The sequence below is a fragment of the Zonotrichia leucophrys genome, chromosome 13 (genome assembly GCF_028769735.1).
Source record: "Zonotrichia leucophrys gambelii isolate GWCS_2022_RI chromosome 13, RI_Zleu_2.0, whole genome shotgun sequence".
Classification (NCBI taxonomy): domain Eukaryota; kingdom Metazoa; phylum Chordata; class Aves; order Passeriformes; family Passerellidae; genus Zonotrichia; species Zonotrichia leucophrys.
The window spans coordinates 16,368,102-16,508,279 of NC_088183.1; the positions used below are offsets into that span (position 1 = coordinate 16,368,102).

General features: G+C 56.6%; 1 protein-coding gene across 3 annotated transcripts; it reads left to right on the forward strand.

Moving 5' to 3' along the window:
- The first annotated feature begins 9,739 nt into the window (after positions 1-9,739).
- On the forward strand, positions 9,740-67,903 carry PCDH1 (protocadherin 1). 3 transcript variants are annotated; one of them, XM_064724597.1, is made up of 6 exons: positions 10,932-11,119; positions 17,204-18,018; positions 19,555-21,747; positions 38,280-38,499; positions 62,073-62,115; positions 64,077-64,212. In XM_064724597.1, exons 1-5 carry the CDS (start codon positions 11,056-11,058, stop codon positions 62,096-62,098), a joined length of 3,318 nt encoding a protein of 1,105 aa, XP_064580667.1. In that variant the 5' UTR covers positions 10,932-11,055; the 3' UTR covers positions 62,099-62,115; positions 64,077-64,212. The 3 variants fall into 3 exon arrangements, with proteins under 3 accessions (XP_064580666.1, XP_064580667.1, XP_064580665.1); XM_064724596.1 differs by lacking the exons at positions 10,932-11,119; positions 62,073-62,115 and adding an exon at positions 9,740-9,859 and having other exon boundaries at positions 64,077-67,903; XM_064724595.1 differs by lacking the exon at positions 62,073-62,115 and having other exon boundaries at positions 10,933-11,119; positions 64,077-67,903.
- Positions 67,904-140,178: the final 72,275 nt, after the last annotated feature.

A 140,178-nucleotide genomic window follows, 5' to 3' on the forward strand; every position in this document is an offset into this window, starting at 1 on the left:
CACTGCTCCCCTTTGAGCTGGGCCTGGCTGGTGCCTCCCAGGGCAGCTGGAGTGTCACACAGAGCCCAAGGGAAGTTTCCAGCTTGGGGACAGCCCCTTCATCCACCTAAAAACCACTCAGGAGCCCCTTGGTGCTCAGTGAGGCACCTGCACCCCCCGGCACCCCCAGGAGGGACCAGGAGGTGATGGACACACTGAGCATCACCATGGAGATGGTGCTGGTGTCCTTACAGGGGTGGGGGCACAGCAGTGGAGCTGGCACAGCCGCAATGGGGGCTCAACTGCTGTGTCCTCTCTATCCCTCCTTGGCTTTCTGCAGCTGCCCCATCCCACATCTCTGGAAAGTGACATTGAGGGTGTCATACACAGGCCAGGAGCTGCCACCTGGGCAGGGATGCAGGAGGGGGGCCCAGATCTCCTTCTCCTCCAGATTTCCACAGTCTGGTGCTGGCTGTGCCCTCACCTCCTGTCACCAGCGCTGCCCCTTCACCTTCCCCACACTCCAGAGGGGCTGAGCAGCTCCCTGCCCTCTCCACAGTGCCTCTGGATGTGCCCTCAGCCCTCTCCAGGTGTGAGTGGTGCTGCTGCAATCAGACCAAGAGGTTTCATTGTGTGAGCAAGATTGTGACCACATCCACTCCAAACGTCTCGCTGTGAGCCAGGCCAACACTCTGCAGTGATTTTCCTTCCTCTGCTCCTCTGCCCCTCGCTTGGTTTGCCTGGTACAGCTCCCCCCTAACCCTGGTGGCACCTCCGTGGGGCACAGCTCAGTGGGATTTGCTGGATGGGGACACCATGGGTTCAGTTTCCTGCAGCTCCCTGTGACCCCCCTGTGCCATCTCCACGCTCATCCTGATTTCCTGAGGGTTTTTGGGTCAGCTCATGGTGGCTTTGCCCGGGACCTCAAGCTGAGGTGGCTCAGGGATCTCGTTATCCCATGACAATGGGATCTCATCACCGAAATCTCCCCTCCAAATTGTCTCATTCATTTTACTCCTTGCTGTGGAGAAGACTCAGACACCAAAAGGGCTTCTGCTTCTTGACCTCCACATCCTGCAGCTCAAAACCTCTTTTGTGGTTGAAGCCTTCTCTGAGCCAGGATGAGGCTGGAAGGTCAGGGCCAGGCTCTGGCTGCAGGAGGGGTGACAGCAAGAACATCCCCCCATGGTGAGACTGTCCCCATCATTCTGACTGTCCTCACCATTCAGACTGTCCCTGGGCCACCAACCCATTGTCCCAGCAGTGCTGGAGGGAAGCTCCTCTCTGTTCCCAGTGCCTGCAGGTGCCCAGCCCATGCCCAGGTGTCACAGCCTCTCTCCAGGTCACCCCAGCACACCCTGCCCCTGGCAGAGGGCAGTGCCCAGTCCCATGGCAGCAGGGCCAGCTCCTGTCCTGTGCCAGGCCACCAGAGATGCTGCTGGTGGCCACAGACTCGTTTGCCTGCTCAGCTCTCAGCCCGTGGCTGCCAGGCTCACAGGCATGTGGGCTGCAGTCCCTCCTGGGGGCCCTTGCACCGTGCCAAGGGAGCTTTTCTTATCTTCACAGGAATGAAAACCTTTCTGAAATCAAAGTGCTTGGGTGGCTTTGAAGAGTTTCCTCTGGAGATGAAACAAGGCTGTTTGTGAGCGCCAGCAATCTGAGCTGCAGCTCCTGAGGCCACGGGGCTGCTGGGCAGTGCCCAGCCTGGGGGTGCCCTGGCCTGGCACTGTGGCACAGGAGCTGCCCCCAGGCTGGAGGGTGCCCCTGGTGCAGAGCCCACCCACAGTGAGCTGTTCTGGATCATTCCCAGGCTGGGAGCTGTGTGCAGTGAAACAAAGGGATGGAGAAAGAATTATGTGAGGTGCTGGAGATGTTCAAACACACCCTGCACTGCCAGGGGCTGCTCAAATCCCCCAGGGCCCCTTTGCAAGGGAAAAGGGAATTCAGGGGCCAGTGCAGCAAATGAGCCTGGAGAAAAACTGCCCCTCTGGAGGAACCCACCAGGCTGGCCTGATTTGAGGTGCTGGATGTGAAGGGGCCAAGCAGGCAGATGTGGGCACGTGATGTGGCACTCAGCAGCACAGGCTGCACTGCCAGCCTGCCCTGGGGAGCACAGAACGCCTGGCAGGCCACTGTGCAGGGAGATTATTTGTTGTTTGATATTTTCCCTTCAATGCTTTTGTCCTAAAATAAACACACAAAAGTTCAGGGCCCTGCAGGTTGTGTCTGTTAGGGATGGTGGAGTCAGGGATTGTTTTGGAGTGATCCATGCTGTTTGTTTACCAGCATGGGCAAAGTCTGCTCTCCCTGCTTGCTCCCAGTTCCTCAGGATCCTTCCCCAAAGCTGCCTCACCCCTTCCCTGCTCAGCCTTGCCACCCTTTCCTGCTCCCACAGCCTTCCCACCCCAGGCAGGGCACACTGGCCTCATGGCACCAGCAATGTTTCTGTCTCTGGGGACAGACAGACTAGACAGACAGACTTTGTCCCCCCCAGAGGAGTGAAGGTCCAGGCTGGATGCCAGCCTGGGGTGGTGATGCTCAGGCCCAGGGGGAGGCAGGATGTGCTGTGAGCTCTGTGCCATCAACCTGGCACCTGGGCACAGCTGGGAGTGATGTCCCATCCCCACTGCATCCCATTCCAGCACTGCCACTGTGCCCCAAGCCCAAGAGAAGATCCCCATCAAGATCCCCACCGGGCTCCTTCTCTCCCTCAGGATGGGCTGTATCTGATCTTGGCTGGCCTTTCCTGCAGATCCCAGCTTGTCTGACACTTGTTTAGCCCTGCATTCCCCTGCCATGCTCACCCCAGGGCCTCCGGATTTTGACCCCAGGAGTGCCGGCTCCAGGATATTGCAGAGCAAACACAGAGCAGAGATAAAGGGGCAGCATCACCCCTGGGAGCAAACACAGCCCCAGCCCTGCAGGGGTCACTCAGGTCCATCAGGGCTGCCACCCTCCCCTCCCCTCCCCAGCCCCTGTGCTCCTGCCACTGCCAGCTCCAGAGGGACAATGACCTGACCCAGAGCCTGCCCTCAGTGCATTCCCATTGCCCATTCCCCATTCCCAGACCTGCTCTCCCCATCCCAGTGCCAGGGCTGCCTGTTCCTGCCCTCCATGCCCACATCCCAGTGCCAGGGCTGCCAGTTCCTGCCCTCCATGCCCACAGGGATCTGTTCCTGCCCTGCTGGTGCTCGTGGCACCTTGGCTCCCTGTGCCCCTTGTCTCCTCTGCTGTCCCCATGCCCTAACCCTGCCCTGAGTGTGTCCCTACTGCCAAATCCACGCTCACCCTGCTGTCCTCACCACAGTCCCTGCCCTTCTGTTGTCACCCAGCACCCTCCCATGGCCCCCATCTGTCCCCAAAGCCCACAGAGCCCTGCTGGCCGTGGGTCCCTCCTCTCTGGGATGGGGATGAGCCTCTCCCTCTCTCCATGCCCAGAGCTGCTCCTGTCCTGCCCAGCCCAGGCTCCAGGGGCAAGTCCCAGCCTGAGCAGAGGTTTCTGTGTGTCCCATCCCCGTGCCAGTCACGGGCAGGGCAGGTCTGGTCTGGTCTCCCCTCCCTGAGTCTGCTCCTGCTCCCTTGGGCCGCAGGATCCTGTGCAGGGAGGTCAGAGCTCCCCGACAGCTCCTGTTGGGAGGATGTGGAAACTTCCCTTCCCCGGTGCCTGCTTGCTTGTCTCCAGGGCTGGACCATCTCCCAGCAGCAGCTGGAGGTGGGATTTCAGGCAGGAGACCGTTGGACCCTAACAAAAGCAGGAAATGGGTGTAATTCTCCTTCGGAGGAGGAATGAATAGCAGATCCCCGGAGGAGGGGAGGCGAGGCCAGCTCAGCAGCAGGACGTGAGAAACTCAGCTCATTCCTCCTAAGGCTGCACTTCCTGAGAGCTTCCCCCTTCCTGCTGCTCTCCAGCCTCTCCCCAGCTCTGCCAGAGCCTCAGCAGCCCCAGAAGGACAGGAAACACCAGAATCCTGGCCAGGTGCCTGCTCCCAAACCTGCTGCTGCCAGGCCATGGGCAGCCCAGCATGGGGACAGCCCAGGGGGACAGGGGACATGAATGATGTGATTCAATGGGTGACATCCCTGTTTTGGATTGAGATGAGCTTGAAGGCCGCTTCCAACCCAAACCATGCTGTGATTCCATGACTCTGTGACCCCACACCTCTGTACAGCCCCACTCACTCCTTCCTTACACCCAAGAGCAGGAATTTGAGTGGTTTGGGAATAAAGAGAGTGTCAGGGGCAGGGGTGGGAGGGAGGCCAGCACAGCCCAGACCACTGGCATGGGCACAGTGCTGGGAACAGCAGGAGCTGCCCTTGGGGGTGGCTCCCAGCCTGGGGAAGCTGTTGGAGCATCCCACGGGTTTCCAACAGCCTGGGAGTGCCAGGGAAGCTCCTCTCCAGTCTGAACCCCAGGATCAGCTCAGGCCCTGAGCACCAAAGCTCCATCAGCCCACAGGGTTTCATTTTGGGACTGCTGCTGCTTCTTGAGGAGCTCTCTGGTGCCGCAGAGGATGGGTGGGGACTGTAGAAACCTTCCTGAACCCTGGAGCAGGGCATTGATTAATCAGTGCTTGAATAATTGCAGGGCACTGCAGACATTGTGCTCCCTGTGGAGGGAAGGGATGAGGTGGAGGATCGGGCCAGGCAGGTCACTCACCCCAGCCCATCCTCGCCTCAGCCTCAGGGCTGCTCCCAGGATTAAATGGTTTCTTTTTAAAAGTGAGATCTAATCTGGTGACAAAAGCTGCAGCAGTGCTGTGAGCCCATCATCTTCCCAAGAAAAGCTCCTCCAGCCTTCAAATGCTCTCACCACTTGGATGCTGGATTTCAATCCAAGGCTCAATCTGCCTCTCTTCAGCTCCAGCCCTGCTCTGGTTCCTCCTTGCTGTGGGATTTGAGGGCTCCCCGCTCTGTTTTCCGTGTGGGAGCACACAGGCCAGGTGCTCAGATCACCTGATAACAGAGTTTTAGCAGCATCACACCCCCAGGCCTGGCTTTCCCAGCCTGTGGTCGGGTCTGCGTGCTCCTCCCAGCTCTCTGGTGTTCCCCTGCCATCCCCGAGTGTGGGTGCAGACAAAGAGCTCCAGCAGGGCGCTGTTCACTGATTTGCAGCCCCCACACATCAGCACACAATGATCCCTAATTACCCTTTCACAGACAAATCTGCATCGCTGGACCAGGCAGATATTCCTGGGAGGGCTTAAAGCTGGCTTGGTTGCTGGTTAAAAGCCAGGGTTCCTCTCCCCAGCCTGTATGGGCATGTCCAGAGTCGCTGCTTTCCAAGATCCAGCCTGAGGGCTTCAAATCCAACCTTCAGCCACAGATCTATTCCGGATATCTGCAGTCAAACACCCCCTGACCATTTAACCAGCTGAAAACATCCTCTTCCCTTTCTGTCTCATCGCTCTGGGTGTCATTTTCCAGCTTTCCCAGCAAAGATTTCATCTCTTCATCTCCATCATTGATAAAAATGTTTCATAGCAGCGGCCGAAGCGCGGGGCCCCGGGGGAAGGAGGTGGGAATAATGCTCCTTTCTGCTCTCTCCCCATTAGCAGCCCCCTCTGAGATCTGCCAGGGAAGCAGTTTGAATCCATCTCATCTGTGCCCTGTTAATTCCTTCTAATGCAAGTTTTAATCAAAATGTCAGGTGGAAGGAAGTCAAATGCCTCGGAGAGATCCGAGTGTGCTCTATCAACACAAGTGCCTCTCTCCCCCAGCCCTGTCACACACAGACAGGTCTGGGTGACAGCTCTGCTGGCCCTGCCACCAATGCTGTCTGCAGCTCCTGAGGCTGGGGACATCACATCACCAGAGGGGACTTGTCCCAGGGATGCACATGTGGATGGAAACCAATGGGACACCAGCAACCCCGCCTGAGTAATGCCCTCACCACCTTCTCCAGGCCTAGACCCACATTTTCCCCTCATTATCCAGGGAATGTTGCTTCCTGAGGAAGGGGAGGAGCTGTCTGTGATGCTCAGCCCCAATGTCCATGCCAGGAGGAGCTCCCAGTGTGGCAATGGTGGAGCTCATGTGGCCCTGAGAGACAGGGGACAGTGATCCCTGAGGAAGGGTCCCTAAGGAAAGGTCCCTGAGGAAGGGGATGAGCTTTCAGGGCTGGATGAGAAGATTGGAGATGCTCAGCCCCAATGTCCATCCCAGGAGGAGCTTCCAGTGTGGCAATGGTGGAGCTCATGTGGCCCTAAGGGACAAGGGACAGTGCTCCTGAGGCTGGGAAGAGCTTTCAGGGCTGGATGAGGAGAGTGGAGATGCTCAGCCCCAATGTACATTCCAGGAGGAGCTCCCAGCCCTGTGCCCTGGGATGTGGGGTGGGCCGAGCGCTGTGGGAGGACCAGGGCTCAGGGGCTTCCCCAGCTTGCAGGATCTTTCATCCTCCGTCACCACAAAGCCAGGCCAGATCTGCATTTGCAGCAGCCCACAGAAGCTGCCTCTGTTGTCTTATTTTTGTTATTTTTGAGAGGATATTTTAGCGCTGAGCACATTCCCTCCTGTTGCCATGGCAGCCGTGACAGGGGTTATATACCGTGAGAAAAATACCAAAATTAATGAGTGAGTGAAAGAGCAGCCAAGAGAAAAACAAGGTTAAAAAAAGAGTTAAAACAGTAATAAAAACAATCTCCCAATAATTTGGCAGCGAGCATCCCACAGGCAAGACAGGCAGCGAACACGGGAGCCCTGCAGCTCCTCGCTGGATCCCAGCTGGGGCTGGCTGCCCACAGCCCGTGGCCAGAGCACTGCTGCTGTCTGAGGGCCGTGCTGGATCCCAGCCTGTGACCAGAGCACTGCTGCAGTCCCAGGGATGCTCCAGATCCCAGCCCGTGGCTGGAGCATTGCCGTGCTTCCAGGAATGCCCTATCTCCCAGCCCCTGGTCAGAGCATCGCTGCCATCCCAGGGATGCCCTGGATCTCAGCCTTGGCCACAGTGTTGCTGTGGTCCCAAGGATGCCCTGGATCCCAGCCTCTGGCCGGAGAATCACCACGATCCCAGGGATCCCCTGGATCCCAGCTTCTGGCTGGAGCATCACCACAATCCCAGGGATCCCCTGGATCCCAGCCCATGGCTGGAGCATCACCGCAGTCCCAGGGACACACCAGATCCCAGTCTCTGGCCAGAGCATTGCCATGCTCCCAGGGACACGCTGGATCCCAGCCTGTGGCCCGAGCATCACTGCAGTCCCAGGGATGCTCCAGATCCTAGCCCATGGCCAGAACATCACCGTGCTCCTAGGGCTGCACTGGATCCCAACCCACGGCCAAAGCATCACCATGGTCCCAGGGAATGCTCCACATCCCATCCCATGGCCACTGCATCGCCACAGTCTCAGAGATGCTCTGGATCGCAGCCCGTGGCTGGAGCATCGCCACGGTCCCTGGGCCGCACTAGATCCCAGCCCATGGCCGGAGCATCGCTGTGATCCCAGGGACACTCTGGATCCCAGCCCCTGGACAGAGCATCACCGTAGTCCCAGGGACACACCAGATCCTGGCCCATGGCCGGAGCATCACCACAATCCCAGGGATGCTCTGGAACCCAGCCCGTGGCCTGAGCACCACTGCAGTTCCAGGGATGCTCTGGATCCTGGCCTGTGGCTGGAGCATCACTGTGATCCCAGGGAAACACCAGATCCCAGCCTTGGCCGGAGCATCGCCGCCATCCCAGGGACACGCCAGATCCCAGCCTGTGGCTGGAGCATTGCTGTGGTCCCAGGGACACAGCAGATCCCAGCCTTGGTCAGAGCATCGCCGCCATCCCAGGGCCGCGCTGCTCCCACTCCATCCCACCGACGCTCCGGATGGGGCTGCGCCCACCCAGCTCCTTCCCCCGCAAACCTGCAGCCCTCGGTGACGCAGGAGGCGAGCGGAGGAGAAGTTCTTTAATGTGCTCATTTCCTCGCATTTGGGTTTTGAGGATCTTTTTGTTTTTAATTGTAGAAACAAGCGGATTGTCAGAACATCTGTGTTATTAGCATTTGCTGCCCAAATCCGAGCTGCTGCTTCTCCTGCGGAGCCCAGAGCTGATGAGAGAGAGAACAGAGGAGCCTTTGAACTCCTTGCAGCAGACGGCAGCCAGGTTGCTGCGTGTGCGTGTTGGGGAGGGGGTATTTATTCTCTTGTAAGGTTCATTTGCTCTCCGTGTTTCCCTTTCTTCTCGCTTTCCCAGAGATTTAGCTGGATGCTCTTCCCTCGCAGGCTTTGTTCTTCTGACAAGGCCCCACCGGCAGCAGGGAGCTGCTGCCTCTGTGTGATGCCAGGGCAGCCCAGCACGGGGGACCCGGAGCTCGGGGCAAGGCAGAGCCTCCAGCAGCAGCTCCGGGGGCGGTGGCACTGCCAGCCCTGCAGGGGCTCACCGAATAACTCTGCAGACAGAGCTGCAGCCTCAGGGCTTCTTGTTGCTCAGACTGGCTCTGCTTTCTGGGAATGGTGAAGACAAGGTGAGGATGGGTGACTCATCTGGAGATGCTACATACACGGGGTGGAATTCTTCCCTGGTAGGGTGGTGACACCCAGGTTGCCCAGAGAAGCTGAGGGTGCTCCATCCCTGGAAGTGTTTAGGGTAAGGTTAGATGGGGCTCAGAGCACCCTGGGATAGTGCAAGGTGCCCCTGCCAGACAAGGGTGGAATGGTCTTTGAGATCCTTTCCAGCCCAAACCATTCTTGGATTCTACAATAACGCTCAGGAGAAGGAAGTACAGGGAAAAGCAAGCTTCCTGTGTTGTCAGAGGGCAAGGAGCACTCTGGGAGGGGCTTTCAAAGCCACTGGGGTGGAGGAGGAAGGCAGAGATGGATGAGGCAGCCCTGGGATGCCAGGCCAGCAGGGCCTGGACATGGTGTCCCCCCTGCTCCCCAGGCCACGGGTGCTGCTGGCACTGCAGAGGCTCTGCCAGGCTGCTCCCCTGGGCTGCACAGAGGTGGCTCCTGATGCCAGGCCACATTTCCCCTGCATTCCTAGAGCCTGGACCTAACATGTGTGATCAGAGGCTGAGGTGACAGTCACGGGTGTCCCACAAACCAGCGGCATCCAGTGATCCCTGTACGTGCCCAGCTCCCCGGCACTCCCTGTGCTGCTGCCCATCGACTCCTTCACTGCCCCGTGACTCTTGTGAAATGCAAACCTTTGGTCCCCAGCAATCTCTAAAGTTTGCTGTCCCTGCTCCACGGGCAGCCTCAGATCCATGGGGTCACTCTTTCGGTTTCTCCCTTCTCCCCAGCTCTCTGTCCCCCCAAGGAGGGCTGCCAGTTACTGATCCATCAAATCTCCCCTTGTCTCCGGAGAATTTCCTTCCCTCTCCTTGCCCAGCTCACGCTGGATCAGCAGGGCACAGCCTGACAAACCCCACAGCTCCTCTCCCTGCCCCAAAGGTGGGCTGTGACCTTCCCCGGCTTCTCAATTCACATCTCCTGCTAAATTGGCTTCATGTGAATTGACACTCAGAAAAAAACCGTGCACATACACACGGAGGAGCCGACATCTCTAGAGGAGCAGAAAGTCTGGGAGGAGAGCTGGGCTCGACTCGCCAGCCCCCTTTTCCTGCCCAGCGGGATGCAGCCCTGCCACGGCCTGAACCCGCTTGTTGCCGGGGAAAAGCGGGGAGATTTGGGAGAAAAGCACGGCAATTTTGGGGGGAAAACGGGGCGATTTAGGGGGTGCGATAGAGCCGGGCTGCTCCGAGCAGGCAGGCGCAGCCTCTAGATGGTGCAGTCATGCAGCCGAGCTGAGCATGTGTGCAGCGAAGGGCGCTGCGCAACAGGTTGGCGTAGCTCAGCGGGGAGACGCGCTCCCATCCTCGCTGCGGCGGAGCGGGAAGGACTTTCCAGCATCCTGGCGAGAAATCCGCGCCGCAGCCGGCCCGGAAAGCGGGTGAGGGGCAGCGCCACGGGCTGCGAGACCCTCGGAGGGTGCTGAGGGTTCTGGCAGGGTCGGGCTGCGGTTGCAGCCCCCGGCACGGAGCGCGGCCGCTCCTTGCAGGAGCGCGGAGGCGGCGGAGGCAGCACGGGAAGGGGCAGCCCTGGATAGAGCACGCTGTCCCCAGGCCCCGGGGACCTGGCTGGGCCATCCGAGGTGCCGGGTGAGGAGCCAGCTGAGGGAGAGCAGCTTGTGAAAGCATCGCAGGGGCGCTGGGAGCTCGCGGTGCTTTGGGAGCCGCAGGAGCTCCGTGCCTGCTGCGCCCCGACACCCCGCGATAAATAAAGCCGTGATTCACCGAGGTGTGCCGGCTCCAGCCCCGGCCCCGCAGCCAGCAGGGCGGCTCTGCAGCCTGCCCTCAGCCCTGCTGGGCCGGAGAGGCCGGGGTGGGTGGGCACAGCCCCCGCCGAGCTCGGTGCCACACGGAGGGACCCTCCCGGCTGCTCTGGTCCGGGTCCCTGCCGTGTGCACGGGGTTTGTGGGGCTGTGAAGCGCGCCGGCTGGAAGAATAAACGAGCGAATTAATTATTAAGAGCACCGAGAGGGGAGTGAGGAGGGAGACCCGAGCCGCACGTGTGCGGGCGCGGAGCGGAGAGGTCCTCGGGGTGAGGGGATCCGGGGGACCGCGGGGACCCCCGCTCTCCCCGGGCACGGCGCTGGGCGCGGTGCCGGCAGCCCCGGGCCGGGCGGCTCTGCCCGGCAGCCTCTGCCCGCTGGTCCCGGCAGCCCGGCCGGGCTCGGGATCTGATAAGGAGCCGGAGCTCCACCTCCCCGTGGTGGCGGCGGCGAGAGGCGGAGGCAGCGGCGGGCGGGGGGGGGAAGGGGCCGTGCCTGCGCTGCGCTTCCCCTGCACATCCTCACACACACCGAGGGACGGAGGCGGGCACGGACCGAGCTGCCCACCGGGGCTGCCTCCAGCCTGAGCCGCCGCTCCGCCGGAGGAGCCGCAGCCCCGGCCCGGGGAGGGGGGCGGTTCCCACGGGACATTTATATATTTTTTGCCCCCCCTCCCCATTTTTTTCTTTTTTTTTTTCTTTTTTTTTTTTCCTTTTTTTTTTCCCAGTATTTTTTTCCGTTTGATTTCATCCGTGGATAACGCTCGAGAGGAGCCGGGGGGGTGGGGGGAGCGCGGTCCCGGTGGGAAGGAGGCGATGGAGACGCCGCGGGACCAGCGCGCAGGGGCTCGGCACGGAGCGCAGCGCCGGCACCATCCAAGTAAGAGCTGCGGAGGGGCCGGGACCCCCGCCCGCAGCCAGGCACAGCCGCGGGGGGGTGCGGGATGCCCCGCGCCGGAGCTCGGCGCTGTGCGGGAGCGCGGGGCCGGGCGGCGGCGGGAGCGGCGCTGGCGAGCATCCCGCTCCCGAGCATCCCGCATCCCTCCGCTCCGCGCCGGGCTGCGCGGGGCTCCGCGCACAGCGGGGCGGCTCCCGCTCGTCCCCGGTCCCGCCCGGCGCTGCCACTTGTTGTTGTGCGGCGCGGAGCGGAGCGCGGCCAGCCCCGCACAGCGCAGGGCGGGCGGGAGGTGCGGGAGGGCGGCTGTGGCGGGCGGTGCGCGCGTGTTTCGGGGTGTTTGTTTTTCCGCGTGGGGGTGGCCCTGGGTGTGTGCCCCTCGTCCAGCCCTGGGTGTGTGCGCCCGCGGGGTGCGCGGCTGCGTGGGAGCCGCACAAGTTGCGGGTGAGCCGGGAGCCGGCTGGGAGCGGGGCTGTGCGGGAGCCGGAGCGGCGGCGAGCGAGGGGCTCCGGGGTGAGGAGGGGTGTCCGCGTGGGGTGCGTGTGACACCGGGGTGCGGGGACGCGAGTGGGGTGCGTGTGTCTGTGTGAGTAGCTGTGTGTGTGTGACGGGTGTGCGTGCGGTGAGTGTGTCAGCGGGCTCCGAGTGTGTCAGAGAGATCCGAGTGTGTCGGCGAGCTCCCAGTGTGTCAGCCGGCTCCGACCGTGTTAGCGGGTTTCGAGTGTGTCAGCAGGCTCCGAGTGTGTCAGAGGACTCTGAGTGTGTCAGCCAGCTCTGAGTGTGTCAGGGGCTCCGAGTGTGTCAGCCAGCTCCGAGTGTGTCAGCGGGTTCTGAGTGTGTCAGCGGGCTCTGAGTGTGTGAGCCAGCTCTGAGTGTGTCAGTCGGCTCCGAGTGTGTTAGCCAGCTCCGAGTGTGTCAGTCGGCTCCCAGTGTGTTAGCGGGCTGTGTTTGCCCACGCCGCGGCGGATCCCTGTTTCCCGGTACGCGGGGCTGAGCGCGGAGCCGGTGTCGGCAGAGCGGCTCCCGTGGTTTTGTCACGGGTGTCTGCGTGCGTGTGTCCGTGCGTGTGTCCGTGCGTGTCTCTGTGCGTGTGCTCGGGGCTGCCGGAGCCGCCTGAGGGAGCGGTGGCTCCGCTCGCTCCGTGCCCGCTGCCGGAGCCTCAGCCCGGGCAGCGCCGCGGGGAGCGGGGGAGCCTCGGCCGCGGGGCCGGCAGCGCACCCGGCCTCCATCCTCCCTCCCGGCCCCCGCAGAGGCAGCAGCGGCTCCGCGGAGCGCTGCGAGGCCGGGGGGACCCTGTGCCCCTTCCCCAAGGTCCCCCCGACCCTCCCGGCTGCATCCCCCGAGCGGAGCCGCTCCCGCTGTGCCCGGCTCCCAGCGGCCCTGCCGGGCTGTTCCAGGCCCGCGACATTTCTGTCTTGCCCCAGGGCCGCTCTCCAGCCGGGGTGCAGGGTGGGATGGTGGCGGGGGGGACAGAGTCCGGAGTGGATGTGGGGAACCCACGGCTGGAGGATGAGGGTGCCGCTCCAGGGAGGCTCTGACAGGTCTCTGCCTCGCCGGCTGCCAGACTTGGAAGGGATGTGGAGAAGGCAGCGAGAGGAGGGAGGGCCCTGGGCTTTGCCGGCTTTTCATCGCCTCCCAGCTCCTCAGGGATGGTTTTGGGGTGACGCTGTTGCCAGGCCAGCGGGGTTCCTCCTCGCAGGGTGCTCCGGCTCCCGGCGCTCGGGCCCAGCCTGCAGAATCGCCGAGCAGCCGCAGTGGCGGCCGGAGATGGAGCAAACCCTGGGACGTGCTACGGAATACCCAGGATTCAGCCCAGCCGTGCCTTCGGCGCAGGACTGACCATCAGCGGCCGCGTTCTCGGCTCGCACGGTCCCTGAGCTCCGCGTGGAGCTGCGATGAGCTGTTTGCTGCTCGCTCCAGCTCCGGGTGTCGGAGCCGGGCTGGGGGGAGCGTGGAGGGGGGATTAGCACTTGTGTGCTCAGTGCAGGCTTTGGACAGACTTGTGAGCCGTGGCTCCGAGCCACGCAATCAGCGGCTGGGAGCGAGGAGAGGCTGGACTTTGGTGCCCATTGCCGAAGCGGCGCTGCCTCCCGTGGAACGGGGCCAGCAGGCTGTGGGAATCACAGGGAGCACAGGCTTGTTCAAGCAGTTGCTTAAATTTGCGGCGCTTTATAACCTCTCTCATTAAGGCTTGTTTTTTTTTGGTGGGGATGGCTGAATTCTGTCGGATTTTGCATGCCACTGTCCTCCGAGAGCTTCCCAGTCATGCATTAAGCAGCGTGACTAACGCCTCTCTCATGTGGTTCAGTCTCTCTCACACACTCCCCGTAGGGAGAATTGTGTGTGCGGAGGAATAGTTGTTTTGGGAGGGGCTTTTATTTTTAAGTGCTCTGTGCTTTGCCAGCAGGTTGGAAAAAGGTGCCTGGCACCAGAGAAGAAAGTGTGGGATGGTCCTTAGATCCCATGGGAAAATAGCCTGGTGCCTTGGACTGGCCCCTGGGAAGCCTGTGTCTCCTGCACAGACGTGCTTGTGGAGGCTTCCTCCTCCTCCTCCTCCTCCTCACGCCCAGCTCTGGGCTCTCACGTCTTCACCGTGTCATTCACACCCCTGGGTGCCTGGGTGCCAAGCAGGATTCCTGACCCTGCTGATTCCTTATCCTGCCCAGCCCTGGGCCCCTCGTGCCATCCAGCCCCTCAGGCTGTCAGGCCCTTTCCTCCTCGCAGTTCCCTGCTCTGCAGGGTGCCTTCCCTCACCTGCAGGAATGGCGCTGGGGATCAGAGTCCAGCCCTGGTTTTGGAGCAGAAATCCTGGGTGCTGGGCACCTTTGGGTGACACCCTTCCTCCTCCAGGCTGGCACAGGGTTCCTGGCATTTCCAGCTGCTGGGCCCTCCCTCAGCCATGTGAGGCACCAGCATTGCCCTGAGACTTTCCCCTTTCCTGGCGATCTTTCACCTCGCACCAGGGCTTAGTCAGGATATGGCTACGTCACCAGCACCAGGCCCAGCCCAGTGCAAACAGCCCAGCAGCGGGCACGGTGCCTCTCCCAGCCCGGGCATCCTCCAGGAGCCCTTTCCCAGCAGCTGGAGCTGCCCATGTTCCCTGTCCTCACTTACAGGAGCGCAGGGCTGGCAGACCTCGGGGCAGGTTCACCCCATGGAGGCAGCTGGGTGAGGGGGTCTGGTGTGAGCACACCCGGGGGGTGGCAGACACGAGCGTGACCCAGGTGCCTGTGCCCCCGCATGGGTGACATCACACATGTGCACAGGGGCATGCGCACACGCGGGCACACGCGGGCACACGGGCTGTGTGGGGCGCACACACGTGCAGGAGCCCGAGCTCACGCCCGGGACACGGGCCCGGAGCGGGCAGGGATGTGCTCCTTGCCTCGTGGGACACAGCTGCACACCCTGCCAGGGCACAGGTGGGACAGTGTGCCTTTAGCTATGGACACAGGGCCGTGCTCCGGGCAGGTGCTCACTCTGGAATGCTCACAGTGCACACCCAGCACGGACACACACATGTGTGCACAGACTGCCCGTGCTGGTGCAAAAATCTGTTGTGTTTCTGCCTGGCTCCTGACCTCCTCCATCCTCAGCCCGGTCCAGGGATGGAAGATGTCCTGTTCTCTTTCCTCATCCCTTCCTCCTGGAGTCACACATCCCTTGCTGGTTGGGGCAGCTCTGCACGGCCTCAGCCAGCTGGGGATGGCTCTGCTCTGCACAAAGGAAGGGGCAGGACAAGGGAGCAGAGGCAAACTTGTCTCCAGGGCCACAGTCTCCTCTCCAGGCATGGAGATGTATTTCCACTGCAGAGGCAGAGCTCATCTCATCCATGTCCCCATGTCCATGGGGAAGCAGAGGGGTGGAGGGACCGGGAGCTGTTGGCTTGTGGGAAGTACCAAGGAGCACAGTGCAGGATGTTCTGCTTGCTGATGGTCCATACCATGCCAGGCTAAACAGGAACTTGGCACTTGCAGCATGGCACCATGGAGGGGGATGGTGATGGAGCGCTTGCCCATAGAGTGTTGGCTTGTCCTTGGGTGCAGAGTGTGGAGAGAGGGAGTGATGGGAGTGGCGAGAGCTGGGTGATGCTGTGGAGCCTTGCCAGATGTTTGTGGCTGTTCATTTTAGGGCATCCAATCCCTGGGCTTTTGGGTGCCAGTGAGCTGTGTTGAACCACTTTATGCTCACAGCTCAGCAGAAGCTCCTGGACCCTGGAGGCAGAAAATATGTTCCCAGAATGGAACAGGAAAGCTGGTGGCCAAGCACAGCACCAGACAGGGGCTTGGTGGCAGGGCATGTGGCTTGGCACAGGAGGGGACAGCCTGTGGGGCTGGCATGGCCTGGGCAGTGTGTGGGCACGGAGAAGAGGTACCCGTGGTGGGGGCAGTGGTGCAGGGGTGCAGCAGTGCAGGGGTGCAGCGGTGCAGGGGTGTCTCTGCAATGCAGGGGGGCAGCGCTCCCGGCACTGCACTGCAGCAGCGGGGTGGGCACCAGCACGGGGTGGGCACCCAGTGCGTGCCATGTCCCAGACTGGAGTGGGAGGGAGGAAGGAACAGTGTGTCTGCAGTGAGGAAGGGAACAGGAGCTGCTGGCGCAGGGTGTGGGGTTGCCTAGTGACTGTGCAGCGAGGGGGATGCTGTGCTGCCGTTGCAGTGAGTCGGGGCTGGGCACTGCTGGGGGCTGCCTGGGGGCTCCTGCACTGCAGCGCAGCCTGGGCAGGGACCCCGTGTCCCTCTGACTGCGGGGACACCGGGGGTGGCAGTGCTCCACAGGCCGTGCAGGAGGGATGAGGCTCAGGGCCCTGCATCCCTGCAGTGCCGGGTGGGTGGTGCCTCTGTACCTGGCAGTGCGAGGCTGGCAGTGCCACTGTGCTGGCAGTGCAGCGAGGGCAGCGCTGCTCTGCTCCTGCCACAGCGGTGCCCTGCAGCCCTGCAGTGCTGGAGGGGTGGCAGCCCTGCACCATCACCCCATGGCCCTGCAGTGCCCTGCAGTGCTGGACAGGCAGCATCCCTGGAGCACTTGGTGTTCCTGCAGTGCTGGACAGGCAGCATCCCTGGAGCGCCTCGTGTTCCTGCAGTGCTGGATGGGCGGCAGTCCTGCATTCCTGCAGTGTCCGGTGTCCCCAGAGTGGTGGCTGCTGCTGTTCCTGCAGTGCAGGCAGTGATGGATGGCAGGGAGCTGTATGCTGGCAGTGCCCCGTGTCCCTGCAGTGCTGGGTGCATGGCAGCCCTGCATCCCTGCAGTGATCATGGCCCTCCATCCCTGCACGGGTGGCAGCCCTGCATCCCTGCAGTGCTCCTGTGTCCCTGAGTGGGTGTCAGTCCTGTATCCCTTCAATGTCCCATGGTCCTGCAGTGCCGTGTGGATGTCAGCCCTGTATCCCTGCGGTGCTGGATGGATGTCAGCCTCACATTCCTGCAGTGCTAGATGGGTGTCAGCCCCACATCCCTGCAGTGCTGGATGGGTGTCAGCCCCACATCTCTGCAGTGCCAAATGGGTGTCAGCCCCACATCCCTGCAGTGCTGGATGGGTGTCAGCCCCACATCCCTGCAGAGCAGGCAGAACTCCCCATTTGGTGCTCCTGTTTCTGCAGTGCTGGCGGCTGCGTGCAGTGCCCGTGTGTCCCTGCCATGCATGGCAGGCAGTGCCCCTGCACTGGTGGCACACAATGCTCCTGTGTTTGGGTGGTGAGAAGCTGTCTCAGAGTCTGGCCGGCTCCCATCGGGTTGTTGGCAGCAGGCTGCCTGCAGTCCACCCTGTTAGTGTGCCTCGTTGGGTCTAATTACAGTTGGTGTGGTGACGAAGAGGGTGGACAGTGGCAGGAGTGGCTTCCTGCAAGTGGCAGGGCTGAGGTTTCAATGACAGGGTTACTCACTCCAGCAGGGCGTTGCAGGAACGTTGCAAGCTGGGACGGGTCCTTCAGGGCACTGGAGGCTGCCAGGAGCCGGCCCCAGCAGCCCCTTCCCTTGGGGAGCCGTGCCAGGACCGTGTGCGGCCCCGCATGGCGCAGGGGTGAGCCAGGGAAGGGGGCTGGTCGCTAACCTCCGGTGTCTGTGTCTCCTGCAGCTCCCCTGCAGCGCAGGATGAACCCGCTGGCATCCTGCCTGGGCCTGTGGCTCCTGTGCCAGCTCCCTGCCCTGGCCTCGGGGACACGTGCGGTCTACAAAGTGCAGGAGGAACAGCCCCCCAACACCCTCATAGGGAGCCTGGCCTCTGACTACGGCTTACCAGACATGGGGCACCTCTACAAGCTGGAAGTGGGGGCCCCGTACCTGCGTGTGGATGGCAAGACTGGGGACATTTACACCACAGAGACCTCCATCGACCGGGAGAGCCTGCGGGAGTGCCAGCACCTCCTGCCCGGAGAGCCCTGCTTCCTGGAGTTCGAGGTGTCCATCACCAACCTGAACGCCAACAGCAGCCCGCGCCTGCTCGAGGGGCAGATCGAGGTGCTCGATATCAATGACAACACCCCCAACTTCGCCTCGCCTGTCCTCACCCTCTCCATCCCTGAGAACACCAATGTCGGGACGCTCTTCCCCATCCCGCTGGCCATGGACCGGGACTCGGGCCCCAACGGTGTTGCCTCCTACGAGCTGATGGCTGGTCCGGAGGCGCAGGAGCTCTTTGGGCTGCAGGTGGCCGAGGACCAGGATGAGAAGCAGCCCCAGCTGATCGTCATGGGGAACCTGGACCGGGAGCAGTGGGACTCCTACGATCTGACCATCAAGGTGCAGGATGGGGGGAACCCCCCTCGGGCGAGCAGTGCCCTGCTCCGCATCACCATCCTGGACATGAACGACAATGCACCCAAGTTTGAGAAGGCCCTGTACGAGGCAGAGCTCTCTGAAAACAGCCCTGTGGGGCACTCCGTCCTCCAGGTGAGTGCACGGGACTCTTCTCGTCACCATTTCCCCTCCTGCCTGGCTGCAGGGACAACCCAGGAGCACTGACCCCACATGTGATTCCTGTAGGGAGGAGGGAGGGTTGAATGGAGGAGCTCACAGTGTCACCCAGGGCCAGTGGGCAGGCAGGTCCCAGGGATATCACATCTGCTCAAGTGAAGAGAGGGTGCACAGGAAGGCACAGCTGGAGTGGGGCTGCAGGACATGGCTGAGGGGCAGCAGCAGAGCTGCAGGGAGGGAGCAGGGTTCTGGGTTACTGCGAGGGCTGGGACCTGAGGGCCACCAGGAGCCTGGCTTGGGGCCAGCGCGGTCTCAGTACTGCCCGCAGACAAGACATAGAGCCTTTCATAAGTTGCATTCCCTTGGCTGCTCCATGGAAACTCAGGAGGTGGGGATAGGGAGCATCTCTGCTGCCCGTGCGCAGGGCTGGCCACGCTCCGGAGGTGCCCTGCTGTCTGCAGGGAGTGGGGGCTCTGCCTCGGCTCAGGCAGTGCTGCAAACTGGCCCAGAGAGCCCAGGGGCCTGGATCTTGGTGGATTTGGCTTGGAGGGGGCATTGAGATGATAGTAGTCGACATCTGTTTATCTGCAGCTGCCATCTTAATAAGCGGAGCGCGGCCAGCTCTCATCTGCCTGCTAATTCTGATGTGAATTTTTTAAGAATTCATTTTTCACTGTTAAGAGAATGGAAGTTGGAAGCAGATAAGGGAGCTGCATGGCCAGGAGGAGAATGGGCTGAGATGCCGCTGCTGCCATTGCTCAGCTTTTATCTTTCAGGGGGAAAATGACTTCCGCCTGTTTTGTGAGTGGAGGTAAAAGGTGGAATTTACATTTAACAACTTTCGTTCTCCATCCAAATCTGCTGAGCAAGATAACGGCGGAGCAGCAAATGGTGCAGAGAAGAGGCTGCTCAGAGAGCCGATTAGGGAGGCAAATGTTAGACAAACCTCATCTTCTTTAGAAAGCAAATAATAGGTGTAGAGGCAGGTTTATGGGGATGCAGGGCTCCTGGCAGGTGGGCAGGGATGGATGGTGCTGTGCGGGGCTTAGGCAGCCCCAGTCCCTGCGTGGCTGCATCCCCAGATGCCGCGATGGAGCTGCTGCAGCTCCGCACAGGGTTGCCTCCCTCCTCGCCCTCACCTGAGCCAGGCAGCTGCTCCAGCCCCTCCTCGGGGGCACAGCTGGAGCAGTCCCTCCCTGCTGCTGGCTGGGTCTCAGTGGCACGGTTCCATGGTTCCGGAGGATTCCCTGCGTGCCGGAGCCGGCTGGGAGGGGAGCGCAGCCGACCGGCCCAGCCGGTTTCTCCAGAAGAGCGAGGCAGAGCCTCCGTGCCCGAGGGTGGCTCCCAGCTGCTCTGCCGGTCCCAGGCTCTTTGCCCCACAGTCCTTGGCCCCAGAAGAGGAAATCCTGGTTTTTCCCCCCGGCTGTCCTCAGGGAAGGCCGTGGTGGTTTGTGGAGGGGCTCGCTGCACCGTGCCCTTGTCCTGCTCACCACTTGTCCCTCTGTCCCCCAGGTGAAAGCCAACGATTCGGACCAGGGAGCCAACGCCGAGATCGACTACTCCTTCCACCAGGCCTCGGACATGGTGCGGCGGCTGCTGCGCCTGGACCGTGCCACGGGGCTCATCACCGTGCAGGGCCCCATCGACCGCGAGGACATCGGCACTCTCAAGTTCTCCGTCATGGCCAAGGACAAGGGCGCCAACCCCAAGAGCGCCCGCACGCAGGTGGTGGTCACCATCAAGGACATGAATGACAACGCACCCTCCATAGAGATTCGGGGCATAGGGTTGGTCACCCACCAGGATGGCATGGCCAACATCTCGGAGGACGTGCCAGTAGAGACAGCAGTGGCTCTGGTGCAGGTGTCCGACCGAGATGAGGGTGAAAACGCTGTGGTGACCTGTGTGGTGGCCGGTGACGTCCCATTCCAGCTGCGCCAGGCCAGTGAGACAGGGAGTGACAGCAAGAAGAAATACTTCCTGCAGACCACCACGCCACTGGACTACGAGTCGGTGAAGGAGTACACGATTGAGATTGTGGCCGTGGACTCGGGGAACCCGCCCCTCTCCAGCACCAACTCCTTGAAGGTGCAGGTGATGGACGTCAATGACAACGCCCCTGTCTTCAGCCAGAGCTTCACTGAGGTGGCCTTCCCTGAGAACAACGAGCCCGATGAGCTGGTCATGGAGGTGAGTGCCACTGATGCTGACAGCGGCTCCAACGCCAAGCTGGTTTATTCCCTGGTGACAGACCCCTCCTCCAAGGGCGCCTTCACCATTGACCCTGACTCTGGGGAGATCCGGGTGAAGGCGGTGCTGGACCGAGAGCAGCGGGAGCGCTACGAGTTCTTGGTGGTGGCAGAAGATAAGGGCAGCCCCAGCAAGCAGGGCACAGCATCTGTGGCCATCAACGTCATGGACAGGAATGACAACGACCCCAAGTTCATGCTGAGCGGCTACAACTTCTCAGTGATGGAGAACATGCCACCCCTCAGCCCCGTGGGCATGGTGACGGTCATCGATGCTGACAAAGGAGAAAATGCCCGGATCCAGCTGTCAGTGGAGCAAGACAACGGGGATTTTGTCATCCAAAATGGCACTGGCACCATCCTCTCCAGCATCTCTTTCGACCGGGAGCAGCAGAGCACCTACACCTTCCGACTCAAGGCGGTGGACGGTGGGGATCCCCCCAGGTCTGCCTATGTGGGGGTGACCATCAACGTCTTGGATGAGAATGACAATGCCCCCTTCATCACTTCTCCCTCCAACGCCACCTACAAGCACATCCTGCCCCACACCAGCCCCGGCCAGCAGGTGAGCAAGGTCAAGGCGGAGGACATCGACTCGGGCATCAACGCCGAGCTGATCTACAGCATTACAGGAGGAAACCCCTTTGAGCTCTTCCAGATCTCCCCGCAGAGCGGTGACATCACTCTGGAGAAGGAGATCCTGCGCAAGCACCACGGCCTGCACCGCCTGGTCGTGCGCGTCAACGACAAGGGCAAGCCCTCGCGGCACGGCACGGCCCTGGTGCACTTCTACGTCAACGAGACGCTGGCCAACCGCACGCTGCTGGACACGCTGGTGGGGCACAGCCTGGACACCCCGCTGGACATCGACATCGCCGGCGACCCCGAGTACGAGCGCAGCAAGCAGCGGAGCAACATCCTCTTCGGGGTCATCGCCGGCATCGTGGCTGTCACCCTGGTCATAGTGCTGGTGGTCCTGGTGCGCTACTGCCGGCAGCGCGAGGCCAAGAGCGGCTACCAGGCGGGCAAGAAGGAGACCAAGGACCTGTACGCACCCAAGCAGGCCAGCAAGGGTGGGAAGAGCAAGAACAAGGTGAAGAAGAGCAAGTCTCCCAAGCCACCCAAGCCCACGGAGGATGAGGAGGAGACGGGGCTGCAGAAATCGCTCAAGTTCAACCTCATGAACGACTCTGTCAGCGACAGCCCCCGGATCCACCTGCCCCTGAACTACCCTCCGGGCAGCCCGGACCTGGGCCGCCACTACCGCTCCAACTCGCCGCTGCCCTCCATCCAGCTGCAGCCTCAGTCACCCTCTGCCTCCAAGAAGCACCAAGTGGTGCAGGACCTGCCGGCCACCAACACCTTTGTTGGCACCGGGGACAACAACTCGACGGGCTCCGAGCAGTACTCGGACTACAGCTACCGCACCAACCCCCAGAAATACACCAACAAGCAGGTAGGAGAGCTCATCCTGAGGCCGGCAGCGGCGCCCCCGCTGCACCGGGGAGCCATCTGGACAGAGGTGTGGGAGTGAGCGTGGACTGGCCCCCAGCCCTGCATGTGTGGCCCAGGGGGCTGGCGTTGGACTACCCCGGAGCCGAGCCACAGAGCCTGGGCGTGGTGCAGGGAGGGGATGGGGATGCTGTGGGGGAGGCCAAAACTGTCCGAGCCCTTGTCCGAGCGCCCGGGGCTGGGTCCTGGCGGCGCTGCCTGGGTGACGGTGACGCGAAGGGCACTGCATGTGTGTGGCTCTGCATGTGGGGCTCCGGGCAGGGAATGCCACCCGCCTGCATCCCCTTTGGGGACCACTCTAACAGCACCAAGGAGGGTGATGCCCACCCTCCCATCCCTCCCTCCGCTTGGGCTGGCTCATGGGGAGGAGGGACTGGTCCTGCTCCTGCCACAGCTGGGTTCCAGCCCTGCCCTGCTCCAGGGAGCAGTTGGGAAGGCTCTGGCCTCACTGTTGCCAGCCAGGCTCTGCTGGTGTGGCTGAGCCTGCCACCATCCCTGCACCAGGGCGCCTCAAAGGGCGCTGTGGCTGCCCGGGCAGGTGGGGCTGGGCGGAGGAGCAAAGCTCTGCCTTTTTCCCAGGCTCAGGCTCCGGCTTCCCCCAGGCTTGGGCCCTCTGCCACAGCCAGCACGGTGAAATCTGGGCTTCCCATAGCATGAGCACCAAGCCTGGAGCTGTGGCTCTGCAGGAGAGGGTCTGCAGATCCTAGTGGCACAGGAATGTCCCATCCGTGTGGCAGGGCTGGGGCTGTGCTGGGGCCGGGGGACAGGGGCACTGAGGTCTCTGCTGCGGTCGGGTCACTGCTCTTGGTGTTGCCGGGGGGGGTCTCTGCGTGCAGAAAGGGTGGAGGCAGGTCTTGGCTGCTCACTGGTGTGCACTGGAGCTTGGAGCTGAGCCACGAGGTCGTGGGCTGAGTGTGGAGCTTGCAGGACCCTCTTTCTCGGGCTGTCTGACCACTTAGGAGCTTGCACCACATTTCTGCTTTGGCACTTCTGTCTTTAACCAGCCAGGGAGGGAGAGGGGGAGCGAGTGCCTGTGGCTTTGTCTTCTTCCTGGGGCCCCACGGGTGAGGACCACCCACTCTCCCCCGTGCTGTACCCCCTGTGCCCCATGAGACCCCTGCCCTCCTCTTTGTACCCCAGTGAGCGGCAGGCTGGGCTCCTGCCGTGGGGCTGAGCTCAGCTGCCCTGTTGGATTTGACTTCAATAAAGTTTTCTATTTTTGACCGGTTGTGCCTTATTTTCCCTGCTGCCCCTGAGAAGGCTCTCCCAGCAATTTCCCAGGCATATTTTCCATGTCCTTGGCCACTGGAGCACTCAGGCCCTGTGGAGGCCAGAAGTGATGCTCAGTGAGCTGGCCATCTCCACAAACCCTCCACCACACCCCAGCATGGTCAGTCCAGAGGCCTCATGGTGCTGACACTTCATCCCCAGGTTGACATGTCCCATGTCTAGTCAGGCCATCTGAAGATGTCCCTCCAGGACAGGGTTCCCAACACCTGCACACACACACACACACCTGTGTGGACGTGGACGCAGCCCGAGCCATGACCCAGCTTCCATTTCATTTCACACCAACATCCTCCCTCAAAGCTTCTCCTGGTTGATCCCCACATCCTCTTGAGCCACACCCGTGTCCCACAGCCAGAGCATGGAGGAGCAGATCCCCGTGCCTGGCTAGCCTGACCCAAATCCCTCTGGCACGGGCTGGCAGCTGCCGCTCCTGCGCCGCAGTGCTGCAATGAGGGCGCACGCGGTTGCAGATGGAGCCTTGGCGTGTCAGATCCCGGTGCTCCCCCACCCTGGGAGGGGATGGGAAGGAGAGATCCTCTCAGGAAGGCTTGCTCCAGCCAGGTGGTCCTGCTCCCCATGCAGATGGCTCTGCCCTGAATGGGATCTCCTGGCGGGATGGATGGGGATGATGCCAATGCCATGGGGCTCGCTCAGGGTCTTGTCTCCAGCTGTTTGGAGAAAAAATGGACCCTGGTAGGCAGGAACAGTCCAAGACCCCTCTCCCACCAGCCACCACCCCATCTCAGGGCTCTCCTCCCTGGCCACCCGTTCCTGTTTCTCCTGGTTTTTCTTCCAAACTGGGACACCCATCCCTGCTCCTGTCACACCAGTTCACCTCTTCCCCAGGGCCTCCAGTGGCCTCACCAGGCTGCTGGGGCTGAGGAGCTCCGGCGGCGCTGGGAGAGATTAGATCAGCCGGGGAAACCAGTGGTTCTGGCTTCGGTGGTTTGAGCCCTGTGCCAGCCTTGGCTCTCACAGCCTCCTCGTTTGTTTTGCTAACAGCATAAGGTTTTATCTTGAACCATCCAGGAAGTGTCTGGGCCTCCTGGGCAGGCAGGGCTGGGACCCGCAGGGAGATGCGATGGCTGCAGAGGAGGAAAGGAGACACCAGCAACCACCTCAATAACTGCTCCCCGCAGGGCTGGGCCGGGCAGTCTGGGGGCTTGGCTCAGCCCTGCTATCTGCTTCCCTTTGGGAACTTTCTGAGAGAAGTTTCCCTCCCTTCCTCGTCCTCGGCAGCTCTTTGATGAACCTGGGCTGAGAACTCAGGCGCTGGCGTGGGGAGCGGCTCTTTCTTCTGCCTGGCTCCCAGGCTCCATCCCTGTTTTACCGGGAGGGGATATTCTCCATCCTTTCCCAAGAGCTGCCCCGGGTCCTTGCAGCCCCCCAGCACACGGAAAGGCAGCTGGAGTGGTGTGAACTTGAGCGAGCTCAGCAGAGGTTCCTGCACCTGCCCGCGGGCTCGGAGCACGGTGCAGCATTAATTACTCTCTGCGGGAGGGGAGGAGAGGAATATTGTAGCTGTAATGGACAGAAATGAAATCGTCTTGTTTGAGAATTTAGCTCAGAGTCTCCATAAATTGCAGGTTTAGGTGCTGGCAGATGTCTGGGAAAGTCTCCCACTGTCCTGGGTCAGTGGGTTTTCTCAAGGCCGCTGACGTGGAATGAGCTCATAAATGGATCCAGCAAGGAGCTGCAGATGGAGCTGAGGGTTCATGGGGGACCTGCCCTGCTTTCCCCCAGTTCCAGAGAGAAGCTGTGCTGGGAGCAGCTCCTCCACACTGTGAATCAGCTCCTGCTGCTGGGATCCACGGGGTCTGGGTCAGATTTGGCTCTGCCTGGCTGAGGTGGAATGAGGGAAGAGTCATTGAGGGGCTGCAGCTCCCTGGATCTGCTGGGAAGAGTGGCTTTGTCAAAGCATAGCAGCTTGTGAGCATCACTGGGGCACCTGGGGGGGCAGAGGACAGGGTGGGGAGTGGGCAGTGACTGTGCTGGAGAATTGCTGAGGATGCTGAGGGCACCATGGATGAGGCAGGAACGTGTGGTGGCTCCTGGTGCATCTGTGCTGGGCACTTGGGTTGATGAGTGAGAGCATTGTGGGGCATTTGGGACTTCAAAAATGAGGAGATTCAGCCACAGAAGAGCAGCCCCTGGTACAGGCTGGATGTGCAGGCAGAGCCAGCGTGGGTGTGTGCAGGCTGTGCTGCAGGGGGAGGTGACAGCGGGGTGTACCCAGCCTGTGTCCCCACACGGGGGAGGTGACAGGGGGATGCTCACTGCCAGCACCCCGTGCAGGTGGCACAGAGGGGAGGATGGTCTCAGTGACAAGGGGGACAGGGACACAGGCACAGGCTGTGTGTCAGGGGCAGAGGATGCAGGGCATGCAGCTGGAGCCTCCCCCAGGGGAAGGTGGCACAGGGCAGGGTACAAGGCCTGTCCCCAAGGAGGTGGCAGTGGGGACTGTGCAGCCTGGGCTGTGGCAAGAGGTGGCACAGGGGGTGCACAGCCCCAGGAGAGGGGCACAGGGGGTGCACAGCCCCAGGGAGGGGTGCACAGGACTGTGCACAGGCTGTGCTGTGTGGAGGGTGGCACTGGGGTGGGCACAGGGACAGCAGGTGACAGCAGGGTGGGCAGCCTAGGCCAGGTGACAGCTCTGTAGGCAGTGTCCTCAAGGACACAGTGGCACTGATTGTCCCCAGCACATCAGGGAGGTCATTGGGTCTCTCCTGCCTGGCAGTCCCCGGCCCCTCCAGCACTGGGACCTTGTCCTTCCTCCCTTGAAGGCTCCCCCAGCCTGTGCTCCTTGACTGGGGCTGGGTGACAGCACTGCCCTGTTCCCCTCTTGCCATTCCTCCCTGCCCTCCTCTTCCTCTGCCTCCTCACAGCCTCAGCCTCTCCTCAGCCTGGCGCCCTTGGAGCCAGCATTGCCCTTTCCTAGCTTGGACCTGGGGAACTCCTCCTTTCCCCCCCAGATCTTCCTGCTCCTTTCCCAGCTGTGTCTGCTCCTCTCCACCCTCTCTCCTGATCTCTCCCTTCTCCCTGGCTCTCCCCAGTCTCTGCTGACCATGCTGGCTGCAGTACAGAGGGATGCTGAGCCCTCCCAGCGCAGGGCTGAGCCCCTGGCTGGCTGAGCTGTGGATCCTGGGGGATGAAAGCCCTGGCTGTGTGTGCAGCCTCCTGCTCCAAGGCTCCCTGATTGATATTCCCAGCACTGCTCTGCCCGCTCGGGCTCTCAGCTGCAGTGCTGCTCCCTGGAGCGGGACCCAGCCCTGCAGGCTGCAACAGCCAGCACCAAACCCTGGGGCAGAACCTGGGGCTGGGACAGGGCGTGTGCCCATGGTCCTGTGTGTCCCCGTGGTCTCTGTATGTGTCCCCATGGTCCCTGTGTGTCCCCATGGTCTCTCTGTGTATCTCCAAGGTCTCTGTGTGTCTCCATGGTCCCTGTGTGTCCCCATGGTCCCTGTGGTCCCTGCATGACCCTATGGTGTCTTTGTGTCCCTGTGGTCCCTGTGTGTGTCCCCATGGTCTCTCTGTGTGTCCCCATGGTCCCTGTGTGTCCCTGTGGTCCCTGTGTGTCCCGTCTGTCCCTGTGTGTCCCCCTGGTCCCTGTGTGTGTCCCCATGGTCCCTGTGTGTCCCTGTGGTCCCTGTGTGTCCCGTCTGTCCCTGTGTGTCCCCTTGGTCCCTGTGTGTCCCCAGGCACTCGGTGGCCCTCAGCCCACAGAGCCCCAGAGGTGTGGATGGGATGGAGCACAGAGGGTGGATGCAGCTGGAGGGGGTGGAGGGTGGGGTGTTCCCAGTGAGGACAGAGCTGGGCTGTTCTGGGCTGTTCTGGGATGGGATGGAAGGAGGTTGCAGTAATGAGAGGGTGCAGGATGTAGGACAGGCCAGGGAGGTTGTTGTGGAGGGAACGAGGCCTGAGTGCCTGGAGCAAAGGGCACAGAGTGGCTGGGATTGTGTCAGGGCTGGGGAGGGCAGCCCTGGGAGAGCAGCAAAGGGGTGTTCTGTGCTCTGGGGGCCAGCTGGGACCCCCAGAGTGAATCCCCCATGTGGGGCCGTGCCAGGGCAGGTCCAGAGAGCCCCTTGGTGGTTTGTGGGTGTTGGGCACTCAGCACCCGTGGTGCCCTGGCACACCTCCCGCTGGTTGGCACATCCTTAGGAATGCTGAGCCCTGTGCCAGGCCCAGATCACCTTCCTGCCCTCCGCCCTCATGCCCACACACCCCTGTGCTGTGAGAGCCCTGCCAGGAGCCCTGGGCACGGCCCATCCCCAGGGCATGGCTGGGCTGCCATTGCACAACCCAGCTCTGCTCCCGGCAGAAACCAAGATGGGCACTGCAGATTACTCCAAAAGAGGCTCCTCCTGCAGTGCCCTGACCCTTCAGCACCCCAGAGAGCACAGAGAGCTCAGCTGGGGCACAGCAGGGTTGGGCAGGGGTGAGGAGGTCACCCCTGGCATCCTGGTGTCCCTTTTCTGGTCCCCCCTGCCTGTGGCTGCAGAATCCCCCAGCCCAGCCAGGGTGAAGCTCAGCCTTGGCTTCACCTCTGTGGTCAGACCTGCAGCTCAGCCTCACTCAGCTTCCCCCCAACAGGTCCCTCACTGACCGTTTGTTGTCCTGACCCTTTCTGTTCTTTAGGAGAGCTACAAAAAAGATGGAGAGAGATTTTACACAGGCAGAGAGTGACAGGACAAGGGGAACTCTTTGAAACTAAAAGAGAAGAGATTTAGATGGGATATTGGGAATTAAAAATTCCTCTCTGGCAGGGTGGGCAGGCCCTGGCACAGGTGCCCAGAGCAGCTGTGGCTGCCCCTGGATCCCTGGCAGTGCCCAAGGCCAGGCTGGACATTGGGGCAGTGGGAGGTGTCCCTGCCATGGCAGGGGTGGGATGAGATGAGCTTTAAGGTTCCTCTCAACTCAAACAATTCCATGATTCTATTCTCTGACTTTCTGAACTTTTCTGGAGGTCTCTCACCCTTGAGTACCTGGTTTCCACATCCTACCTGTAGTAAAGGCTTCTTTTCTGAGTGTGATTCCCAACCCAACCCTCTCGAGAGGAAGAGGAGGTCAGGCAGAGGACCAGAGAGAAAACAACTCCCCCAGATCCCTGTAGAAACATTCCTGGTTGTTTTGCATCAATGCCTGGTGTGGTGGGAGCTGTTTACTGCCTCAGCCCTTGAGCTGCTGGCAGGGAAGCGTGGGTGGGTTTGTGGTGGGAGCGTGGGCTGTGACCTGCCAGGAGAGCAGGGAAAGCTCACCACCTCATTATTTCCATCCTCGTGGCACTCACAGCCAGGCCCTGTGGCTCCTGCCCAGAGATCCCTGAAGATGCCCCTTTCCTGGGATGTAAACATCCTGCTGAGCTCCTCCCGCCTTGCAAAACACCCCTGTGATGTGCCTGCACATGGCACAGGGATCCTGGCACGCTCCATCAAAGCTGGAGCCATCCTTTGGGGAGGGCAGCCATCCCACCTCCCTCCCTGGGAGCTGTCAGAGCAGCCTGCCCTGATTCAGCTCCTCGGAGACATCTTGAAAGGCCCCAGCAACCTGAGAGCCTGCAGCTATTTTGCTCCCACATGGCCTGGTTTTCACATCCTGCCAGCTCCCCCGTGCTCAGCAGCAGCTGCTGGGGGGGCTCCTCGTGGCTGAGCTCAGCACTGAGATCCTGCTGGATCCATGTGTGATGGGCATCTCTGCACTGAGATCCTGCTGGAAGGGTCCTGCTGGAGCCATGTGTGATGTTCCCCTCACACTCACCCATTCATCCTCCTGCTTGTTCATCAGAAGCTCTTGAGCCCCGTGGAAGGCAAACTCGTGTTTCAGGTGTTCTCATTCAGGTGATTCCAGGCTCTGTAAGCACCTGGAGGAGCTTGGGCGGGTTTTTTCCCAAGGATTTCCAGTGGATCACAGTTTATTAGGGACTATTGGGGTGTCTCTTGCCCAGAGAGCTCAGAAACCTTTGCTAATGTGCTGGAAATTTGTCTGGAGCCAGGATCTGGTTTGACCAAGGATGTGATAGCAATCCTGGGATTTGAGGAGCTCATCCATCCCAGGGGTCCTGTGCCAGTGGGAATGGGAATTGGGGCAGTGCAGGCAAGATAAGTGGCTCTAAGAAGCCTCCCTATGACTTGTCCTACCTGTTTGATGTCTCCAAAGGAAGGTTTGTCTCACCTGGTATCTCCACTCATCGGGAGGTGCAGACCACTAAAGTGAGGGCTCTGCCCATCTCTGCAGCGTGTGGGTGCCCAGACCTCTGGAGCAGGCACAATTCCTTGGGCAGACAGGAAAAGCTGCTGCCCTTTGCCTGTGGAAATAGAGCTGCTTGCAAAACAGGTTTGCCCTCAGAGGAAAATTTTCAATTTGAAAGCAAATCAGGAAGAACTGACAGTTTTCCCCCCTGTTTCCCAGGTCAATCAGAATATATATTATATATAAATATTTTTTTTTCCTAGTAATATCTAAAGGCATGATTTTGCCTGACCTTTTTGAGTTGAGCTCCATAATTAATACTTGGCTAGAGTCCTGAAGTGAAAGGTACCTTTGCAAGAGCATCATTTTTTCATTTTCACGTGTCAGCAAAGATCTCCCCCCACACCCCAGCCCTGAAACAGGGAGCTCGCTTGAATAATGATCCGATTCCAGCAAATTGACAGGTTTTCTGTGGAAAGGCTTCCATGGAAGCATTCCTGGTTATCTCCATTTTTTTTTATAGAGTCCTGAGTCTACAGCTTCGGACCCCCTGCTCTCCCCAGAGCCTTCCGTGCTCCCTGTCAGCTCCACTGGGTGCAACTGGGAGCCAGATTAGCTCATTACTTTCCCAGCATCATTTCCCCACTCTGCAGCTGTTGGATTCCTCGAGGGTTTCATTCAAGTGTTGCTCCCAGTCCCGGAAAGCTTTTTCTCCCTGGGATCTTAAGATGGTTTTAACGTGATTATGAGGCCTCCTGCCGCGTCCAGGGCAATTTCCACTCCACACCAACCATCTCCAGAATAGCTCCATTATCAGCTGGATGGTGACAGACATTCCAGGCAGCACGGCCAGGCCAATTTAGACATCATTCCATAAAGATTATGACCCCTTTCCATTTTACCGTTCGCCCTTCCGATGATTTATTTCCGTATTTTCCTTGCCCGTCTTCATTTCACCCAAAGAAAAGCCAAATGGCACCTCCTGGATGGGCTCAGAGCTGGGATAGGCTGAGGGTTAGGCAGGCTCTGTCCCCAGGCTGCCTAAATGGGTCTCTAATTGCGTTAGATCTTGCTCTGAGTTAGATAAATTCGATCTGACCAGGCAGGTTGGCACCGGGCTTTGGCGGCTTCTTTGAGCATCATGCAAATTTCAGGAGGCTTCAGGGCACCTATGTGGAGTCAGCCCGCATTTTCCTGGATTTATTCATTAAATAGTGCCTCGGGAGCTGATGTCCATTTGAGGCTGGCTGCTCTGCTATCATTATTTGGGCAGGACTTGGAGACTGCCGCTGCTGACTGCAAGGTCAGCACTCGCTAATTGTCAGCAGAGCAGCCACTCAGGAGGGGAGCAGGTGCTTTTTGGGATGATACCTAGGTTTGGGAGCTGGGATTCCATGGATTCCTGTGCTTTTTTTTCCTCTGGTTGTGGGTTCCTTCTCTGGTTTGTCAGCAGTGGAAGAGCTGAAGGGGTGTTGGGATTGGGGATGGACACAGGGATTTGTGGGCAGATACAACCAGCACACGAGACCCCGTGAGCATCATGGACCAGAGCGATCACCCCATGGCTGATGTGCCCTGTGGGACCCCAGTGTCTGTGGTGGGGGTGACCCCAGTAAGGCCAGGCTGGCAGATCACAGATTCGGGCCTCTATCTGTGCTCCAGAATTGTCAGGGTTCTTTGGGAGGGACAAAATCTTGGGAAGGCCTGAATGAGTGCTTTGAATAAAAGGATGGGTCTCACAGGTGTGAGACCACAGATCTTGGCTTAGAGATGGGTCCGTCCATGTCCCTCCCTTGTCCAAAGCAGCCCCTGGGACCTGATCCCAGCCCTTCCCTCAATTCCTTCATGTTGGGCACACAAGGAGCAATCCTGGGAATGCAGCTGGGTCTGCTCAACTAACTGAACCCCTGGAGATGCTGTGCCAGGGCAGGGAGGGGCCCTTGGGGCAGACAGGACCCCCAGGCCACTGAGGGCAGGAGCAGGAGGTGACACCAAGCCAGGGCAGTGCTTGCCTTGGCCCTTGTCCCCTGTCCCCTGTCCCTGTCCCTTGTCCCTGTCCCTGTCCCTCAGGGTGCTGCTGTGCAGGAGATGCCCTGAGCTGTTCCCATCACCTGCAGGGTGAGTGCAGAACAAGCAGGGAGGGCTCTTGGGGGGCTTCTCCTCCACAAACCAGTGCAGTGGGCACACAATGTGCTGCTGGAGGGTCATGGAAGGATGGGAAGAGCTGTCTGAGCTCCATTCTCACCCCAGCAGGGCAGCAGAAGCTCTGGTGGCTCAGAGGAGCTGTAAAATGGTCGGCTCAGGGACGAGCTGTGTCCTGTTTCCTGGAGCCTGAGCGTTGCCCTGGGTGGTTTTGGCAATTCAGCTCCAGCTTTCCTCGAGGCCTGCCCTGGTTTCCATGGACATAAAATTCCCCTCAGCCTCCTGCTCCCAAGGCTGTGCAGCACTGGAGCCCTGCTCCTCGCCAGGCAAAGCAAACAATTCCCAAGCCTCCTCCCATGGAAAGCTGGCTCTGGGTCACCCAAAGCACAATCCTTGGGCTTATCTTTCTCTCTTCTCTCCATATCCAGGGAAGGCTCCAGGTTGGTGTGTGAGGGAGAGGGGCTGATGAATCCATGTGGAGTTGGGTGGCTCCAGTGCCACAATGGTTCCCTTGTGGCTCAGTTTGATATTCCGGGCGCTGGCTCTGACATTGCCTTTCACTCCCAGCCCTGTGAGTTGCTGCATTGTGGCGGCTGCAGGGGAAGCAGCTCCCTTGGCAGCTGCCTGAAAGGAGCTTCTGGCGTGTGGGGAGGCACAGGAGGCCAGGGCAGCGTGGATGCTGCTTTGGGATCAGCAGTGAGCCGGTTAACAGGGGCTGGATTTTCCCCCAGGGTGGCTCCCCTCCATCCCTGCCAGCAGGAAAAGGGTGCCCGGGGCGGATTTTGTGGTTTCCTTTGTGAACAATGGAATTCCTCCTGCTGCTCAGTCCCTGCCCTCTCCCTCTGCACAGGCAGTGGTGCCAGTGGGTTTGTGGGGACATGGTGACATCCTGAATTCCTGCTGCTCAGTCCCTGCCCTCTCCCTCTGCACAGGCAGTGGTGCCAGTGGGTTTGTGGGGACATGGTGACATCCTGAATTCCTGCTGCCTCCTGGCACTGCTGTCATTTGAGCTGAGTTTGTTTTCCCTGGGTTTAGTAAGGAGAATCAGCCTGGTGGATCATGCTGGGAGCTGGGGATGTTTGAATGAGGGAGCAGAGGGGCTGAGGAGTGCAGGATCCCCTGACCCCCGTCTAGAATCCATGAGTGGGATCGTCACAGAATCATTAAGGCTGGGAAAAAAGCCTCCAAGATCATCCAGATTTGATGTCACCCAGCCACCCAGAGCACTGAGTGTCACCTCCAGTCATTCCCTGAACACCTCCAGGGATGGTGATTCCACCACCATCTGATGCCTGACCACCCTTTCCATGAAGAAATATTGGAAGAAATGTCCCCCAATATTCCATGAAAAAATATTGGAAGAAATACCTCCCAATATAATTTTTCCTAATGTTCCCTCCTGTCAAAAGGAATCAGCACAGTCAGGGATTGGTGTTGGGGGGTTTGGGATGTGCAGCCAGGACCAGGCAGGTCAGGGACAGCCCACAAAAGCAAAGCTCCAAAAACAAAGTTCCTCACCAAAACAAAGCTCCAGATGAGCCTCAAAACCGGAGCTGTGGGTTTGGGGCTGGCTTCCCTCTGGCTGGAAAACTGGGGAAGAGCTGGAAGGGGCACAGGGAAGGACAAATGGGATGCAAGGGGCACAGGGAAGGGCAGATGGACTGGAATGGGCACAGAAAAGGGCAGATGGGATGGAAGGAGCACAGAAAAGGGCAGCAGGGCTGGCCAGGGCTGCCTTGTGTCTGCAGCAGGACCTGGCAGAGCCGGATGCAGCCTGGATTTGTGGAATTGGAAGGGGGCAGAGCGAGGAGTAATTACTGCCGTTCCTCACAACCCTGCAGGTAGGAGAAGTTCAAGGCAGAACGAGCAGGCAGCAGAGGCAGGAGCAAAGGGAAGAGCTTTTCCAGAGAGCACATGGGCTGGAGTTCGCTGCTGCCGGAATCTGCGGAGGCCGGAGCAGGCACGGCCTCAAAAAGGCAGGAGAGCACTTCACAGAGGATGGATGGGGTCAGCAGGGGGAGAGCTGCCAAGGATTCCTCCTCAGGAAAAATCCCTGAGCTGTGGCAGCACGGAACATGCAGGATTTTCATGAACATCCCCATCAGAGCATCCCTGCAGGAAGAGGGGGACAGGGGCTCAGTTTGTCCCTGGTGCTGGCACTGGTGTCCCCATCAAAAATATCACAGTGAGCACTGGGGAACCCTGAAAATGCAGGTTTTTTTATCCAAAGCCACAATTTCTCAGCTGAGAAAATAGACAGCTCTGCCCCAAATCTCATTCTAGCACAGTGGCAGCAGTTGGAAGTAGGAAACTAATAAATACTGGGGGTAAAAGGAGGGAGTTACAGCAATTAGGAGAAATGAGTCGTTCTGGAGTGTAGAAAATTAACAAGCAAAGCCAAAGACATTGGGGGAAAATCAATTATTACAAAGTCAACACAATAAGTACTTTAAAAAATGCGCCGGGAAGAGGTGGAATTCAGGAACTGTCAATTCCAAGTGGAGATTGCAAAATTGTTAATTATGGAGAAAAATGCAAAAGTATTGACTAAATAGGTGGAGTAATTTGGGCTGAGACATAACAACGTAGGATGTGGGACCTGCCCATGTGTTGGGAACCAGGAAAGGCATTCAAAATAGAAATATTTGACATAATAGAATGGAATAATTTTCAGCAAAGAGTGGGAACTCTCTGGTCTGGAGCTGTCCATGGGGCTGGGGCGCCTGGGGTGGGCAGGACTGGCAGGGCAGCGATGCCACGAGCAGCTGGAGGAGCTGTGCAGTGCTCAGTGCCCTGGGCAGCCCCAGGGAACAGCTGGATTAATGGCTAAAGCAGGGAAGGGCTGATGGAAATAGCACTGACGTCAGTCACTGTGCCTGATGGCAGGGGACACTGGGCACTGGCATTACGTGACAGGTCTGGCTTTTAAACCTCTCCTTAGGCATGGTCCTGGCCTCTGTGAGGAACAAGGGCTGCTGCAGGCATTCCCACAGGGCTGCAGAGGCAGAGCTGGTTTGTGTTGGGCACAGAGCAGCTGGAGACTGACGGATGCTCCCAGCTGATAATGGGGATTTTATCACTATCATTATTATTGTTTTTATTGTTTTGCATGAACACTGCTCTGAGGTTGGACATCAGCAGGAATTTCTCCATGGAAAGGGTGGTCAGGAATTGGGAGGAGCTGCCCAGGGAGGTTTGGAGTGCCCAAGGAACACCTGGATGTGGCATTTGGCACTCTGGGCTGGGGATCAGGCACAGCTTGGCCTCGATGACCTTGGAGGGCTTTTCCAACCTGGGATTCTGGGATTCTGAGCACGGTATAGTGAGGCAGATCTGGTTTATCCAGAGCTTAGGGAAGGGAAGGGAAGCTTGGCTGGGATTCCTTGTGGAGCCAGGTTCTCCTGGAGCTGCTCCTCAGCACTCACTGCCATTCACCATGCAATCAACGGTCTGGAAAGAAATCTGAAATCACTGCTGATAAACCCGTGGCTGCCATGGAGATTGGTGGAGTGGGAGATGGTGCTGGGGACGGAGCAGCCATGCAGAGCAATCCAGATTGCTTGGTAAACTGGGCCCATTTAAACAAAGTGCATTTTAACGCGGCCCAGCACGGAGGAACGGAGCTCTGGCTGATATCCTGGGAAGTGCTGGCTGTAAAATGGATTCAAGGGTCACGCTGCATGAGTAGCTCAGGGTTAAGAGGCTGGCACAGACCTCAGGTGGAAAAACCTGCGAGGTTGGAAGGGCAGGAAGGCGCTGCAGGAAGCCCTGGTGAGATGGCACCTGCAAAGGTCACCTCTGATGAGGAACGGGGAAAAACTGGGGCAAGCAGAGATGAGGGCCCCAAAACAGATTTGCTGTTTGCAGGTTGTGACTCGGAGCTGCTGTGTTTGACTCCTCAAACAGAAGGCTCTGCTGTGCCTGGACTGCCCTGCACAGGCAGCTCCTTGTGCAGAGGGCACTGCCTGCTCCAAGGCTCTTTACCCTCCCCAGAAAGGTCACACCAAACCCAATTTCTGTGAGTCAGGGCCAGACAAATCAATTCCGTGCTTTTCCATGATTCCAGCGCTGGGCTGAGGGGGTGGAGAGCATCCCAGGGACCCGCTGGTGGGGCTGGGCACAGAGGGAGGGGGCACTGCCCGTGCCAGTGCCACGCTGCCCTGTGGGCTGCAGGGAGAGGGCTCAGAGCCCCGCAGCGAGAGGAGCCCTTTCCAGGGCTGCCTGGTGACATTTGCAGGAGGTGTTTTTCAGGTACAAGGCTGCTGTTGGGATGCGACCCCCCGGGCTGGGGGGATGGTGGCTGTCACAGGCTGGCTGTGGGACGATGTTGATTTGTGTTATCTCAGCACCCCGAGGAACGGGGCTGGTGCAAGCAGGAGGGAAAGCAGGAGCTCGGGATGGGCCAGGCAAGGCAGGAAATTGGTTTCAGCTGGGTGGGGAGGGTGCAGGGGGAGGGCAGTGCCAGGCTCTACACGATGCCTGTGGGCTGGGAGGGGACTCCAGAGTGTCATTGTCACCTGGGCAGCGCTGCCTTGTCCTCAGCTCCAGCAGAGCCCTCCCAGCAGGGTCTCACCTGTGCCTTAATGGCAGGGGGTGCACCCTCTGCTCTGGCAGCCCCAACCTGTGCCCCCTGTGCTGTGCCCCCTCTGCTGTGCCCCATTCTGTGCCCCCTGTGCTGTGCCCATCCTGGCAGTGTCCAAGGTGGGCTGGACAGGGCTCGGAGCCACCAGGGCTGGTGGAAGGTGCCTGCCCATGGCACGGGTGGGATGAGATGAGCTTTAAGGCCCTTCCAGCTCAAACCCTGCCATGATCCTGTGATTACACCTGGCCAAAGCCTCCACTGTGGGGTTTTGCCACAGTGATTAACCCGGTGTTCCCCACTGCAGGTAGAGGTCACTCCTTCTCATCTGCCAGTGGTCCCAAGCAGAGGCTTTTCCTTTCCAGCCTTAACCTTCTCTTCCCTGAACCAATTTCTCTCTTTTTTTGAAATGTTTCATCATGGTTTCTGATGACTGCTTGTCTGTTCTTCTCTGCTGAAGTGGGGCACTCTCCCAGCTCAGCCTCCTGGCACCCAGCAGAGCTGGCACATCCCAGCCCGTTCACACATCCCAATATTGATGCGTTTTTGGGTGGGAGGCTGGCAGCAGGGGTGGATCCCCATGATGTGCAGTGATCCTCAGCCAGCTGTGAGTGCTCCTCACGAGGGTGCAGATGTGACAGACCCATCCCACATCTGTCATGCTGCTTTCATAGCCAGCAGCTATGAAAGCACAGCCCAGCCACGGATTCAGGACACAACCCAGAGCTTTCATTTGATCCATGATCCCAGCAGAAAAGGCTGTCTGCAGTAATTCCTTCGGGAATAACACTTTCCAAATGATTTGCACCCACATTACCCAGACAGGGATGTACCGTGCTGCACCTCTGCTGTTTGCTTGCATTACTTATGAGAAAATCAGCTAAAACAGTGTCAAAAAAAACTTCCTCAAGTTGAGCTAGAACATTTACTGCTCCTCCTCCCTCCACGAGGCCTGCTGTCTTTTCAAAGGAAGGAGTTCAATGGCTTGACATGTTTGTTTGTGACAAACCTACAGTGGCTGTTACTCATTTCCTTGTTATCTTGTAGGTACTTACAAAGAGTTCTTTTATCTGCTTCAGTATTTTTCCAGGAACTGAAATTAAGCTAACTGTTTTATAATTCTCCAGCTCTTCTTTTTTCTCATCATTAAAGACAGGCGCTATTTTAGCTCCCTTCCAGTCTTCTGGAAGCTCCCTGATTCTCTACAAATTCCTCAGGAAAAAAAAAAAAAGTCTTGGGAAAAAAAAAAGCAGCCCTAACAGCTCTGAAGTTACTTAAATCAGGTCTCTAAGCATCTGTGGTGAATTTAATCAGGTCCAACCAACCTTAAAGCAGCTCATCTAAATGCTCCCTCTGTGTTCCTTCCCTCTGTTCGTCTCAATTCCTTCCCCTTCCTGGCCGGTGCTGGCTGTGTGTGGGACGCCTGATTGCCACTGATTTGTAGGAAAGACACCAGCACAGAAAAAGGTATTCAGACTAAACGTTGTGTTGGCTTCTCTCTCACCTCATCACCTTCAGATCCCCTTTAAATAATTCCTGTCTTGGGCTTTTCCCCACATTTCTGGTGGGGAAATATTGTGGTGGCTTTTTCTTGCTCTCGGTGGTTGTGTTTCATTCCCCTCTCTTGCCCCTTGAACTCTCCACTCCACTCCTCGGTAATCACACCAAAGAAGGATTTGGTGGAAGGATTTGGAGCGGGATAATGATGTGGCTTAATGGCTGCTGGCAGGGAGCTGCTCCGAGCTGAGGCAGAGCTGGGGAGGGAGAGTGTGAACTGGGGTCTTGGAAAGGCTTAACGAGGTGAATCCTGAGGATGGGAGCTGGGGTCAGGCCAGGGGCTGGCAGGGGAGGGAGGATGTGGCTCTGTGCTGGGCAGGGATGCCATCAGAGAGGCTTTGGGGTGGCCTTGGCCACGCGAGACTCTGGGGCTGTGTTGGGAACCGGCCAAGTGGGGACCCCTGGTCAAGGGTGGGGACAGTGATTCAGGAGGCTGTGCTGATGGGGGGGACTTTTCCAGAGCTGTCCTGACATGGGAGGGGACACCTGGGTGACAGACAAGGCTGGGACAGAGCCATGGAGGGAGAGATGGGTTGGGGCAGCACAGGGACCATGCAAAGTGTGCTCCCTACATGTGATGGGGAGCTCTTTGCTGGGAAGGAGCCTGGTGCTGAGTGTGCCAGGATGGCTCTGGGGGCTGAGGATGGGGTTAGGTTGGATGTCCCCACCCTTTTTCCTCACCTGTCAGGTGGGTGATGCAACATCTTCTCTCTTGCCTGCAGTTACCTCATCGCCGAGTGACGTTCTCTGCAGCCAGCCAGGCTCAGGACCTGCAGGACCCCTCCCAGCACAGCTACTACGACAGCGGGCTGGAGGAATCCGAGACCCCCAGCAGCAAATCTTCATCAGGGCCCCGCATCGGGCCCCTGGCCCTGCCCGAGGACCACTACGAGCGCACCACGCCCGATGGCAGTATCGGGGAGATGGAGCACCCCGAGAACGGTACGTGCCCGCCCGCGCGCCTCTCCCCTCCCTGGGACTGTCCCCAAGGCTGCTGGCCCTCCATGATCCCTGTCCCCGGTGTGGGTGACGTGGGAGCTCGGCTGGGACACACTCAGCTTGGTGGGGATGAGGATGGAGAAGAGGGAAGGCTCAGAGCAAGGGAGCAGCAAGAGGGGTGGAGAGGGGACAGGTGGCTGAGGGAGGGGAGGTCTGGATGAGCTGGGGGAAGGGAGGAGTCAAGAAGACAGGTGGGTGGGGCAGAGGACAGGTGGGTGTGGCAGGAGATGGGTGTGGCAGAGATGGATGTGGCAGAGATGGGTGTGGCAGGAGATGGGTGTGGCAGGAGATGGGTGTGCAGGAAGCAGATGGGTGTGGCAGAGGACAGGTGGGCGTGGCAGGGGACAGGTGGATTTGGCCCGACACTGCAGTCTGAGATGGCAGCACCACCATCGAGCCAGCCCATGGGGTACTCGTGTGCTGCACTCAGGGGTCCCCTGGTTGCCCGTCCCCACCTCAGGGTGATTGGGGTGTGCTGGAGCTCCCCGTGTGTGTTTGGAGTCGGAGCTATGGGAGGTTCCAGGGGGCAGAGCAGGTTTAGTGGCGCAGGCTGGGCTCAGGAGATCCGTGGAGCGGAGGCTCATCGAGCATGGTGGTGATGATGGCAAACCCCAGAGAGACATGTCCCTTCACCCTGCCCCTCAGGTCACCTCCCCGCGGGGTCCAGCTTTCCCTGGGTACCCTGGGGGTGTCTGTGGTGTCACCACCAGAGAGCTGCTTCCCGTGGTCGTGCTGCTCGTGCTGCCCCCGTGCTGACCCCCTGGCTGCAGCCCACCCACCCCCTCAGCTGTCTTCTCCGGCCAGCTCCCGTTGCTTCCTTGGATTTGGCTCTGGCTGTGCACATAACATCTTCTCTCCTGTACCTGCTGCCTTCTGTGCTCGTGTCCCCAGGGGAGGTGGCTGTGGAGGTGGCAGGGTCAAAGAAACTTATGGGAGGGAAGAGGAGCAGGGGGCAGAGGGTTCTGCTGAAGTCTCCTCCTGTTTCTGGGAGCATCCTTGGCTTTGGGACAGGTGTGTGCATGGTGGGAAGATGGCTGAGTGTGTGTTCAGATGGTTTTTAGGGAGCTGCAAACCTGCTGGGTGCCTCTGTTGTGGAAATGGACAGGTCTAGTGGAACATCCCTTCCCAATTCCCAGGTTATTCCTGGAGTAACCTCGAGTTCAATGTGTTACAACCATTGGAGTGAGGCGTGGTGGGGTTCCCAAATCCATCTGTTGCACCCTCCTGTCCATGAGTGTTGTGCAGATGACTTTCTCCCCAAAAGTGCCAGTCAGTCACCTGGGAAGAGCAGTTTGGAGCAGTTCCTGGAGCCCTGGCACATGGTAGCAGTACTTGGAAGAGAGGCTGGAAGGGTGGTGAGCAAGGAGATGCTCCATGGATGAACTGAGGGATGCAGTGAGGTAGTGGGGGTGATGGATCTGGAAGAGGAAAGGTTGAGCCCTGGAATGTGACAGGAAACTCAGGGATGATGAGGGAGGATCAGGGCTAAAAGTAGAAACAGGGGAGAGAGAGGAGCACCTGGGAGGTGGAGGGCAGAGAGGGTTGTCTTGGGATTTTCCTTGGAATGCTCGTTGTGTGCCCGGCTGGATGGGCAGAGCTGAGGAAGGCCAGGGAACACGGCCTGGAGATGCCAAGGATGGCTCCCTGCCCACGGCATCACAAACCTGCCCTGCAAATCAGCTCCCTGTCTTGGCACAGGGTGCCCTGTGTGTGCTCACCTCCCAGGAGAGCAGGAATCACCCCACACCCAGATCCCTGTGTGGTGCAGACCCTGCGGAGGCTCCCAGGAATAACCACAACCCTGCTCCGCTCTCCATCCCCCAGAACGTCCTGCCTTGTCTCCCTTCCCATGGCAGGGGTTGGGAATCAGGCTCCAGGGGCTCCTGCATCTGTCCTGATGCTGAAGGACATCCTGTGCTGGGTGCAGAGGCTGTGGCAGGGCAAGGCTCTTGGGATCCCCCAGCATTATCCCGAGCTGGTCCTGGTGCTGTGCAGATAATCTGGCACGGCAGTTCAGGGGGGACCTGAGGAGCTGGGCTCAGGGTCGTGATCCTCTAAGCAGACTGTGAGGGCATCCTGGCACTGGGACAGGCGGTTTGGGGATTAGGAGGCACTGGGGTGTTAGAGCAGCTCACCAGAGTTGTGTTTGCTCTGTCCCCTGCCCGAGGTGGGGCACATTCACCTCTGTGCTTCCAGCCAGACCTTGTTAGCCCCGAGAAGCATCATGGCTTGTTCCTGAAAAGGCTCTCCAGTGATGTGGGACCATCAGGACCTTTTGGGGACCGTCCCACCATGTCCTTGCCTTGGCTGCATTGGCAGCCCCAGCCCCTCAGAGAGCTCAGATGTTGGGTTTTTGGGCAGACTGAGCTGTTCCTGACCTTCTGTTAAACCGCGGAGCCGCGCTGATCCCGCACCCCCATCCCGCGGCACGAGCGCCAGGCTGACACCACTGTGCATTTTCTCAGCTTTCATCTGGTTATAAATATCCAACATAACAGGGCTTCCATTGCTTTCTCCAGGAGATTATCCCTGCAGCCGAACCAATCTGATAAGCAAGTATGCAAGGCTATTTATAGCGTTTCAACTGGAAGACAGATCCATGCCTTTTCTTTGTAGATGGTTCTTCACTTGATTAACACACATCTCAGTGTCCTCCTTTTTTGGACCCTTTCTGCTGTGCAGACTGCAGTGAAATGCTGTATTGCAGGGGCTGAGCCAGGCCCTTTGCAGGAGGAATTACGCTGGTTCTGGTGAAGACTTCTCCAGGAGCTTGGCACTGACGTGGCAGATCCTCAGTCATCCCAGGCGTTTGTCATCCCTGCTATTTTCCCTCTCTGCCCACTGTTTCCTCCCCAACATTTCCCTGCGTTGTTCCCCACCTTGGTGGGGCCTGCTGAGCTGGGAATGAAGCTCAGGCTCCCACTTGGCCACCCGGTGCTTTTCCCAAAGACATCTGTTCCCCCCGGATCCCAGATTTGCTTTGGCTGGAAGGAGCCTGGGAATGCTGGTGCTCCATGGAGGCTCTGCCCTGCCATGATGCATGGAGGGCTTGGATGGGGACAGTGCCAGTCACTCTCCATCAGCCATTGAGGGAATTTAACAGGGTTTCAGAACCAAATATGAGAAATTTGGGAGTTGTTACATGGAGCTTGTTTTCCTTCCATCCCTGTGTGGTGCAAGTGTATCTGAGATTACATTTTATTGGATGAGGCATTTCTGATTCGTGTTTTTCCACCCCCAAAATCTGTTTTATGGCTGTTATTTAAAGTGAGGACCCCATGCCATTTTTAATGCATGCAGTTACAACTGTGCTCTGAGTATGGAATAAAAAACCACCTCATGAGCTTTCCCAACACTCTCGGTGCCGTAGGATCTGCTCTTCCCAGATGTTCATGAGTTTATCCTCACAGTTCCAGGGAAGAAACTCCGCCATAGGTGGGGAATGAAATAGAAAATTGCAATTTGCATTTTTCTGAGGTGGCTGCTCGCTCTGGGTGACCCTGGATGAGCTGGCAGCTCCTTCCTTTGCTGTTGGGATCCTGGTGTTCCAGAGGCAGGAATCCGGCTGCTCCCAGGTGCCAGAGCTCAGGCTGCTGCTGGCATCCGAGGTGGGAGCAGAGCTTGGCTTTGGGGCTTTGTGGCAGAGCTGGTTTCAAGCCCTCCTGCCTGGTTCAGGCTTTGCTAAGCCCAGCCTTGTCCTGGTGCTGTCTGAGCCCCTCCCAACACTTCAGCACAGCTGGAGTAGATGGATGGAGATTCCACTTCCCAGGTTTGGCTGCTGGGCTCAATAAACCGCCCCAGTCCAGGTTTTCCTTTGTTTCAGGGAAGATTGAGAGGGATGCATTGAAGAGGAAGAAGGAGCAGCTTGTCTTACCCGTGTGTGGCACAGCCATGAAATCCCAGCCTGTGATTCTGCTGGGAGCATCCCTTTAGGAATTTCCCACTTGTTTAGCACAGTGTGTGAGACCCCACGTGAGCCCTCCCAGTGGAAGGTCCTCGCTGCCCCCAGTTTCACCAGTCTACACTTAAACTCTGCTCCAGCTTCTCCCATCTCTTCCCACTGAGTCCCACAACACCAGAATTCCCTCTGCTGGTGCGTACTCGGAGATCCCATTCAGGCAACTCAACATTTAAAGATCTCTTTGAGAGAAAACTGAGTCAAGTCCCTCCCTGTGAGCAGAGCCAAGGCAAGGGATTTTGGCAGCTGGGTGTCTCTTCCTCCCTCCCACCCTTCCTCGCGCTCCTCCCAGCCATTGCCATCTGCTCCTGCCACCACCACAGACCTGCAGCCTCCTTCCTGGGCAGCAGCAACATCTGGCACATCTTGGATGTGTGTGGTGCTTTTTGGCAACCCTTGCAGAGGCAGCCTGGGGAGAAGTTTCCCTCTTCCTCTCTGCTAATTTCTGATTATAATTCAATCATTCCATTCCTCCGGCTCATTTTCCTCTCTGCATGGTCTCCAATTTGCCACAAGCTTTTGGTGGGCTGGATGTGTCCAGGTGATGTCCCACAGCCCCCCAGCAGCACTTGGAGACATCCACAGCAGCTCCAGGTGCAGGGATGATGTGTCTGGGAGTGTTTGTGTTCACAGTGTGACCATGGCATGGAAACGTGGCTGCACCTGGCTGTGTGTGCACCCTGCAGTGCCAGGGATCAGGGAATGGTTTGGATGGAGAGGACCTTAAACCCCATCCAGTCCCACCTGCCATGGGCAAGGACACCTTTGCCTATCCCAGATTGCTCCAGCCTGGTCTTGGGCACTGCCAGGGATCCAGGATGGGCATCCTGTGCCAGGGCCTGCCCACCCTCACAGGGAACAATTCCCAATTCCCAATATCCCATCCATCCCTGTCTTTTGTCAGTGGGGAGCCATTCCCTGTGTCCTGTCCCTCCATTCCCTGTCCCCAGTCCCTCTCCAGCTCTCCTTTAGGCCCTGGAAGGGCTTTGAGCTCTCCCTGGAGTTTTCAATGCTGAGCACCCCCAGTTTTGAGCTCCTTGAGAAGGTGGATGTCTCAGAGTACTCCCGAGCCAACCATCCTCTTTTCCAGCTCACCACAAGGATGGATGTGCAGCCCTGGGCAGTCGCTGCCTCCTGCCTCTGCTTTAGTGCCAGTCATGAGCTGCTTTTTAAGGTTCTCACTGCGATTGTTGTTCAGTTCCTCGCAGCCAACAGATGGGACAAAAAATTACATTCTGTCTCCTTCCCTGGCACAGAGACTCCTCTAGATCTTAAAATCTATTCTCTTTTTCCTACATTATCTTTAAATGTCCCTTTTGTCTTGCAGAAAGAGTTCCAGGCACATTTGCAGTCTGTGGAGTTGGGTTTTTTTCTCAAATGTACCGTGCAGCACTTCTGCTTTGTTGCAGAGGCTGAGGGATGCTTTGGGGTGGGCTTTGTCTGGGATGTGGGATTCCAGCTAGATCCGTGCCATTCCTGGTCTTTGCTGTCTGGGATCCAGCAGGTCACACAGCTGGGCTGGGGTCTGGCTGCTGCTTGGAATCCTCTCTAGCTGAGACATTGTGGGTTTGGGGTTTTTGTAACTGATCTTCATCCCTTTTTAACACTTCAGGGCTGGAATTCCTTTTGTCCTGACCAGCAGCTCCCACTGCTGCCTGGGTTTAGGGTGTCCACATTCTTTGTGACCATGTTCTGCTTGTCATCTGCCTCTGAAAATTCTTTTTGTGTCCCTCAGTGATCCTCTTCTTCTGCACAAGAAATTGGGAGCTTCTCTCCTTTCCACACTTAATGGTTGGTTCATCCCCAAAACCGGCTCCTGGTTTGCTTAATCACTGCTGGGAAAAGATTTTTATCAGGACAGACAACATCCAGCAGATTGCAAATGGCCCTGGATTACCCCATCCCAGTTTCAACATTTCTGCCTGAGCTGTAATTCCAGCCCTATTTCCTTATTTTCCATGTTTTCCAGTGGCTGTGTCTGGGCAGACTGTGACGCCAGAGCTGCTCAGGGCAGGGCATTGTCCTGCCATGCCAGCCAGGTGACCTTCCTTAATTGTCCCCAGAGCCCGGGGTAAGCAGGGGACGCTGTTCCCCTGCCCCAGGAGCAGGCACATTGCTCCCAGCTCCAGACACTGCCTTTAATCCTCTCAAGACCTTCTAAGAAGGCTGCTCCTCGCTTCAGACGTTGTCCAAAATAGCTGCAATAATTTATCTGCCTCTCCTGCCTCACAGGATTATGTGGTAGCACACACACAAGGCTGTCCTCGAGTTCTCCAAAGATCCTTGGCGGATCCTGGGCATCTTTAGAGGAGTTATTTGTAGAACCCAAATTTCCCTGTTGGATTCTGGTTGCTTTTCTCCCCCTTTCTGTCCCTGAGCCAACGTGGTGTGATTGTGAAAGGTCCAGGCAGTGCAGTCACTCGGAGTCAACGCCCAAGAGACAAAAACTCTGTATTTCAGTGGGAAGGTGCCTTCTCTTGGAGCATACCCAGGTCCCCATGGCTCTGTGTGTGCCTGCTGCATTCAGGGTTGGATTTTGGGAGTTTCTTGCTGGTCCTTCCCATCCTGGGCTGGGCTGGGATCTCTTCCACCCTGCCTTGCTGTCTGTGGCAAACCAGTGGAAATCCACAAATGCCCTCTTGCTTGTGTTATGTCCATCACATTCCTCCTGCTCTGAATTTACTGGGATGAGATAATTCCATCCGTTCTCCTGCTCTTTATTTACTGTGTGGATTTTCTGGGCAATCCTGCAGAGATCCCAGACCTGGAGAGCAGCTGGGAGCTGCTGACCCCAAACTCACCCTGTTCCTTGGAACCAATCTTGGGCTTGGTCAGCTCCATGGCAAACTTTGTGACTTTCCTTAAGGGAATCAGCTACAAACAGATGGGAATGTGGAAGTTTTTAGCTAAGAATTATAAATGAACTCGCTGAGGGAAGGCGCCTTCTTCTGTCCCAGGGAAGGGTGGATTTCCCATCTTCCCAACAAGGGAGGCCAAACTGTGTCATGGAACTCCTCCAGTCCAAGGCAGGAACGTTTTCCATCACATTTCACCTCAGCAGGCCTGGGAAAAGGTTCTCACCTGGCAGAACATGACCCCAGTGGCATTCAAACAGGAAGCCAACCCACACAGGACTTGGTATTTTCCTTTTCCCTGGCAATGGTTGCAAATTCCGATGCAAATGCCCATGCAAATGGTCATGCACAGCTATTCTTATCTCTGGGCCAAATCTCAACATCCCTTCTTTGGTAGAAAGTCGATTTTCCAAAAATAGTTTACGTCAGCCTCCAACTATTCATGTCTTTAGCTCGAGTTTGTTAAACCCGGCTCCGGGAAGAGTTTTCTGAATTAGATCTGCAATGGGAACAGGAGGGTGGGGCCCTTCTTTGCTTGTCCCACGTTCTTCTCCAGGGAGGACATTTCCTTGGAGTGAGGGGTTGGGTGAAGCTGCTTCAGGCTCTTCTTTTGTGTTTCCCAGCCCATTTTAAAATGAACGTGTAAACTTGGGACTTGCTGCCATTTCTTTGGACAGATGGGGACAGCCAGGAATGAGAACGATGATTTCTCCTGAGCCACAACACTCTGTGTGTTGTAGGAGCAGAATAAGCAGGTCCCTCCTGTCCCTCCTGGCTGGCTCACTCCTGTCCTTGGGCTGTCCTGCTGTCCCAGCACAGCTCCATGGTCAGCTGGACAGGGGAGTGACCAGGCTGAGGTTTTGCTGGGTCACATTTTTTTGGCCAATTTTGCTCTCCAGACAGAGCAGTTTCCCCACCCTGCCTGCTCTGTGGCTCCACAAAGAGCTGAAGTTGCAGGAAGCCGGGATTCTGCGGGAGGCAGGGATTCTGAGCTTGGCATTCAGCTTTAGAACACGTCTAAACCAGAAAAAGCCACCGAGTGTAAAAGCAACAGACAGGCAGGATCCCTCAGCAGCCCCAGACTATTTGTTGTTTTCAAAGACCTGCTTCCTTAGAAAGCTCCTTTTGAAGTAATTTGACGTGCCATTTCCAGCTCCTGTGTGATCTACCGCAGTTATTCCCCTTTATCTGCCTCCCAATGCTCCGGAATGTCTCCATAAACCTGCCTGGCACTGCCTCTGCCCGTGCAAGGCACCTGCATTAGCGTGGGATTTAAACTTAATGCCAGAGGAGCTTACAAACTCTCCCATTTGAGCTTCTCGTGGACTCCACACCGCGGTTTCTTTCTCATAAAAATAGCAGGTGGCTGAGTTTGAAGGATCGGTCAGGTGTGGATCCCTCACATGGAAAATCCCTCTCACCGGCAGGAGATAGAGGATAAGGGATTCATCCCTGTCCCCGCTGAAATCAATGGGAGCTTTGCTGTTGAGACAGGTCAGGTGTCAGTCTCAGTTGTTGGCTCTTCCCCGGGATTTGCTCCTTTGTGCTGTCACCATTAAAGAATCTCTCTTCCTGTCTCTTCCCACGGGCTCTCATCCATCCTGGTTTGAAGTCCCCTCCGTTAAGTGGCCGGAACGCCGGCGCTCCGCTTCCCCGGCGGAGAGGACACTCCATAAATCTGCCATTAGTCATGGATGTGCTGAGCCATCCAGGGCCAGGCTGCTGTGCCTCAGAGGTTATCAAACCGTGGCAGCCCCTGCGTTTGCCTATCCTTCCCCGGGGCTCTGTTCCCTGCCAGCATCCAGGGCTCATTTCCCGGGAGCTGAGGCGGCCACACTTTGCTCAGGGACACCACAGCGGCCACATGGGGCTCTGCCCTTGTTCCCTGGCCAGTGTGGCTGGAGATGGGCTCCCTTTCCAGCTCCTCTGAGCAGGACAAGAAGCTTCCAATGAGTAGGAATGGGGGAGTTTATGTGTGGGTGGCCAGAAGGATCCGTTTTCCCAGCAGAGACATGCAGGGACATTGTCTGTGTGTGTTGTCCTCACTGGGTTGGAGAGGAGGTCGTGCCTCTGAACGGGGTACAAAGCTCCCAAATGATTCCTGTGAGACATTTCAAGGACATTTCCTCATGGAGAAGGAGGGCTGAACCTCACTGGTGGGAGTGTGGAACCTCCCAGGGTGTTATGGACACCAAGTCCTACCTGGATGTTCCTTCCCCAAAAACAAGCATCCAGACCTCATTCCTGAGCTTGGGGGACAAGAACAGGGAAGGATCCCCTCAAAGTGCTCTGTTCCAGGGCTCTTGTCTGGCAGGGAGCTCACGTCAGAATGAGCTGGGTGATGAGGACTCTGCTCGTGGTAGCTCTTGGACATGCTTGGATTTACACTTGGCACCTTTACTCTGGTGTGAGACTGGTGTTGGGCTAAAATAACATCATTTTTTCAATAATCTGGGGGAGACGAGCAGGGGTGTGACATTTTTCCAATAATTTGGGGGAGACTGGCTGTAAATCAGGAAGAAATCAGCTCAGGTGGCCCATGGGTGAAACCTGTGACTCTCCTGTAGTCTGTGTTCTGTATCACTCAGGTATAAAATGTTCTTGCAGGGATGAACCTTCTGGACAGGAGGCTGGGGAAGGGATGCAGCAGGGAAGAGCAGGGTGCTGGAATGCACAGGTTCCTGGGAACAGCAGTTCTCAGTCAGCTGTGTGTGTCTGGGTTGGTACAACCTGCCTGGACGTGAGGAAACAAGGAGGAGGAGGAGGGGGTCAGGATGTGATCCCTGCTCAGGGATGTCGGAATGGCTGTCGTGTTGTTTTATTGCTGCCGAGGAAAGAGAAAATGGAGCAGGGAATGCAAAATGACAGAGTGAGGAGATGTGATATTTGCCTGATGTATTTTGCTGGTAATTAGTGTAATGCCAATTAGACAGAAGTAATCTTTTTTTTTTCCCTTCTTCAGCTGTATAAATTATTGCTGGAATATATGCCAGCTCAAACTGAGATATTAAACTCGGAGTGATGTGGAGATCTGTGCTCCTTGAGGATCTCTAGATGAAATTACCCAGACAACAGGGATCTTGACAAAAGTAAGGCTGACTCTATCCAGAAAGAAAACGAATCAAAGCCAAAGGAATTTTTGTATTCCACGTCTGGCGTCTTGCTGCTTATTAGCCACACAGGAAGGGGCCCCCACAGAGATGCAGCAACATCAGTGAGAAAAGGCAAATATCTCGCCTTTCCTGCAAACAATGCCACTTGCAGGCTATTGTTCCCCTATCAGCCTCCCTGAGGAGCAGATCCCGAGCCCTTCCCGTGCTGGGGCTGCAGGTAAACCCAGCCGCCCCCGCGCATCCCATTTGTCATTCCCCGAGCCCTGTTTGCTCCCGCACCGGGACAGCAGCGCCGGGGCTGTTTCGCCTCCGGGTCCCCTGGGATGTGCAGCTCTTTAATGATGATGTACAGCTTCCTTCAAAGGGTCAATTGCTGGCCGGGACCTCTCCAATCGCGGATCCCTCTGAGCTGTGTACCTGGGCGCAGACGCTGCTTTGCTCCGTGCCTCCTCGCATGAGGAGCAGACCCGCTCTTGCCATCTCCTCCCTTTGGAAAAATAACTGCAAAAAATGATGCCCGTGGACCAATTCTGGAAATTTTCATCCATCTCTGTTTTATTGTGAAACCCAAATCATCTCATGCTCATCCTGCTGCTCCCTGATGCTGTGCTGTGAGCACATCTCCCTCTGACATGGGGGGGATGATGTATCCCGCTTATCCCGCCTGGGTTTCAGGATTTTGTAATCCTCGCTGGCTCTTTAAAGCGTGTTTTATTCATGGCAGCCTTTAGGACTGCCTCTGGCAGGCCTCCCTCGAGTGGTGCAAACTTTATTGCATCTCTCCTCCAGCAGCCTGTAAACTGCAGCACCCAGGGGTAGCTGGAGGTTGATATTCCCTATCGGAAGTGATTTTCTGTCTTTTCCCTGCTTTCCCGCAAGGCCTTCTTGCTGCCATCCTAAAAACAAACACAGGGCACAGCAAAATTCATCAGGATCAGGGTTTTTTTCCCAAATGAGCCATCACCCGGCTGTCCTGTTCCTAAACATCCCCATATTCTGTGTTTGCTCCTTCAGCTGGATGCTTTGGTGCTTTGGTGCTGATCCCTCTTGCTTTTCCTGGAGAGGGGGATTTCTCTTCAATCCTGGCCATCTGAGAAGGGGATTTCTCCCTTATCCTGGCCATTTTGAGAAGGGGATTTCTCCCTTTTCCTGGCCATTAGAGAAGGGAGTTTCTCCCCAATCCTGGCCATTAGAGAGGGGGATTTCTCCCCAATCCTGGCCATAAGGGCAGCAGATCCTTTCAGTGCCTGGTGGGGAATCACATTAGGAGGGCAAATGCTGCAATTTAAGCCCCGGGGTTGATTCCTTGGGGTGAATTTTGCCTGCACCACAGAAGGATGTGACCGGTGCTGCTCCTGCCACGTGCCAGCCACAAACCCTCTCCCCGTGGTGCTCCCACTGCAGATTCTCAGCCTCGCAGTCTGTGGGCGTTGGAGGCGTCAATAAGGAGCGTTTTCAGCTGCTTTGTGGCACGGCTGCACTGCAGAGAAAGGGGCTGGGCAGCCCAGGGGTTCAGGCTCTGGATCTCAGAGCAATCGACAGAGAAACGGCCCCGTTTGATGTGGGATCATTCCCTGGCTGTATCCCTGCTCTAACACTCCCAGGAGTGCTGTGTGTTGGATTTCAGGTGGGTTTGGTTCCCCAGGGCTGGGTTTGGGATCCAGGGCTGTGTGTGCCTCCAGCAGGGACAGCACAGCCCAAGAGCCTCACCCTGTGCTGAGTGTCCCCTGATCCTTCCCACAGCCACCAAAAATTCCGGCAGGGATCTGCCTCTTCCCCCTGGGTGTCTGCAGGACAGGCTCAGGACAGGCTGTAAGGGAGCTGCAATGATCTGGGGGTGCTCCCCTTCCCAGGAAAGATCCGTGGCAAGGAAACAAAGCATCCACATGCAAATCCACGCTGTCATTTCCTCTGCCGGTTTCCTTGGGGTTTGGCTTGACTCTCTTCCAAGGGCTCTTCCTTCTCCCTGCTCTGCTTCCCTCTGAGTGGTCTTGGTTCCCTTTGTTTGCAGATCCCCTCCTTGAGAGGAGCCCTTTTCATAAACTTGTGGGTTTTTTGTCACTTAAACACCTCCCTGACTTCAAAGGCCGGGAACAGCACTTGGCTCTGCGGCTCCCGGCCCCCCTGCGCCCACCATTTCCCCCCATCCATTGTCCTGCCAGCGAAGGATTATTAAATTGTTGATGGAGCTGAACAATGGTTTTGTTCAAAGGCAGACATGCGAACGCCACTTCTTTTCTCCTTGACACAAGAGCTTTAATACCCGGGAACAATGAGAGGCAGCCACCAAGGAGCAAACACTGGAGAGGACTCACAAAGCCAGGCTGGGATTCCCAAATCCCTGTGTGCATGAACTGGTGCTCCTTGGAGTGCTGTGGGTGAGGTGAGAGGCCTGGCCGTGCTGAAAATTAATTAAAAATAATCCAATTATTGCCTGTTAATTCTGGCTTGTGTGATTAGGATATGAGCAGCGGGTGGGAGAGGACCACCCTTTGTACAGAATCATGGAATTAAGGTTCGAAATCTGAGATCATCAAGCCCAATCATTCCCCCAGCAATGCCAAACTAACCCCTGTCCCCAGGTGCCATATCCACATGTGAGACAGTGTTCACAGGGGTCCGAGGATGAGGGAAGAGATGAGGATCTGACTCCATGTTTCAGAAGGCTTGATTTATTATTTTATGAAATATATTACATTAAAACTATACTAAAAGAGTAGAAGAAAGGATTTCATCAGAAGGCTAGCTAAGAATAGAAAAAGAAGGAATGATAACACAGGCTTGTGGCTGGGAGAGTTCAAGCCAGCTGACTGTGATTGGCCATTAATTAAAAACAACTCTATGGACCAATCACAGATGCACCTGTTGCATTCCACAGCAGCAGATAATCATTGTTTATATTTTGTTCCTGAAGTCTCTCAGCTTCTCAGGAGAAAAAATCTTGAAAAGATTTTTCAGAATCTTCAGAATCTTCAAAATCAGATTTTTTCAGAAAATATCATAGCTACACATATGGCTTTGAAGTCCCTCCAGGGTGACTCCACCACTGCCCTGGACAGCTCTGACCATCCCTTTGGGATGAAATGTTCCCTGATGTCCAGCTTGAGCCTCTCCTGCTGCAGCTTGAGCCCACTCATCCTGGGAGCAGCTCCTGATTTCCTCTCGTGTCAGGGAGTTGTGCAGAGCCACAAAGTGTCCCCTGAACCTCCTTTTCCCCATCTGAGCCCCTTTCCCAGCCCCTCCCTGGCCGGTGCTCCCATTCCCAGCACAGCTCTGGCACTCGGGGTGTGCCGGGCACACAGGAGGAGCAGCAGGAAAAGGAGGAGGGGGTCAGGATGTGCTCCCTGGCTCCAGCCAGGCTGTGCCTCTGGAGCAGCTCTGCAGTGAGGATCCTGCCCTGCACAGCCTCAGCTCTGACATTTTGTGCTGCACAGGCTCCTTTCCGATGCCTTATCGCCTCAGCTGCTTTCCAGCACCACAGCTTCAATTTTCCATGCTGGGTTCCCCTCAGGTTGATTTCTTTTTCTGTTTTTCATGAGGTTTAGCCAAGCTGTTCCAGCTAGTTTTGGAGAACAAGCCGTGCTGCCTCAGCCCTGCTAACAAAGTGATTATGAAAATTTCCTTTCATGATCCATTAGCTTAACCACGCTTTGGGAGGGAGAGGTGGGATTTGGCATGGGAGCTGTCAGCAGTGTTTGGGGGCTGCTTGTCCCAAAATGTGCTCTGAATGTACCTCAGAACACATCCCTGGGGAGCTGTGCCCACACTGCCCTGTGTGGCCTTCACACAACAGCATTCTCAGGGTTTATCCATCAGGGAATGGATTCCAACTGACACAGGAGGTTTAGATTGGATATTAGGGGAAAAACCTTTCCTTGTGAAGGTAGTGATGCCCTGAGCTTGCCCAGAGCAGCTGTGGCTGTCCCTGGATCCCTGGCAGTGTCCAAGGCCAGGTTGGACAGGGCTTGGAGCAGCCTGGGACAGTAGAAGATGTCCCTTACCCCACCCCAAAAATGCCACCCTGTCCTGGTGACATCTCCCACCAGGGATGGGGGACAGGGAGGGGACACAGTGCAGGGTTTGTGCCATGCTGGTTCATTGATTCCATCAAAATTCCAGCCCTACCTAGTGGGCAAAGCATCAGACTTGAGAAGAAATGAGCCCAGGGGTGCCCAAGGAGGCCGTGGGCACCTGGCCTGGATCACAACCAGTGTGGCAGCAGGAGCAGGGCAGGGCCTGTCCCCTGTGCTGGCACTGCTGGGGCATCTCAGGGCTGTGTCCTGTTCTGGGCCCTCATGGCCAGAGAGCCCTGCAGGGGCTGGAGCGTGTCCAGGGCAGGGAACGGAGCTGGGCAGGGGCTGGAGCCCCAGGAGAGGCTGAGGGAGCTGGGCAGGGGCTCAGCCTGGAGCAAAGGAGGCTCAGGGGGCCCTTGTGGCTCTGCACAGCTCCTGCCAGGAGGGGACAGCCGGGGGGTCGGGCTGTGCTCCAGGGAACAGGGACAGGAGCAGAGGGAACGGCCTCAGGCTGGGCCAGGGCAGGCCCAGGGTGGGCACAGCAGGAATTTCCCCATGGAAAGGGGGCTCAGGGATTGGGAGGGGCTGCCCGGGGGAGTTTGGAGTGCCCATCCCTGGAGGTGCCCAGGAAGGGCTGGAGGTGGCACTGAGTGCTCTGGGCTGGGGACAAGGAAGGGATCAGGCACAGCTTGGATTCTTTGATCCTGGAGGGCTTTTCCAACCTCAGTGATCCTGGGATTCCATGGGAGAGCTGTTCTGGGGGTTCTGGGAGATGGAGTCACTCTGAAGTGCCTCCCCCAAGGCCTTTCCTTGGCTCCTTCCCAGGCTGTGACACCACCCAGGTCCCCCTGGAGCAGAGCTGTCCCCACATCCCCCATGCCTGGCACAGGGGTGGCACACTTTGGGGTCCCTCACTGCCTCCCCAGTCCCAGCCAGCACACAGGGACTCTTCCTTTATCTCTTCTCCCTCTGATTGTCCTTCCCAGGGCCTGTTCTCCCTTCTCCTGCCCTTCCTGGCGCACTGGCAGAGCTGCCTCAAGCTCCAGTGCCCTCGGTGATGAGCTGCTGGCAGCCAGGGCAGCAGGCTGCAGCTTTAATTAAATGATAAGGGCAGAGCCCCGGAAGTGGGGAGATAAGTGCACTGGTGTCTGCCACCACACTTGCCCAGGCTCTTTCTAATTAGCTTTGAGGAGCTCTGGAGAGGCAGATTAACCCTTGCAGGTGCTGGGATGCTGCAGGAGGAGGCTGCCCAGGCCAGCCCCAGGGATGCCAGGGTGCAATGCCATGGTTTGGGTGGGATGGGGCTGCAGGGGACCCTCTGTGCTGCCCCCAGCCTGGGGCAGAGGGGACAGGTCAGGGAGGATCAGAGCTGTCCTCTCACAAGCTCAGGCACTCTCAAAGCTCAAGGATTATGTGCTTTGCTCCTCCTGGAAGGAGCATTTGCTGCTGTGCCATGTCCCTGCTGGGTGGGGGGACTGTCCCCAGCCCCACAGGGCACAGCCCTGCCGTGGCTCAGGTCTCCAGCCCCTCTGGGATCATGACCAGGGATTCTCTGAGAGCTGGGGACCTGGGGACACGGGGTAAGAGAACAACTGTGTGTCACCAAGCCCTGATAAAATGGACTGGCAGCTTCCCAGGACCTGGTGCCACCAGGGCCACTCCCTGTCCCTCACCCAGGTGCAGCTGAGAGTGAAGCACACCAGAGGGCTGGGAAGGGCCCCTGGGCTGTGGGCACGGTGTCACCAGGGCAGTGGGTGCTCAGAGTGGCACTGGTGACACTGCTCCTGCTGGCCGGGCCCCTTGGTCACCCTGGCTGGCAGCACATGGCACCCGGAGTGTGCCAGGGAGCTCTGGGGTAGGCACTCCTGTGTCCCCTGGGAGCTCTGGCCATTTCTGTGTCCCCTGGCAGCTCTGGGATGGGCATTCCTGTGCCCCTAGGGAACTTTGGGTGAGCCATTCTCATATCTCCAAGAAGCTCTGTGATGGGCATTCCTGTGTCCCCAAGAAGCTCTGGGGTGGCCATTCCCTGTCCCCAGGGAGCTCTGCCATTCCTGTGTCCCCAAGGAACTTTGGGACAGCCATTCCCATGTCCCCAGGGAGCTCTGGGACAGCCATTCCCTGTCCCCTGGGAACTCTGCCATTTTTGTGTCCCCAGGGAGCTCTGAGGGCTCTGGGAGAGCCATGCCCATGTCCCCAGGGAACTCTGTCATTCCTGTGTCCCCAAGGAGCTCTGGGGTGGGCACTCCCATGTCTCCAGGGAGCTCTAGGGTGGCCATTCTGTGTCCCCAAGGAGCTCTGTGACAGCCATTCCCATATCCCCAAGGAACTCTAGGGTGGCCATTCTATGTCCCCAGGGAGCTCTGTCACAGTCATTCCCTATCCCCAGGGATCTCTGCTATTCCCAGTCCCCAGGGAGCTCTGTCACAGCCATTCCCTGTCCTCAGGGAGCCCCTGCCTGCAGGGGGACAAGCCATCCCCAGCCCCCCAGGGGCAGAATCGCCATCAGCAGAGCCAGGTGGGGATGGGGAATGCAGGCAGGAGCAATCAGGAGCGATTTGGGCAGCAGGAATGTGCATCCAAGGCATGCATGAGCTGGCAGCCCCGGGGGTGGCAGGTGCTGCTCCCTCCCCTGGGATTTCCATCATTAACCCTGAGCTCCCCCTGTCCCAGCTCCTGGGCAGGGAGGGCAGGAGCTCCACTGTCCCAATTCCATGGTTTTAGGGCCTTTGTGTGTTCCTAAAGGAATCTCAGGTGCTGTTGTTCCCCTGGGTGCTGCAGGAGCCAGTGCTGGAATGGGGTTTGGTTGTTCCATGGGTTGGTTTGGACTCCCCAACATTTCTGGTGGATATTTGTGGAATGCCCCTGGTCTGTAGGTTGGGATGTGAATGGATCCAGGGTTTCACTCTGGAGCTGGGTTGGGTTGTTTTATGCAATGTGAGTGAGGGGATTGCCCAGCAATGCTCATTCTGTGCCTTTGCTTTTGGCTGCTGTGAGTTTTAGCTGCAGGGACCTGATTTTTCATAGAGGGCGTGTGCCAAGTACCAAATATTCTGAGAAGTGACAGTGAAATGTGCCCAGATATTTTATTTCTGGAAGGAGGAGAGAAAATTGCTGCTTTTTCTCATTAGGAGAGCAACACCCCCATCCTCCAGCCCCTTTTTATTTAGAGGAGGAGTTTCCTGTGATCTCTTGACCCTTTCCTTGTACCCTCCCCAGCCTCGGGGCAGAGTCTCAGTGGCAAATCAGCTCGTTCCCTGTTAAACCTCCCAGGGGCTCTGTCCTCTCCCTGGAAGCCACAAAGAGACCCCAGGGGAAATATTTCCCTCCAGAGTGAGACTCTGCTCTGCATCAGGAAGCAGGAGGAGAATTAAGGCTGCCTGGACAATCCTAATTTTGGCATTTCCTAACCTTTGGACCCTGTAATCCTATTTAGGTGCTTCTTAACATAATTATTCAGCAGTTTAATGTAATAATTCTGCTTTTTATAGTCCAGTGAAGGTTGAAGCCCCTCTGTGCCGGGGTAGGAGATCATGGGGGTGGCACCACAACCACAAAATCTGTTACAGGGGGGTTGAGTTTATTTTTTTGGGTATCACAGGGAAGCTGTGGGGTTATGGGGATTTTGGGAGCCCTCAGTGTGTTCTGAGCCCTGCAGGGACATTCTCAGTGTCTGGGAACATCCATCTGGGTGCTCTGCCTGCCGTTGCTGTGGCGATGTGGCCGCTGTGACTGCAGCAGGGAGGCGGCTCCTCCTGCACACACGGGAAACACAACCCTGGGAATGGGGAAAAAAGGGAAAACACATCCCTGGGAATGGGGAAAAAAGGGAAACACATCCCCTGGGAATGTGGAAAAAGGGAAAATACATCCTCTGGGAATGGGAAAAAAGGGAAAACACATCATTTGGGAATGGGGACAAGGAAGAACAGATCCCCTGGGAGTGGGGAAAGGGAAACACATCCCCTGGGAACAGGGAAAAAGGGGAAAACACATCCCCTGGGAACAGGGAAAGGGAAACAGATCCCCTGGGAGTGGGGATAAAGGGAAAACACATCCCCTGGGAACAGGGAAAGGGAAACAGATCCCTTGGGAGTGGGGATAAAGGGAAAACACATCCCCTGGGAACAGGGAAAGCACATCCCTTGGGAATGGGGAAAAAGAGATAACACATTCCCTGGGAATGGGGAAAAGGGAAAACACATCCCCTAGGAATGGGGAATGGAAACACATCCCCTGGGAATGGGGAAAAAGGGAAACACATCCCCTGGGAGTGGGGAGAAGGAAGAACACATCCCCTGGGAGCCAGGCAAAGCTCCCCAGCCCCAGCTGTGCTGGCGATGCTGAGCCTGTTGGGTCCATCTCTCCACATCCCTTCCTGGCCGTGCTGGGCTGCCCTCGGCAGGGACTGGGAAGGCGTTTGCAGCTCCGGAGTGCCAGGATGCCCTGCAGGGGCTGGGGCTGATCCGTGTGTGCCGAGCTGTCTGTGCTGCCCAGCACAGGGGCAGAGCAGCGGGGCTGGAGGGGCCGGGGGATGCCGGGGCTGTTCCATCCCCTGGAGCCCAGGAGAAGGCTGTGCGTGCCCTGCAGCACCTGGGGATGTGTGGAACAGCGGGTGCTGCTCGTTCGCGCCCCGAGAGCCCGAGGTGCGGCTCGGAGCCGCAGTCACCCTGCGGTGGGCAGTGCCGGGTCGGGCTCCCATAGCGGGAGCCATCTGGAGCGAGGGTGGGAACCTTGGGGAGCCATCTGGCTGGGTGTTGTAGTGTTAGGAGCGGTCCCGCAGCCGTCTGCCTGGGTGATGGGGTGCTGGGAGCGGTCCTGCAGCCGGGGAAGGTGCGGGGGGAGCCCGGGGATGCGGGAGCTGCTCCCGGCTCCGAGCCCTCCGTGCCCAAACATCCCTGCCCCAGCAGCTCTGCAGGGCACATTGCTGAGCTCTGGGCTCGTCCTCACGGGAATATGGGCCAGAAATGGGTGAGGAGCTGTGGGAGGGATTCTGCATCCAAAGGTGTCCTGGGGATCAGCCAGGGAGGGATTGTCCCACTCCAGGGCTGGGGCCCTTCGGGTGCCACAACATCAGAGCCCCAGAGCTGTCCCAGATGCCCAAAGGAGGGGCCGGGCTGGGGAAGCTCTGCAGGGGCCACCCGAGGAGGGCTGAGGGCACTGGGCTGCTTCAGCTGCAGAGAGGAGCCCAGGGCAGAGCTCAGGGAAGGAGGGAACGGCTGCAGGGGAGCTTTGGGATGGACACCAGGGAAAGGTTCTGCCCCAGAGGGTGCTGGCACTGCCCAGGCTGCCCAGGGAATGGGCACGGCCCCGAGGCTGCCAGAGCTCCAGGAGCCTTTGGGCACCAGGGATGCACTGGGGGACTGCTGGGGGCTCTGGAGCTGGACTGATGATCCTTTTGGGTCCCTTCAGCTCAGGATATTCCATGATTGCCTGCTGGGATAATGCACCGGCTGTGTCCCCCTCATTTGGGGACTGTGAAGGTGCACCTCGTCTGTGAGCTTGTAAAGGAGATCCTAGCTCCAGAGCCACCTGCAGCACAGCTCCCCTCTCCCTACAGCCCTGGCAAGGGGAAAACGTGCTGGGAATGAGGCACAGAGCTGCCACATGCCTGTTCCCTGCAGGAAACTCCTGATGGGATGGGATGGGATGGGATGGGATGGGATGGGATGGGATGGGATGGGATGGGATGGGATAGGATAGGATAGGATAGGATAGGATAGGATAGGATAGGATAGGATAGGATAGGATAGGATAGGATAGGATAATAATAGGATGGGATGGGATAGGATAGGATGGGATTCTATTAATGGGATGGAATAGGATAGGATAGCCAGTGTAAGAACATGGCATGTTGGGCTGCACAATCCCAGCTGTTCCTAAGGGTGTCTGAGCAGGGAGGGGAGCAGCAGCACCGGTGCCTGGAGGAAGCAGCTCGGCAGGGAAGTGGTGTCTGGAGGGAGCAGTGTGTAAAACATGGAGCCTGGAGGAGATGGCTCCACTGCAGCAGGGCTGCCTGCAGGGAAGGCAGCAGCAGGGGGGGCAGCACCTGGAGGCAGCAGCAGCACAGAACATGGCACCTGCAGGGGGACCCGTACCTGGAGGCAGCAGCGCCGTGGGGATGGCATTTCCCAGGAATGGCACTGCAGGGAATGGCACCTGGAGGGAGCAGCACCATGGGAGAGCTGTGCCTTCGGGAGTGCGCCGTGGGGGACACACACCTGGGGGAACACACCTGGGGGGGACACACCTGGGGGGAGTGGCGCTGTGGGAGAGTGGCACCTGTGGAGAATGTTGGCACCAGCAGCTCTGCCATGGGCAGCAGGGAGCAGGATTCCTGGGAATGGTTCCTGGAGGAGCCATGGTGCAGGAGAACAGCACCAGGAATGGTGAAATAGAGAATGGTGCTGACTGCCAGGAGCTGTGGGGCGGGAAGGGAGTCCTTGTTGCACAGGGAGGGGGGACAGTGCTGCTGGGAGGGGATGTCATGGGGGGCCACCACCCTCAGGGACACCCCAGAGGGGTCTGCAGAGCCCTGAGGGCCAGGAATGGGAGAGGAGGCATTCCCAGGTGTCCACAGCTGCTTCTTCTGGGAGCCCTGTCCCTTTCCCTGGCTCAGGACAGACCTCTGGAACCCCTGGCAGCCCAGGGTGCAGCGTGGGCCCTGTCTGTCCCTCTGTCCCCAGGGCCAGCACAGTCAGGGCTCTGGGGCTCTGCTTTTGGGGCAGCTGGCTAGATGAGTTCTCCCCAGGGAGGGAAGAAGGCTTGTTCTGATCCCAGCTCTGTGAAAGCATCTGGTTTTCCTCCCAGCTGCTCTCCCCACACTCCCCTTCCCCATTTCCCCACACCACTGAGCCTCCCCAGTCCCTCCTGGCATGCTGTGCTTCCCTCCTCCCCTTTCCTGGGCTTCTCTGCATCCTCTGCCCTGCTCTGCTCTGTCACAGCCCCTCTGCCTCCCCTCCCAGAGCTGCTCCAGCACTTCCCCTCCCTTCCAAGACTTCTCCTGTGCTGCATCATCCATCCCTGCTCTCCCTGCACTGACGCAAGTGGAAGACACAGGAAAACCAAACCAGGCTGGGGATAAAAACCAGGCTGGCATAAAAAACGTGCTGGGGGCTGGCTCAGCCTCTGCTGGGAGCTCCCAGGTTTGCAGAGGGTGAGGAACTTCTGCCCATCTCCTGCAGGAGATGGAGGCACTGCTGGCTGAGGCTGCTGCATTTGTGTTGTCCCCAAAGTGCCCCAGAGCTGTGCTGGAATCCCCCAGTAAGGTTTGGAGGAGCTCTGTGGCAGGATGAGATCCTGCCCTAGGTGGGGAAAGAGGGAGACACAAGTCATTAGCAGCAGCACCAATTTGTGCCTCTTCCCAGAGGAGCCAACCTGGTATCTCTGAGGGTGTCCTGGTGTAAAACCCCAACGGTGCCCCCCAAGAAACCAAAGGGATCCAACTTTTCCTGCCCTGGGTTCCTCACTGAGGAGGAAAACACCCTGAGGCTGCTGATGAGGGGGTGCCAGAAAGAGGCAAAGCTGCAGAAAGGGGGGAGCCAGGAGGATGTGAGGGCTGTGAATGCCCAAGCACCCACTTCCCTGCCTGGGAAGCACAGTCTGGTGACCTGGAATAACCAGGATGGGCCAAAGCTCAGGAAAACCCAGCAGCTGCACACAGCTTTACATGGTGTGACCAGGACACCCTGATACCAGAGAGACCGTGGCCATCCTCTTCATCCCTGGGAATGTTGTCACATTCCAGGGTCTCAGAGGCACAAAAGTGCATTTTGAGTGGAGGAGGGATCAGAAATCCCGAGCACCCTTTGTGCACCCCGAGGTGGGGGCCTGCCTCCTCCCCACCCCACAAAACTGGGGAAAATCCATGGACATAATTCCCACCGAGGAGGGATTTGTGCTTGCCTGGTGGCACACTGGAGTCCCTGAGCCACCAGCATGTGCTGGGAATTAGGCCATGGGGTCGTGTTTTCCCTCAGTCCCAGCTATTCAGGAACTGCACCCTGCCCCGTTCCGGGCTCATGGCACAGAATCCGCTCTGCCAGCGAGGGGACAACGCTGGAAAAAGGCTCCAGTGCCAGGAGCAGACAATGGGTAGAGCAGAATAAAAGACCCTGAACACAGCGTTCCTGCTTGATCCTGCCATTCCCAAGCTGCTGCTGGCACCAGGACATCTCCGTAGCTTTGTTCCCTGCAGAGGTGGATTTTATTTCAGTCCTGCCAGTCTCCTCTGTGGGCTCGGCAAAGCTCCCTCTGCCCCAGGAAGAGAGGATGGCTCCCATCCACTCCCCTGGGAGCACAGAGCACCAGGGCCTCTCTGAGAGAGGAAAGGACGTCCAGGAGGAAAGCTGGTGAGGAAAGGATGGCGATAATTCCATGTGGACATGAGGGAAAGACCACAGAACATGACCTCAAAGTGCCCAAGGCTTTGTGTGGCCTCTGGAGCATCCTGTGGTCCTGACAAGAAAACCTGATGGATTCTCTTGGGTTCAGATTCCGTTCTCTGCTTGCCCAGAGTAGGGATGGAAACGGAGCCCTTGTGCCTCTGGTTGTGTATCTCACATGGGAGAGAGAATCAAGGCAATTCCCCAGGAAACAGGGCACTGGTGCATGGCCAGCCCCGAGGATGTGCCCTGCCAAGCTGTGCTCCCTTGCTGCCCGTGCCCCCGCCGTGTCCCCTGGGCTGCTTTTGTGCTGCTGCTGCTGCTGCTTCTTGTCCCCGCCGTGTGAGCATGGCTGTCCCCGCGCCGCGAGCAGGGCCAGCATCCTGAGGGATGGATCTGGGTGTGGTGTCTGTGTGTCCATGTGTATGTGTCTGTGTGTACGTGTCCATGTGTGTATCTGTGTGTGTGTATCCATGTGTGTGTATCCATATGTGTGTATCCATGTGAGTGTGTCCATGTGTGTATCGATGTGTGTATCCATGTGTGTGTGTCCATGTGTGTGTATCCATGTGTGTATCCACATGTGTATCTGTGTGTGTGTATCCAGGTGTGTGTGTCCATGTGTCTGTATCCATGTGTGTATCCCTATGTGAATCCATGGGTGTGTATCCATGGGTGTGTGTCCATGTGTGTCTATCCACGTGTGTGTATCCCTGTAGGTATCCATGTGTGTGTATCCATGTGCATGTATTTCTGTGTGTATCTGTGTGTATCCATGTGTGTATCCCTGTGTGCAGACCCCTGTGTGTATCCCTGCAGGTATCCATGTGTGTGTATCCATGTGCGTGTATTTCTGTGTGTATCTGTGTGTATCCATGTGTGTATCCCTGTGTGTGTGCACAGCCCCAACCCTCCATGTGCCCGAGTTTCTGGTGTCACCACCCAGGTGGCTCCCAGTGTCCCTGTGTGAGTCCCACCAGGGATGCTGGGCTCCAGGGAGGATCAGGATGAAGCTGGAGCCAGGAACAAGGGAGGAGCAGCAGTGGCTGAGCAGCCTCAGGAGGCTGGAGCAGGGCCAGGAGAGGCCGAGGAGGCAGTGGGGACCAGGGGACAGGGGTGTCAGAGGCTGCAGGGGGTGTGGAGGCCGGGGCTGTGCACTGATGTGACGCTGTCGTCCTTTTTCTGCCCCTCATCAGAGTCCCCTGAGCGGAGCAGGCTGTGAAGGGGGGCTGCCATCAGGTATGTCCGTGTGGCTCCTGCCAGGATGTCCCAGTTGCCAGGGGGAGCTCCCGTGGGTGCCAGGGATGCAGTGTGGGCACAGGCCCCAGCCCCCAGCTGAGGGTTTGGGGAGCATCACTGGGGGCTGGTTTAGGGCAAGATGTGCTCACACAGTGGTTGGCTGCTGACTTCACCCCTTTGTCCATGCCGGTGTCAAGCATTCCCAGCATTGTCTGGAGCCTTCTCCTGCATCCTGTGTGTGAAAGCTGTGCCAGGGTGACTTAGGTGTGTGGCAGTCCCAAACTGGTGGCAGGAGGGAGCGTTGGCCAGGGCAGAAATGCCACCGTGGTGCTCTGGTTTGCTTCTTCCCCGAGCTCAGGGAGTGCCTGTGCATCTGCCCTGCTTTTGGGATGAGGGAATTGTGTGGACCAATGTGTGTCCCATGTGAAGGGGGTGCTCCACATGTCTCAAGTCCCCAGAGCTCCTCAGCATCTCCCTCCATCAGTCTGTCAATGCAGAGAGCTACACAGTGGTGGACACATGGAGAGGATTTCTGGGAACCACAGGGACATCTGGAAGTCTGAGCAGCCTCAAGGTCATGAGCAGCACCTGCTTCCACCCCAGCATCAGCACCAGGCTGGATCTGCTTGTGGCAGCAGGCAGTCACATGTCCTGGGGCACTCTGTAATGTCCCAAATTTGGGCAGAAATCAAGGAATGGCTCGTGACTGGGATGGCTCTGGGAGGGACACTCAGCTCTGCATGGAAGTGCCAAATTCCAACCTCAGAAGCCTCGTGACAGGTGCTGCCTGTGCCAAGGACACCTGGCCAAGGCTCAGGGACACCTGGGGCAGGGGGTGGCTGGTGTGTGAGGACACCAGTATGTGAACTGGTCTAACTGGTGCTCATTGTCCGGCTGTGCCAGGAGCAGGGAGCTGTGGTGCCCTGTGGTGCCCTGGGGTGCTGGGCTCCCTCAGGGGCAGGGATTTGGTGCACAGGGCACCCCTGGCATCTCCACAGGGCACCCCATGGCATCTCCAGCCTCTCTCGGGGTGGGCATGGCTTTGCCTCAGTGTGCTTGGGGGTTGCAGGCTCCACAGGAGACCAGGACTTCTGGCTGAAGGGTGCCAGGGGAGGCTGGAATGTGGCCTGGAATGCCTGGTGGGAGCAGGGCAGGGATGCCCAAGGATGCTGCCCAGGACACATGGCTGTGCCTCGGGGCTGAGTCCAGGGCAATTCTGTCTCTTCACAGTGATGCCATGGGATGCCACTGGTGGTGCCCAATGGGAATTCCTGGAGCTTAGCAGGTTCCAGGTGGTGCCTCAGCTTCTGGGATCACAAGCCTGGTGTGGCAGCATGTCCTGCCATGCAAATCCAAGCTGTGGAGCCCCCCTGTGCAATCCTGGTCTCCTGAGGGGCTCGGGGAGCTCTGCCCTGTGCTCTGCCTCTTGTGGTTTCTCTGTGGCTTTGGGTTTCCCTCCCTGCTCTGCTTTGCTCCTGTTTTTTGTCTGTGGGTCCAGCTCCTGGATGTCCATGTGTCCAGCTCCTGGGGTGTCCATGGGTCTGGCTCCCAGGGTATCCATGGGTTCAGCTCCTGGGGTGTCCGTGGGTCTGTCTCCCAGGGTGTCCATGAGTCCAGCTGTCCCTCCCAGCACGGGTAGGACGGAGATGTCCAGTCCTTGCTGCTCATCCCCACATCACGAGAGGGGGTTCCCAGGGTGGAGTTTCCAAGGCAGGGTTCCTGAGGAAGGGCTCCCAAGGCAGGATTCCCAAGGTGGGGTTCCCAAGGCAGAGCTCCTGAGGAAGGGTTCCCAAGGCAGGATTCCCAAGGTGGGGTTCCCAAGGCAGAGCTCCTGAGGAAGGGCTCCTGAGGAAGGGTTCCCAAGGTGGGTTCCCGAGGTGGGGTTCCCAAGGTCAGGTTCCTGAGGCAGGTTCCTGAGGGAGGTTCCTGGGGCTAACACTGCTGTCCCTTGTTCCCCGCAGATCTCCGGCCTCTGCCCGATGTAGCCATGACTGGGACTTGCACCCGGGAGTGCACAGAGTTCGGCCACTCCGACACCTGCTGGATGCCTGGCCAGTCCTCCCCCAGCCGCAGGCCCAAGAACGCCCTCAAACTCTCCACTTTTGTGCCTTACCAAGACAGAGGGAGTCAAGAGCAAGTCGGGAACGGCAGCCCCAGACTGTCGGAAGAGCGCAGCACCAAAATGGCCAACCTCCGCCTGCTCCCCACGTACAGTGCCTTCTCCAATAGTAGCCATGAGCCCTGCAAGGACTCTCCCATGGAGGAAATTCCTCTCACCCAGACCTCGGACTTCCAGCCAGCCACCACCCCCTCGGCCCAGACCACCAAGAGGGAGATCTACCTGTGAGGCTGGGCGTGAGGGGCAGGGAGCTGAGGCCAGAGGAACATTTTCCACTTCGATGCTTTACGGCTCCGGCCGCTTCTCCAGGCAGGGGGCTCTGCGGGGAGCAGGGCAGGGCGTGGCAGGGATGAGAGGAGCGCCTTTTTAACCCCCTGTTGCCCGGGGCTGGGGGTGGGTGGGGAGGTGAAAAGCATCCCGACCCCATTGCCCAGCATCCCGAACTGCTGCCGGGGAGGGCTGGGCAGGCTCCTGGTGCGGAGGGCACGGAGAAGGGAGAGAAGGGCTTACGTACCAAAGGTCCACGCAGAGCTGGTGGAGTTCCTGGGGCATAGGACGAGGAGTGTCCCCGAGCACGGGGAGCCAGCTGCCTGTCTCTTTGCTGTAGACTCCTGTAAATACGAATCTTATAGGAATGACATTCAAGTCCTGCCTGATCGCAACTTTTTATTGTCCTTGAAACAAACAAAAAGACATTTAAAGAGAAAACAAAACAAAACGAGAAAAAAAAAGCAGACAAAAAAAAGAGGAAAAACAAAACAGAAAAAAAAGAGAAAAAAAAATAACAAACCACAGGGAGCAAGTTCCAGCTTTGAATGGTTTCCTGCGTGGAAGAGCCCCTGGGAGCGCAGCGTCCGGCCCGCACTCGTGTTCTATATTGTAAATAGAGATGTGATCAGTCCCTGAAACAGCAGCTGGGGAGCTGGAGGAGAGGGGCAGCATCCTGGCCGGACTATAGGGACTTTGCTGTTTTTCAGCCTGGATCTCTTTCTGAACGTTGTCACTGTGCCCACAAGCTGCAGGGTCCCTAGGGACTGCCCGGTGCCATAGGTGGGGGCTGCTTTGGGGGTGGGGGGTCCCGGTGGTGGCCCTGCGCCTGGCGGTGGAGGAGGGGTGGGGAAGCCCCCAGACAAGGGACCGGCTGGGTCCGGGAGGGGATGTCCCCAGGAAGGGACCGGCTGGGTCCGGAGAAGCCCTCAGTCCACCTCTGCTGGCAGGGAGGTCGCCAGCGGCCCCGGCTCTCAGCCCATCGCCTCGGGCCTCCTCTGGGGCAGGGGATGCCCACGAGGCCAGGCTGTGCCGTGCCCTCGACCTCCGTCCCATCCGCCTGTAAAGCCACCATTGCCTTTGTGAGGAGGAGCTTTGTCTCAGGGTCACACCGGGGGCCGCCGAGCCCCTGCCCGCTGGACTCCGCTGCCCTTAGGCCCCAGGGCCACTCTCACGGCGTCCAGCTTTCTCTTCCATTGTCAAAGGTCCACCGGTCTCCCGGCAGGTTCCTGCTGCCCCGGCGTCCTCAGCTCCCGTGCAGGGTCAGAGGAGCCCCTGCCCCTCACAGGGCTTCCTGAGGGGCACCCCCGGCTCTGCTGCTGCTCCCTTGGCAGCGGGGCACAGCCCTGGTTTTGGGGTGCACCCCTGGCTGGAGGGGTCCGGGCGACTCGCGCCTCATTCCTGGGTAGCCCTTCCCCTCCGGGCCGCGGGAGGGGCCGTGCTGCACCCTTGTGCTTCCAGCTCTGGCACCTTCCCAAGGGAGCAAGGCCGGCAGGGCGGCTCTCCTGTGGCTGGCACGGGGCTCCGGGGGCACAGGGACCGCGCAGGGCTGGAGCTATGCCCTGCCATCGCTGTAGTGCCTGTCGGGACCCCCTGCCCAGCCTCTCCCCCCGCTCTGAGCAGCTCCTCTCCCCCATAGGGCGGTGGCACACGCAGCCACCTCCCCTCATGGCTCCCTGAGGGCACACGGTGCCAGCCGAGCCCGGGGCACAGAGGAAGGGTGGCAGAAGGGGCCTGCTCGCACCGCTGCCTCGTGTCCCTCGTGTCCCTCATTTCCCTCATGCCCTGCCTTTCCCGGGTGGCACCGCTGCCACCCCGCACGGCCCCGGCCCCGGCTGGGAGGAGGCAGGACCCTCCTCCCGCTGCTGCTCCGGGTGGGGATCCAGCGGCCCGCACGGCCCGGGGTGCTCCCGGTGGGATCCAGCGGCCTGGCCGGGATTTTCCCGGTGGGATCCAGCGGCCTGCCCCGCCCGGCCCGGCCGGGATTCCTGCTCTGCCCTGCGGGGCCGCGCTCCCCCGCTCTGGCTGCCGGAGCAGGTGCCGCTCCTGACCTTGTTTTTATTGTAGCTCTGTAGTTTCAGGGCCAAACTGGGCAGAATGTGCAATTTGGCCGCGCTGGCCATGATCTTTGACTCCACTGCCAACTCGGCTGCTCACGCCTCCCCTGGGCCCAGGCAGTGGCAGTGTCCAGTGCCCCTCTCGGGGACCCCCGAGGAGCCACATCCGAGGGGGGCTTGTCCAAGACCACCTCATCCCGGCGGGGGGGTCCCTGCCCTGTGCTGGGGTCTCCAGAGGGATCCCGAGGCTGGAATTCCTGTGGCTGGAATTGCTGTGCTGTCTCCTGGAGCACCTGGCGAGGTCCTCAGTGCGAGCACGGTGTGGAGGGAGGGAGGGTGGAGTGCAGGGGGTCTCCAGGGATGGGGCTGGGGATGGGTTTGGGAGTGGCTGAGTCCTGTGGGGGTGCACAGAGGGCTGGGGGGGTTTAAGGGGAGCACGGTGGGGTCAGAGTTGGGTGTCTGGGGGTGCAGAGGGCTTGGGGGTCTCAAGGCACTGGGTGGGTCTGAGGAGGGCAATGGGAGCAGGGCCTCAATGGGGTGCCAGGGGTGCAGGGGATGGGTGCCTGGGGAGGAGAGGGTGCCGGCCATCAGTCCTGGGAGAGGGGTCTGAGGGGATTCATCCCAGGGGGAAGCTGCCAGTGTGGCTGGGGATCAGTCCTGGGGGAGGGCGAGGAAGAGGTGCTGTGGGAAGAAGCTCATTTGCACAATTATAAGCCAGAAGGATAAAGCCTCTGTGCGCGTGGGGGGAGGACAGCTCCCCACGGGCTCCAGTCCAGACAAGCACAGGGAGGAGGAGGAGGAGGAGGGTTCACTGTATCTCACACTGCACTAGGACAAGCCAGGGGGAAAACCAAAGGTGGGAGCCAGGGAGCAGGCGGGCTGCGTGGGAAGGATCTAAGCGACCCCTTTGTAGCTCTTCAGTGTTGGTTCTATTTATACGAGATTTCATTTCCTTGCTTGTGATGCCTTGTTTTTTGTACAGTTTTATGTACATGCAGGTGTAGCTTTTCTAAAGGAGAAATCCTATGGCAGAGTAAAGTCCCCCCACTATTTTTCAGATGGTGCCCTATGTCTAAGGCGACGCCTCTTGCTAAGGTTGTACTGCTCAATGTGTGATGCATTTCCCTGTGCGGGGAAGCCTTTGGGCCTTGGGCTTGGTTTTCCCCGGGCGCTGTGAGCACAATTGATTCCCTTGTAACCCTTTCTGTTCGGAGCCGTGAGCATGACACCGTCGTGATGCCCCTTTCTTTCCGTTCTCCCCTGTTCCGTTTGTTTGCTGAGCTGTCAAGATGACCAATTCCATTGTAATTAGCCCTTCCTAAAGCTTTACAATAAAAGTGTGAAAACCCGGCTGCTTCTGGGCCTGGCTGCTCCTTCCCACACCTCCCCTGAGAGGAGGGAGGGAGGCTTTGGGGTCTGCCTGCCTCCCTGCCCTGCTCTCAGCTAACCTGTTTGCTAGCCTGAGGAAATTCCTGCACAAGGACAAGGGGATAAGTCCCCAAAGCACTGTCCCACACACCAGACTCCTTCAAGGCCAGGTTGGATGGGGTTTGGATCATCCTGCTCCAGTGGAAGGTGTCCTTGCCCATGTCAGGGGATGGAGCTGGAGGAGCTTCCAGGCTCCTTCCAACCCGAGCCATTCCATGATTCTGTGATTGATTCTATGATTGAAACCCAAATATTTCAGTGAAAAAACACCTCCAACCCCAAGGCTGCCTGCACCTGCTGCCAGCCAAGGTGGGAATCAGGGAAAATCCCATCAAAGCTCTCTGGACCCCCTCCCATCTCCACCACAGACTTGTTCCATTTCCCACCATTTCACCAGCTCCTTTCCCAGGGATGTCTGGGGGTTTTTTGGTATTTCAGACCCTTTGGAAACATCTGGGTCGCTCCAAGCCAGGCACATTTGTGGCTGTTCCCACCCCAGCTTCTCCAGCCCTGGCTGTGGGGTTTCCCTGCCTGCCTTTGCACAGGATCCCAATGATCCCAGGAGGTTTCCTGGCTGGGGGTAGGGCTGCTCCCCTCTCTGGTGGGTTCCATACAGCTGTGGCACATCTGGGCTGTGCTGGGTTCACACACAGCCTTGCACCTCTCCCTGCTCAGCTCTGGGCTCGCTGTGCTTGGACTGCCAGGCCAAGGCTCCTTCCCAGCCTGGAGGACTCCAGGAAGGAGGAGTTCCCATGTGGAGATGAAGCTCAGCCTCCCCTCTCCTTGCAGGGACTCCTTTTGAGGAGGAGGGCTCTGCAGGGCCCTCAGAGGGGATCAGTGCCCCCATTCCTGAGCGGTTCCCCTTGTGCTGGGGCCTGGGGGGCTCTCAGCTGCCCCTCCCTGGGAGCAGGGATGTGTCCCCAGGAACCCTGGGCAGCCCCGTGCCCTTTGCTGCCATCCCAAGGAAAGAGGGTCTGGATGCTGAGGGTGGTTCCCGGCTGGCACAGAGGGCAGAGCTGCCCCCAGGACAGGTGACCAAAGGGTGCTTTCCTAAGCAGAGACAATCCCAGGCCCTCCCTGTCCCTCTTGAACATTCCATGCCCTCCTCCTCAGCCATCCCAGGATATCCAGACCCCTCCCTGAGGCCATCTGTGCCTCCTTTCCTTCTCTGCCGGCCCTGTCCCATCCATCCCACCCACTCCCTGCCCTCCTCGTTCCCTCCTGGCCTCTCCTCCCGTTGCTGTGCTCTCCCCTCACCCCACACCGGCTTTCAAGCTTTCCCCTCCTCCGGCAGAGCCCTGAGCTCGCATCCAGCCGGGCTGGAGCCCTCTGGTTTCCATGGCAGCGCACATCAATTACCGGCTGCCTGCGAGGGGCTGCGATGCTGCGGCTGCTGCGGAGGCTGCCAGCACGGCCGGGGGGCTCAGGGACCCCAGCAGCATCTTCAGGATGGGATTGGTGCCCATGGAGCTCTGAGGGGGGTGGGAACAGGAATGGGCACAGGGACCCCAGCAGGAGAACCCTCAGGATGGATTCAGTGCCCACAGAGTCCTGAAGGAGGTGGAAAAACAGGAATGGGCACAGGGATCCCATGAACATCTCTCTCAGGATGGATTTGGTGCCCCCAGAGCCCTGCAGGGGGGTGGGCACAGGAATGGGCACAGGGACTCCATCAGCAGCACCCTCAGGATGGATTCAGTGCCCACAGAGCCTTGGAGGAGGAAGGGAAACAGGAACGGGCACAGGGATCCCAGCAGCAGCACCCTCACCATGGGAATTGGTGCCCACAGAGCTCTGCAGGGGCTGGGAACAGGAATGGGCACAGGGACTCCTTGAACAGAATCCTCAGGATGGGAATTGGTGCCCACAGAGCCCTGCAGGGGTGGGAAACAGGAATGGGAACAGGGCTCATCAGGAGCACCCTCAGGATGGATTCAGTGCCCAGGGAGCCCTTCAGGGATCTTGCCCCCCAGGACTGTCCCAGCCTGGGCTCCATGGCTGGGGTGATGTGGCCTCTGTCCCTGCTGTCCCTGCCCAGTCCCTGGGGATTCATTCCTGGTGAAGGTGGAGGAGGTGGGAGCTCCTGGCCATCCCTGAGGGGTGGAAGGTGGCTGCTGGGGACATGTGTGACAGGGCTGGGCTCAGCCAAAGCTCTGCTGTGACCTGGCTTTCCCAGGTACCTCTGGTTTAATTGGGTCCTGGCTTACAGCAGGAGCTGGGAGAGTGCCAGGCCAGGGACATCAATTTTGATGGGAAATTTAATTCCTGTTCCTCCCCAGGGCCTGACCTGCAGCCCCAGCTGTCCAGCTGCCTGCACAGGCCTGGCAGGGCCATTTCCAGGCCCTGCATGATAATGGGGATGAGCGTTGGGATCTCTTGCTGGCTCCAGCAGTGCAGTGGCATCATTTCCTCCTGAGGGTTCTCCCAGCAGGACTTGGCTCAGCACTAACGACTGGGAGGTTTAAAGCTGGATGTTCAGTAGCCACAGGATCACAGAAGCACAGAAGGGTTTGTGATGGAAGGGACCTTGGAGATCACCCAGTGCCACACCTGCCATGGCAGGGACACCTCCCACTGTCCCAGGTGCTCCCAACCCCAGTGTCCAGCCTGGCCTTGGGGGGATCCAGGGGCAGCCACAGCTGCTCTGGGCACCCTCAGGGCCTTACTCCGTCCCCATCTGTGCTTGTCCAAGTTCCTCACTCCCACAGCAATGGGCATTTCTGGCAGCTGGACACAGGGAGCCCGGTGGGAACCTCAGAACAGCCTGACCTATCCTCACTGCATCCTTAAAAAAAGTTGCTGAGGCGGTTCCTGGACCAAACTCTGGAGTGAGCCAGCAGAGCCCTGCCCAGAGCTGCCTGAGCAGGGAAGGCCCAGCAGGGAGGATTTTTCCTTGGATGAGCCATGGGACAGCTCTTTCTGCTGTGCTGATGGCCACAAATCCCCCCTGGCATGGCAGCCGGGCTCTGGATCACCGCTGAGCCAGCCCAGCGCTCGGGGTAGAGGTTCCAAAAGAACAGAAAAGCTGACACCACATTTTTTTTTTAATCACGAAATGTGTTTAAATCCACGATTTCCAGAGCAGAAAGCTCGGAGCAGGACCATGGAGAGGGCAGGGAGGGCTGGGCACAGCCCGCATTGCTGGGGCAGCCGCTCGCTCCTTCCCGCAGGCTCGGGGGGTGCCCGGCCCCCCTGGCAGTGCCCGGCCCCCCTGGCACATCCCTACCAGGCTCTTCGCTAATAGGATGAGCAGAGACAAGCCCGCCGTGGCCCCGGAGCCTGGCCCTGCATATGTTGCGGTGGCCTCTGGGGGAGATTGGATATTGTGCTCCAGGAGAAGCCCCTGTAATCGCCCGCAGGATGATTGGGATTTGCAGCAGCTCAGAGGAGCAGGGGGGCCCAGCCCCAGGCAGTTTGCTCGGTGTCTCTGCTTGTCTGGCACTCTGATGAAGGGGATTAGGAGATTTAGAGGCAGCCCAGCCCCCTCCCCGGGGGGCTCTGGAGCTGGAGCCCAGCACTACGCTCGGCTCCGTTTATTCCCACCGCAGACTGATGGGGACAAGGCTGGGGTGCTCTGCCAGCAGCTGGGCAGGGACAGGGCTCTGCTGCTGACAGTGGGGAACTGTGCTCCTCCAACACAGGGAGAGCCTCCATGGCCAGCTGATCATCCTGCCACGCTGCTGTTCCTGTCCCCTCACTCCCAGAGCTCTCACCCCACCCTGTCCCTGTCCCCTCATCCCCAGAGCTCTCACCCCACACTTTTCCTGTCCCCATCCCTCAGCCCCATCCCTCATCCCCCAAAGCTCTCACCCCACTCTATTCCGGTTCCCTCACCCCCAGAGCTCTCACCCCACCCTGTCCCTATCCTTCATCCCCAGAGCTCTCACCCCACCTCATTCCTCATTCCCATCTCTCATCCCCCAGAACTCTCACCCTACCCTGTCCCCATCCCTGCCCTGCTCCCAGGCCCTCCCAGTGCCAGACCCCCCTTTATCCCAGTATGAATGCCCAGGCTGGGTTGGCACCATGGTTTAACCCCACCAGGACGCCCAGCTGCCCGGTCAGGGCTCTCCTGCCCACCCACCCGAGCTGAGGCTGGCCCGGGGCACGGCCCTGCTCTGCCGGGAGGGGCAGGGCCCCATCAGTGCCAGCAGCCCTGATGGGATTAACGGGAACAACGGGAACCACCATGCTCTGCTCCATGGACAGGGAGCTGTGCCTGCCCCCTCCCTGCTCCCCCTGCCTGTCCATCAGCCCACAGGTGCCAATCACATCCCAGCTCCCACATTCCTGGGGAAAGGCAGCTTTGGAAAACTGAGAATTGCCTCCCTGAGCCCATCTCACTGCTCTGATCTCACTTGGACACGGCTGAGGCCACTCACACTCCTAAATAATGCCACACTGCGAGGTTTGACTCCAGAGAAAGGAGATTCTTTCCCAAAACCTTTAAAAAGGAGGTTTTAAAAGAGGTTGGACATGCAGCCCCTGCTCAGCTCCCTGTTTGCAGCAGCATTGTCACAGCTCCAGCACTGCAGGGACACTTTGGCTTTCTGGGAAGCATAGAAGGATCCCACAGGAAAACCATCAGGGCCAGTGATTAATTAGTGCTGTGATAACATCGAGGAATCCCCCATAACCCACTGTGGTGTTACCCGGGAAGGGAAGGGAAGGGAAGGGAAGGGAAGGGAAGGGAAGGGAAGGGAAGGGAAGGGAAGGGAAGGGAAGGGAAGGAAGGGAAGGGAAGGGAAGGGAAGGGAAGGGAAGGGAAGGGAAGGGAAGGGAAGGGAAGGGAAGGAAGGGAAGGGAAGGGAAGGGAAGGGAAGGGAAGGGAAGGGCTCTGTGGGGTCCTGCGTGCTGGGCTGGCCATCTGGGTGTGCCGCTAACCCAGCAGGACACACCTGGTGAGGGCAAACCTCCCTAAGTACCTCCCCTTGGGCTGGGCTGGGGTGTCCCCAGCAGCCTGGGGACAGTGACAAGTAGGGGGCCAGTGCCACCCCGGTTTGCACACCCACACACACCCCCATCCTCCTCCCCGGGGGCATCAACACGGCTGTGAGTGCAAGGCTGAGCTACCAGAGCTGCTCTGTACAGGACCAGATGTACGGGGGGGACACAGAGCATGTCCCTGTGTCGCCAGGGCAGGGGTGGGTGTCACTCACTCACACACACACACGCACACACACTCACACACACAGTCCCCGTGTCCCCAGGGCAGGGGTGGCTGTCACACCCAGCCTGCCCCCCCCTCTCCCCGCTCAGCCCGAGGCGGGTGCGGGCGCTGCGCAGGGCCAGGGGCTGTTATTATTCTTTATTAGTTTTCCTGTCCGTCTGACATATTCTTTATCACTCTGTCTCAATCTTTCACTCATCCTCCTGCTCTCCCTCAATCATCCCCGATTAGTTTTTCTGTCTGCCTCCCATTCCCGGATTCCTCATCAGGCTCTCCCTCCCCCGCTCCTCCCCGCTCCCCTCCCCTCTCCCTCACTGCCAGCAGCGAGGAATGCTCGGGAGGTGCGGGGCCATCGTGGCTCTTCTCCAGCGCCACCTCCATCCCTGCCGGGGCTGCCAGGAGCACCCCGGGGCTGCCAGGAGCATCCCAGGAATGCCAGGAGCATCCCGGGGCTGCCCAGCGCCTGCAGCCCTGGCGGGGCTGGTGCTGAGTCGGCTGCAAGCTGAGCCATGGCTCAGAGCAGCTCAAGAGCAGCCAAGATCCACTTGGATCTGCTCTGCTCCTGCTTCCTCATCCCTCTGCTCCTCCGGCCGTCCATCCCAGCATTGCCCACTGCAGCATTCCCATTCCCATTCCCACTCCCACTCCCATTCTCCATTCCCATTTCCACTCCCATTCCCCATTCCCCATTCCCATTCCATTCCCCTTCCCATTTCCATTTCCATTCCCATTCCCATTTCTCTTCCCATTCCTATTCCACATTCCCATTTCATTCCCTTTCCCCATTCCCACTCCCATTCCCACTCCTACTCCCACTCCTACTCCCATTCCCCTTTCCATTCCCATTCCCTTTCCCATTCCCACTTCATTCCCCATTCCCCCTTCATTCCCCATTCCCCATTCCCACTCCCCTTCCCTTCCCCATTCCCCATTCCCCATTCCCCATTCCCCATTCCCGTGCAGGTCCCTGTCCAGGCTGCCACTGGAGCACTGGGTGAGGCTGAAGGCTCTCTCCCAGTATCCCCAGAGCCCCTGGCTGGCAGCCCCAGGGCCATTCCCAGCTTTTCCTGCCTCTCACCCCCAGGTATGGCTCCTCCTGCTGGGATGTCCCAACCCCTAGGAGGGCTCAGAGCCAGGGATGGGTGCTCAGGATGGAATTCTGGCTAAAGGCAGAGGATGGATGCTCAGGATGGAATTTTGGCCAGAGGCAGAGGATGGATGCTCAGGAAGGAATTTTGCTCAAAGGCAGAGGATGGATGCAGACCTGGCTGCATCCCCCAGCAGAGAGGGCACGAATATTTCACCCATGCTGCTCCTTTTGGGAGCCAGAGGTGAAAATCTGCGGTGCTGGAGGACTCAGGAAAGCAGAGTGGCCTGGCTGTGGCTGCAGAGGGATCCCCCAGCCCAGACTGGAGCAGCTCCCCCGAGGAGCTGGGTTCTCCTGGGCTCCCTGCTCCTGGGGGATGAGCTGGGCTCTGCTGGGCTCCCTGCTCCTGGGGACACCGTGCTGGCAGCTCTCTGTGTCCCAGCATGGACAGAACCCCAGCTGGAATTGACCCTCAGTGCCACAGCAGCCCCTCCTTGGGGGTGAGGGGAGTCCTGACCCATCAGCTCGGGATTTCTTCCCCTGGACCCCTCCTCTCCAGCCCGATTTCCCTACACTGCCCTCACTCCTGTTCCCTCATCCCTGAGCTGCCATCCCAGTCACCCACAGCCCCAGAAAAGCTCATCCCAAGGTTTGGGAGCCCTCCTCAGCAGGACCCCCGTGGCACCGGGGCTGCGGGTGCTGCGCTGCATCCGCTGCCGTGATGGATGTGACAGGCGCGGGGGTTGCCAGGAGATAACATCCTTCTCCTCCTCCTCCTCCTCCTCCCCGGGCGCTGCAGCCAACGCGGCTCGGCGCTGGTGAGGTAATGCTGCTCCAGCACTGCCCGCCCGGCCTCTCCCTGCCAGCAGCCAGGGAAAAAAAGGGAAAAAAATGGGAAAAAAAGAGAATAAAGGGGGGAAAATGGGGGAAAAAAAGGGGGGAGAAAGGGAAAAAATGGGAAAAAGGGGGGAAAAGTGGAAAAAAGAGGAAAAGGGGAATAAAAAGAGGGGAAATGGAAAAATAGGGGAAAAAGGGTAAAAAAAAAGAAACAAAAAAGGGAAAAGCCTTTTCAGCCATCCCTGTGGCCATCGTCGCTCTGCCTCCCTCCCGCAGGGGTCCCAGAAACCCCAAGTGCCCCCTGCCCTTCCTGGGGCATCCCCAGCCCCTGCTGGGGTCTGGCCCCCAGGACGGAATATCCAGAGAGGTTTTCATGGATCTGGGAGGGACAGGACGAGGCAGAGGGCTCCTCACGCACACAGAGGCTCGTGGAATAAATATCTGGCTACAAATTATCTGCTGATCTAATAAAAAAGATATTACCTAGCTCTCCAAACCTGGTTTCAAATTATTCCTCCTGCTCTGCTCAGTAGCCTCCTGGGAGATCACTGGCAGGTTAATTTGCTATTGAACGGGTCCCAACTGGAATTAGGCTCCAGCCTGGCTCTGCTTTCACTTGACACTTAATGAAAGTCGCTGTTATTCACTCCTGCCTCTGAACTTTATGCACTGCACCACGTTTCACAGGTGGGAAAGAGCTGAGCAGGAGGTTTTGCTTTGGATCCAACACTTGCAAGGCCCAGAAGGTGCTGAGGTAGAAAATAAACTGCCATTTGTGTGCTCTGCCACGAGAGCCTGGCGTGCTCCTAACAGGAGTGGCCTTTATCTGGGGACTGTCATTTTGATTATTTTATATCTGAGCAGTGCCCCAGAGGTGTGCATAGAAAATGAAAACAGATAAAGAGCCTGGACGAGGCACAGCTCTGCCAGAGGCCCCCAGAAACAGCAGGGTTGAGGGGGGACACTGAGGGGGGACACCTTAGAGCCACCAGGGCTGCTCCAGACAGGGATAAGGGGCACAGAGCAGCTCCATGGCACTGGAGGTGTGCCTGGAATGGGGGTGATGCCTGCAGGGATGGATCCCAACCCCAGCCTTCCCCTGGGATGGTGTCCTGGTGACCTCTGTCCCTGTGCTGTTGGAATAACTCCATCCCTGAGCCTGGATTTCTGCATGAGGGACCCCATTCCCTTCTCCTGGGCTCTCCCACCACCGCTCCTGCCTGGACATCCCAGGAGCAGCTCCCTGCAGGGCTGATGGAACATCCCACGGTGCCAAACCAGGGTCTGGAACAGCACAGACACGACAGAAATTCCAATCTTGGAATTTTCAATCTTGAAATTCCAATCTTGGAATTTCTCAAGCTTTCAGCTTCTCATCTGTCCAACCTTTGCAGGTTTTACCTGTCCCATCCCACCTTCCTCACCCCACTGCTCTCCTTGCATAGCCCTTTTCCCACCCTGTTCTCTGCTGCATCCCCCATCCCAGATGGATCCTACAGAGCTCCTTAACCCTCAGCCATGGGCCAGGAGCTTCCCCTGCTGCCCAGGTACCATTTGGCTGGGGCTCAGCCCCATCCCTGCCCCTAAAGAACTCCCACAGAGGGCAGGAGGAGCTGAGCCAGCAGCCCTGATTCCCAACTTGAGTGAGCAATTTCCACCTCCTCTGTTCCACCCTTCAGGCGCTCAGAGATCCAGTTCCTCCTGTGTGATTGATCAGCAGAGCTGCACACATTGAGTTCATCTCATCTCCCAAACCCCTCAGTAGCTCCCTGTGCCTCTCTCCTGGAGCTCCTGGGGCCAGCAGGGCCTCCAGCTGTGCCCAGGGTGGGAATCTGCTGCCAGCACCACCAGGCCCGACCCTGCACAGTGCTGGGTCCCTAAGGATGCTTGGGGACATCTGGGGTGTCCCCTCTGCTTGGGGTGGTCCTCAGTGACCCCCTGAGACCCCTGTTTTAGGGTGGGTGTGGAAGGAAACCGCTGCCAGAGCAGCAGGGTGGGCAGAGGAGCCATGGAACACTCTGGAACTATGCCTCTCTCCAGGCTGGTCCTGCAGCATCCCCCCTTTGCCTCAGCATCTCACTGTCCCCAGCCTAGCCCCAGGCACTGCAGGGCTCCTGCAGGGCTTCCCCCTGCCAGATCAGGGCCAAAATCCCTGCTCTGGGCTGAACCCAGCCGTGGTTCTTTTATTTGTGGGGGAAAATGATGCAAAATGGTGTGAGGCCTGCTGGGGGTGAGGATGTGGGATTAATCCAGCCAGGCCTCCCTGATCCTGCAGCTCAGAGAGGGGGATCTGTCCTGCTCCTCTGGGTCAGGACTTGGGGCATCCTGGCTGAGGGCACCTGGATCATTCCCAGAGGAGCCCGAGGGCACCAGGGGCTGCAGCTCCTCCCCAGGGACAGCTCCGAGCTCTGAGCTCTGCTCTGGGACAGGGACAGCACCCAGGGAGGGCTGGAGCTGGGCCAGGCTGGACTTTGGGAGAAGTTTCTCCCCACAGAGGGTGCTGGCACTGCCCAGGCTGCCCAGGGAATGGGCACAGCCCCGAGGCTGCCAGAGCTCCAGGAGCCTTTGGGCACCAGGGATGCACAGGGGGGATTGTTGGGGGGTCTGAGCAGGGCCAGGGGCTGGATTAATGATCTCTGGGGATCCCTTCTAGCCCAGGGTATTCTGCCATTCAGTGATTCTCCCATTCCTGTGCAATTTTATCCAGGTGCCATGGAAATCAACATTCCCATTCCAGAACCATCCCACAGCTGGACCTACAGCTACTGTTCCCATCTCTGTGCCCAGTGAGGACTTCCCACCATCTCCTCTGGTTGTCTGGATCCCCCAATGTATTCCCAGCCCCAGAAGCCCAGAGTGGCTCCCCTGGAAGCAGCTCCAGAGGGGAAAAGGGAGGAAGAGCCTCTCCCCATTGCCCTGGGCAGTGTGGGACAGAAATTCTGTGGGTGGGCAAAGCCCCTGCAGTGGCTGTGCCTGCTGGGCTGGTGCCCTGCCCCAATCCTTCATTTCCAGCAGCCTCCCTGGCTCTGGGCTCCCCTTTGGGGGTCAGAGAGGATCCTGCAGTTTGGCTGCTGCTGTCTGTCCCTCCTGCAGCTGCTACACTTCCCTGCCCAACCCCTCGGGTCATTTCCTGCCCCTCTCTGATTCAAACAACTCCTGTGGGGCTCTGCTTTATTCCAGGAGCCTGGTCCCACCCCAGCCCTGCTCAGCTTCACCTGCCCTGAGGTTCAAATGTGATTATTTGACAAGATTTCCTTTGTTTTCTTATTGTCCACAGAAACTCTTTAGCTTCTCTTCTCTTCCTTTTCTTTTTTTTTTTCTTAGTTAAAGGCAGATTTTAGAAGGCTCTGCAGTGCTTCAGCCATTTGAGAGTCATCATTAATTTAATCTTCTTCCTAATTTATTAATGGCTTCTACTTTCTTGCCAGTATTTGAGACTCCCCTGATATATTTGCAAAACCCATCTGATTCCCCTTCCCCTCTTTGGCAGCATGAGTTCATCTGCCTTCCCTCCCCCCTGAGGAGCTTGCAGTGAGTCACTGTCCCCCTGTCCCCAGGACATCACGTCCCTGCCACCACAGCTCTGCTGGCTGCTCTTTGCCTGCTCCTCATTAGGTGAGTGCTGGAAGCTGCTCTGTTGTTGAGGGAATATCTCAGGCTCTCCTCACCCCAAAAATGCCACCCTGTCCTGGTGACATCTCCCACCAGGCATGAGGGACAGGGAGGGGACACAGTGCAGGGTTTGTGCTTTGCTGGTTCATTGATTCCATCAAAATTCCAGCTCTGCCTGAGTGGGTAAAGCAGCATCAGACTTGAGAGGAAACAAGCCCAGAGGTGCCCAAGGGTGCCCAGGGGTGCCCAAGGAGGCCGTGGGCACCTGGCCTGGATCAAAACCAGTGTGGCAGCAGGAGCAGGGCAGGGCCTGTCCCCTGTGCTGGCACTGCTGGGGCACCTCGAGGGCTGTCCTGTTCTGGGCCCTCATGGCCAGAGAGCCCTGCAGGGGCTGGAGCGTGTCCAGGGCAGGGAACGGAGCTGGGCAGGGGCTGGAGCCCCAGGAGAGGCTGAGGGAGCTGGGCAGGGGCTCAGCCTGGAGCAAAGGAGGCTCAGGGGGCCCTTGTGGCTCTGCACAGCTCCTGCCAGGAGGGGACAGCCGGGGGGTCGGGCTGTGCTCCAGGGAACAGGGACAGGAGCAGAGGTAACGGCCTCAGGCTGGGCCAGGGCAGGCCCAGGGTGGGCACAGCAGGAATTTCCCCATGGAAAGGGGGCTCAGGGATTGGGAGGGGCTGCCCAGGGGGGTTTGGAGTGCCCATCCCTGGAGGTGTCCCAGGAAGGGCTGGAGGTGGCACTGAGAGCTCTGGGCTGGGGACAGGGAGGGGATCAGGCAGGGTTTGGACTCAATGATCCTGGAGGGCTTTTCCAACCTCAGTGATCCTGGGATCTGTGAAATCTCTCCCAATGAGCCATGCCCTGGCACACAGAGCCCACAGCTGGTGGATGGAGGACACGGATCAGCAAACAGCACCCATGGATGGGAGAGGAGCCCCAAGGTTGACCCACAGCAGCAGAGACATCCCCTGAACCCCTCACTGCTGATGCTCCCTGCAGGCCACCAAATTCCTGCTGCTGTGAATGCTCCTGATGTGCTCCAGGCCTGGCTGGAAGTAGTGCCCAAAGTTTCCCATGCCTTGGAATGTGATAACAGCTGATCCTCTGGTGGCCAAGCTTGTAGGAACTGGGGCTGAGGGCTGGGAGGAGGGCGGGTGGCATCTTGTGGGACAGCTTATTATGGAATGATGGAATGATGGAGTCATGGAATCATGGCATAATGGAATCATGGAGTCATGGAATCAGAGAGTCATGAAATCATGGCATAATGGAATAATGGAATCATGGCATCATGGAATCATAGCATCATGGAATCATGGAGTCATAGAATCATGAAATCATGGAATGACAGAATAATAGAATCATGGAATCATAGCATCATGGAATAATGGATTCATAGCACAATAGAATCATGGAATCACGGAATCATGGAGTCATGGAATGGGATGTTAAAACTCATCTCATTCTGTCCCCTGCTATGGGCAGGGACACCTTCCACTATTCCAGATTGCTCCTTGGACACTTGCAGCTTCTCTGGGCTTCCGAGAAAACCACCCTGGATCAGACTGGGAGGTCCCACAGCTGGGCCCAGGGCCACCAGTGCCAGTCCCAGTCTGCCCAATGCCACCTGCACTGCGTCCCCCCAGCCTGCCCAGCCCCAGCAGCCCATGATCCCATGGCTGGTTCCTCCCTGGAGCACACCCAGCCCTCAGAGACCACGGGGAAGGAAAGGAGCAGCAGTTTCCCAGGAAATGCTGAGGATGTGACTTTTTCTCCCTCTTTTTTTTTCCCCTTCATTTGCAAATGAAACAGGCCCATCAAAGTCTGAGTGTTTTCTGGAGATGAAGTTCGGGAAGTGTTTCTTTTGGATTAATCCAAATGTTCCGTGTCAACAAAGCCCAAATACGTCACTGCAATTTGGACTGTTTCAAACACAAGTAGAAGGAACACTTAGATTCAATTTTGTTCCTAAATGTCATTTGGAACAGAGAGAGAAATTCCTCAGCCTGCAAATGTTGAAACAGACATTTTGATAGCACAAGGATACTTAATCCTATTAAAATAAAATAAGATGGGAATAGACATATTTTAGTACTTTTTTTTTTTACTTTGATTTGGGCAAAATCACCATAAAAGATAAAATCCTGAATTGTTTCAGAGAGGATGTGTGCTCCAAGGAATGCTCTGTGCTGGAGGCATTCAGGGCTGTGGCAATGACTGGATCATGGAATCCCAGACTGGTTTGGGTTGGAAGGGATTTAAGGATCAGATCCATGGGCAGGGACACCTCCCACTGTCCCAGGCTGCTCCAGTCCCCATCCAGCCTGGCCTTTCAGGGATCCAGGGGCAGCCACAGCTTCTCTGGTTATCTTACTCCATGTCTCAGAGGGGAAGGAGCTCTGGAGCTCCACTCCCTCATCCTGCAGGACCTGGGTGCACCCACAGCATCATCCCATGGTTGACCACATGCTGAGGAACCTCTGGAATAACTTACCCCCCCAAAAAATTATTTTTTTGGGACAGGCCATGAAATGCTGATCTCTTGAGCAAGAAATGTGCTGGCAGCACCTTGGATCTCAGCAGGGCTGCAGCTCCTCCATTTCCAGCTGGGCACCTCTGAGTCTGGCTCCAAAGCTGCCTCCCAAGGAGGTTTTGGGACTGATGAACTCCTGGGCCACTTCATTCCTGAGCACAATCAGGTTAGGAGACAAAAATGTCATCAGGAACTGGACCTGTCACAGCAAAATTGTGTTTGAAGATTGCCAGGAATGAGCAAAACAGAGCCTGGCTGGCAGCAGCTGTGGCTCCTCTGTCCTGGGATTTGCTCAGGATCCTGTCAGATCTCTCTCTGTATTCCCAAGCTGGGAATTTCCACACGCGACAGCTCCTACAATTGCCCACACCAAGGTTTGGCCACTTTGTCACCACCATGCCTTGTCTTCAACCCTCTGCCCCCCAAAAATTCCCTTTAAAATTCCCCACTTCCCACATCTCTTCCTCCAGGCTCCCCATGTTTTCTATCTGTTGACCAAGACATTGCTTAAAATATCTTTTTTTTTTTTCCCTCAAAATTGCACAGTTTCAGCCAATGTGTTTTGACTGTGCTGATGAGGTTTTTCATGGAAATTGCTGGCAGCTGGGAAACGCAGCCCCTGCCTAAAAGGGAGCCAGGGCTTTGTCCCAGCCTGCCCCAGGCCAGGAGCATCCTGCTTCCCTGATGATGGATCCAGCCAGGAGCCCAATTCCCATGGGAAATCTTGGAATTCCATCCCTGGCCATCAAATAATGCAATTCCATTCCTGCCAATCAAATCCTAGAATTCCATTCCTGCCCATCAAATCATGGAATTCCATCCCTGGCAATCAAACCCTGGAATCCTATCCCTGGCCATCAGATAATGGAATTCCATCCCTGCCCATCAAATCCCGGAATTCCGTTCCTGGCCATCAAATCCTGGAATTCCATCCCTGTCCATCAGTGCACTCTGCGGTGCTGGTGAAGCTGAGGAGACACCATTCCCATTTCTAGTGCATCCACTGGGAATGGGATGAGCACAGCACTGTGGGGCATTCACAGCATTCCCACAGGAGCAGAGGTGGTTTTCTACTGCCCCATCCCATCCCATCCCTGGAACTGGACAGAAGGTGGCTGCAGGCCACAGTGGGGCCAGACTGGCATGTCAGGGTATCCAACGATTTTTTCCAGGTGGAGAAAAGCAGGAATCAGCAGCCCTTGTGATGCCTCAGGTTTTAGCTTTTATATTTTTCAGATTCTGTGCTGCTTTAGTGTGAGGGTCTGGGCTTCATATGAGATGGTGAGCTCTGTGCACAGAGCAGGGAAACAAAACAATTCCTGCTCCAGCTGGGCACCAAGGACAAATGATCCAAATCTCAGGCCCAAGAGCACAAACACCGTGGGCTGGAGAGAGAAAAATAAGCAGGATGGGACTGCATGGGCTAAAGCTGGAATTGGACAATGAACTCCAATATGCAAATGGAGCAGAACTGATCAAAGTGACAGACCCGGGCCCAGTTGTGCATTTTGGGACCATTTTGGTTCATCTTGGGTGCAGCCCTGGCTGGGCTCTTGTACTGCCCAAGGTGCATCCATTGAGGACTTTTAATAAATCCCTGCTTTATTGTTTAACTCTTTCCAGCATCTGTTCTGGGCCAGCCTGCACAAGGCAGCACTGGGACTGGAATGCCCTGAGAGCAGCAGCCAAGCACGAGCAGTGAACAGAACAGGAGAGCAAATAATGGAGGGGAGAGGAGCAGCCCTTGTTTGGGAGAGGGCTGGGTTTCCATGGCAGCCACCAAGGAAAGCAGCAGGAAACACCTCTCAGGGCAGACTCAGGGCTCACTTGACACCCAGAAACAACATTGCCATGTCCCAGGGTGAGAGCAGGGTGTGACAGGCTGGTGCCACACTGGGTGCTGGCAGGTCCCTGAATTACAGAATCACAGAATTCATAGAATTAATGAGTTAAATGAGATCACCAAGATCATTGAGTCCAACCCAGCCCCAACACCTCAACTCAACCCTGGCACCCAGTGCCACATCCAGGCTTTGCTAAACACACCCAGGGATGGTGACTCTACCACCTCCCTGGGCAGCCATTCCAGAACTTTATCACCTTCCTGTGAAAAACTTTTTCCTGCTATCCAGCCTGTATTTCCCTTGGTGCAGCTGGAGGCTGTGTGCTCTGGTTGTGTCAGTGCTGCTGGAGAAAGAGCCCAGCCCCAGCTGAGCACAGGCACCTTTCAGGAGCTGTGCAGAGTGATGAGAGCACTCCAAGCTGTGCCTCATTCCAGGCACTGCCATCCCTGCTCCAGCACAGAGGTCATTCCATTGCCTCCCAGCCCATGGATCAATATTCAATGCTGTGGAAACAGTCAGCTCAGCAGGATGGGCTGGAAGGGCTTGGAAGGGCTTATTCCCAGCTTTGCCCTGCTCTCAGGGCACGTCCCTCCACTCCAGCTGCAGAGCTCCTGCTCCAGGCACAAGGCCCCTGGGAATTCTTTATCCACAGAACGACTTCCCTGCTGCTTCTCCTTTGCTTGGGATGCACAGCAGGTGATGGAGCTGGGACTGTGTGGAACTGACTCCCCAGCCAGGCTTTGGGGATCTCAGCTCCCATTTCTGGGTGCTGGGATAACAGCAGGAATGTGGAGAAAGGGCTGAAGTGCCAGGAAAGAGCTCTGCACTGCAGCAGCAGCTGGGTAATCCCTGAGGGAATGGCAATGGGTGCTGGGAAGCTGCAGTCAGGGACAGGGATGTGGCTGGTCCTCAGCACCAGGGATCCATCCTGCAATCCACACCCCTTCCCCAGCTCTCCCTGGGGTAAACAGGGATGGCCTCGCTGAGCTGGCAGCTGGAGGATCCTAAGGACAACTTAGGGTGAGACTAAGGATGTTCCTGGAGCTCCGTTTCCATCCCCTCAGGATGTCTGGAAAACTGCTCTGTCCTGTGAGCAGGGCCCAGGCAGCCAGGCTGGGTTTGTCTGAACGGGGCTGAAGCAGTTTGGGATCTCTGGAGTGGCAGTGGGACTGTTTCCAGATGAAAACATGGAGAGAATATCCTCCAGGGAAGGAGGGAGAGGCCCTGGAGGGAGGAGGTGAGGGCATTGGGCCTCTCTTCAGGAAATCTCCTGGAGACAGGAGCACCTTCTGCCCAGGGAGGGGCTCCTTCCCTTAACCCACCCTCTCCAGGTACCCCGTGAGCACCCATGTGTGCCATTCACATTCCCTGGACATGATCCCTTCACCCAGGGCTTTTCTCCTGAAGCTGAAAGGCAGCCAGAGGCCTCAGAGAAAAGGAAAACAATTCTTATCTCGTTTGCTTCTCCTGTGTTGTGCTCACATGTGGAATGTGTTTGGGGATTGCTCACCCACAGGTGATTGTTCCATTGGATTCTGCTGGGAGTTGTTTTCACTCTTTGGCCAATCAGGGCGAAGCTGTATCAGGACTCTGGAAAGAGTCAGGAATTTTTCATTATTATCTTTTTAGCATTCTGTAAGTATGCTTTCTGTATTCTTTAGTATAGTTTAGTATAGTATGGCATGATATGATATGATATGATATGATAAATAATATAATATAATATAATATAATATAATATAATATAATATAATATAATATAATATAATATAATATAATATAATATAATATAATATAATATAATATAATATAATATAATATAATATAATATAATATAATATAGCCTTCTGATAAGATGGCATCTGTCACAGACATCTTTTCATGAAAAGTCCTTTCCTTAGGATTTTTCCTCCTGAGAAGCTGAGAGGCCTCAGCAACAACATGTAAACAATGGTTATCTGCTGCTGTGGAATGCAACAGGTGCATCTGTGATTGGCTCTTGTGGTTGTTTCTAATGAATGGCCAATCACAGTCAGCTGGCTTGGACAGAGAGTTGGAGCCACAAATATTTGTTATTATTCTTTCCTTTCTATTCTTAGCCAGCCTCCTGATGAAATCCTTTCTTCTATTCTTTTAGTGTAGTTTTAATGTAATATATATCATAAAATAATAAATCAGCCTTCTGAAACATGGAGTCAGATCCTCGTCTCTTCCCTCATCCTCAGACCCGTGTGAACACGGTCACAGAGATCCTCCTCATCATTCCTTCCTTTGTTGGTGGCCCTGCATTTACAACACACCCAGAGCTCTCTCCTGGCATTTCCCTCTCCCTCCACCCCTCGTGCAGCTCCTGCCCTGCCCTGGCAGTGGGGCCATGTCACTGGGACAGCCTGGCTGTCACTGTCACTGTCACTGTCACTGCCACCAGCCTGCCAACGTGCCCAGGCCTCCTCCAGGAGCTGCCTTGCCGAGCAGGAGCCGCTGCCAGCAGAGGAGCAGCTCCAAGGGGTGATGGAGTGGAAGCAGCAGCAGCTGGCACTGGGATGAGCCACACCAGGCTGCATGTGCTGCCACCACCATGGGTCCCTGAGCTGGCAGCTCCATGGGGCAGTGACACGCCAGCCCTGTCACCTCCCCTCGCCTGGCAGCACAGAGGGGACATCTCGGAGGGACAGCCCTGGGAAAGGGTGTCAGGGGTGTCAGGGGTGTGTGGCCTCAGGGAACCCCTGGTGCTTTGTCCCCCACGGCAGAAGCCAAGGCACAGCTGCTCCCAGGGAGGGGATGTGGCCACTGCCCATGGTGACACGGGGCCAGCTCATCACAGGAGGTGTGGAGCACAGCCAAGTGACACAAGGTGACGTATTTTGATGGATGTCCCTTTGCCCAGCTCAGTGCCAAACCACTGGCAGCAGGCAGGGAAGAGAGCAGTGACACAGCATTGTCCCAGCTGGCTCCTTCCCCAATCCCAGAGCCACTGAGGCTGGGAAAGCCCTACAGGATCATCCCAGCTGTGCCTGATCCCCTCCTTGTCCCCAGCCCAGAGCACTCAGTGCCACCTCCAGCCCTTCCTGGGACACCTCCAGGGATGGGGATTCCAAACCTCCCTGGGCAGCCCCTCACCATCCCTGAGCACCTTTTCCTGCTGAATGGGGAAATTCCTGCTGAATTTTTGCAAACCTGGAGGATGGGGTTCACATCTCTGTGTGGCCACTGGGCTGGAGATCTTGAGGATTTCCAGAGCCCTCCCAGAGTCACACAAATGTTCAGTAGGTATTGCTGGAACTTGTCCTCTTCCCTCTGTTATTCCAGGGCTCATGACTTGTCCAACCCTGTTTTCCTTTGTGCCACATCCCCCTGAGCTCAGAGGATTCTCCTCCATCCCCTCCCTGGAGCACTCTGGGCTGGCAGAGCAACCCCGGTGGGCAGGGAAACCAAATCCTTCCAAGCATGGGAAGGGGAAGAGGCTCAGAGGGAGCAGGAGGGGCAGGGCTGGCCCTGGAGTGAGGGATCTCTGTCCCCAGGAGCTCCTGGAACTCGGCTGACCATCCCTTTGCCCTCTGCTCCAAACTGAGCTGATGCTCCTTCTCCAAGGGACTCCCCAGCTGCTCCTCCTGCTTTTCATTTCCTGGAGCACCTCTGGATTTCCTGGATCAGCTCCTGAGCCCCTGACCCCACATTTGGACTCCTGAATTCCCTTCCAGGTCTCGTCCTGCAGCCTTTGAGGTCACCCAAGCTCTTCTGTTTGATATTCCACTGCTGCTATCACCGGCTTCTCCTTTGAACCTCCAGCAGGTTTTATCAGCAGCCTCCTACCTTTTGTGCAAAGATCATTAGTGGGAATATTAAAGAAAATCAGAGCCCAAATGGATCTTTGAGGAACTCCATTAGCAGCCTGCCTGCAGCTCCGAGCTTGCTGGTTTAACTCCATCCATTGCCACCTCCCCTCCGGGCATTTCCCAGGTTCCTTTCTCCATTAATTCCATCCTCACCAGTTTAATTAATAATTTCTTCTGTGCCTTACATCAAATGCTTGACTGAGGTTCAGGGAGATGAGATCTCCTGGAATTCTTTTGTCTGGGAAAGCAGCTACTTTCCTAAAAAAAGCCAACCTGCCATGGAGCGCCTTTGGTAAATCCATGTGGGATTTAATCCCTTTTTCTATTTATTTCAGTGCTTTTAATTACAGTTTCTTTTAAAGTCTGTCCTAAAGCCCAGCCTCTTGCTCAGGTCAGGTCTCAAGTTGTCTTTTCTCCAGATCCTGTTTTTTTCCCTGGTTTTGGTCAATCAGTTCTTCACCCCAGGGAAGAATCCCTGTGGGCACGTGGTGTAGGAGAAGGGAATTATTGGGAATCCAGCCTGGGCAAGGCTGAGCAGCTTGGAGAAGCCTCTCAGATGTGACCCACCCTGGTGGAATGGAGAGAATCAAAAGAAATCAAAAGAAAAATTGTGTGTTGGGAAATCACAGTTTTAATAATTGAAAATGAAGTAAAATGATGTACTAATAGTAAATAGTAATGATAAATAATAATGGTAAAAAATAATGGCAAATAATAATGGTAAATAAAAGGTAAATAATGGTGATAATAAAAAAAATAATAATAGTAATAGTAATAGTAATAATAATAATAATAATAATAATAATAATAATAATGGCAAAAACCGAGTGATGCCCGAAACAATCCCTCCCTGCTCCCTGCCTGATGCCAGGCCCCCGTTCTGGAGCCCAGCTCAGACCTTTCCCAGTAACCCCCAGTTCACTCCCTGGATATGACGCTCTGGTGTGGGGTTCCCTTTGGTCAGCCCAGCTCTCCCAGCACGGCTGTGCCTGGCTGAGGACATGGATGAGAGGAGAGCTCTGGCTCTGTTCCCAAACCAGGGACCTGCAGCACCAGGGCAGAGGCTCTGAGGGTGCAGAGTCACATCCCTGGACCCTCCAGGCCAAGCTTCCATGGAGGACGTGCTCCCACGTCTTGGTGATGGATGAGGACACCAAAGGCTGAGCAGCAGCCACAGCCCCAAAAGGCCCAAAGGTACTTTATGGGTTGGACACACCCTGTATTGCCCATCCCAGCACTTCCTTCTCCTCATGCTCTGTTTTCCAGGGAAGCTGGCACAGCTGGGATAGCTCAGAGCTCCCTCTTGACCTTCAGCTGATGGATCCATGGGGAGTTCCACTGATCCACTCCCACTCTGAGCTTGCTGTGCCACCTACATCCCACAGACCATCTTCCCTCTTCTCAGAGCCCTTCCTGAATTTTCTGTGAGAAGAAACCAAGGAGAAGGCTGTGTTTGTGTTTCTGGGATGGGGTTTATTCCACACCATATGTTTAGCAGCAGATGCTTCCTATGGGAATGTGACCAAAGCAGGGATGCTTTTCCCTGACCCCCTTTCCACACTGTGCAGACCCAAGGGGAAAAGGGAGAGCAAACATTTGGATCAGGAAGCTGCATTTGCAGCCTCCCAGCCCCTTCCCCCTGCACTCTGTGTTTGCAAAGCTCTGGTGAATAAACAGCCATGTCCCCTTGCCAACTTCCATGGATCCAGGGAAAACTCAGAGCTGATTATAAACAAATGAAGTGGAATTTCTGGTCAGTTCCCAACACAGGCTGAAGTGCTGAGAATGTCACACGTCCTTGAACTGGGGGATGAAAGGGCCAGAGGAGTTCCTGAAGTTTCCTCAGGTGGATTTTGGATACCAATTCCTTGTATGAGCTCTTCAGCCAGGCAGAGTTCACCACATCTCCCCAAAAGCAGCCTGGAAATGCCTTTGAGCCAGAGCAGCTCCTGAAGCTGGGAATCACAGGGAGCTCCAGAGCAGAGGCTGCTCGTGGGGAGCAGCTCCTGCCCATTCCAGGAGCACATCTGGAATGTGTAACCAGTCTAACCAAGACGGTTGATTTCGACTCAACAAATCACAGCTTCCATATCACTGTCAGGCTGGATGTGACACACACACACACATAAACACACACACACACACATGTGATCAGGGTCTAAGAGGAAAAACGTTTCTTTATTCTGCATGTTCTCCAGCTTATATACTCTTGAAAAAGTGTGATCTTAAGTCATTAACTACATCACAATAACTTCTTATATTCATTGGTGCAAAGCAATTAGCATCAATATAATTGGCAAAATTTTACAGAAATTTAATGTACATCTACTTATGCACGTAGTCAGCTTACAAATATTTCCATGTATCTTTTCTATTCTGTTTCCATGCTGACAGATTTGTCTTCTTCCTTGCTATGGATACACTCCAAAATCATCAATTGTTATTTCTTCTATTGACTCAGCTTCGCTTGCAGGCCAGCTGTCAAGCCCCTCCATATTTCCACCCTATAACTTTCTTTATGTCCTGTCTCCATCTAAGCTTCTCCTCAACCTTCATCCCAAGCAGCCCAGGTTTATCCTTCCACCAAACTCCCCTGATCCCAGCTCAGTTTAGAGAAGTCCAGGGCCTTTCCTGGGACTGACTCTGGGATCAGCCCACATCCCACGCCTGGCTGGCTGCAGGAGCAAACCCCTGCAGGGAAAAGGGATCTCTGGGTGCTGCCTGTGCCGTGGTGGCAGCAGCTCCAGGCAGGGCCTGCAGCAGGGAACGTGTCCCTGAGGAATGCTGAGTGCGCTGCCCGTGCCAGGAGCATCTCCTGCCTCGGCAAAAGGAGCCCGGCTTTTGTCACTTCCCATTTCTCAGCTGGGAAAATCAGGATGTTCAGCTGGAAATGTCCCTCCTGCTCCTGCTGACTCCCTTGTGCTCCCATCACCACTTCCAATTTCTCAGGCAGCAAAATTGGGATGTTCAGAGGGAAATATCCCTCCTTCTCCTCCTGACTCCCTTGTGCTCCCATTGCCACTTCCCAAAGGGAATCAGCTGATCCAGCAGGTCAGAGGGACATTGTCCCATCCCAAAGTGCACCTGGGATGACACCCCAGGCAGTGCCAGGGTGGAGCCATGAGACACACAAAGGGATGAAGAGGAAGAGGATGAGGATGAAGCAGGCAGGGGATGAAACAGGCAAGGGGTGAAGCAGACAGGGGATGAAGATGCAGAGGATGATGGAGACACAGGGAATGTAGAGGCAGGGAGTGAAACAAGTAGGGAATGAAGCAGGTAGGGAATGATGAGGTGTGCTCTAGATCCCAACTGTGTTTTGGATCCCAGGTGTGCCCTGGTTTCCAGGTGTATTTTAGATCCCAGGTGTGTTTTGGGTCCCAGGTGTGCTCTGGATCCCAGGTGTGCTTTGGATCCCATCCCACAGCCTGGGGGTCCCTGTGCCCTACTCTGATCCTGCCAGAGGAGCCCTGTGATCCCTTGATCCCCACCCATGGATGGGTGGCACATTCCTATGGATGGAAATTAAATCCCTGCAGGGCTGAAGTGTGAAGAGTCTGGATACCCTCGTGGGTAGGACTGGAAAGCAACCACCTACCTCAGGGATTTAAATATCCAAGGAGGCATCTTGGTAAGCCCAGCAGGGACCATCCCAGGAGCTTTCTGTGCTCCCTCTGGCCCTTCTGGGCTGCACTTGGAGGTTTTATGGGAGGGATCCTCCAGCATGAGATCCCCCAGCCCTCCTTCCACCACACCCCATCCCTGCCTGGATCCCTGCATCCCTCCAGCTGTCCTGCAGATCCTGCTGGAGGAGCCCACCCAGCACCCTGGGAACTGCTTGGTGCTGCTTTCCTTTTCATTTCCAAAGTGCTGACAGCTCCCCTTTGTCCCTCGATGGTTTTTTTGCTCTGGGCTTTTCTCTCCGTTCTCATGAAATGGAATCATTTTGTGCCCAGCCAGGAACTCGGAGCTGCTCTGAGGTGACAAACACAGCAGCAGCAGCAGCAGCAGCAAATATTGTCAGTGCAGCTCTTGGCTGCAGCCTGATCCTGCTGCCCACACACATCCCCACTGCTGGGGTGCCTGCAGGGCACACAGCCTGCCTGTGCTCACCTGCCAACCTGCTCCCGTCACCAGAGGTGGGATCTGATGAAATCTGGGGCGGTTCCTTGCTGTCCCCAATGTCCCCATGTCTCCCTGCAGCACCAGAGGTGCTGTTTTCCCTCAGGCTGTGCCCCAGCCCTGTCCCCCTGCTGTGCCCCCCAGCCCTTGGCATTTCTCACACATCCACTCCCTGCTCAGCTGTCAGATGTGGCTCCAGGCATTTCCCTGATCCATCCAGGGCCAGGCTCCTGCCCAGATCGATGGGGTGGCCATGGGGCCATGCCCACACTCCCAGGCTCTGCCCTCTCCCCGAGCAGGGCACTGCCTGCCCGTGACGTTGGTGACACTGTGGCCTGGCTGCCTTTGAATTAATTCCATTCATTTCACAGTGCCAGGCTTCCACTGAACCCTTTCCCTTATTTTTCACATGATTGCCAATCTCTGCTCTTGCACTGCTGAGTCCAAGCATTTCTCCAGCTGTCCAGAAGGAGCATTAATCAAATGAGAGGGACGTGAGGGACATTGGTGTGCACAGCCCGGGGGTGTCACCGTGTCCCTGCATGGCCAGGCTCCAGCCCTGACCCTCTGTGCCCCCCTGTGTGCCACCCTGCTGCCCAGGGTGTGCTGGAGCTCCTCATCTGGGTCTCCTGTGAGCTCCAGCCCCATCAGGCCATGCTCTGTCCAGGCAGCACACAGGGATTGGGGCCAGCCCTGGATAAATCAGTCCAGGGAAACTCCTGCAGGACAGGGCTTGGCTGCTGGGACCAAAATCAACCTGCTTCATCCCTGCCTGCTTTGTCCCCTGCCTGCTTCATCCCCTTCCTCTTCATCCTCCTGCCTGCTTCATCTCTGTCTGCTTCATCCCCTCCCTCTTCATCCGTGCCTGCTTCATTCCCTGCCTGCTTCATTCCCTGCCTCCTCCATCCCCTGCCTCTTCATCCTCTGCATTCTTCACTCCCTACCTCTTCATTCCATGTCTCCATCATCCTCTATGTCTTCATCCCCTGCCTGCCTCATTCCCTTCCTCTTCATCCCCTGCCTGTTTCATCCCCTTCCTCCTTCATCCTCATCCTCTTCTTTATCCCTGTGTCTGCCTTTATCCCTGTGTCTCCCTCTCTGTTTGGTGTGGTTGACTGTGGAGGTGGACGGGAAGTTGGGGAATAGATCTGATTAAAGAGTCAAAATTAAAAATATGTCTGTGTTGAATCTGGTCCTGTCTCTTATACAGACCCACAGACATTGGTGTCACCATGACTAAAGAGGCTGGATAGGAGGGAAGGGGAATCTGCCAGAACCAGGAGAAATAGCTGGAGAAAGTGGCCTGAAAGCATCCCTCTATTCCTTGAGGTTTCCTAAAACTATTCTAAGTGTTCCAGAGTCAAAATATTAGTATTTACCTTATACTTTATGTTGATTATTGCATCATCTTCCTGCCTTGCCTCACTTCCCTCCCTCTTCATCCCCCTGAAAACTTCACCCTCCTGCCTGCTCCATCCCCTGCCTGTCCCTGCCTGCTCCATCATTGCCTGCTCCATTCCTTGCCTCACTTCCCTCCTTCTTCATCCCCCTGGCAGCCTCATCCTCCTGCCTGCTCCATCCTCTGCCTGTCCCTGCCTGCTCCATTCCTTGCCTCATTTCCCTTCCTCTTCATCCTCCTGCCTGCTCCATCCTCTGCCTATCCCTGCCTGCTCCATTCCGTGCCTCATTTCCCTTCCTCTTCATCCTCCTGCCTGCCCCATTTTCATTTTGCTCCATCCCTGCCTTGTCCCTGGAGCTGCCCCATGGCCCTGGGGCACAGCTGCCTGCAGGAGGTGACAGCAGTGGCAGGACAGGGGTGCCCTGGAGCAGGTGGGCACAGCCTGTGCTCCAGGGGATGAGGAGGAGTCTCGGGTTGCTGTTTGATAATTGCTGACCCGAGATGTGCAGGATGTCTCTGTTTCGTGCATCCAAAGAACGAGTCAGAGCTCTTCAGTTTTCAGTCTTGAAGTTGTTTATTAATTCTTATCTATAAAATTTTCTTTCTGCCCAGCTGAGATCTGCTCAGCAGGGCAGCCACAGGCACTCTGACCACCCTCGGGGCAGTGTTCTCCTTTTATACTACAAACTACATATAACATATTTACACTTAATTCCCAATACCTACCACCTATGTTAGACAGTGAGCTTCTACTCTAAACCAATCCCAAAGTGCCAACATCACAGCAGAAAATGGAGAACAAGAACAAGAAGGAGAAGAAGGAGAAGAAGAAGAAGAAGAAGAAGGAGAAGAAGAAGAAGAAGAAGAAGAAGAAGAAGAAGAAGAAGAAGAAGATGATGATGATGAAAGGCTGGACATGCCCAGGTTCCTCCATCTTGTCCCCATAACCCCCATACCAAAAATCCTAAAATCTACATTTTCACCTTGTGATAATTTTATTATTACACTATTTAAATTTCTGTGACTTTCATGTCCTCATACAAAGCTGGCAACTTGCTCCAAGGGTCAAAATCAAACCCACAGGTGTTCTGGGCTGTGTGCCAGGGTCTCTGAGCCCCCCGGTGGGGTCCTGGCAACTCTGGACACCCGGAGGGATGTGCTGGGTTCCAACAGAGGAGCAGAGCCCCAGCTCTGCAGGCCCCCATCCCTTATCCAGTGCCCAGCCAGGGCATGCTGACTCCTCTCCTGGCTCCAGGGAGATGTGTCTGGGTCAGTCCCTCACCCGTTCCCCAGCACTGGGCACTTGGAGGCTGCCCTTGACACCCTGAACATCCAGCCCTGGGCAGGGCTGCTGCCCCCAGGCAATTGGCTCTGACCCCTCCTGCCCACAGGGCAGCTCTGGTCTCCCAGAAAGCCTCTAGACAGGGCTTGAACTCCTCCCAGCCCTCCCAGGTTTTTTCAGCTCTTTGTTTTGCTCCCATTTAGGAAGAAGAGCTCCCAGCTCCCTTTGCAGGGCTCTGTGCTGAGGGCCCTCGGCGCAGAATCATCCTCCTAAGAAGATGAAAGCAGACACAGGTCAGACTGATCAGGCCAGAGGTGGGATCCTCACCCTGCTAATCAGCCTGGGCTCAGGGGTGTGTGCCAGACTCTGTCAGACGTGTGGTTGGTTTTCCTCTGCAGGGAGTGCGAATGGAACGGGGCTGAGCGGTGAGGAGTGAGCACGGACACCCAGAGCCGAGGGGAACAGCTCAGCTCAGGTGCTGAGCTCATCCCTGCTGGCACTGGCACAGCCAGCAGGGCAGGGGCTCCTCAGGAACCCTGGCACAGAATGCACACCTGAGAGGGAGCTCAGCACCAGGGGATGGATCCTCCTGAGGGCTCTGAGCTGAAGGATTGAGCTCTCCCCCCTCCCATCCCTTCCTCCAGAGGCTCTCCTGCCTTCCCAAGGTGCAGTGTTTCCTCCTGTGCTGGGGAGGATCTGACAGATTCTGCCTGGTGGTGGAACACAAAGCTGGGGACAAAGCTTTGGCTGGTCACACGGAGGGGAAGGACAGCAGTGACCTGGGATAGGACATGGAAAATGAAGAGAATTCTGGCCTGGAGAAACATGAGGACAATGAGCTGGGAGTGTGAATATGGCAATGCTGGGAAGCAGCTGGGAGCAGGGGATGGAGGTGCTGCACTCCAGGGACTGCAGGGAGCTGGAGAGGAACTGTCCTGTGCTCAGGTGATTTCCCACCTGCAGAGCTGCCCCAGCCCTGGCCCAGCACAGGCAGGAGCTGGAGCTGCTGGGGCCGGGCCAGAGGAGGCTCCAGGATGATCCCAGGGATGGAGCAGCTCTGCTGGGAGGAAAGGCTGGCACAGCTGCCATTGTTCACTGCACAGGAGAAGCTTTGGGGGGAGCTCAGGGTGGCCTTGCAGGGCCTGAAGGAGCCCCAGGAAACCTGGAGAGAGACAATTGACAAGGGATGGAGGGACAGGACACAGGGAATGGCTCCCACTGCCAGGGGCAGGGATGGATGGGATATTGGGAATGAGGAATTGTTCCCTGTGAGGGTGGGCAGGCCCTGGCACAGGGTGCCCAGAGCAGCTGTGGCTGCCCCTGGATCCCTGGCAGTGCCCAAGGCCAGGCTGGACATTGGGGCTGGAGCAGCCTGGGACAGTGGGAGGTGTCCCTGCCATGGCAGGGGCAGGGCTGGATGAGCTTTAATTTCCCTTCCAACACAGCCCCAGCCATTCCCTGATTCCATGGCTGGGGTCACTCTGTGGGAAGGAGATGCTGCTGGGATGTGGTGCAGGCACCTGCCCATCACAGGGGCCATGAACAGCCCTGTGCCCCTCTCCCCTTCTCTCCAGGTGTGAAGGGAAGTGCCAGAGCAGGAAGGCAGAAGGCTCCCAATTAAAGCAGATAAAAGGAATCAGTTTCCTGTGTACAGCAAAAGTGTAGCTGGAGGGACTCATGGCCACAGGGAACACCCAAGGATGTGGATTTAGCAGGGATCAGAGGAGGGTTAGGCCTGGAAATGGGTTAGACCAGGTCCCATTTGGCTGAGCCAGGAGAAAATCCTGCATTCTTTGTGCCACAAACCATCCCCTTGTGCCCTCAGGGATCCCTCTGGGAGCATGGCAGGACTTTGTGCAGCCTGGAGATGGCTCAGGCAGCAGCCCAGGAGCTGATGGCACCAGCTGAGTCTGGAAGGAAGCTGCAAACTTGGATTGTCCCACTGGAGACAGGACCTGCCAGAGCTCCCCAGGTGCCTCATCCTTGCTGCAGGATCCTGGGAGAATTCTGGGGAAACTGCCTGAGGTGTGGGGAGGGAGAGCAGGGATCTGCTGCTGCCTGTGGAGAGCAGAGGGAGCAGAGAGTGGGATGAGGCTGTCCCAAGGCTGGGGGAGAAGGGATACTTGTCACCCTGGTTTTTTAAGATTTTCTAAGCCTTCTGATGTTGACATTCTTGTAGTGAACTTTCTCACACACTTTCTGTAAATAACTCATTGTTTTGCATTCTTTTATAGAGGAAGAGAGAGTTGATGGACTGTTAGTTTGACCAGTGTCATTAGAGAAATGTCACTGTCACCCTCCAATCCACTGTCATAGTTTTAGAAAACTATAAATATTAGAGTCAAAAAATAAACTTCCCTTTTTTCTTCACCTTGAGAACAGCGGTGTGAGCTTGTGTTCTTTTGTGTCCTATAGTGACAGATACTCGGCCCTTTGGAGCAGGAATTCCAGCCCTGGTACAAACCCAAGAGTCCAGCAGGGATGGAACAGCCCTGGCACTGCTGGAATTGGTGCCTGTGTGTGCTGATGCCCCCTGTCCCATCCTCCTGCCAATCTGGGAGCCTGCACAATCAGTGCTGCTCATTTTTATTTCCTCTCAGCTCCCCAGAGCCCCTCAGAGATCCCCCCGGGCAGGGGCAGAGCCAAAGGGCACCGTGAGCCCACTGAAAGGAAAGCTCCCCCAGAAAGGCCCTGGCAGCAGCAAATCCATAGAAAACCCTTTGCAAACACAAATAGAAGGAACATTATTGAGGGAGCTCTCAAGGCCAGAGAAAGGCACACTGATAGCTCTGGGGAGGAGCCGTGACCCCGGCCGTGAAAGCTCCGCTGTGGCTGCTGGAAATGAGGATTTCAAAGGCTCTGGGAGTGCAGCAGGGACCCAGGGGCATTGCTGGAGGGGGAGATGGGAATGGTGAAGTTTGGCTCCTTTGGCACTGGGATAAAGGAACTCTTTCTAATCAGGGACCCAGCAGGGTGGGGGCTCCCAGGGGGCTTTATGAGCATTGAATTCTCACACCAAGCAGCGACCAAAAGGCAGCAAAAAACCCTCTTGATATCACACCCTGCTCCCAGCTGCCTGGGAAGGGTGGAAACCCATCAGCCCTGACCTCTGCTATTCATCCTTGGCTTTCTTTTAGACCCCAAACCTCTGCAGATCTTCCCATTTGGGGCTGTTATTTAAAATATTTTTAATATTTAAATATTAATATTTTTAAATATTTAATAACTGAGGATATTTAATTTTTTTTTCGGGGGCTTTCTATATCCACATCTGGTTTTGATGTGCACTCAGAAAGGGTTTTTTTGTGCCAGACCAGCTCCTGGTGGTGCCCCAGTGCCATGGGGGCTTCCCTTGCTACCTGAGGGCTGCTGAGCACCCAGGGAGCAAAATCTCCTTGCCCGTGTGTGGTGGGTGGGACAGTCGGGAGCTTTTCCCCTCCTCGCAGGCCCGGGGATGCTCTGGCTGTTGTCAGAGCAACAGCAGCTCCTCAGCAGCTTCTCCTGGCAGGGCAGCTCTGCTCTGAGCCTCAGGGACAGCTCCGTGCCCTCCCAGCCCAGCTGCACCACCATAGAGCACCTTTGGAGATGCCCAGGGAGAAAGCTGCTGCAGGGAGCCCCAGGCAGGAACAGCAGCCCCATTCCCTGCTAATTCCCACTGGAAACCACAGCAGGACACTCAGGGCACGTCCCAGCTGCACTTGGTGGGATCAGAGCCTGGAGCTCTGCTCTGGGCTGGGTGTGGGGGTTTGTTTGTGCCCGGCACTGCTGGCAGGCTCAGGGCAGACCCTCGGCACAGTCCCACCTTCTGGAGCTGGAATTCCGTATCCCACCCTCCTGCCCCCACGGATGTTTTACATTTTCCATTTCAGGGGAGGCTCCTGCCTTCCTCAGCACACACCTGGCTGTTCAAACCCAGACAAGGTCCCACCTTGGATCCCAAAGGGGATCCAGGAGCAGCCCTGGGCTGTCCCCACCCTGTCCCAGCCCCTGCAGAGCCCCAGAGCCAGGGCTGGCTCTGCTCCCCCTGCTCCGTGAGGCAGCACCCCAGCGTTCACTCCAGCCCTGTTTGCCTGCGCTGCTCTGCCCAGCTCTCCCGGTCCTTGCAGCGCTGCTCACATCCCCATATCCATGGAGACACGGCATCACCTCGGCCGCGCCTCCCCGCACAGCACAGTGCCCTCTCCTCTCTGGCAGCAGCAGCCGCACATTCCTGACCTCCGGGCTCAATTACTGCAGCTCATTATCTCCGGGAAGGGAGCCAAGCAGGCTGAGAAAGCTTCCACTGGTGCAAACTGCAGCGGATCTGCGTGCTCGGTGCCCGGGGCTGGGATCCATCGGCCCGCAGCTCCCGCAGCTCCCGCTCCCCTCCAACGCCGCATCCCTGCCGGGCTCTGCCCGCCCTGGAGCGGCTCCTTCAGCCCTGCCAGGGCCCTGCCCAGGCACAGGGACAGGCACAGGGACACCTCTCCTGCTGCTCTGGGCATCCTTTCCCCAGGGATGTGCCCCCAGGCAGGGCAGGGGTGGGCACCGGGATCTGATGTGCCCATGGCACAGGGAAGGAAAGGGATGGAAACAATGAGGGACAGAGTGACAAAACCTCCTGGGCTGGGTCACAGGGTCTCAGAAAAGCCGTTGTTGGGGAAGATGAAACAGGAAAGCTTTGTATAAATATGATTGTCTGGCAAAAGATTTTGAGAATATAGAAACTATAAGCGAGATTGAAATGAAAGCAAGCTTTGAGATCCCTCAGTTACTGAACAACTGGAAAACAATGGTGTGGCCAGCTGAAGGTAATCCCCTTTTGATGGAACAACACCCTCTGCTTGCAGACAGCTCCAAGGGTCAGAGCAGACCCTACAGCTTGGCAGAAGGGGCCCAAAGAGGAGTTTTTAGGGTTTAAAATGTAACACAGTGTGGTAATGTAATGATTCTTATAGGCTGTATGGAAATGCTGTGGGATTTGTATCTTGTACTAGATTGGTTAGTAAGAATCAGAATATTCAACACAGAAGAAGATTTATTGTATTGTAATGGGAACCTCGCTCTCTTACCCTTTTACTTTCTTATGCTTTTGCTGTCTTGCCTCTCATCCTCTCTCCCCCTCTCTTCTCTCAGCCTGCTCTGAGCTGTGTTTGGCAGCTCCCAGCAGGGCCCTGCACCCAGGCCCTTTGCAATAAACCCCAAGTTCCTGACCTGGCTGCAGAGATCTCTTGTCTCCATCTGTCCCAACCATCCTACCCCCTGATGCTCCTACAGCCATGATCCAGGATGGAAGGATCCGCCTGACTGAATTCCAGCACGGATCTGGCTCCCAAGGGAACCTGCTGGTGCTCAGTCCCCAGGGGAGGAGACACAGAAGGGCAGTGTGGCCCTGCCAAGCCATGGATGCTTCCCAGCCAGAACAGCCAATTCCCTGCTCCTGCTGGCCTGGGACATCCCTCTGGCATAGGAATTGTCATTTGGACACACAGCCATGGATGTGGGCAGCAGGAGATGGATGCTTTCCTTGGAGCCTCCCAAGCCTGGCTGCTTTGCCTTCAGCTTCACCTTCCCACAGCCTGTCTGGCTGTCCTGGTGGGAAAACTGGGAACCACAGAATCACAGAATCACAGGATCACAGAATCACAGAATCACAGGATCACAGAATCACAGAATCACAGAATAACGAGGCTGGAAGAGACCTCTAAGATCATCGAGTCCAACCTGTGCCCTAACACCTCAGCTAGACTATAGCACCAAGTGCCACATCCTGTCTTTTTTTAACACATCCAGAGATGGTGATTCTACCACCTCCCTGGGAAGAGCATTCCAGTACTTTATTATTCTTTTGGTGAAATTTTTTCCTAATATCCAACCTGTACCTTCCCTGCCATAGCTGGAGACTGTGTCCTCTGGTTCTGTCAGTGCTGCCCAGTGCAAGAGACCGACCCCACCTGTCTGCAGCCTCCCTTCAGGAAATTTTAGAGAGCAATAAGGTCGCATCTGAGCCTCCTTTCCTCCAGGCTAAACAACCCCAGCTCCTTCAAACTTCACAGGGTTTGTGCTCCCAGCCCCTCACCAGCCTTGCTGCCTCCTCTGGCTGCGCTCCAGCATCTCAGTGCCCCAGCAGCACCCCCTGCCTCCCTCCCCCAGGCTCCCCAAGTCCCTGTCTGGGAGTTTATGGGCAGAACATTTTGTTTGCAAAGTGCTGTCAGATGCGACATTAAGAGGCGCCGTAAATCAGCGCGCGGGGGCCTCTCCAAGCCTCGGCAGATGAAAACCTTTTATCACAATTTGGATCTGTTTGCACTGGTATGAAAATTATGGCTCCAGTTTAGCATCAACTTCCCATTATTCATGTCCCTGGGAGCAGCAGCGGCTAAATTGGATTGTTTCAATCCCTGCTGGCCCTGAGAGAGCCTGGCAGGTCCCACCCCGCTCCCATCCTCACCTTGATGCTCCTCGCACAGGATGTGGGCGGGAAGGAGCCTCCTGCACCCACCCAGGCTGGAGGAGGGCTCGGGAGTGAGGGAGGGAGGGATGCCAGGGAGGATGGAGCCGATTCTGCATCGTCCTGGCAGCTGGAATGGGCACGGTGCCCATCGCAGGGACTCTGCCCAAGGTGGGAAGGGCCCAGCTCTGGGCACGTCCCTCGTTGCAGACATCTTTTATGGAAAATCCTTTCCTTAGGGTTTTTCCTCCTGAGAAGCTGAGAGACCTCAGGAACAAAATGTAAACAATGGTTATCTGCTGCTGTGGAATGCAACAGGTGCATCTGTGATTGGCCCATGTTGGATGTTTGTGATTGTAATTAATGGCCAATCACAGTCAGCTGGCTCAGACAGAGAGTCCAGCCACAAGCCTTTGTTATGAATCCTTCTTATTCTATTTTAGCTAGTCTTCTGATGAAACCTTTTCTTCTATTCTTTTAGTATAGTTTTAATGTAATATATATCATTAAATAATAAATCAGCCTTCTGAAACATGGAGTCAAATCCTTGTCTCTTCCCTCAACCAAAAACCCCTGTGAACACTGTCACAGTCCCCCCCTGTGCCCGGGCACTCTCTGCTTCCTGGGCAGTGTTTGGAATAGGGGAGAGTTCAGGAGTGTGGGAAGGACAGGGGATGTGGATGGAGCTGGGAGGGAAGGGAGGGATCTTTGTTGCAAGAAATCAGGATGTGCCTCCTCCCCATGCTGACAGAAATGCCAGGGGGGATTGTCTGCTGCTCATGCCACCCACCTTGCCAGGGAGGGAATTCCCATTTCTGCCACGTCCTGAGCCCCTCTCCTCAGGAATCACACCCATGGACGCTTCCCTGATTGCATTTACAGCTGCGTTCATTGGTTTGGCTCTGCTGTGGGGCACAACTCCCGAGTTTTGTCCTGCTTGGCTTTGAGTGGAGCTGGAAGGAACAAGGGGATGATTTTTGTCCCCCCACACGGAGCTGGGCCAGGCTCTGCACCCTGTTTGCTCTGCAATTCGGGGTCACCAACAGGCTCCAGCCTCGCCCAGGTGTGAATGGACTCTGGCAGCGGCTCCTTGTCCATCCCATACACCAAACACCTCCCTGTGATCTCTCCCTGGATGTGCTGGCCCAGCACAGGCTGTTCACACATCCCAAGGAGCCTTTGGGATGTGATCATGCCGTTATCCACGCTCCCCAAACACCTGGAAGTTCATCTCACCCCAGCACCACTGTCCTGGCAAGCTGGAAAACCCTTGGAATGTTGGTGTCCACCTGAAACACTGAGGTTTATTTGAAACCTTTATTTTAAGGGTTGTCTTTGCAACAAATTGAAACCTTTGAAGCCTTTATTTTAAAGGTTTTCTTTGCAACAAATTAAGCTGGGAACCTCCACTGAAAGGTGATGAGAGGCACCATCAAGGCCTGGCTGGAAGTGTTGGATGTTCCTGCCAGGCTCAACTCAGCTCCACAGGAAGAACAATTACATTTCTGGCTGGAACAGTGTGGGACCATCATCCAGGGGGATGACACTGTTGAGAGTGACACTGTGGCACTGTGACACTGTGGCTCAGCACCTGAGGTCCCTCTGTGGGCAGCAGCATCATCACCAAGCCCTCAGAGCCCTTCATTTTCCTCCTTATGGGATGGAGTTCAAGCAGCAGCTGCACAGACCTGGCTCTCCAGAAATTAGGAGCTGGCACAGGGGCTGTCACATCAACAGCCTTTGTGACACAGCTGGGGACATTTATTTTCCTTTTTGCACCTCACTGCTGTTGTAATTGCACTATTTTTTTAAGATAATCTGGCCAGATGCTCTCCCAACAAACCTCAGAGGCTGTTGTGGCAAGGCAGGAGGAGTTTTAATTTTAACTCAGTCCCAGAGTGGATGCTCAGGGACAATGTCAGCGTCCAGCAAATCCCTCAGGGGTTTTGTGCCACAGACAGAGCTTTGCTGAGCAGGGAGCACCCCAATAAATCCCAACAAAATTCTCATGTTTGGGGGTTTTATTCACACTCCCCCCATGCCTCCCCCCTCCAGCCAGGCCCATTTTCAGGTCCCTGTGTCCCCAGAGGAGTGGGGTGACCCTGGCAAATCCAGCTGTGACGCTGCCAGTCCTCACTGAGCAGCCCGAGCACTGCTGCTGCTCCCAGCCAGCCCAGCTTCATTCCCCTGCCATCCATCACTGATTTGCCACACTGTCAGAGTTCAACAATAGCAGTAATAATTAACCATTTAATCTGACTCAAACACTGGGGCTTGTTTGCTCTTTCTGCGGATCAGATGGGAAACATTGCAAAGATCACATTCTGATGTTCCCCGGCTTCGTGTTAAGTGTCTTGACTCTGCAAAATTGCTGGGAGTCTTTCATTTTGCTCTTTAAGCTCGTTAGTCCAAATTAAAAACAGCATTCATTCTAATTTCAGCTGCTTGAAATCCCTCCAAGATCAGTGCTATTATTCTTCGGAACGCCTTGGGAGCAGAGCAAACACCCGCAGACATTCCCCAGCATTCCTGATGTCCACACGGCCCCAGCCAAGCCACAGCTCCCGCCTGCTGCTGCTGCCACCCACCTTGCCAGGGAGGGAATTCCCATTTCTGCCACGTCCTGAGCCCCTCTCCTCAGGAATCACACCCATGGTCGCTTCCCTGATTGCATTTACAGCTGCGTTCATTGGTTTGGCTCTGCTGTGGGGCACAACTCCCGAGTTTTGTCCTGCTTGGCTTTGAGTGGAGCTGGAAGGAACAAGGGGATGATTTTTGTCCCCCCATACAGAGCTGGGCCAGGCTCTGCTGCTGCCCATCCTTCCCACCCTGTTTGCTCTGCAATTCGGGGTCACCAACAGGCTCCAGCCTCGCCCAGGTGTGAATGGACTCTGGCAGCGGCTCCTTGTCCATGCCATACACCAAACACCAAACACCAAACACCAAACACCTCCCTTGGATCTCCCCAGGCTTTATCTCTGCTCCAAACGCTGCTCCCAGCTCCAGCGTGGGGAGCTGAGCAGTTCCCAGGGTTTTCCTGAGGGATGCTCGGTTCCATTTCCTGAGCTGATAACGGAGAGGAGAGAGGAGAGAGGAGAGAGGAGAGGCAGCAGGGCTGGGCTGGGATCAGCTGGGCAGCTTGGGAGAGACCGGCACAGGCTGCAGGGAGACACAGAGAGGGCTCTGAACTGTGAGCACTGAATTCCTGGAGTGGGGACAGCCCCAGGGTGCCTTTCCAAATGACATTCCAGGAATGAGGAGAGCCCCAAAGATGCCTTTCCAAATGACATTCCAGGAATGAGGAGAGCCCCAGCAGTGCCTTTCAAAATTCCAGAAATGAGGAGAGACCCTGGGACGTGTTAAGAAGCCAAATTCTAGGAATGGGGAGAGTCCCAGAGATGCCTTTTCAAGCCAAATTCCAGAAATGAGGAGACACCCAGAGATGCTTTTCCCAGACAAAATCCAGGAGTGGGGAGAACCCCACAGATGCCTTTCCAAGCTAAATTCCAGAAATGAGGAGAGACCCCAAATTCCAGGAATGAGGAGAGCCCTAGAGATGCCATTCCAAACTAAATTCCCAGTGGGGAGAGCCCCAAAAATGCCATTCCAAACAAAATTCCAGAAATGAGGAGAGCCCCAGGGATGTCTTTCCAAGCAAAATTCCAGGAGTGGGGAAAGCCCTGGAGATGCCTTTTCAAGCCAAATTCCAGAAATGAGGAGAGCTCTAGAGATGCCTTTCCAAGCCAAATACCCAGAGTGGGGAGAACCCCAGGAATTCCTTTCCAAGCCAAATTCCAGGAATGAGGAGACCCCCAAAGATGCCTTTCCAAACTAAATTCCAGAAATGAGGAGAGCCCCAGGGATGCCTTTCCAAGCCAAATTCCCAGAGTAGGGAAACCCCCAGGAATGCCTTTCCAAGCCAAACCCTCCCCAGAGCAGCCCTGATGCTCCAGCCCAGGGATCACACCCAGAGCCATCCCAGCACTGCCCCACTGTGAGGTTGTGAAGGAGGGTCCTGGATGCCCAAAATTCCAGCCTGGCACCCCAAACCTCCCCCTGGGAGCCATCCCTTGCTCCAGGGTGTTTCATCCCAGCTTTTCAGTGGCTGGGCTGTTTCCATCCACAAAATAATTCCTGCTCCCACCACGCTCCACCTTATTCCAAAGGGGATTTGCCCTGGAAAAGGGGAGAATCTGACCAGGGAGGGCTCTCCAGCCTTGCCCAGCTCCTGAGGAGCTGCAGGAGGAGGCAAAGCAGGGGAGGGTTGGAAGGACCTTTATTTCCAGCTGGATGCAAGAGAAGTGTCCAAGGTAGGAGGTGAAAGGCAGGAAGGATTTTGTTCCCTGGGATGCTCCAGGAAAAGTAATTTAGGGAGCCTGGTCTGAAGCCACATCTCATGGAGCCTTCCCAGGAGCTGGGAATTTGGAGGCTGAGGAGATCTCAGTGCAGTTAATACCTGCTTTAATACCTGTTTTACATCTGCAGTCTCTAATATGTTGCTACAGCCTTGGAAATGTTGTGACTCGGAAGCCATAAAGGCTGGAAGGAACCTGCTAATTGAGAACACAGCCAGGCTGTAAATCCCAGGAAAACACCGGGGCTGGCAGGAGACAAAGCCAGGCCCAGCAAGAGAGGGAGGGGGAGAACTCAGCTGGAGAGGCAGGAAGGAAATTACAGAGAGAGGGGAGAGAGGGAGCAAATGGGGCTGGTGGGGTCCCAGGCAGGCTGAGCCTCAGGTACCACTGCAGGGTGATTTGGGGAATCAAAGGAATTGATTCTGATGGGATTGCCATCAGGAGAGGGAATTCAGAGCAAATTGATGGTGTGAATAGGAGCTAATTGCCAGAAGCAGGGAGATTCACCCCAAGAATGGTACAGAAAGAAAAGATGATATTTCCCATCTGCTGATGGAAAACCCAGTGTGGAAATGGGCTCGGTGGCAAAGGGAGAGAAGGGATCAAATGTGGCCTGAGGGGGCTGTGTGGGGTTTTGTAAGGATTAAATGGGATGTGGAGCCTGACAGAGCACTGGGTCAGACTCTGTGTCAGGAAAATAGAAATGGAGCTGTTGGGTACATGAATAAATGTGTTCTAATGGGGAAAATTTCCTTTGGTGACTGGGGAAGGAAATTGTGCATCAAGAATCCATGAATGTTCACTGAAGGGACCAAGTCCCTTTCACTGCACCTCATTTCATCCCAATCCATTTGGTTGGAGTCGCTCCATTCCCAAATTTTCTTTTATTTTTTTTCTATGGGCACAGGGGGATCTGCTCAAGAGGATCTGCAGGGATTGGCAAAAGCTTTGGGCAATGTCCCTCATCAGAATCACTGGGAAATGAACTTGTGATGGGTCAAAAAGGAATTTCCTCTCCTGTGTCACAGACATGTTTGATGAACAATCCTTTCCTTAGGATTTTTCCTCCTGAGAAGCTGAGAGGGCTCAGGAACAAAATGTAAACAATGTTTATCTGCTGCTGTGGAATGCAACAGGTGCATCTGTGATTTGTCTCATGTGGTTGTTTCTAATTAATGGCCCATCACAGTCAGCTGGCTCGGACAGAGAGCTAAGCCACAAGCCTTTGTCATCATTCCTTCTTTTCCTATTCTTAGTTAGCCTTCTGATGAAATCCTTTCTTCTATTCTTTTAGTATAGTTTTAATATAATATATATCATAAAATAATAAATCAGCCTTCTGAAACATGGAGTCAGATCCTCATCTCTTCCCTCATCCTTGGAGCCCTGTGAACACTGTCACACTCCTGGGGAACAGGAAAAATGGGACTGAAAGCAGTGTGCGGCATCTCTGTGATGAGGAGTGGCTTGAGGAACCTCTTCGGTCTGGAGAAGAGAGGGGACCTCAATAAAATCTGTCCCTGTGCTCAGAGACCCCACCTGCAGAGCTGCCTCAGCACAGGCAGGAGCTGGAGCTGCTGGGGCCAGGCCAGAGGAGGCTCCAGGATGATCCCAGGGATGGAGCAGCTCTGCTGGGAGGAAAGGCTGGCACAGCTGCCATTGTTCACCTGCACAGGAGAAGCTTTGGGGGGAGCTCAGGGTGGCCTTGCAGGGCCTGAAGGAGCCCCAGGAAAGCTGGAGAGAGACAATTGACAAGGGATGGAGGGACAGGACACAGGGAATGGCTCCCACTGCCAGGGAGCAGGGGCACCACTGTCCCAGGCTGCTCCAGCCCCAATGTCCAGCCTGGCCTTGGGCACTGCCAGGGATCCAGGGGCAGCCCCAGCTGCTCTGGGCACCCTGTGCCAGGGCCTGCCCACCCTCACAGGGAACAATTCCTCATTCCCAATATCCCATCCATCCCTGCCCCTGGCAGTGGGAGCCATTCCCTGTGTCCTGTCCCTCCATCCCTTGTCAATTGTCTCTCTCCAGGTTTCCTGGAGCCCCTTTAGGCTCTGGAGGAGTCTCTAAGTTCTCCCTGGATCCTTCCCCAGGCTGCACACCCCAGCTCTCCCAGTTCCCCTCCCTCACACCCCTGTTCTCAGTGCCCCTTTCCCTGTGTGTGCAGGGCTGGGGGAGCTCAGCACAGGGAGCTGGGCCGGGGCTGATCCCGCTGGATCCTCTGGCAGGCAGCGCTGTCCCATGTCACGCAGCCTGCTGGCTGTCACACCCTCGCCCTGCCCGGTGGGACGATGGATTCTCGGTACCAGTGACAATTCCGGGCTGCTCTCCCATCCCGGATCAGGCCGTGCCCGCGGTGTGCGGGGCCGATCCCGCTCCCTGCTCTGCTCCTCCCGCCGGGATCTGTCCGGGGCAGGGACGCTGGGACAGCTCTTGGCAGCATCCCTGTCCTGCTGCCTCCCATTTCCGTGCTCTGCTCCCGCAGGGACGGCCTGCAGCCCCTCTCCCAGGCTCCCTGTGACCCTGTCCTCCTCCCGCATCCCTGCATCCAGGGCGGGCAGCGCTGCTCCAGCCCGGCATCCCCGCTCCCAGCACAGCCACAGCCCTGTCGCTGCAGGGCATTCGTGTTGCAAGAGCGTTTTGTTCATGCTAAATTAATCTGCCTGTACGTTCAGGGCTCCTGGATCGGGGAGAAGCTGCTCCTGGTCCTCCCTGTGCTGAATGCCGAGCTCAGGGAGAGCGGGATGAGGGGTTTGGGGGTGCTGAATGCACCCCCAGGCCGAGGGAGGAATCAGGGCTCTGCAGCAGGCATTAACCCTTGGAAGGCAGGATGCTCCAAGCCCTGGCTGCCTCTCATTTCCCAGTACTTAGAAAAGCAGGAATCAAACCTACACTAGAGGAATCAAAACCCTCCATACTTCTTTTATATTAGATTCTATTAGGGTCAGCTAAACAAGCTATGGGGCCCACACCCCCTGGAGCACCAGGGAAGGGGCTGAGAGCCTGCCAGGGATCCGTGGGGATGCTGCTGCTGCTGCTCACGTGGCTGCCTCCCCATCTCCAGCCACCAAACTGCATTTCCTAGCAGCAAAACAGACATTAAATAACGCTCGGATGTCAGAGCAGGCTGTGGGGGAGGCTGTGGGAGAGGGGAGGAGGAGCAGCTGGTCCATCCAGGAGCACAGGGAGGGGAGCAGAGCTGGGGGTGGCACTGGGCTGCAGGACAGGGCCAGATGTCCTGGGATGAAGTGACCTCTGCTGTGACCGAGGCTCGGTGGCCCAGAGCACTCAGAGCGTTGGATGCTTCATTGCAGGAGTCCCTTCTGCAGGCCCCGGGCGCTGCTGCAGGAATTGGATGTGAGCACTCAGGATCTGGGATTCTAAACCCCAGCAAGGCGTGACAGGGCAGGAAGGGCAGCTGGCACTGCCACCCTTCCCTGGCAAAGGCTGCAGGGCACTGCAGAGGGTTTGATCCGTGTGTGCTCCCAGCTCTGAACGGGAAACAGCAGCCAGAGCTGTCCCGGGGGAAGGCGAGTCGGAAGGGATGGACAGATCCCAGCAGACATCTGCTGGCTCTCCACACAGGATAATGACACGTCCTTGGAGTGCTCCAGCCTGATCCCAGCGAGGCCAAGCCTTTGAGAGCCATGCTGAGCCTGTCCCCGGCTTCCCCCTCCCAATTCCCACGGTGCCACTGATCCGAGCAGCCTCAGGAAGCAATCCGAGATTCCCACCAGCAGCAGCAGCAGCAGCAGCTCTGCTCCACCAGGGCTGCATCCGTGTCCCCAGACAGGGGCAGGCCGGGGCAGGCTCTGCTCACACCGAGCTGCACAGACCACCCCTGGATCCTGTGATTCCCAGCCCCTGCTTGTGCCAAATTGGAGCAGGGGAATCCTGCTGGAACCCCGCTGCTCCCTGTGCTGCTCCCCCCTCAGCCCTCTTAGCAATGCATTTATTTTATATGTTTATAATTTTTATATTTATATATTTATAATTTTATTTATATATTTATTTATATAATTATTTATTGCTTTATATTTATATATTTTTATTTTATTTATTTTATTTCCCCCCAGGTGCCTTTTGTGCTCCGTTCCCGTTTGATGCTCCTGTTCGGGAGCCATCCAGGCGAACACCTGAATTCCCACCTCGAACACCTGAATTCCCACCCTGAACACCTGAATTCCACCCTGAACACCTGAATTTCCACCTCCCTGAATTCCCACCTCGAGCACCTGAATTCTCACCTTTGAACACCTGAATTCCCACCCTGAACACCTGAATTCCCACCTGAAATTCCCACCTTGAACACCTGAATTCCCACCTCCCTGAATTCCCACCTCACATGCCTGAATTTCACCTTGAACACCTAAATTCCCACCTTGAACACCTGAATTCCCACCTCCCTGAATTCCCACCTCACATGCCTGAATTTCACCTTGAACACCTAAATTCCCACCTTGAACACCTGAATTCCCACCTCCCTGAATTCCCACCTTGAACACTTGAATTCCCAGTTCGGCAGCACCTGCAGGGCTGAGGGAGGCAGGGAAGGAGGGAGCTGGGCAGGGCTGAGCAAGCTCCCCACCTGCAGAGCTGCGTTTCCTCGCGAGGTTTGCTTGCGTTTAAGAGGAAATTTGAGGAGTAATGACCTGAGCAGAGCAGAGAGGCCCCCGGGGGTGGCAGAGAGGGAGCCCTGTGGATCTGCATGGATGAGAACAGCAGAGAGAGGGAGGAACAGAAGAGGGAGGATGGGATGGAGCACAAGGGACATGGGCAGGGCTGCAGGAGGGGGAATCCAGCATGGAGGCGCAGGGGGACATGGAACTGCTTAGGTTGGAAAAAACCTCAGAGATCAACAAGTCCAACCATTCCCCAGCACTGCCAAGGCCACCACTGACAATGTCCCTGAGTGCCACATCCACACTCCTTTTAAATTCCTGGGCAGCCTGTTCCAAAAATTGTTCCTAATCTCCAATCCAGAACTCCCCTGGTGCTTCTCCTGCTTTGTGCTTCCCCCACCCTGCATGGCAGAGTGGCACAGAGGGGACAGTGCCACCTGTATGGCACTGCCACACCACACACAGGGCACTGCCACCACTCAGTGCCACCTGTATGGCACTGCCACACCACACACAGGGCACCACCACCACTTGCACCTGAATGTCACTGTCATATTTTCTGGAAAAATTTCTTTGTCAGGAGTTTTTTTCCTGGCAAGCTGAGAAGCCTCAGAGAAAGAGAAAAACAATGACTATCTGATTGCTTTTCCTGTGTTTTGCTGCTTTGGAATGCGGTTGGAGATTGTTTATCCAACAGGTGGTTGTTGGATTGGTTTCATATGAATTGTTTATACTTAATGACCAATCACTGTCCAGCTGTGTCAGGACTCTGGAAGCAGACACAAATTTTTAATTAGTATCTTGTTAAGCTTTCTGTTTGCATCAATGTAATAATATGACATGACATGACATGACATAACATAACATAATATAACATAACATAGTATTCCTTCTAAAAACACAAAGTCAGATTCTCAATTCCTCCTTTGTCCTGGGGACCCAGCAAATATCACACCTGAGCCTCTCCCAGTGTGACAGATGAGCAATGCCGTGGCTGACTCTCACAGTTAAAAGGCAAATATCCTGTGTGTGTGTCAGGAGAAGTTTATAGATTTATAGTTGTGTTTTACCCCTTGTGTTGTTATCAGGGTGCCCTGGGTTTGGGACATTTGGGAGGGTCACTCGTTCCTGTGGCAGCACCTGAGCCCCACTCAAGGTGCCAGGCAGGGATCTCCACCCCTGGGCAGGGAAGGAGGAGTCGATGGACAGAACTTTGGGGGGGCTAAAGGGTTAAAAGGTGAAACCTCCATTGTGTGGGTGAGAACATGGTGGGGAACATCCTCTACTGTAATATTTTCTCAATTCAGTTTTCTGTTGTATTTTCAATAAGGTTTAATAAACCTTTTAACTTTCTGGAAGTGAGCAGCATCTCACTGTGTGTTACTTTTTGTAGTCTGTTCCTTTGGATTGTTTGTTGAAAAGAGTTTGCCTCTATTTCCCTTGAGGTGAATTGAGACACACTAGATAGGAATGTACATTGCAGAGATTTGCAAAATCCCACCAAGGAGCTTCCTGCAGGGTCAGCTCATGGAACAGCATCTCCCTGGGGAGCCCCGAGGCCGGGCTGCTCACCTGTGCCTCCAGGGCTGGGATCCTGCAGCACCTGGAGCACAGGGAAACGAGGAGCAGGAGGTTCCCATCCCGTTCTCCCCAGCATCCAGGGAAGGGATGCCTGGAGAGCTCCCCAGACACGGCGGGGATGGGAAGGAGGGAGGGAGGGGTGCCTTCCTGCACGGACCCTTCATCCTGCCCCGGGCCATTGTGCTGCTTCCTTCCTGCTCCTTCCAGAGCTTCGTCAGGGCACGGAATTGTCCCAGGTAATCCAGACCGCAGCTGCTTCCTGCCCCGCCTGGGCCGTGCTCAGGAGCAGGAGGGAGGGAGATGATAACAAAGCACTGAGGAATCCAGCGGTGAACAGCTGGGATTGCACTCCCCCACAGCAGCAGAGCAAAATCCTCCTTCCCGGGGCTTCCTGCTGCCCCTCTCAGGCCTGCTCCCATCAGGTATCCCGAACAGGGAGCACTGAGCTCAATCCCTGCTAATGGGCTGCAACTGAGCGCTGACAGCTCCTCTGTCCCGGGCACAACGAGCCCCAGGTGTGTGACACCTCACCAGCCTGTGACACCTCCCCTGCCTGCCTGGGGCCACCTACTCCTGTGGCTCCATCCCTGCGGATCCGGGCTGGAGACAGGAGGGGAGGGATGGGCACCCCAGGGCTGCCTGGGACTGGTGGATTTGGGAGCAAGGAGAAGCTGCAGCAACACTGGCTGGGGGTGGGTGACTGTGCTGGCACTGCCTGGAGCTGGGAGTTCATCCCTGGGCTCCTGGAAGGGAGCTTGGAGTGAGGCGTGACCCAAAAATGGAATTTCTGGGGCTTGGGTGCTCCCCTGCACCAGGCAAGGACCATCAGGAGGGAATGAGAGCCAAGAGCCAGAGGTGCCTCCAACACTGACCCTGTTTGAGCAGGGACTGACCCCAGGGGATTTCAGGCTTAGGCTGCAGGACTGGGGCTGGATCCAGCATTCCCTGTGTCCCAGGCTGCAGGATTGGGGCTGGATCCAGCATTCCCTGTGTCCCATCTCATCCAGGCTGCAGGATTGGGGCTGGATCCAGCATTCCCTGTGTCCTGTCACATCCAGGCTGCAGGACTAGGGCTGGATCCAGCATTCCCTGTGTCCCACCTCATCTAGGCTGCAGGATTGGGGTTGGATCCAGCATTCCCTGTGTTCCAGGCTGCAGGATTGGGGCTGGATCCAGCATTCCCTGTGTCCCATCTCATCTAGGCTGCAGGATTTTGGTCCATCCAACCCAGTCCCCCATCACTGGGCAGTGAAATCCCTCCTGGAAATCCTCCAGCTGCTTTTCCAGGGCTAAACGAGGCCTTGATGGGTTAAGGATTCCCAGCAGGGGCTCAGCTGCCATCTGAGCACTTTGGCTGAGGGCCTGGGCCACCAACGGGGGGGCAATTCCTGAATCCTCCTTCCCCAACCGCAGACTCCACCCTCAGTCTGGAAAAGTGTGTCAGTGCTAAAAGCCTCGACAAATTCTTGGGAGAAAAATTTGCCGAGTTGGATTGAGCAAAAAAACACAACAACCCTCGTGGGAATTGTCTGTGAATCACATGGCAGGAGCCAGGAAAGTCTGGGGGAATCACAGGATCATGGAATGGTTTGGGGTGGAAGGGACCTTAAAGCCCATCCCATCCCTGCCCCTGCCATGGGCAGGGACACCTCCCACTGTCCCAGGCTGCTCCAGCCCCAATGTCCAGCCTGGCCCTGGGCACTGCCAGGGATCCAGGGGCAGCCCCAGCTGCTCTGGGCACCCTGTGCCAGGGCCTGCCCACCCTCACAGGGAACAATTCCTCATTCCCAATATCCCATCCATCCCTGCCCTCTGGCAGTGGGAGCCATTCCCTGTGTCCTGTCCCTCCATCCCTTGTCCCCAGTCCCTCTCCAGCTCTCCTGGAGCCCCTTTAGGCTGCTGTGAGCTCAGAAGCTTTCCAGGAACCCCAGTGGATGTTTCCTGTACAATGCCCAGCTCTGGTGCCACACCCAGGCCTGATTTCAGCCTCTCTGGTTTTATCGCAAGCCTGATGGGTCCATGCATGGATTCAGTGCTGTCAGATGATCTCCAATTCCTTCAGGCAGGCAAATTCCCCAATCTCCGGGGTGGGCAAACCCTCCCTGGTGTGTCCTGGAACATCTGGAGCTGTGGGGCTGCCTCTCCTCAGGAGGATCCAGCTGGGCTTTAATGGATGGTGCTCCTGTTGCTGGAATTTAAGGATGGAGTTCCTGTGGCTGGAATTTCCCTGGAGCCATGGCTGGGGGGTTTCCAGCTGCTCTTTGGGGTGTGTCCATGTCCAGGCAGGTTGGTTTCCGAGCAGGATGGTGTCCAGGAGCTGTGCAGGGATCTCCAGGGCTCATGGCCTTCCTGTGTCTTCCTCAGCCCGGCCGGGATAGCTCTCGGCATTGTCAGGGAGCAATCAGTGCTCCTGTGCCATTGTTTGCCCAAGGATCCCCTTTGTCCAGGGGTCAGCTTTCCGGGTCACAGTCTTTGCAGGAAGGTCGGGCCTTGCATCCCTTTATCTGCTCCTTCCTAGAAGGGCTGAGCGAGCTGCTGTGATGCATTTTCCTCCTTTTCTTCGCCGTTCCCTGTTTTTCTCCGGCACTATTGATCCGCAGCCCTGCGGGATGCTGGGGGAGCACAGTCCCCGTGCTGTGCGCTGCACAGAGCTCCGCTTTCCCCCAGCTGGGCTCGGATCGAGCAATTGTTTTCCCTCCCCACTCTTGTTTTGGGATCCTTCCCACCCCACCGCCCCGGGATAAGGAATTGCTCCTCCGCCCTCGTGGAACTTCTGCGGCCGCCTCGGCGCCCTTTGAAGCGCTGCCATAATGTTTGTTTAAAAACACATTAATTAGCTGTGGGGTAATTGGGGTTTGCAGGGCTCTCTCTCGCATTGTTCCGCCCGCTCTCATTTGTTCTATCGATCCTGCTGGAGATGGGAGCGGGAGCCGATGGGCGGCAGCTCCCGCCGCTGTCACTGCTCCCCAGCAGGAACTGTTCACACCGGGCTGGTGCTCCCTGCTCTGTCCAGCACGGCCGGGATCTGTCCCCAAGCCCCCGGAGCCGCTCCCGATTCCCGGCCGCTGTCCCGGGATGCGGCCGGGGCCGTGCCCGAGCCCCGGAGCTGCGGCTGGGCTGCGGCACCGCTCATCCCGGCGTTTCCATGGGAACCCCCAGGCTCCTTCCCGGCTCCAGCTTGTTCAAAAGCGAACATTTTCCTTTCCATCAAAAGGGCCTTTGCTGCCGGCAGCGCCGCCGCCGCCTCCCCCAGCCCGAGCCGAGCCCGGGCGGGGAACGGGGGGACAATCCCGGAGAGTGGGGGGACAATCCCGGGGAGGAGGAGGACAGCCCCGGAGCTCAGGGTGACAGCTCTGGAGAGTGGGCTGACAGTCCCAGGGCTCAGGGTGACAGTCCCGGGGCTCCGGGCACATCACGGGACATCCCTGTCCTCCATCAGGGAGCGGGGAGACAGTCCCGAGGCTCAGGGTGACAGTCCCGGATCTCAGAGAGCGGGGGGACAGCCCAAGGGCTCAGGGTGACAGCCCCAGGGAGTGGGGTGACAGTCTCAGGGCTCAGGGTGACAGTCCTGGGGCTCAGGTGACAGCTCTGTGCTCAGGGTGACAGCCCTGGGGCTCAGGGCACATCCCGGGACACCCATCCCTGTCCTCCATCGGGGAGCAGGGGGACAGCCCCGGGGCTCAGGGAGCTCTTCCCGCTGCCCATCTGCCCCAGGCCTGCATGGGAATCCCCCCCTGAGCGGCTGCTGTGCGGCAGGATTGAGTGGTGCAGCACCAGGCTGGGTTTGTGGCTGCCCTCTCGCTCCTTCCATCCCTTTTCCACGGAATTCCCATTTCTTGGCTCTTATCCCTTTCCCCAAGTGTCCCTCTGCAGCAGGAGCAGGGTGATGGTGCAGCTCCAACGGCCACAGGAGTGAGCTTTCCACAAGCCCTTAACTCCATCCATTTTCCTGAGAATTCCCCATTTTTGGCCCATCCCTTGGTATCCCCTTGTCCAAGTGTCCCTGTGCAGCAGGAGCAGGGAGGGATGGATTTGCATCTCCAGCAGCACAGCCCTGGGATTTTCACCATCCCCTCACTCCCTCCATCCCTTTTCCCCAGAATTCCCCATTTATTTTGCCTCTTTGCCTCAGTACCCCCTTGCCCGCATGTCCCTTCCAGCAGGAGCAGAGGGATGGAGCTGCATCCCCAGCAGTACAGCACTGGGATTTTCACCATCCCCTCACTCCCTCCATCCCTTTTCTCGAGAATTCCCCATTTTTTGGCCTGTCTTGGTGTCCCCTTGTCCAAGTGTCCCTCTGCAGAAGGAGCACGGAGGGATGGAGTTGTATCCCTAGCATCACAGGACTGGGATTTCCACCATCCCCTCATCCCCTCTGTGCTTTCCCCCTTTCCTGAACACCCCCTGCCCCTCCTCAGCAGGACCAGGATGAGATGCTGGTCCATCCCAGCCGCTCTCCAGCCCATTCTGGCTCCTCACATCCCTCCTGAGCCTCTTCCCACCTGGCAGCCACTCGGGGAGGGCTGTGCCTGTTTTTCTGCCAGCAGACACAAAGCATTCCCAAACAATGGCCATTGCACAACTCAGCCCTGCATTTAACAGCGTTTTACAGGCAGAATAAATCTCAGGGACTCCATAAATCTCAGGGCTGAGATAAGAAATGTGCATCCAGAGCCTGGCGTGGAGTAAATCCTGCCCAGCTCCGGGACACACGAGGAGCATCCTGTATTTCACACCTGCCTGGGAGCCCAGAGGGAGATTTATGGCACTCAGGAATGGCCTCCACGCTTTGCAAAGGCTCAGCACTCCCTGCCCTGCTCTGAGACACTCCCAGTTGCCAGGCAGATGGAAAATGAGATTTCCCAGAGCAGCTGGCAAGGGGGAAAACTCCCTGGCTTTGGGCAGCTCTGGGCCAGCCCTGCCACGTTCTCATTCCTCGGCAAGAATTCCAGCAAATCCCAGTGCAGGGGCCTCAATCCCATGGCCCCACATCTCCTGAGGGCTTCTCAGCCTCAGCATGGCCCTTGCCCTGCATCCAGGGATTCCTGGCATGCTCAGAGGACCACCAGGACTTTTGGATGTGGCAAGGCTTTAACTCATCCTTCTGGAAACAGCTCGGAGTGTCCTCTCCTAAATGGGCACCAGAACATCACTGAGTCAGCTGCACTGAAGGGGAGAGCTCTGGAAAATGCTGGGAATCCCATGGATAAATACTCCTTTCCATGGATCAACTCCTGCCTAAAGAAAGAACAAGGGAATTCTGTGGGATGAGGTGCCTGGAGCTCCTCACCCCTCCCTAGGGATGTGGGTCCCTGCCCTGAGCAAGGAGCACCATGGAGAGGCCAGGAAAGGTTTTGTGGGACAGTCGTGGAGTGCTGCTGCTCCCCATGGGATGCTCTGCAATCCCAGCAATGCTGTGGCTTCCCCTGCGGCTCACAAGACATCCTCATTTCCCAATTTTTCCAGCCCTTTGGAAAGAGCAAATGCCAGGAAATGTGGGCCCTTCCAGAAAGCAGCATGCCATGGGGGGTATGTGCTGGAGGGAAATTTGGGATCAAAACTTGGGGAAAGCTGGGGAGGGATGGAGGGGGGGCAGAGAGGGCTCAGGAATCTGCTCCAGTTTTGCTCCTCTGATGTTTCAACTGCTGGAAGGGAAGGATTGGGACAAAACACTGCAGGACTTGCAAGGAGACAAAAATCCCTGAATCCTCCCAGAAGGGAGGTTTGGGGAAGGTGGGAGATGCCTCAATGCAGGCAAGGCCAGCATTCCTTACTCACAGTGGGTCAGAATCAGAGCCTGAAATAAAAATACAGCTCCAGAGCTGAGCCCTGGTGTGGGAAAACATCTCCCAGTGCAGTTCCTGGGGAAGGGAGGGTGTTCCCATCTGTGCACTGCACCTGTGGGTGCCAAAAGCCTGGGAAGGGTGGAGCTGCCCAGGATATCAGCTGGGAAAGGAGCTTGAGGCAGGTCCTGCCTGCTCAGGGCCACGGGATTCCGAGTATCTTTGGAAATAGGATTACAACCAAGAAATAGCACTGCCTAATCCTTCTCTCCCTAACAAAAATAAGGCTCGGTGAGCGGCTCAGGTCAGGGAAAGCACTAATCCCTCCAGCATCCCTGAGCTCAGGGCTGGCAGCCTGGCCTGCCTGGAAGTGCCCTGGCTGTCTGAGGCACTGGGAAGGCAAAAGCCCCGAGAATGAGACAAAGTTCCAGCAGGGAAGGAAGAAAATCCCATGGGTATTGTAAATGCAGGGAACCCCAACAAGGGGAGAGGTGATGCATCTGACTCCATGTTCTCAGAAGGCTATTATATTATATTATATTATATTATATTATATTATATTATATTATATTATATTATATTATATTATATTATATTATATTATATTATGCTATGTTATGCTATACTAAAGAATACAGAAAGAATACTTAGAGAATGCTAAAGAGATAATAATGAAAAACTCGAGACTCTTTCCAGAGTCCTGACACAGCTTGGCCATAATTGGCCAAAGAGCGAAAACAACTCACAGCAGAGTCCAATGGAACAATCACCTGTGGGTGAACAATCTCCAAACACATTCCACATGAGCACAACACAGGAGAAGCAAATGAGATAAGAATTGTTTTCCTTTTCTCTGAGGCTGCTCAGCTTTCCAGGAGAAAAGCCCTGAGAAGGAATCTTGTTCAGGAATGTGAATGGCACAATGGGATGCTGGTTGTCTGCAGCAGCCACCTGGGAGCTGGGCAGGGAGCTGGGCTGAGCTTCCCCTCCCACCCTGAGCAGAGAGAAGAGCCCAGATCCCCAGGGAGCTCGGGGAGCTCATCCTTCCCACAGCACTGGGACTGGGGTGCCCAGCAGCTCCCGGAGCTGGGGGAGTGCTTGGGATGGCTGGGCGTTGGGGAAGATGAAACAGGAAAGCCTTATCAATATGACTGCCTGGCAAAAGATTTTGAGAATATAGAAATTATAAGCGAGATTGAAATAAAAGCAAGCTTTGAGATCCCTCAGTTACTGAACAACTGGAAAACAATGGTGTGGCCAGCTGAAGGTGATCCCCTTTTGATGAAACACCCTCTGCTTGCAGACAGGCCCAAGGGTCAGAGCAGACCCTACAGCTTGGCAGAAGGGGCCCAAAGAGGAGTTTTTAGGGTTTAAAATGTAACACTGTGGGGTAATGTAGTGCTTCTTATAGGCTGTATGGAAATGCTGTAGGATTTGTACTTTGTACTAGACTGGTTAATGAGAATTAGAATATTCAACACAGAAGATGATTTATTCTATTGTAATGGGAACCTCACTCTCTTACCCTTATACTCTCCCCCTCTCATCCTCTCTCCCCCTCTCTCCTCTCAGCCTGCTCTGAGCTGTGTTTGGCAGCTCCCAGCAGGGCCCTGCACCCAGGCCCTTTGCAATAAACCCCAAGTTCCTGACCTGGCTGCAGAGATCTCTTGTCTCCGTCTGTCCCGTATGTCCTACCCCCCAGCACTCCTACCGCTGGGAACCCCCAAACCCAAGCCCAGGAGGAGCAGGGCAGGGTGGAGGTGTGGGAGCACTGCTGGGAACCCCCCGTGCCCCGGCAGTGTCCGCAGAGCCGGGCAAGGGCAGGAGGTGCCTCCCCCTCCACAGGAGCTGCGTGTCCTGAAGGGACAGCGACAATTCCTCTGCTTTGTGCTGCTGAAACCTGACCCGACAGCCTCCGAATCCAGGCGAGAGTGCCCAGGGTCCGGTTTCAGTGCTCCCTCTCCACCCTCAGCACTATCTGATGCCGTGGAAGTGTTCCCAGGCTCCAGGAATCCTTCGCCCCTCTCGGTGCCGTCTCGGATTCCGTGGTGCTGTCGGAAAGCAGAGCCGGGCTCTGCTGAGCTCGCTGCTGGGCCAGGGAAGGGGTGCAGGGAACACAGCGGGGGTAAAAACCCCCGGGGTCAAGGGCACAGGGGATGGAAGGGAGCCCAAAAGGGTGATTAACAACTCACTAATGATACGTGGCTCGGGAGGTGCCCGAGCTGAGGTTTGGAGGAGGATGGGGCTGATGAGAGAGGAACATCGAGTCTGTTTGCCTGGCCTTTATTCCTATTCCCTGTTGGAGAGAGATCCTGGGCACCCAGACAGTGCCCCATCCCTGTGCCCCATCCCCATCCTCTATCCATCCGTACCCTCCATCCCTGTGCCCATCCTGTGCCCATCTCTGTGCCCATCCCTGTGCCCATCCTGTGCCCATCCCCGTGCCCCATCCCCGTGCCCATCCCCGTGCCCATCCCTGTGCCCATCCCTGTGCCCATCCCTGTGCCCCATCCCCGTGCCCATCCCTGCCCTCCATCTCTGCCTTCCATCCCTTCCCTCCATCCCCGTGTCCATCCCCATGCCCATCCCTGTCCTCCATCCCTGTGCCCATCCCTGTGCCCCATCCCTGTGCCCATCCCTGTGCCCCATCTCTGTGCCCCATTCCTGTCCCATCCCTGTGCCCATCCCTGTTCTCCATTCCAAAAACCTCCTGAGGAGGACATCTTCAAATCCCACAGAGGAGCTCCCCCTGCCCAAATCCCTTCAGATTCCTTTTCCCTCCTGCTCCACCTGCCCGCTGGCACTGCCAGCCCAAGTGTGGGGAACAGGCATTAAAAACTGGTTTTTAAATTATTTTAGCTTGGATCAATGCAGAGATGATCCATCCATGGCCCAGGGGCAGCTGTTGTTGCCTTTATCCAGTGGAGCATTGAAGCCCTGACAGAACCTCCTGTGGGGTGTTGCCCCTTCCCTCCAACAAATCTTTGAATTAAAATGCATTTTTCCCTGAGGGAAAATAAGAACTCAAGGTGGAACTTGCCCCAGCCCTGAGGTGTGATGGTTAATTGCCCCTAGACCTCTCCATCTATTCAGAATTTACCAGTATCTAGCTGTGGGTTTGCTTTAATTCCTGAACCAATAATCAAGGTTTTATTCCCCAGACTGAAAAAGTTACTCTTTCACCTCCTTTTTTTTCAAGCTGATTGCAGACCAGGCTGGATGGGGCTTGGAGCACCCTGGGCTGGTGGAAGGTGTCCCTGCCATGGCAGGCGATGGCACTGGATGGGCTTTTTCCACTTGAAACCATTCTGGCATTCTGGGATGCCAATCCCTGATTTCCCTGTGCTCACTTTGTGGGGTGAGGGAGCAGGGGAGGTGCTGGGGCACTCTGGCTGTGATGGGAGCGGGGCTGTTCCACCCAGCACCGCCAGGATGGAGGCAGGACCCTGCTGGCACTGCCAGGGTGTGGGCACAGGTGATTCCCCTGGCAGGAATCCGCTGTTCACCGAGGAGGAGATTCCTGCCACTCTGCCGTTTGCCCCAGCCCTCCCTTTTCCCTTCCCACAGCTCCAGGGATGGCCTGGGCTCCGTTCCCAGAGTGTTTTGTAGGGGCAGATGGCTCGGAGCAGGAGGCAGGAGTGCATGCACGGAGGGAGGGAGGGGAGGAAGCGCTGGGGGAGGGTTCAGGCACACACAGGCTGCCGTGTCTGCTGCCACTGGAGCCCCCAGTGCCCTCCCAGCCCTGCAGTGCTGACCTTTCCCTGCTCCTGGACTTGTCAGCAGAACCCGTGAACCGAGCTGGGAATGATTTCCCGCTGATACCCAAAGGTTCTCGGGAATGTCAATGGTTTCCCCTCGTTTGTTTGTATTTTCTGCACAGCAATTAATGGGATTTCAGTGAGTCCTTGCATTTAGCAGGAGCCCTGTGCTGCTGCTTCACCTGCCAGGGCCAATTTGCCCCGTGTTATGTTTGAAAATGTGATCATATTTCTGTCAGATCTGCAGCAGCAACCCAGAGGCCATTTATTCCAACCTCATTTCACCTGGCAAAGGATGGGCAGGACAGGATATGGGCAGAAGTTTGCCAGGGAAAAGCAAATTCCATGGCATGCTTTGAGCAGCTGAAGTGCCCAGGAGGGTCTGTGTGGCTCGGGGCTCTGGAGCAGCCCTGGCCCAGGGTGGGGTGGTGACATCACATGTGGGATGGTGGCATCAGATGTGGGATGGTGTCTTGGTTTGAAAAGACAGGTGTCTGCTACGGAGGGCAGTCACCATCCCATATCTGATGGGATATCATCTGTCTTAGTTTGCAAGATGTGGCTGGGTGTGTGTTCTGTTATCATCTGTCAGAGCTGGGGCAGTTCTCTGCTGTCCATGGGGCAGTTTTTCCTTTATCTCTCCCACAGCCAACCCTCCCTCCAGCAGATCTCTGCTGTCCATGGCCACTGAGTGTCCCTGCAGGGCTGATCCAATCCCAGCGTCCCATGGGGAGATGCTCCGCCCAGGGGAGGAGCCAAGCATTCCTACCTGGATCCAATCTGGGCCTGGCACAGCACAGCAGCCTTTGACCCCTCATTGCCAGAGGAGCAGCTTTCTGCTGCCCTGCATGGCCAGAGGGAGCCCAGGCCCATCTGCAGCAGCCCTGGAGCTGCAGAGGAAAACTCCCCCCTTGTGCAGGATCCCTGCTGCAGCAGAGCCACAGCTGGCACTGCAGGAGGGCTGAGCCCCCATGGATGGGGCTGGGACACCGCCCTGACACACAGGGGGAAGGGACTGCTGTGGCTCTGGAAGGGGTTTGGTTTTGTTTGTACTATTGCATTGGTATTTTTAATTTTCCTAATAAACAACTGTTATTCCTATTCCCATATCTTTGCCTGAGAGCCCCTTAATATCAAAATTATAACAATTCATAGGGAGGGGGTTTGCATTTTCCATTTCAGGGGTGGCTCCTGCCTTCCTTAGCAGACACCTGCCTGTTCAAACCCAGACATGTCCCCACAAACAGAGGATGTCCCAAACACCAGGACTGGGCTGGGACCAGGATCCATTCCCTGCCTCAGGGATTTTCCTTGCAGACAAGTCCATCAGCTGGCAATGATACATCATTCCTCCCTCCTTCCTAATTCCTGCTCTGATGGATGCAGCCAGCCCTTCTCCAAAGCTGACATTTATAGCACCAGTTTTCTCTGGATATAAATATAACCTGGATGCGTTGGAGTAGCAGGAAAATCGTTTAAATGTTCCCTTTGACAGCGAGTTTGAAGATTGCTGACACTAAAACCACTTACTGATATTGTTCTGTATCATCCTGCACTCAGCCTTCAATCATCCTCATTACAGGTGTGCACAGCTCAGCCTTCCCACCCTTCCCAGCCCCTCACACCTCCTGCAATCCCCGAGAGCCACGGATTCCCACTGGAATGTGGAACAGAACCAACAGCTCGTGCATGAGCAGCTGAGCAGCTGATGATCATGATGATTTAAGGGAGGGGATTGTCTCTCTCTATTCCGTCCTTGTGAGACCCCACCTCCAGCTCTGGGAATCGCAGCACAGGAAGGACCTGGAGCTGCTGGGTGAGTCCAGAGAGGCCACAGAGCCTGGAGCCAGGCTGGGAGAGCTGGGGGTGCTCACCTGGAGAGGAGAAGCTCCAGAGAGAGCTCAGAGCCCCTTCCAGGGCCTGAAGGGGCTCCAGGAGAGCTGTGGGAACACAGAGCCAAGCCCTGCAAGAGAAGCAGTTCAGAGTGACAGAGACATCCAAGAGCAAGCTGGTGCTGAGTTGTCATCCCAGGCTCTGGTGACACAGCAAAGGGGACAAGCTGGAGCATCCACAGCAATTCCATCTACTCAGGGCCACACAGACCAGGCCAGGCTCTGCTCTCAGGAGCTTTTATGCTCTGTAGAAATGTGTTTTCCCTCGTGGGAGCCAGGATGAGGGAATGCTGAAGCTCTCCTGGCTCCAGGCTCGGGGATGCCCCAGGTGCGTGCAGGGCCGTCCTTGGGCTCCCCGGGAGGAGATCACTGAGCGCTGCCCGTGTCTCTGGTGATGCCAGGTGATGTTCTCCCCTGTAAACACGAGGAGGGCTGACATCTGCTCTGCTTTCTGCCTGGCTGCCTCCTCCTGGGCCGAGGCAACGCGGTGCAGCCGGGGCCGCGATCGGAGGTGACACGAGGGTGACACGAGCGCCGGTGTCGATGACACGGAGCTGAGTGGGGATGGCGCCTGCCAAGGGGTGGGAATTCAGCATTCCCATCACTGCCAGAGGGCAGGGAGGGGCACAGCAGGGAACACCTGGTGGAGGGAAGGAGGAAAGGCAGAGCTGTGGGATAAGGAGATGCCAAAGGGCACTGCAGATCTGGTCCTTAGGGGCAGAAGTCAGGGAAATCCTTGCTCCAGTTTGAAATGGCAAGCAGAGATCGTGGAATAACAGGAGAATGGAATGGGCTGGGTTAGAAGGAAGTTAAAGCCCACCCAGTGCCACCCCTGCCATGGGCAGGGACACCTCCCACTGTCCCAGGCTGCTCCAAGCCCTGTCCATCTCCTTGCTCTGCCATTCCATGGTCCTGCTGGTGTTTCCCATTCCCACTGCTGCTGCTCCCACTCACCCCCAGCATTCCCCATTTCCCCAGCAGAGCCTCTCCAGATGACATTCCCAGGGGGCTTTCACTGCACCTGGCCAAGAAAGCCTTGGTTTCTTAGATCCAGGGAATCTATTGGCCTCACTGGGAGGTGTGACAATGAGCCCAGACCCCCAGGTGACATTCCCATGGGGCATTTGGCCCCTCTGTGTGCCAGCTGCACCCAAATTCCAGCTGCCCTCTGGCAGTGATGCTGCTGTGGCCTCACTGCTGGGACATCCCAGCACCCAGCTGTGCCTGGGCAGCTTTTCCTGGGATGCAGCACACAGCAAACACCAGCTCAGGGACACAAATGCATCCCTTTGTCTCCCCTGGGACAATCTCATCACCTCATTTCCTCCTCTGGGATGGAGCAGGAGATAAAAGCCACAGGAGACCCCGAGCGGAGCTTTGAGGCCTGGAAAGGGGAAATGCTTTTATTGCTGGATTAATAATTTACCAGGACAAACTGGAATTCAGGGCACGGAGAATCTGAGAGATTCCCACCAAGCTGAGCTTTGAGCTTGGCCACTCTTCACCCAGCAAGGAGTAGCTTTTGGGGGCTCCCCACCTCATTCCTGCTGCTCCCTAATTTCCAGTTTCTCTCCTCTCCAAGGCAAACCTGCAGTGGATATTTTTATATTTTTATTTTTTGAGCATTTTCCAGCCTCAGGAGGAGCTGGCTGCTGCTGCTCCCAAGGAGTGATAACCTGGCCCAGCAGACTTGGCACCAGGAAAGGGACAATTCACAGCCCAGACAACTTTACCTGGATTGAATTAATCCGAAGCAGCAGCAGCAGCAGCGCCTTCCCAGCCCTGGCAGCACGAGATTGGCACAACTCCCTGATAATAAATTGTGCAGAGAACAGCAAGAAAAGGGGAAAATCCTGACTTTGATGTGCTCTATCTCCCATCTCCAGCACAGCACGGCTCTGGCCATGGATGAGGGTGGAGATTGCAGGCATGGAGGAAATGGATTGTGCTGGAAAAGGTGGGGAAATTGGGGGGAAGATCAGAGGGACTGGCTCTCATCATCTCAGCTGATTCACTGCCTGAGCGAAAATTTGGGGGGTGCTGAAAATTTGGCTTAAACAAAAGGCAGGGAATATAGGAATGGGTCCCAACTCCTCGAGGCAGAGCAAGGAAACCCACGTGGAAAAGAGAAATGGCAATATGAGTGGCTGAGGAAGGGTTAACTCATTAGTTATCAGTTAGGGTTAGAGCCCAGTGCTGCAGGAACTACGAGGGGTAGATCATGGAATAGAATCAGGGAGACTCAGACTGGTTTGGAATTCTTAAATCCCATCCCATCCCACCCCTGCCATGGCAGGGACACCTCCCACTGTCCCAGGCTGCTCCAAACCCCAATGTCCAGCCTGGTCTTGGGCACTGCCAGGGATCCAGGGGCAGCCACAACTGCTCTGGAAAATCTGGCCCACCAGAAATTCAGCTCCCACCACTGTCAGCTCATTTCTTTCCTGGTTTATCCTGTGAGAAATTTGGGTTCTTAATCCCACTGCCCTTTGGAGGGGATGTTTGAGAGCTCAGTGCTCGGAGGGCAGCCCTAGTTTCCAGCTGGGATTTCACAGTCCCAATTTCCAGCTGGAATTGCACAGTCCCTTCCCCCTGTTCAGAGCCACATCAATATTCCCCTGAAATGGCACTGGGGGTTATTTTCCTTCTGTTATGAACAGCAGATGAATTCCTGCTCAGCCTCTCTGAAATATTGCTGTGAAAATCAAGGATATGAGCTGACTTATCAGGAGAGAAAAATGCCACAGGGACTAATGCCAGGCTCAGGGACTGCACAGCCAGGGAATAACAGAATTCCCTCTGCAAGGCAGGAGCCTGGAGCACAGGGGACTTTGGGAGCATTACCAGGAAAGCACAAATAAGCACCTTCCAAGAGCCAGGTTTTTCCAGCCCTGCTGTCCAGCCTTAGGGAGAGACTCTACAGGGATGCTGGATCCTCTTTACACCCCTGTATTCATGGGGTTTTCCTTTTGGCAGCTTGTGCACTGTGTTCCTATGATCTAAGGGCAATTTTTGTTGAGGAAGTTGGAGCAGTGACCCCAGAAACTGCCCTTTTTGGGGCTCATTCCCCCCAGGATGCTGTGGCCACGGTGGTGGCCCTGGAGGAGGGGCCAGCAGCAGATTTGGTTGGAGGTTTGTGTGCAGACACAGAATGCAGCTGGGATTTGGGAACACAGTCACACAGAGCAGGAGCAGCGTGCATTATTCATCGTGCAGGTAACACTGACACAGGAGAACATTCAGCTGTTAAATGTTGGAAAACAGCAAAAAACAGAGAGGCCATTGCTGTGTGAAGAACTCTGTCTTGCAAATCCCTTTTATGCTGCAGCTGTCCCACAGTTTGTGCCACCATTAAAATGAAGCAAAAGCAGGATTTTAGAGAGGTTTTTGGGGGTTGGCCACCCTCTATTCCCATGTGAAGCTCCAGCTTGTGATCCCCATGCAGAGAGCAGGGGAAGTTTCCAGTCTGTGCTGAAGGGGAAGCAAGATGGGATTGCCTCACCCTCAGAGCTCAGCCCTGCCCTGGGGCACTGCTGTGAAAAATGCCAATCACTTGTTTTTAAAATTTTAAAAGTTTAATAGTAATAAAATGGTTATAAAAATAGTTATACAATTAGAGTAATAATAATTTGGACAATTTGAATAAGGACAATATGAGACAACAAATACAAAGAGTTATGGATGTCCAGGTACCTTTTTCTGGGAAGCCTGAGCCTGAAAAAGGACACACATTAACAGAGGATGAACCCTTAAAAACAATAGCCTGTTGCATATTCATACACTTCATACATGATGCATAAATTCCATTCAAATACAGGATTCTGTCTGGTCATCGTCAACTTCTTCCTCTGAAACCTGACAGTACCTTCAAAGTGGGAAGAAGTTTGTTTCCTCTGATAAGAGATCAATAAATTCTTTTTCTCTGAAAGATTTACGTATCCTGTGGCTGCCATCTCAGTGCAAGTCCTTTCTTTAAAGAAAAGTATCCTACATAGCATCGTTTCTATTTTAACATATTTTATAGCCTAAAACAATATTTAACACACTACTTAAGAGAATAAATACAGCATCACTTTCTAACACAACACATATAATATTCGTTTTAATATTTGCAAAAAGCCAATCATAAAATACATGCATTTTTCACACTGCTCGTCCCCAGGGTGGTGATTCCCACCAGGAGCTGACCCTGCAGGCCCCAGGAGCCCCCAGAGTTCCTCATCCCATGGCCCAGGTGAATCACAGCCCGTGTGCCCCACCCTGCCCAGGACCCCTCTGTCCCCATCCCATGAGCACATCGAGGCTGAAACACCCCGGATTTCCCAACCCAGCCAGATGTCAGCGTTTCCCTGAGTCATTTCCTGGCTCCACAGCAGGTGACAGTGCTGAGGCAGTGCCAGGTCACTGCTTGGGGCTCCAGCTGGGGGTCCCTCCTGCAGGGAGCTCCACAGCAGCGTGACAGGGACAGGACAGGGACAGCAGCACCGCAGGGCCATCGATCCCAGGCCTGTCAAGGCCACTGGTAACACAACAGTCAACAAGACACATGCCCTGAGGCAGACCTCAAATATTAAATTCCCCAGCGGAGAGGAGTTCCCGGCTTTAATAATTATCCCTCTGCAGCACAGGCCCTTGAAATCTTCTGATGGAAAGTGCATAATTTAAGTGCAAGGTACTTGTATTGTTGTTAGTGGTTAGTGGTGAGATCTGTGCCAGGTCTGCTCTCCTTTAACATCTTCATTTGATCTGAAAGAGGGAGGGTAAAGAGCCTGTTAATTAAATTTGCAGAGGATATGAAATGGGAAGGTGCTGCAAATCCTGGTGAGGACAAAGAGCTAAAAGATAATGCACTGGGAAAGGAGGGTCAGGCCTAGGAAGGAAATAGCCAAATGAAATTCATTCTGAACAAATGCAAAGTAATCCAGCTGGGGAAATATAATTTAACACCATGGAGACTGGGAGAGAGACATTTGGAGAGCAGTAAGAGAGAGCGGCCTGAGGGACAGCAAATACAGTGGGATTTGGGATGGGGCTGGTGGGAAGGGCAGGAGCTGAGCACAGACAGCTCCCAGGCCTTCCTGATCCAGAAAGAGGGCAGGTTTCCTGTCATTGTGCCACTGAGTGCCACCCTGCCCCTGTATGCCAGCTGTCAGGGGGCCAAAAGATGCCAGCACTTCAGGAAAACGAGGGATATTTGTGTGTGGGGCAGCCCAGGGCCAGCTGGGGCCATCCGGGCACATAGGGGATGTGACAGAGCCCTAAATCCTCAATGTCCCCTTCCCCAGGGCACACCACAGTGCAGCCCCACCCTTGGATCAGGCCCTGGAGCTGAGGGGGCCAGGACAAGCTCCAGTTTGTGCTGGGGGTGTCACAGCTCCCTGGAAGGGAGGGGACTCAGCCCGGGGCTCCCATCCCAAACTCCAGGGCACGGTGCAGGAGGAGGTCCTGGAATGTCACAGCTGCTGTCCCTCACCCTGCAGCCACCACAGCGACACCTCTGTGGGGGAATTCTGCCTCCAGCTCCTCCCTGACACTGACACCTCCCTGTCCCTGTGCAGCGACATTGCTGTCCCTTCACGGCCTGTCCTGACTTGGGACCAGCTGCTCCCAGAGCATCCCTGCCATGGCCTTGTGGCACTGCACTGTCCCTGAGGGCTGGCCCTGGCCCTGTGGGGCACCAGCAGCGTGGGCCAGGCTCCACACCCTGGGACATGATGGGCACAACCCCTGGCAGAGTTGGGGACATTCCTGCCCCTCTCCTGTGCTCCCCCCGTACCCAGGCAGCCGTGGTGAGCAGACAGCTCCATCCAGGAGGCGCAGTGAGTTCCAAGAAATCCCGCTGCCTCCTGAGCCAGCCTGGCATGAATATTTCAGTGCAGCTGCCTGGCCCCGGCTGCAGCACCGCGTCCATGCAGAGCCACCGCGGGAGTGTTGCTGTGCCTGTCACTGCTGTACCCCTGTCACTGCTGCACCCTGTCACTGCTGCATCCCATCACTGCTGTACCCCTGTCACTGCTGCACCCCTGTCACTGCTGCACCTCTGTCACTGCTGCGCCCCGGCACTGCTGCACCCTGTCACTGCTGCACCCTGTCATGCTGCAACCCATCACTGCTGTACCCCTGTCACTGCTGTACCCCTGTCACTGCTGCACCCCATCACTGCTGCACCCCCGTCAGAGCTGCACCCCTGTTACCTCTGCACCCCTGTAACTGCTGCACGCCATCACTGCTGCACCCCATCACTGCTGCACCCCTATCACTGCTGCACCCTGTCATGCTGCACCCCTGTCATCACTGCACCCCCGTCACCACTGCACCCCTGGCACTGCTGCACCCCCGTCACTGCTGCACTCCTGGCACTGCTGCTGCTCCTCTGTCACCGCTGCACCCCATCACTGCTGCACCTGTCAGTGCTGCATCCCTGTGATCACTGCACCCCTGTCACCCCTGTCACCGTGCTGGCACCACCTGCCCCTGCCCTGCCTCTGCCTCTCCCACTGGGTCACCCCAGAGTGGCTGAGCAGCGCCCAGGAGCTGTGCTGACATCGTGTCCCAATGCCACAGTCACAGCCTGGCAGCTCGGGCACAGCTCAGTGCCCACCCCTTGCCCCTGGGTGGGCTGAGCTGGCCCTGTGTCCCCTGCCTTGCCTGGGGCATCACTGGCACCGTGCCCCCTGCCCACTGCTCACCTTGGACTGGCAGAGCTGGCCCTGTGCCCACCGCCTGGCCTGGGGCAGTGCTGGCTACCACCCCCATCTGCTGCTCACCCTCGGTGGGCTGAGCTGGCCCCATGCCCAGCCCAGGGCAGCATGTCACTGTGCCCCCTGCCCACTGCTCACCCCGGGCTGGCTGAGCTGGCCCTGTGCCCCTTGCCCAGCCCGGGGCAGCACTGGCCCCGTGCCCCCTGCCCTGTCAGTAGCATGGCTCAGCAGAGCAGCCACACGTCTGTCTGTCTGTGGGGATGTGTGTGGGGGCACGGCTGGGGAAGCAATGCACCGTTCATTAGCCTCGCTCCGCCTGCCCTAATTGCCTGCTCAGGCTGAAACAATTGTGTTAGAGGCTGCTCTGCCTAATTATTATTGTTCTTTTTAAAATAACGGGGGAGGGAGAGCCAGGGGGGGAGGAGAGGGGAAGGGGAGAGCAGCAGCAGGGCAGGGGCACAGGGAAGGCCGGGCTGGAACAGCATGCAGGATAAGTGACTTGTTTAATGACTGGGAGCTGCGGGGCTGGTCGGGAATAAACAGGTCTGGAATTGGTTCGCCCCCTCCCCGCCTCCTGCCTGCCCCCCTCTCCTCTCCCACTGTTTATTTCCGAGTGATCAGAGGGAGAATAAAAGCCCATCTCGTGTAATAGAGGCAGAGGATTTAATCTGTGTGCCTTGGACTTGGGTAAACTGCAAACATCGATCCGAGCCGGTGGGGAGAGAAAAGAAATTTACAGGCCAATAAAAATATATTAAAAAACTTCCCCTGCCCTCTCGCCGGGGTGGGGGCGATGCCACGGGGCTGAGGGCGGGGAGGGGAGCACAGAGTGACCCAGGGGACTGTGGGGGACCCCAGGGGCCAGGCCTGGGGGCAGCAAGGGGCCCTGCTCACCCCCCTGTTAGCCCAGGGGTGCTGCAGGGCTGAGAAGCGGAGGGTCTGCCAGCCAGTCTGACACTTAAGGAATTAGCTCTGCATCATTTGGAGTTTTCTGCTCTACTAATTTTCAGCCAGCTCCTCATTTGGGTGGTTTTCCCCCCACATTTTAAAGGGGCAGCATCCCGGATTGCAAGCACCTCCTGGGACTCGGGGGCAGGGCTTGGTGCCGCTTCTCACACCTTCTCTTGGCAAAACCGGCACATTCTTCCCTCTTCTCCAGCAGCCTCTTCATTTCCTCATCGTGTTCCCTTCCCCTGCTGGCATTTGCACAGCCCGGGACGCTCCCAGCTCACCTGTGGCATCACCCCTGTGCCCAAACCCTTCACTCGGCAAACAAATCCACCCAGCCCCGACTTTGCCCTTTGCTGTTTGCTTTGGGCTCGCACTGAGGTCTGCTCTGTGCCTCCTGTCGGCTGATGAAAGCACAATTTCAGCTCTCTGTTGACCGAGGGTGCACTTTAGACTTTTTTTTGCGGGGGAAGAATGGGGGAATGTTTGCTCAGAGGTTTGCATTCCCCACACCCAGCTCGCTGTGGCGGGCACAGGGGGTGAAAACACCACCCTGGCTTGGGAGAGGGGAGAACAGGGGACATTTCCTGCTCGTGCTCCATCTGCTCAGAGCCCAGAACACCCCAAAGCACAGCTGCCATCAGCAGGATGTCCCTGCTGGCAGGACCCGGCTGGTGGGGTGGCACCCTGTGCCCTCTGGTACCAGCTGCAGCTGTCATGGGCACAGCAGCCCTGGCTGCCACCGCTGTGCTGGCTGATCCTGCCTTAGTGCTGGCTCCAGCTCTGCTGCACACACTGTCCCAGCCCGCTGTGGGGACAGGAGCAGTGCCCAGGGGCTGGCAGGAGCTGCCTGGCAGCGGGCAGGGGCTGCAGCCGGGCAGATGTGCCCAGAGGCTGCTCTGTGACCTTTCCAGCTCTGCCCGTCCCACCCCCAGAGAGCTCCGAGGACACAGAATTCCAACAATCGTTCTCCTTCCTTCCCTGCCCACCCTGCCCAGCACCCGGCAGCCCATTAGCAACAAAGGAAATCAATGGAATTTCAAAAAAAAAAACCTCCAAAAACAAAAGAAAAAACCAACCAAACAAACAAAAAACCCAAAACAAACAAACAAAAAAAAAAACCAAACCAAACCAACCAAACAAAAAAATCCCAAAACCAAAAACAAACAAACAAACAAAAAAAACCACCAAAAAAACCCACACACACAAAAAAAATAAGAGAAGCCAAGCCAGCAGCTGGGCCTAGACTCAGTTGTTATCCTAGACCTAGTCTTAGTTGTTATCCCAGGCCTACACTCAGTTATTATCCTGGGCTAGACTCAGTTGTTATCCTGGGCTAGACTCGGTTATTATCCTGGGTTAGACTCGGTTGTTAACCCGGCCTAGACTCGGTTGTTATCGCGGGCTAGAGTCGATTGTTATCCCGGGTTAGACTCGGTTGTTATCCCAGCCCAGACTCGGTTGTTATCCCGGCCTAGACTCGGTTGTTATCCTGCATGAGGAGAAGGACCCGAAGTGCCCCCAGGCGTCTCCGGGCTTTGCAGCTCGTTATTGATCGGGCATCCATCGATAGCCTCCAGGCACTGCTGGCACGGGCAGGCAGACAAAAATCCCACCCCAGCACATCCTCCTGCACTGGCCAGCCTCCTCAGAACTGCGGGAGGGACCCCTGGATGAAATCCAGCTGAAGAAATTGCCGAAGAAATCAGATCAGGGTCCTTCTGCTGGGCATGGCTCTCACAGTAACGTGCCACTCCGTGTGTGCTGCCAGCCCCCTTCACTCCGGCCCTGGTGCCCTTTTAGAGCCAGAAATGACTCTGTGTCCCCCTCCCCCCCCCCAGACCCTTTGGATGAGCCCCTGAGGGCTCTTTCAGGAGCTCCTGTTTGGATTGGATCCCACCACCCCGGCCAAGTTCCCACATTGCCCTACCAGAATTCCCTGGGATTGCCAGTCCTGGGAATGACCCTCACCCCCACTCTGTGCCCACCCCCATCCTCAAAGGCACCTGGGCAGTGCTGCCAACTCCTGCTGCCCTGGCTGGTGTTGGGACCCCTCAGCCCTTTCCTGCCCTGTCCTGGCCGGGTGCAGCCCCCTGCCCATGGAAGGGGACAGGGACAGGGACAGGGACAGGGACAGCAGGAGCACTTCCCTCACAGCCCGTGGCACAAGGACCCCTCTGCTCCTCACCCCCTCCAGCCCTGCTCCACCTCCAGTTCCCTCGAGGCTGCTTTGCCAAACCTCCTTTTCCAGGCAATTTGTTGGGAATGTTCCCAGCAAAATCACCTTGGAGTGCAGCTGCCATTCCTTGGCACTGCCCTGCTGGATTCCTTGTGCAGGCTGTGGTGCCACCCCTGCTGTGCCATCTCTGCAAAGGGCAGTGTCACCAGGGCTGACACCCCAGAGGAGAAGGAGAGAGAATTCCTCCCAGGGGAGATCCCACACTCCTTTTCAGAGGAGAAAATGCCCATAATTCCTCATTTAAGGGACATTTCCGAGTCGTTGTCCCTCCTGTCCGAGTTCTCTGGGCACAGCCAGGGCTGGAATTGGCTCCAGACTTCCCTGGGGTGGGCAGGGAGAGCTGCAGGTCCTCATTCCCTCCCTGGCACCTACCCTGGCAGTGCCCTGTGCACCTGGAGCTGGAGTCACCCTCCTGCTGTTCTTGGAGACCCAAATGTCACCAGGGATGGGACCCTGCCAGGGTTGGAGCCCCTCTGGAGCCAGGCTGGCAGAGCTGGGGGTGCTCACCTGGACAGGAGAAGGCTCCTGGGAGAGCTCAGAGCCCCTGCCAGGGCCTGAAGGCGCTCCAGAAGAGCTGGAGAGGGACTGGGGACAAGACAGGGAGGGACAGGACACAGGGAATGGCTCCCACTGCCAGAGGGCAGGGATGGATGGGATATTGGGAATGAGGAATTGTTCCCTATGAGAGTGGGCAGGCCCTGGCACAGGGTGCCCAGAGCAGCTGGGGCTGCCCCTGGATCCCTGGCAGTGCCCAAGGCCAGGTTGGACATTGGGGCTTGGAGCACCTGGGACAGTGGGAGGTGTCCCTGCCAGGGCAGGGTGGAACAAGGTGATTTTCTGTGTTCCTACAATTTCTGGGATCTCTCCCTGGGCACAGGTCCCTCCTGGCAGCCAGGGGTGACCACTCTGAGCTCTGCTTTGTCTGTCCCAACAAGAGAACTGAAGGTTTCACCCCAGAACAGAGCCCTGCTGACCTTGTGACATCTCCGGGGTGGCAGGTGACACACCTGGGGTGCCAGGGAAGAGGCACTGGGTGGGTGCTGAGGGTGCAGCACCTCTGGGAGCACCAGGGATCAGGGGAACATCATTCCCAGCTGGAAGAACATTCTCTTGTATGGAAACAAACAATAAAAGCCCTGGCCTTGAAGAGAGAGAAGCAAAGAGGGAGTGGTGAGAGCTTTGCAGAGCCAGGCCTAGCACGAGGAAAGTGATTAGCGAGTGATTATTCCCGAGTTCTCATTATGTACCAACAAAATGAAATTATCCTGCAACTCATTGAAGGCGCACAAAGGGAAGAACCTTCCCCTGTGGTGCATTATCAGTGGAGGAGCTCCTGGAGGAGCAGCTCTGCCCACAGCGATCAACCATCAGCCTGGGAGACGTGGGACACGCACGGGGGCATCACCCCAATTACTGCCGCCCTCGTTAATCACTCTCTGCTCCCGGTGCAGCCCCTGCCCAGCTCGCTGATGAGATTATCCCTGCACGAGCAGGCCGGGAAGGATGCAGGAGGATCCCAAGGGAGCGGGACGTGGCTGGGAGCAGCTCTGAGGATCAGGAGTGACAGCGATCAAGATGCCGAGTGACAAACGCCTGACGGTGCAGCTCAGCAGCCCCGGCTGGCACCGGGAGCAGCTGCTGCAGAGGGCAGGGGATGCCATTCCCCCAGGGAAAACGGGCACGGAGGAGCTGCCAGCAGGTGGGAATCACAGGGATGCTGACACGGTGGGCTCCTCTTCCAGGTGCCTCCTCTGCAATGGAGAGGAGCAGTGGATGGAGAGGCTGGAAAAGCGGGCAGCGAGGAGGGATCAAAGTGACACAAGAGATGAGGAGGGATCAAAGTGACACAAGAGATGAGCAGGGAAGGGATTGAGAAGACATCCAGGAAGGCACCAGGAATCCAAAGAGGCAGCAGCAGCTGGAGGCAGAGGTGCCATGCTTGGCATCAGGAAAGCAGGAGCTGGGAGAAGGAGAAGGAGAGTCCCTCATCCAGCTGTGCGTGCCAGGGAATGGCTGCAGCTGCTTCCCAGGAGCACTCCCTTAGATCTGCAGAGTGTTCCCTCATTGTCCAGCAGCATTCCCTCAGCTCTCCGGGAGCACTCCCCCATTGTCCAGGAGCGTTCCCTCAGATCTGCAGGAGTGTACCCTCACTTCTCCAGGAGCACTCCCTCATTTTCCAGGAGCATTCCCTCATTCTCCATTTGCATTCCCTCATTGTCCAGCAGCATTCCCTCATTGTCCAGGAGCATTCCCTCATTTCTCCCGCTCTGCATTCTCCTCAGCTCTACAGCTGAAGATGCAACACTAGGACGCCTCTGCAGTGTGAAAATCAAAATTTTTGCAGGAAACAGTCAAATCTCCGTGTCCTTGTGCTGTAGGGGCAGAATCCAGAGCCAAGGACCGACCCAAAAAGATAAGGAAGTGGGGCAGGAGATTGCTGATAGCTCAGAGCCAGCCTGGGCCGTGTTGTGGTGCCTTGTGTCTTCAGTGTAATCTAAATTATTTTTCCTTTTCAAGTTAAAAAAAATAATTAAAAATCAATATTTTTGGTGCTATGAGCAGTGCTGGAAATCCAGTGGCTTCTAAATTCCTTTAGTCCAGGTGATTTTCCCAGAATTCAATCCGACTTGTTAAACTTAGAATTTGAAGAGATGGTTGGCTTTCAGTTGTGTTTGGAATCTTTTATGGATTGATTAATGATGGATTGATTAATGATGGATTGATTAACTTGAGTAAATCTTCCAAGGAGCTGGGTCCCCTAATGGATTTCACCTTGCCAAGGTGCCCACAGGAAGAGGCAAATCCCTGATGTCCCCAAGGCCCATGGGGACAGCTCAAGGCTCCCAAACCACACCAGGCTTTTCATGGGGGTGGTGGGGTCAAGAGGCCACAGCCCGTGCTGGAAACCAAACCTCAGCAACCCCAAAGAACTGAGTTCATGGGGAAAGGCAGGATTGGTGCTCCCAGAGCTGCCAGAGCAGGGCTTTGGTTCCCTTCAGCGAGTGACACTGCAGCAAAGTGACATTCCCAATATTTCTGTGCTTTCATGATATGAGAGCTTTCCCAGCTCATTTCCCTGCCCAGCTCCGTGGCCACAGCAGCAGCAAACTGTTCTGGGAGGGTCACAGACTGAAATCCTTGTGCTGGGCCTGGCTTTCCTGAGTGGAATGTGATCACAGAGAGGTGAACTGGGGATTTGTAACAGGAAACCTCAGCTGGAGGAGGCCTTGGGCTCTGGGCAGCTTATCTGATGTTCTCTGAGGGCATCACCCAGTGCAGCTCCTGGGGTGCCAGAGGGGCTGAAACTGCAGCAGTGTTGGGATTCTGGAGTCCACACAAGAGGAGGACACTTGATACAATAATAGGCAATAGAGTGTCTGATAAAGCCAGGCCATCTCCAGGTGAGTGCAGCCTGCTCAGCTCAGCAGAATTCCAGACAATTCACCCAGCCTGGATCTGCTGCCTGGGCTGGATCCAGCTGCAATTCCAAAGGGCAGCACAGCTGGATTTTAAGGATGTGCAAGGACAAAGCCCTTCCCATGGTGGAATCCCCCCAGCACATCCCAGGGAATCACAGAGCCCAGGAAGAGCCCTGGAGCCTGGCAGCACCCCCTGGAGAAAACAAACATTGCTCCAGGGGAAGGCTCAGCAATCCATACCCAAACTCACCTGCTTTGGTTCTCATTTGAATGCAAGCTCAGCAGGTGACAGGAATTCCTGGAATAAAGAGAAATAACAAAGGGCTGTTGTCATCTCAGAGCAGCCCTGAGCAGGCTGGCAAAACAACCAGGTGGGGAAGGGATGCTCTAGCCACCTGAGAGCTTTGGGAATCTCAGAATCATGGAGTGGGTTGGGTTGGAGGGGACCTTACAGCTCATCCCATCCCACCCCTGCCATGGCAGGGACAATTCCACCATGCCAGGCTGCTCCAAGCCTCAATGTCCAGCCTGGCCTTGGGCACTGCCAGGGATCCAGGGGCAGCCACAGCTGTGCCAGGGCCTGCCCACCCTCCCAGCGAGGAATTTTTCCCAACCTGACCTGTGGTTGATGGCCCTGCTCAGCTGAGGGTCCTGCCTCTATCTGCATCCTCCTGGGGATGCCATTCCCAGCCAGCCCAGGCCCTGCAGAGGTGGAGAATGGAAACGTGGATATGGATAAATGTGGCAGTGTGGGTGGCTTTGAGTGCCCTGAGGGAATCCCAGCACTCCTGCAGATGTAGGACAGGCCCTGGGAAGACTCTGAACACATTCCCATTCTCGGGAAACAACAGAAGCTGTTGGCACACTCCAAGATCTCCCCAACGAGCAGCAGCAGTGGCTGCAGGAGCCCAGCTCTGGAGAAACATCCTCAGTGTGCAGTGGGTGGGAGAAGGGTTTGCCAAGACAGGCCCTTAATTAGTGGGGTGCAGGTGATCCTTCAGGTCCTTTGCAACCTAAAGCATTCCATGATTTTATGAGTTTTCAGGCAAAGTAACAGCAGGGAAACCCTTGCTTCCCTCCCTTGACTGAGGCCCAGCATTCCCAGTTTTCCAGGGCTCTCCAACACCCCATGGATGGATGGGATTGGTTCCTTCCCCCCTGGACACCTCCATCCCCACATTCAGCACTTCCAGTGGCTCCCGTATTCCCAGAGGAAAAGTCTTGGCCTGCATGGAGCAGCAGAGCCCCAGAGTGTGTCTGAGGCTGCTGGAGGTTCTCAAGTCTCCTTCCCAGCAATGGGAATTACTCAGCACCTGCAAGGCCCAAAAGCCTCTAAGGAAAATCAGAGTCACTGAGATAACCCTGAAACCTTTCCCATTTCAGATGTCTAAAGGCCTTATCTCACCCTGGAATTCACACATCTCCTGAAAACTCCTTGGGAAGAGGCTCATGTAAGAGTTTTTTGGGGATGAGAACTGGGAGTTCTCCATGTCCAACCTCCCCAGGGAGCTGGGAGGCAATGGGTGCTCAGGGGTGCTCCCCAGTTCAGTGCTGCTGCAGCCATCCCTCCCATACTGCCGCACTTATCCTCTTGGTTAGGTGTCCCTGGGAAATGAGAGGAACTCATTCTGCCCCAAGCTGAGGATGTGGATGCACTGGGGATGTCAAGGAGGATTTTGGAAGTGGAGCCCCATGAGCTGAGAGCTATCTGTGCACCCTGATCCCTGCAGCTCCCACTGCCCCTCACCAAGGCAGCAGCAACAAATCCAAGGGGAAGCAGAGCAGAGGAAAAAGCTCTGGAGGGGTTAACGTGCTCTGGAGCATGGTTCAGTGAAATTGTCAAAAAATCCCTTCTGACAAATTGCCTCAGAAGAGAGGAAAAAAAATCTAAAGAGCCGAGTGCATGGTAATGATTTCTGAAAAGTTCCCCGGCACCGAAATGGCCAAATACCATTAGCAAAGCAAATTGTGTTTTGTGCACATAATTCACACCAGAACATGGAATTCAGGCCCGTTATTAACGGGACACGAAGGCAAGGCAGCCAGAGAGCTCTGCCTGACTCTGCAGGGCTCAGCCCCAGCCAGGTCCCTGGCAGACTCAGGAGATCGGGAATGCTGTGGGACTCTCCAGGCCCCTGGCAGACCAAGGAGATTGGGAATGCTGTGGGACTCTCCAGGTCCCAGGCACATCCAGGAGATGGGGAATGCTGTGGGACTCTCCAGGTCCCTGGCAGACCCAGGAGGTCGGGAATGCTGTGGGATTCTCCAGGCACACCCCAGCTCCACCCGAAGCACCTCGGTGTCCTCCTCCCGTCTGGGGAGTGCCTCTTCAAAGCTGCTCGCAGGACATCAGCACGTTCCCGACGCTCATTTTCCCAGGCTTTGTGATCACACAGAGCCCGGGGCTGCTCTTTGCATGTCCCCAGCCTCCACAGTGCCTCCCAAACCAGCCCAGCCCGACTGAGCCCTGCTCCACCCCAGAGCTGCTTCCCCAGTGATGCCTCAGGTTTCAGCTTTTATATTTTTCACATTCTGCGCTGCTTTAGTGCGTGGGTTTGAGCTTCATATGAGGGGATGGTGAGCAGGGAGACAAAACAATTCCCGCTCTAGCTGGGGACCAAAGACAAATGATCCAAATCTCAGGCCCAAGAGCACAAACAACGTGGGCTGAAGAGAGAAAAACAAGAAGGATGGAACTTCATAACCTAAAGCTATAATTGGACAATTAACTCCAATATGAAGCAAGAATGAAGTGGGTTGCTCCAAATTGACCAGAACTTATAAAAGTGAGAGACCCCGTGCTCGGTTGTGCATTTTGTGACCATTTTGGTTCATCTTGGATTCATTTTGTGACCATTTTGGGTTCACCTGCCGTGCAGCCCTGGCTGGGCTCTCATGCTGCCCAAGGTGCAACCATTGAGGTCTCCTAATAAATCCCTGCTTTATTGTTTAACTCTCTAGTCTCTGTTCTAGGCCAGCCTGCACAAGGCATCAGGGCAGTAGAGGACCTGCTGGGCAGCCCCAGACACTGACTCAGCTGCTCATGGAAAAACATCTCCTGTCCTCCTCCATGGCCTGGCTCTGACACATCCCAGGTGTCCAGCACACCAGCAAAAACCATATTTAGGTGGAGCTGGAAGCAGGGAGCTTGTGGAGCAGCCTTCAAATATTCCCTGGACAGAGCTCTGGGAATGTTGTGGTGGAGCTGCTGTGGGATGGAAACCAAGGCACTGCCCGCTTTTCCGAGCCGTCCGCCATGCAAATCCCACCATGGAGATGGAATTAAAGCCATCCGCGGCTCCACAGATCCTAGGGTTTGTGGCAGGGCTGGTGGCTCAGCCCAGAAAGCCCCCGGGCTGTGGGTCAGGCAGGGCTGGTCCTGCTCCCGGTGCTGGTGTTGGCACTCTGGCACAGCGGGCACCGAGGATGGTGCCAGCCCTGCCGAGTGCCAGGGCGCCAGCCCAAAGGGCAGGGAGGATCCCGGCTGGGCAGCCCGGCTGGAATTCGATCATGGAAAAGCTCTGGAATTCATTAGCTGTGCCCCAGGCCAGGCAGGATTGTAATAAACACCTTCTTTGAGTCCTGTAGGTAGAAGTTACATGAAAATTACCTACTTTAAAAGTGCATTAGCATTTCAAAGGCAGACATTAGGAGACAGCCGAGCGCGATGACTGCGCACTGGCAGGGCTCCGCTTTGCCTCTTTATGCACCCTGACGCTTTTCATCTCACCCCGGCGTGTCGTTCCCTGCTGGATGGGCCGGGAGCTCCAAAACCACTCCTGAGGCTTCCCGTGCCGGATCGGGAGGGAATTACTCCAGCAGGTCCTGCTGCTCCTCAAAGGAGCGGTGGAGGAGGCTCCTCCAGCGGGTTCTGCAGCGCAGAGGTGAAGCCCAGGGTGTATCCCGGGTCCGGGTGATGCACAAAGCCCTGCCCGGTGTCCCCAGTGTCCCCAGTGTCCCCCTACATTCCTGGCCCTCTGATCTCCAAAGGCAGAGGACAGAGATGGAAGCACTCAGAGACATGAAAGCGCCTTTCAGGGAAGGAGCTGAGCAAAGCAGAGCTGGCTAAAAGCGAGTTCAGGATGACCTGGGAATGGGGTTTTCCCTGTTAAGCGGTGAGGAAGAACCAGGGACATCAAATGGAGGGATAGAGCAGCAGCACTAACCATGGCAAACCCTGTCCTGCGGGATGCCCTGACCTGTGGCACAGGGATGGCAGAGCTTGGTGGCACTGGCGGGACTTTGAGGCCCTGCACAGGTGAGCCCAGAGGGTGATTCCCTAAATAAGCAGCTGACAGATCCATCAGGGAATGTACACAAAGGAACTGCTGTGTGCCTTGGGAAGCCTCCAAACAGGAGCTGCCCTGTGGCTGCTGTACCTGCTGCCTTGCCCTGGTGATAAACAAACCTGAGAGAGATGCTGATCACTTCCAGGAATTTAAAAGGTTTATTAAACCTTACCAAAAGTACAACAGAAGACTGAATAGAGAAAATATTACAGCACCAGGAGCAGAGGATTTTCCCCACCATGTGCTCACCCACATAATGGTGGTTTCACCTTTTAACCCTTTAGCCCCCCCAAAGTCCTGTCCATCGACTCCTCCTTCCCTGCCCAGGGGTGGAAATGCCTCCCTGACACCTTGAGTGGGGCTCAGGTGCTGCCACAGGAACGAGTGACCCTCCCAAATGTCCCAAACCCAGGGCACCCTGATAACAACACAAGGAGTAAAACACAACTATAAATCTAT

Excerpts from the sequence above, each read along its gene's own strand:
- PCDH1 (XM_064724595.1), top strand. The coding sequence starts at position 11,056 with ATGGAGACGCCGCGGGACCAGCGCGCAGGGGCTCGGCACGGAGCGCAG. Across the intron at positions 18,019-19,554 it reads TGGGGCACTCCGTCCTCCAG|GTGAAAGCCAACGATTCGGA; the intron begins GTGAGTGCACGG and ends TCTGTCCCCCAG. Across the intron at positions 21,748-38,279 it reads AGAAATACACCAACAAGCAG|TTACCTCATCGCCGAGTGAC; the intron begins GTAGGAGAGCTC and ends TCTTGCCTGCAG.